The sequence below is a fragment of the Lipophrys pholis genome (assembly GCF_963383615.2).
Source record: "Lipophrys pholis genome assembly, chromosome: 1".
Lineage (NCBI taxonomy): Eukaryota > Metazoa > Chordata > Actinopteri > Blenniiformes > Blenniidae > Lipophrys > Lipophrys pholis.
Window position 1 is genome coordinate 49,293,365 of NC_137635.1, and position 144,179 is coordinate 49,437,543.

Consider the following 144,179-nt stretch of genomic DNA (forward strand, 5'->3'; position numbering starts at 1 on the left):
TGTTTTCGAAGTGTTGCGATTTCACAATTTCCACGGAGACTGAGTGGGAACATTTCCATAAAGTTGCGTTTTTCCCTGTTTCCATGGACATGGAGCCATAGTGTTTTCAAAAAGCTACATTTCCATGGAAGCGGAGTGAAACCATTTTTGAAAAATTGCATTTTCACACGTTTCCACAAGAGAGGGAGTCAGAGTGTTTTCAAAAACTTGTGTTTTTCCGCATTTCCACGGAATCAGAGCATTTTCTAAAAGTTGTGTTTTTGGGATAATTTGTGATTTCTGGCATAATGGAGTCGGAGCATTTTTGAAAAGTTGCATTTTCCTCCCATTTCCAGAGAGATGGAGTCGTAGCATTTTCGAAAAGCTTTTCACTTGAAAGCATCATGTAAATTGGACCTTAGAAAGCAGAAGATTTGCATCAGCTGAGCAGATTAGGAGTACAGACGGGTTGGGTTGGACCAACATGGTCATGACAATATAAGCAATGAGGAGGATTTCGAAATACTATATACCCTCTTGAGGATACACAACCAGTGGAGTTTATGGAGGAGAGGGGTGTATTTTAACAGACGTGTGTGAGTGGGTGGGAAGTTGAAGCGAGTTCTGAATTTACTGGAGTTTATGAAAAGTTTTTCTGTTGGTGATCCAGAGAGGAGACTGTTCCAGTAATCCACATGGGAGGGGGTGAATGCATGGAAGAAATTTGTGTGTGTGTGGGGGGGGGGGGGGGGGGGGGGTGATCTGGTTAAATGAGGTGACCTGTTGCGACTTGATATGACGAGATCTATCTAAAAAGTGGTTTGTAGTATTTTTTTTTTTGCTGCATTTTCATTGCAGTTCAAAACATTCCTGAGAAAAGGAAAAACATCTCTATGGAGAAAGGTGTGATTTTGTTCGACCTCTGCCCCAGATTACTGTGTTACCGCTGTTATTATATATATATATATATATATATATATATATATATATATATATATATATATATATATATATATATATATATATATATATATATATATATATAATCTATGTGCTCCAGCCATCACATTTGTTATCTTTCTCAAGGACGTTTTGACAGTCTGGACACGGACGGTTGCAGAGGTTGAAAGTCTGACATTTTGTTTATGGCCCAGCTATTGTACCTGCGAAGTCAATCCGTCACCTCCCTCACAGTCTCATGTTTTGTTTAAAGCACCGGGCCAGGATTTCTGCTGTACATACACCATCCTCTGTGGTGGAGCAACAATGGCCTCGGGGCGGGAATCCAGTTTCTATTGTCCTGATGGAGTGGACGGCGGCTCAGCCTGTGTTTATCATTTCCCGTGCAGCCGGCAAACGGAGCAGATATTAGCTCGGCCTTATCAGCAGGCGCCACAGAGGGCTGAGGGTGAAGTGGCTCGGATGCTGGGAAGAGAACAGCTCCTCCGGGAGGCGGCTAATGATCGTCCCCGCTGACAGAGCCTGACACTGGGCCCGGGGCGCGGCCGCGGCAGCCTCTCTGCGGAGGAGCCGGAGCGACAGCCACAGCCACCATGTCATTTCAATGTTAACGCAGAAAATCTGCTCATCACACGAACCGGGCAGTGACTTACAGCTGGGTTCATTAGGATTCAGCGCGGAGGCTGGAGAAAGAGTCTTGATGACAGCAAGGTCACCGGATCAAATTGGCAGGGAGTGATCAGAGTTACAGCCCCGAATGATTTCTCACTTCACCTGGTGACAGGAGCAGCTGCAAATCAATATTTATCATCAGTTTGATTATTCATCAGGTGAGGTCTTGTTTCCTTCGACTTCTCAGCTTGGTGTTTTTTTTTGTGTTTTGTTTTGTCTTAACTTTTTTTTTTTTTTTTTTTTTTTTGTGAAATAATTCCTTTATCACTGCAGACACGCCTCTGACCAAGTTCAGGGAGGCTCCTGAGTGAGATGCATGATTTAAGGCAAGGCTTACGCAAAGCTCCTCTGCTGTCTCTGCCCATATGTTCTGGGATCTGGGATTTCTGCGTCCACACCTCCAACAACAAATAAATCACATGCTTTCCATCCACCTGTATCCATGTTGCACATAAAAAAAAACTAAAAACTATAGGGCTCAGACAGAATGATGGAATCTCATCGGTGCAGTGCTACTTGTTGTTGCTGTTCTCAAATCGATTCATTATTCAACATGATTCTTAATTAATCATGGTGTTCTCGTGATTAATTCATCTCATTGTGTCCCATTTGTAGTTTAACATATTGAAAACGTTTTCTGTATTCAGGGCTGACTCTAAATATGGATGGATGGATGGATGGATGGATGGATGGATGGATGGATGGATGGATGGATGGATGGATGGATGGATGGATGGATGGATGGATGCATGGATGGAGGGGTTTTTGGTTGATTGATAAGTGTATTGTTAGATCAGTGTGGTGATTTGGAATTTCAAGCCGACTTTTTAGCCATTAGCTATTCATTGTTTAATCGTTTAATCATCACACTGAATGGCATCAGTGTTGTGAGATTAAATGGTCACTAGACGTATTCGCGTACATTACGTTACGTATATACTAAGACCAATCACATTCACCCATTCAATCACACACCAATAGTGATGGCTGCGAGGAACGCAGCTTGGAGTTCAGTGAATAACACTTGGATGCAGGATTGGACAACTAATACTTGAAGACCTTTTCTTTAATTTCCCAGCTATTTGTAAAGTATTATCAGAAAAAAAAATGATGAGCTCAGAATGTGGAGGGTTTAACCAGTGTATGCAACGGTATTCTCCAGGTATTCTAGCTTTCTTCCACTTGTGCTGCACTCTGTGACGGACCGGTGGGCTATCCTGTTCTCTGCCCTCCACCTGCTGCTGGCTGGGATACGCTTCAAGCATCAGCCTATCGACCCCAGTGAGTAAAAATCGAATAGATCCTCTTAAACCAGCAGAAAGGTCGACTCTGTAAATGTGTGAATTACTTTCTGTATGATGACTTGCCAACATATTGCAGTGCTCCGTTGCTAAAGGCATGCTGATTGCAGGGAAAATGAATGAAAACATGCTTTGGTAATGTATTTCACGTCTCGCACTGTTACAGGCCGCCATATATATATATATATATATATATATATATATATATATATATTCACTGAGTGTCTGAAGCACATCGACGCAGGGTTCGTAAAATGAAAAAGAACCGTGGCTTGTGAACCAGACACCTGCCGGTGGCCGCACAGTGTGTCCTTTTTTTTTTTTTTTTTTTTTTGCTCTATTTCTGATCTCTACATGCTATTTCACACATGTCTGCTTCCCCGAGTGCAGCCACGGAAGGTGTGACCGCCGTCAAACATTCGAGGAAGTTGGCGTCTGAGGATTTAAGCAGATAACTTCCCCCTCGGAGCTATCAGCATTTTGGACTTTTTAAATCATAAAACCAATCGCGGCTGTGCGCTGAGGGAATCCTCATGCCCGACGGAGAGAAAATGCTTGTGAAATGAGTCTTTGCAAAGCAGCGTGTCAGATATGTCGTACATTCATTATGCATTCCCCCGAGAACCGAGATCTTCTCTGTGGATCTGAGGCATGAGAGCCGTCCAAGTGTGTTATCAGAGGCCATGACAAACAGCAGCAGCAATGTCAAATGTTGCTCGTACTTGCAGTTTTTTTGTTTCTTTTTTTACAGCAGAATCAAACAAGTCCTTTTTTCCCCCTCTGTCAAATGCTTTGAAAAACTCTTTGAAACCAGGATATCAGTGACGATACAGGACATTTCATTATAGATTTGAATCCACAGTCAATGTCCTCATAACCTCACGATACTCATTTCTCATTCTCTAAGATAGTAAAAGTTTGTTTGGGAACTTTTCATGGTTGTTTGCCTTGAAAACAAAATCTAAACTTTTTCTCTTTCGGTCCAACGGGTCAAATACACAGGAAATGATTTAAAACCTGGACCAAAGCTCCTCAAACACTTTTTTTGCGATTATAAGCCAAACATGACTGCTGCTGGTGGATCCTGCAGAGCACTCAACAGATATCTGTGAGTAAAACTATTACATCTTGTTATCTTGAAGGAACATTTCATTTCCTCTGTGACTAACTAATGCTTCAACAAACAAGGAGAAAAAACAACAAAAAAAACCCCAGCTGTGATTGACGGGAGTGAACAAAACAACAAAAATATTCAATTCTGCAACAAATTATTTTCACTGAAACAACATGAAAGAGACGTTGAAGGACGGATTAACCTTTGCTGCCATTGCCTAAATAACCAATTATATCTGCTTTTGTCAGAAGGAACAAGTAATCAAGTACATTTCTCATGTCTCTTTACTCATTCTGACAACTTTATTTTTGATTTTCTTTCTTACACGTCAGCACAGACATCTGTACGTTCTCCTCTTTATATTTTTGCAAACCGACTCTTTTAACCTCCGCGAGGACGATTCAGTGGAAAGATCGGGGCAGCTGCCGGAGCGACCGAGAGAGGGCGAACGCTGTTTTGTTTTACCCGGCAACGACAACGTCTGTTCATACGGAAACCACAGAAACACTGAAAACAACGCAGTTTTCATGTTGGGCCACTAGTGGGTGCTGTTGGTTGTACACGCACAGAGAACGATGAGCTGCAAACGTTAACGTTGACCTCTATGTGTGCGATCAGTCCGGCGGCTGGTTACAGTTCAAGTTCACTTCAGCTCAGAATAACTTTATTTATCCCACAAAAGGCAATTTACTTGCATCCGGTCAATAAAATAAATTGTCAATAATGGAATCATCAATCTGTCGAGGGAACAGTTAAGTGTGTGTGTGTGTGCGTGTGCGTACCAGGGTGTGTGTTTTTCAACATGTGATCATGAAGATGAAAGCAATGCATCGTGTACCCCCCACCCCACCCACACCGTGTGAATAAAACACTGAATATTTACATCTCTTCCTCTTGTCGCTTTCTCCGACTCTCATCGACACTCCAGGTGGGACACAACTTGTGTGTCGCCGCTCGATGTGTCACTTCCTGAGCGTCACAAGAAGATCACAGGTCTGCTTATAAAAGTTAAGTCCTCTTTCTTATCCAATCCAACATGGCCCGTTTGGCTTGTGGCTCAACATCAGAGAGACAATGAGAGTATTGAGATCGTCACTGTGCGGAAGCAGAAATGACAGGTATTATGAGATAAGAATAGAAAAAATATCCTGAATCCAGTGTCTCCAGCATGTCTTCTCCCACTCGGGGTTGGATTACAGCGAAGGTTTACTTTCTAACCCATTAGTTCACACCAGAGAGGCTCTTGAGTGAACCAGAAGAAGGCGCTGGGGCACTCAAGTGGCACTTTGGTGTTACTTTAGCAGGGCTGCGGTTTGATATGAGCTCACTCAATTTGCTGGGAGTAAATCAAATCTCCCAAAAGAATCGGGCCCTTTGATAAACCTCTGTTTAACCCCGGCCCCTCGGAGGAGTCGGATTTATTCAACTTTTAACTCGAGAGACGACCCGCATTTCTCATTAAATGTGTTTACACTGATCACCAAAAATGTAAGAACTTAGAGTAATCTTTAAAGTTTAAATGTAAAGGTTATCATGGGACTATTTTACCGGCCTGGCCCACTCGACATGTAATCGTGCTGAGTGTGGCCCCTGAACTAAAATGTGTTTGACACCCCTGTTATACATTATGAAAAGTTTCATTATACGTACGCATTCTAGCATGAATAATATCACCTCAACTCATTTTAAAATGACACTAGTAACTTTAATTTATTAAAACTTGATCAAGCGTCACTGTGATCCTTTATTTAATGGATAATAGCCTTTTTTCTTTCTTTTTTTTTTAAAGACAAATATAGAACATCGAAACCAGTGATCTGAGAATACTTACCACTACAAATCAGATCAAATCAAACTTTATTTATAGAAAAGCGACTGACAGCCGTGTTAAATGTAATATTTGTGTTAAATGTCTGTGAAACAGCTGGTTTAACTTTACTACTTGACTACAACTGTCAAGGATTTTGTGTTGACAGGGGGCAGACATTGTAAGTTTTAACTTCTTTCCTGCCACCCTTTCATTCAAAATATTTGTTTTTGTCTTCTTTTTTTTAATTGAATATATTATACCGGTGAAAAAAAACAAAAAATGGTTGCAAAGATCAACTTGAGTCACATTCAATTAATCTTTCATTCAAGTCAGCCTTGGTCCATGCAAATTGTCCAGTTTTGTTTGTGTGTGTTTTTTTTTCCGGATGATAGAAATATTCCTGCACTCATTCATCATTATGGGATTATTTTTCCCTCCTCAGGTTCACGCCGCCGCCGTCCCGTTTGACATTTCTGTTAGAAGTTGTTGCGGAGGCTGACCGCAGCTGAAGATTCAGAGCGGCTTTCCCATAAATATTGCATGAAAGGAAGCCGGTGTCACAACCAGAGATCATCACACAGCCTGTGTGTCACCCAGTGAGGAGCCAGACGTTATTAACAAGGTGCTTCAGCGCGTCGGGTTTGTACACAAACACTGAGAATCCTCAAATATTAATATCAAGGGTTCGCTTTGGTTAAAAACACAACTTCCATCTGACTGGTTTGTTTGTGTTTGTTCGGGTTCCTGTGCTGCTGCTGTAATGAGCCCATCTGTTTCTTATTTAATAAGATCATGCAGCTTTTTGTCCTAGAAATGAATATGATTAGATCCCCTGTCCAAATACACTAGTAAGGGTTAATTGGTGACTCTGTGTGTGTGTGTGTGTGTGTGTGTGTGTGTGTGTGTGTGTGTGTGTGTGTGTGTGTGTGTGTGTGTGTGTGTGTGTGTGTGTGTGTGTGTGTGTGTGTGTTTGCCCAGTACACCCCGCCCGGCAACATAAAATGAAGCTTCAGTTCACATATGATTGTAAAGCAGACAAATTAAAATGTGAATTGATTTATGAGACTAGATTGAATGTTCCAGGAGCTCCAGTCGCGGAGGCTCCGTATTACATCTACTCAAATAAAATAATTTATTATACGTTACTTTTCTGTTGAAAATGACTGGTTTTCTTTGAGAGAAACACCAGGTATCTTCCACTATAAATCTGTAACGCTCATCAACACGCATTCCTAAATTATTTTCATACAGTAATTTGAAATAATTTCACCAAAAACCTTCCTCTACTACTTTATTCACTTTTTGGAAAGTGAAAGAATGTCTGTTCACAGTAGCGTGAGCCATCATCCAATCCAATCCAATCCAATTTATTTATAAAGCACTATTAAAAACAACTCAGTTGACCAAAGTGCTGTACAACAATATAAAAATACAATTATAAATACAACAATACAGTGGCAGCACAGAATACACTTAGAGCAGTAAAAGTCAACTTCAACACTGGTTAAAAGCCAAAGAGAACATGCATGTGAAGTTGTTATCCGTCACGGTTTGTTTCTTTTTATTTCTTCTCGGCATGCGTCAGGAATAATATGACATTTTGATTTACTTAAAAATGATTCAGTCATGTTTTGAAAGAGGAAGTTAAATTCAAACCTGAAAGCAAACTGAATAAAAGTTCAAAGAAATGAGAGTCATTATGGTTTCAGATGCTTTTGACGTAACGAAAATGAAACAAATGGAGAGAGGAGTCACTTTAGCTCTTAACTTTCCCTCAATGGGAGGAGATCAAAACTAAATCTACGTTTTAATTAAAGTTTCTTCAGTGAAATGATCGCGATGTCAATGTAAAAAGACACACGGCGGGAGCCAAAGAGGAGCAACACAGATGAGGTGGAAGAAATATCTGTGAATAGTTATAAAGAGAATCATGTGGGACAGAAAGTCATCAATCAGTCCGACCTCGGTGTCGGCAGGCTCGAACTCGACAAAAAGAAATACACTGACTTCAGCAGATCCTCCAAGAACACCTAATAAATGGTGCAAATAATTGTGAGGATGTTTCCCTTCATTAACTTTACTGTTTTTTTTATTTTGTTGGATATCATAAATTGGGTCATTTGCATTTGTTTTGAAAAATCATTGGTATGTTTTGTTTGAGAAACAATTAAAAATTCCTGGAAAAAAAAAAAAAAAGGTCCCAAAAGCCTTAAAGTGTACACAAGAGAAGTATTCTCACTGTGCAGGCGTTCATGATTTAGGAGGTTTGACTCGTCCTCAGTCACCGGGCAGGGTCGAACCAGCAGACCTTCATCCACCGATCCAGTAACTCTCACAAACACCCAGGAGGAGCTGCAGCAGATAAAACACCTCGATGGCGCCGGGCAACATGTTTATAACACAGACTTTCTTTTACCACCTTCAAGTGTTAAAGCCGGGACTCAGATCACATGATAATGGCTTTGTTTCCAGACTTCGGAGGAGTTACCCAGCCTGAATCCGACCATCCATCTGCTTTACTGCTTCATTCAGGGCCACTGTTACCCGCAGGCAGGGTAAATCCTATTCCCACACAGAAAGGAATCAAAACCCACGACTTTCTCACTCGTGTCTCCCACTAGACACTATGGAAGAGGCTGATTAGAGTCCAAGCATGAGCTGGTTCAACAAAAAAACACACGGTGTAACGTATACTTTTTACATCCTGTTTGTATGAGATAAAGAAAAAAGAAGCAGGATGCAAGCGGACTGATTGAAGGATTTAATTAAATTCTTCTTCCTCCAGCTCCTTTTTCAGGACGATGAAACCCTCGTCGTCGTCGTCGTCAGATTTTGTTTTTCTTCTAGTTGGGGGTTTCTTGGTTTGCCGTGTTTAAATGAAAAACCTTCATACGTTCATACATAAGTCCCGTGTAACAAAACCTGCCCAAAGGCGAAGATGCAGACTGTTATGAGCTGTACAGTGGTCCAGTATAGAGGCCATGTATTTGCGAATATATGTAAATCTAAATGTTGTTTTTAACACAATGCTGCCCAAAAAAACTTTGTGATTCTTCCGCTGCTGATACTGTGAGAGCGACTTTGTGACATTTTGCACACTATAAGGCTACAGAAGTCCGATGACATGAGAAACAAACAGAAGAACATTTTTTTTTTTTTTTTTTTAAATCAAACTTTTTGTCCAAAGAAAAAAAATTTAGACATTTGCAGAATGCACTTTATTGAACTTATGCAGTCATTTTACATTTCTGGGCCAAATGAGTCAGTATGTGACCTCTGAAATAAACACGGAAGTCATTGTCTTGGAGAGTGTTTCTTAAGCAGCATTTGCAGTGAAAACCGCAGCCTGTATTGTTTCTGCGAGAACAGAACCTTTTTAATGATTGATATTATTTATGCTCTGAGGCCTTCACCTTTAAAAACCCTTTCTGTGCGAGCCAGGGCTGAGAAATCGATCTCATAGCCGAGCCATCAGGGCTGACGACTGACTTTGACAGACTATTTATTTACATTATTATTCCACTTTGAGAGACACAAGTTGCATTATTGCCTGAAATGGCACGCGGGACCCCCAGGTGGAAGGTGTGGATTTCACCCTGGGGTAATCAAAGGGCAGCTGTTCTTCTATAATGTGATGGAGGTTGAAAAAAGGTCATTTTATTTGCTTCGAATGTGTGGTGACTTTCAAGAATAACAGGCTACAGTATTATAGGCTCACAGAAATATGTTGTCTTATTGTTGTTGTTTTTTTATTATATATGGAGATTGTAGTGAACCACTGTGGTCTGACTGACACACATTGATCCCATGTGTTTGTTTTATATGAGGATTATGCAGGAAATGTGGAAGAAATTATAGTGAAACATCTACAAATGTTCGGTTTAATGTGTGTGTGAATGAACTATATACATAGTTGTAAGATTAATATAATAAGATTAAAAAAAAGATCATGGAAACTTACAATACAGTGGGAAAAAAAGACTAACACATAGAATTTGGTCACTCTAAATAAATAAATTGATAAATAACCCCTATCACTTCATGTAAAAACTATTGTCCCATTTTAATTTTGAGAATAGCGAAGAATCTAAGAGTCAACAGGTCAGACCTAAGCATGCTTAAAGATTAATTTATAGACATTTCAAATTCATATTTGAACAGAGCAAGAATTCCAGAACTGGAGTAGTGTAAGGTTATGTATTAAAACCAGTGGGAAACCTTGCGGCTGAGGGAGCGTGTACCACTCAGTCATGCTTGCTCGTCTATACTCGACCCCAACGCGTTCCGGTAAAGAGGGCGACACTTGAATCAAGGGTGCAACAGCTTGGATTGCCCCCCTCAATCACCGGGTCCTGATTGCTCTTTGATTCCAAGTCAAACGTTATGCCAAGCCAATTCAAACAGGAAATTTATTATTTGACTTATCATGTCTTTTAATATACTTTGTGTTTTAATATACTTTCAAATGTCTATATGTGTCTATATGCCAGTTAAGTTATTCATGTTGAAGCTTATTAACTTCACCGAAGAGACAAATGTAATCAAGGAGAAATGCATAACAATCGTTGAATAATCCAACCAAATAATGTTATATAATAATGGAGAATAAGTAATCCTGTTAAACCGTTTTTTACAAGGAGAAAGAATAAACTCAACCAACAAAGACAAGATAACAAAATCTAAATAGAGAGACAAAAATGAATGCTATTATTATTATTATTTATTCAAAGATCTGAATCAAATATAGCACCTAGAGTTCTTCCTGCCGGGTTTGTATATTCGTTTATTATTTTTTCATTTTTGAACCCTGTCAGCCTTAATCTAAATTTTAGTTGACTCAAACCATCAGGGATTGCTGTGAGATACCTGTTGGACCCGGCTCGGCCTGCAGGGGGCAGCCTGCAACCTCCAAACACCGGTAGACACGTGACACGAAACAGGAAGTAAATAAACGTTCTTCCCGCGTTGTCCACTCGGGTCAAAGAGAATATCAGAAACAATGGATCAACTTTATCTGGAAAACATTGACGAATATGTTAACGACCACAACAAAATAGTAAGTGCGGTTTTTATCTGCCTCAGGTCGTCTTGTTGTGAGGATTCTCGAGTCGAGCTGGCAGCAGTTTGAAACGTGTCCAGGCATGTTTAACAGTTGAACTCCGTTTATAAAACACCCAATTTAAAATGATATCGCTTCCACGATGATTTATGCGTGTGGAATTGTGCAATTAACAATTATCACGATCGATTTGGTTGTTTTAGTTAATTCGGCTTGAGGATAACGTAGAAGAAACGAATTAGATTGCGTTGAATGTCATAAAGTTGCTGCAGGTTACCTTCTATAGAAATGACTGACACCTGGCTCAGCCACATGTAGTGCGTGTAATTCTCAGTATGTTCAGCTTTCGAACATGCACAGTTCAATGCATCCGATTAAATTAACAATGGTTTCTAATTTGTTCATAATCAAGTATTATGTCCCACCAGGTGACCTATAAATGGCTCAGTCTAACTCTTGGCGTCCATATCAACACAGCAAAACAGTGAGTGCTCTTCTTTTGGCTTTTTATATCTGATCAAATAAAAAAAGAGAAAAGGCTGTAAAATGACGAAGTGATGTGGATCAGTTTGGAGGAAAAAGCTGTCATTTTAAAGTCTAAATAATCTTATCACAATATCAGTCAGTATACTGATTCATACAGTTCATGTTCACTTGTTCATTTAATTTAATCAGTTTACTTTTGTACATCATTTTAGATATTTTGACCAAAAATTTCAACCTGTTTGGATTTGTGCAAGTGTGAATATAAATTATTTTTGTCATCCGTTGTTTCAACTCAAACCTGTTTCAAAGTGTAAACTGACATCAATGTGTCCTTGTTTATTGTGATTATTTTCATAATTTCAAATTTGATCAATCAGATTTGTTGAAGAAAAAAAAAAAACACCTACTCCAGTTTTGTACATACCACAGTCTAAAAATCCAGATTTTATAAATCGCCCAGGCTGGGCTGGTTTAAAAATGAACTGACCAGTAAAGTTAGAGAAGCCAGATTCAAATAGTTTGGATTTTTTGAAACAAAGGATGTTAGAGATGAAGAAGATCTCAGAGAAGAGCCATGGAGGTGGATTAATACTAGAGAAGGCAGGGAATCAGGCGTGATAGAGGCAGATCATCCAGTGCAGCAGCTGAACAACAGAGAAGATAATCAACACGTTCAAGAGGAATTCTTCCCTGTTGATAATACTCAGCTCGGCTGGATCACTCAGAATAATGTGTCTTGTCAGGATGCTGTACCACTACCTGGATCACAAGAGGAAGGAAACCTCTGCTCAGCTGCATGCCACTTATCTTGTGTCGGGAAAGTTTGTGGACAACGGTGAAACGGTACGTAAGATCACATTTTCGGACTTCATTGAATCTTTCTTCGTGGTCAGAGCTGCAGTTTTAACGGATTTCATGCTGACATTCTTTGCTTTGCAGAGTCATCTCGTATCAGTGGTCAGAGAGGATCAACTGGAAGGTGTGTAAACATTATATCATAAAAGTAGTTACGCTATATTTGACAGATCACCTCTGTTCCACTTTATTCCAATGCAACCTTTAGTTTTGGGACTTTAAGACGGAGGCGGTGGAGAAGGCAGCAGCATGTCGTCTCACTTTATTTCTTTTGCAGATGTTAAATCCAAGATGAGCCCAATAGTCAGCGTCCACCTCTACAGTGTCCAGAAAGCTTTCCTGAAAGACAGCGGCCCCCTCTACAGTGTTGACTACGATGCCGTGAAAGACAACCTTCAAAACTGCAGCAAGTATGTTGATCTTAGTGCGCGCTTCAGTACGCTGTGTGGGTTTTATTTTTATTTTTTTAAACTACAGAAATCATATACGAGTCAGTCTTTGTTGATTGTAACCCCTTTCTTCTCCCTCTGTTTGCAGATACAGTGCGATCCGCTGTGCCAGCGCGGTGCCCATGTCTTCTCTGGAGCTGCAGCTGGTCAGAGGGAAGCAGCAGGTTGCTGCTCCCGAGACTCTAAAGTCCAGCTCGAACGGAGACGCAGGCGTGGCGTCAAAACCAGCCGTCAAACCACAGAAAGGCATCATGGGAATGTTCTCAAATAAGCCCAAGAATCAGGAAAGCATCAAAGAGGCCAAGTCCGAACCGAAAGAAGAAGCAGCGGTAGGGATTGACGTCCTCTCAGGCCGCGTTCACGCGGTGGTGTTTTCAAGTGGAAACGCAAAACTCATTTTGGGGGTCCGTTCACACGACAACATTGCTTGAAGTCACTGAAATTGTTTTTGAAAACGCTCTTTATCTCTGTGGAAACGAGGGGGAAAGCCAACTTATCCAAAATGGTGCACACCTCAGCTGTAGTAAGTAGTGCTTCTACACATGCATGAGTAGATGTGCAATAACAAAACATGGCGGCGTCCGGAGTGTCATGACTCCCAGTCTGGGACTTTTATAGCTGAGAGTCACCGTAATAACAGAACAACAGCAATTGTCTGTCCGTACGAATGTCCGTGTACTCCCATTGTTCATGTTTATAGTGTTTTATTGTGTGGTTTCATTACAAAAACAAACCGCGCAAACTCGTGGCACGCATCATGTATCATCATGTATACGTGGAATCATGTAAACGCACTGCAGCGTAGATGCGAATGAAATATGCAAAAAAAAACAAAACGCTGCATTTTCACTTGAATCGTGTAAGCGGCATCTCGGTGCATGTAATTTATCTCCTTTAGTCAAAAGTGTGTGACGGTGTTGTGTGTTGCAGGTCGGGCCTCCCCAAAGCAAACCAGCTGCAAAAACCAATCCGATGATGAACTTCTTTGGAACTCAAACAGCGAGTGAGCGACCCTGATGCTCATTTCCACAAAATGTCATTAAAACAGCAACACTCGTCGTCTTCATGGTGTAAAACGTCTATTTTGTCTTCTCGTGTGATTTTTTTTTTAAAAATGTATTTATTTTATTTTTTTCGTCATCACTTCCATAGAGAAAGCAGACAAAACTGTGAAGCAGGAGGACGAGAAACCAGCAGCAGCGCCGTCGTCCACCCGGGAAGAGCCGCCGCAGAAGAGCTCCAAACCTGAAGACGAGGAGGAAGCAACAGGAGGAGCAGCAGAGCAACAAAAAGACTCCAGGAGGTGCGATTCTATCCATGAAGGAAATCTGCGCTTAAATCATTTCAACTGGCCACAACAAATCAGGTGGTTTAGAAGAATGATCAAAACAGTGGAAGTGTCCAGCACAGGTTTTGTCACTTGATGTACATACATGGAAACATTTGACTTTTTGTGGTTTTTAAAATGTCTTTTTTTTTTTCTTCTTGTTTTTGTTTTTTAAGCAAAACCAAGCGAATCGTGGGTTCTGACAGTGATGATGAGAAAATGGAGAAGAAAAAGAGACGAAGGATTAAGAAACCCGAACCCGAGAGCAGTGATGAAGATGGTTTGCTTTTTAGCATCTCGTTATTTCATTACTCTTTATTAAATTGATAAGCGTAAAGAAAATAAGTATGACCATTCATTTTAGATGCTTAACATGCTGTTGAATAAATAAATAATTTTGAGTAAGATCAAAGCCACATATTTATCTTTATTTACTTAATAAATTAGATTTTTGTTTTCAGTTGCTTGAATAAAAATAAAACCTTGTGTAGAAATGGTTATTTTTTTTCCTCTCTTTCTAGTCATTCCAGACTCTCCACAGCCAATCGAAACAAAAGAAAAGACGCCGAGTCCTAAAAAGCAGCTTTTGCCCGTTACGCACTCGCGCGTAAGTGACGGAAATCTAAAACACATTTAATATGCGTTTTCCATCATCAAAGCATCACTTAAAACTTGTTCTTCCTCCTGCAGGGGAACCCCGAGATGAAGATCCGGAAGAGGAGACGCGTCCTGAAGTCACAGATCTTTGTTGACGAAGAAGGATGCATCGGTATGAAGAGATTAAAAAAAAAAGTTTCAGAGTGTTTAATGTACTTTGAAAACATCGATGGCAGAGGAAGATATTCCTTCAAAGATTGTTCAACTGAATTTTTCCAAGCTCATGCAGAGCCCATCAGACATCCAGCAATCCCCCCCAAAAACTCTTAATTCTGTGATTTTAAATTCATTCATTCATTCATTCATTTTCTTCCGCTTATCCGTTTCCGGGTCGCAGGGGTGACAGTCTGAGCACTGTCACCCAGATCACATCGCACCATTTAAGAACCTTCCTGCAGGTGGTGAGCCCACAGGAGGATTTTAAACTCACCTTTTCTTAAAAACGACGGTCAGTCCATTAATGTTCTGGGGGCCTTTCCCGTCCATACATTCATCTTCTAATCCAGTAATCCCAAAACCAGGCGGCCTGAAAAAGATCCAAGATTCATGGGACGTCTTGAAGCCCTCTTGATTTTAATGGTGTATAACGTTTCGTTTGTCTTGAAAGTAGGTGAGTGAACATTTAATCCACTTATGGACAAAAAAATTGGCGCTGAATGCATCTTTCAGGGTGAAAAACTGTAACCAAGGAGTTTGAAGCTGAAGCGATATCGGACCACCAAACACCCACAAAGAATAATTTACAGCCGTAATGCCTTTCGGTTCTCGGTTTCATTGGTCACTTTAATTTCTCTCCAGATGCAATTTCCAGTCCGTGTGTGCGATTGTGGAGTTTCTGCGACAGACTTTCGACCTCTCCGGCGTGTAACCTGCTTCTCAAACTCCCTGCAACTGTTTATGCTCGTCTCTTCATTAATCTTCTGAAACGCCTTAATCCAGAGTGGCTTTACTGGATCTGCTTTCCAAATATGTGACCGCGCGGGTGTTGTCTTTCTGAATTGTGAATCAAGTCTTTATTTAGATATGTGATTGATGCAGGCAATGTCATTTCAAGCCAAAGGAACTTTTTTTTTAATATTGCAATGTATTTTAAGACGGTTTTTTTCAACATTTTTACAGTAATGTGCGTTAACATTTGTCTAAATTCTTGTCTCAAACAATCCCAAAGGATGTCAAACATAAGGCCTGTGGGCCAAAATTGTTCCGTAACAAGCTCCATTACAGCCCGCAAATCGTAGAAAATCAAAAGAAACTTTTAACACATTTTTTAAGAGTAGCGGACATAATGCGACACTGAGACAACAGATGAGATATCAGGGATGCTGCAATGAAATATGGCAAAGTAGAATTCGCCTCACAGTCATGCTGTCAGGGTGAGTTGGTAAAAACATGCATAATGCAACAGTTACAGAAGTTTTCTTGACATTTTACTGTAGTTTGCACCAGATTGTCGTAATATTTGGTATCAATTATCTATAAATCTAGACATCTTCTTCACTTCTGCCCTGCTCCACAACAAAGAAAACAAAGTTAAAATTTAAAAGTGACTATGGCACTATTTGGCCAATCCGGCCCATTAAAGATAACATTCGGCTGTATGTGGCCCATGAGCTAAAATATGTTTGACACCCCTATACTGATGAGTTTCCATCATTTGAATTCATGTTTTAATTCCCGATCACGTCTTTTTTCTTTTTCCACAGTGACCGAAAAAGGCTACGTGAGTGAATCCTACTCCGAGTCGGAAGACGATTTCAGAGCCGCCAAGCCGGCTCCGAAAGATCCCGTCAAAGCAAAAGCCCCGTCGACGAGTAAACAAGACGAGAAGAAGAGTCAGAAGAAAGCCTCGGCAAACAAGTCGACCAAACAAGCTTCAATCATGGGATTTTTCCAGAAGAAATAGGCGTTTTAACCCTCGTCGGCACTGCTGCAGACCACCCGAGGAGACTTCAGAGACTATTTCTGGGACGCAGTGTGCAAAAAGGACCCCGACATGTGGACGTCTCCTATTCAGAAGACTTTTCCCCTTCCGCAGCTATGAAAATATGTTAAACTTAATAAATGTTACAAACTTAAACCTGTCTTTCCAGTGCTTTTCTACATCTTTTCCCTATCTTACGTTGTAAGGCACGGCAAATTTATTGATATGGCACCATTGAGACCCAAGGCAATTCACGGTGCTTTACAAGGAAATAAATGGAAAAACATTAAAATGAGGTATAAAGACATAAAAAGGTAGAATTAACCAAGGAGCTATCTAACATGTTTTTACTGAGACTGGTAAACGCACTATTGCAATAATCCGGCCTGCTGAGAATAAAAGGTTGTCAGAAATCCTTTAATACTACAGAGGATCGACAAAATTATTTGAAATGTAAAAAAAAGATTTTGAAAAATTTTTGTACGTCTAAATTTTTGTTTTGTTTTAAATAGCTGGACTTCTTATATCGGCTGTGATCTTGTTTGAAGTGAAACGTACCCGTTGCAAGACGGAAGCCCTCGACAATGACTGATTGGGTTACCTCGCAGCCGGTGATTACATACAATTCACCCCGAGATGAAGGGTTGCACAGGAAGAGAAATCTCCAAAATACTGAGTGGAACCGACATTTATCCAAGAAGCTGAACTTCAAAGACAACCACGAGACACACCGTTGCATTTATCTACAGAATATTGCTCCCTGTCTTTTGAGGGGTTTTATCAACCGTACAGCCATAAAACACAAGCCCACAGTCCCAGAGCAGGAGAAAACATAACACAAGACGTATTTATGACTGATTATATAGAGTTAGTGTCACAGTAAAGGATTTCCAGCCGCCATGCAGTGCCTTAGGCGGTCTTATCCTCAGTCTGACCTATTTGAGCCTTAATTGATTGAGCGAAATGTGCTGTTGAAGTGACTTTGCGGGTCATGTTAATTTGTCATTTCACAGTCGATTAAGTGCAGCCGAAGTCCGGAGTAAAGTTGAGTGACAAACTTTAACGTCACCTGGATGTGCATTTGTGGCAACATGCATGAAGCACATTTTGCAAACTGTTCTGCACACACACATATATATAAGTATTAAATGAGAGGAGGCAGGGACAGTGTGGCCTCTGTCAGACACTGTCCAGCTGTGCTCAGCAGCAAGCAGAGGACAGTCGTTCATCCATTTATCTTCTGTTACGTCTTCAGGAAGGGATGGGGCCTATTGTCGGGAATAATATAAAAAGATCCAGGTAACAGACAAAAAAGGTTACGTGACAAGGAGACAGGGTCATATTGTGAGAGGAAAATGTACTGGGGATCTTTGGAAGAGGTTGGCAGATAAACTTGAAGAAATTTGAAATGGAAACTAATTTTAATACAAAAATAATATAACATTTATTGAGAAGAGAAAATTCTATCATAGGGAGTATTTGTCTGTTTAATATAAGTAGGTGCACGTCCTGATTGTTAATAGTTCCTGAGTGTTATACTTTATGTAAAAATGATGTCGTTTTCATGTTGGGCCACTGGTAGGTGCTGTTGGCTGTTTTTGTAATGAAACCACAAACACATTTCTGCAGAGACCAATACATTATAAACATTAACAATGGGAGTACATGGACATTTGAATAGACAGACGAACAACTCGGATTGTAATTACGGTGGCTGTCAACTATAAATATAACAAGTTCCAGGAGAATATGGACTCGGAGTCATGACACCCTGGAGGCCACCATTGTTTTTATGGTCTATCTACTGAGCATGTGCAGAAAAAGTATTTAGTACGGCTGTGGTCTGCATGTGAAGTAGCATTGTTTCAGAAAAGTTGCATTTCCCCCTGGTTCTTCAGAGTCGGAGCGTTTTCAAAAAGTTCCATTTTTCTCCCGATTACACGGAGACAGAGTGGGAGCCGTTTTCAAAAAGTTGCACTTTTAACCCGTTTGCACAAAGATGGAGCCGTTTTCAAGACGTTCCTTTTTCAGTGGCTTCGGCCACTGTTGCCATGTAAACAGACCCCCAAAACAATACAAAGGTTTTTCATTTTCACTTGAAAACGTTGCTGTGTCAACAGGGCCTAGATATATGATATGTAACAATTTGCACATAGTCTTAATAGAAGAAAAGGGAAATGATAGTGGGAATATACAAGTTTGATTTCGACCTCATGTCTTGATTGTCTCATACAAACTTCTCAACTCCAACTTTGATTAAATGCCGATATAATTTTTTTTCAATATATATTTATTCTAAAAAATCTTAAATGTGCGATATTACTCCCCAAAAGAATGTTAAACCCACTTCTGTAATGTTTATTGAAGTACAGCTCCGCGACCGTTTCTCTTATCTTCAACTTCATGAAAACTTCCCTGCGGGCTTTTGTTAATGACGTGCTAATGCTTCTCCAGACTTCGTATTTCACACATTGAATGATGGGTTGTCGTATTCTTTCTTTTTTTTTTCCTCTTAAAATGCGCTGTGAAAATAAAATAAATGACATGGAGATAAAGATGGTTGTTTGCTCATTTGTAAGCACCCGTGAACACATTAATGCCTACAGCCTAATGCATTAACAATGAATATAAATCTGCACGCTACAAGACTGTAATAACCAAGACACAGCTGTCAACTAATAGGCTTAGCTGGATGCTGAGCCCTTTGGTACACAGTTGGGGTTGGGGGGGGGGGGGGGGTAAGTAAGTCTCCAATAAATATGTAACCCAGTGTTATAATTCAGCACCTGGCTTAAAAAAATACTTTCAAGAGAGAATGGAATGAGCGTAGATCCGTTGCTCTTATTCCAACATGAATGTGGAACAGCAGACGAAATGTTCCTTTGGGACTTTTTCCAATAATAACTCGCTTCCCTTGTGAGCTCATGCAGTCGCACCACGCCCTCTCTCTCTCACTCTCTCTCTCTCTCTCTCTCTCTCTCTCTCGCCCTCACCATGAACACACAGTAGAACTCGTATCTGTACTAGTGCAAACATGGGAAAGGATATCCCACAGTGTTCTCCGGGTGTGGCTTGAAAATGTGCTCAGCCTCTTGTGACTTGTGGCTCCATGATGGCATCTGTTGAGTGAGCTCAGACACGATGCCTTTTTTTTTATTTAGGAGGAGGTTCTCACAGCTGCGGCTCCCTCGGAAAACTGACGGCATAAAGACAGCTGAGTCACAGGCCGGAGTCATATCCTCTTTCGGGTTCAACAATGGCACCAGTGTTTCCAGCGTTTTTCCTCGGAGCACATTAGAAAAAAAAACATTTGACAGACTGTAGGATGTTACAGTGAGTTTCATTCACTGATGCTTACTGGTACATCCATAATTTTGTTGTACACTAACTTTATCATACCAATAAAGCGTATTTTATTCTATTGTATTCAGTCCTATTCTACAATTGTATTATGAGTTGTTCTTCCTGTGTGGAATTTCCCATGTTTTCCACTACTTTAGCATTATAGACTTTAAGAGTTCATAGCAATAAACCCTGTGAAAGTGCCGCCAGGTAAACGTGTTTACAAAAGTTAAAATGCATAAAATTGCAATTATAGGGACAGTTCCATCCATCGTTACCCTGAACTTAACCTTTCTTTTGTGGTGATGTGTAAATGTATTCGGGGCAATGTTAAAATTTAATGGAGAACCCACTTGTGAACTGCTTGATGTGTAATTGCCCCAAGCAGCTTTTTCCCCCGTGCATGTTGATTTCAATGAAGGAATGTTTTATCCACTGATCTCTTAAATGTTTAACAGTATATTAGTTTATAGCAATGCCTCGACTGTCTTGTATTTCTTTTAATACATGTGCCATAAAACACAAAATGAATGTGAGTAGTTTTTGCCTTGGCGGTACTTTTAATATTGATGATAATGATAATGATATAATGATTCACATTTTTATGTTGTTTTAATGTTTGATGTAAGAGGCTGTAAAAATAAAAAGCAGACGCACTGTGATTGGCACAGAGTAAAAGGACAAGAGAGTTATCAAAGTTGTATGATCTGAGTTTCCTCCATAAAAAAACATACTGATGAGTATATGATAAATGTGGATGTCATGAGCGTTTTTGTGTTTTTTAAAAAAAAAAAATTTAATTACTGTTGGTTTTATATGGATTTTAAGAGATGTTTTTTGGCACATTCAGGGATGGGGTTTGTAACGATAATGGTTTGTAATGTTTTGTGATTTTTTTGTGTGATCTTTTGTGGTATATTGTGATGTTTTCTGATATTTTTTAATGATTTGTGATGTTTATGTGATGTTCTGTGGTGTTTTGTGATGCTTCCAACTAAACCAGACTAAATAAAACTAATCATACTATATTAATCCCCCTTGGGGCAATTAATTCTTTTCCAAATCGATCCATTGGTGAGCGGTTCGGGTTAGCACTCTGGGGAGCACGTGGGGGTCAAGGGTCATGCTCGGGGACCCAGGGCGGTGGGCTGTTTGTGATGTTTTATGGTGTTCTGTGGTGTTCTTGGAGGGTTTTTGTCATGTTTTTGATTTTTTGTAATGTTTTGTGGTGTTTAGTGATGCTTTGTGGTGTTCTGTAATGTTTTGTGAAGTTTTGTAATGACTTGTGGTGTTTTGTGATGTTCTGTAATGTGTTGCGTCGAAATGTTTTGTGATGTTTAGTGTTGTTTTGCATTGTTTTGTGATGTTTTGGGATGTTTTACTGTGCTTGCCGATATTTGGGTTATGTTTCAAGGTGTTTTGGGACATTTTGTGACATTTTGCTGCCTTTAGTTATGCGTCGTGATGGTCTGTATTGATTTGTGGTGTTTTGTGATGATTAGGAATGTTTTGTGATATTCGGTGATGATTAGTGATGTTCTGTCATGTTTTCAGATGTTTTGTGTTGACGCGCGCTTCATCCCAGCAGCAGCACGCGGAGGAGGGAGCGCCCGATGACGTCACCGTGCTCCACATCCACAGCAGCAGCAGCAGGAGGGGCGAGGCGGCCAGCCGCTGATCCACCGGCATCATGGCTTCCTAACAGGAGGGGGAAGTAATCGAGAGGACGAAAATAAAACAAAAAGCGCGGATTTTTGTTGACTCCCCAACAGAACACCGCCCTTTCGAGCACCCGAGATTGAAACAGAGGGGCTCGGCGTCCCTTTTCGCCCCCCGCGGCCGCCCCTGGGATCCAGGATACACTTTAATTCTTATCGGTGAATTTCCATTCGTAAACCGTGGAAGATGGCCGACCCGGCGGAGTGCACCATCAAAGTGATGTGCCGTTTCAGGCCCTTGAACAGCTCCGAGGTGACCAGAGGCGACAGATACATTCCCAAATTCCAGGGGGAAGAAACTGTTGTTATTGCGGTGAGTGGTTTTCACGCTGCCGGGCCGGAGCTACCTGTTTGACTCGGCCCTCCGGCACAGTCAGCAGTACGCCATTTTTGATTGTCTAGTAGCTCCGGTAGTTAGCACCTTTTTAGCTTCGTGGCTAACGTTAGCTGACCTGTGCATTGTGGCGTTGTCCCGCCGACCCCTCAAACTGAACCCGATATCGTCTCCCGTCACACAATGAGATCTCAATCTGCACGATGCTTGTTCATTTCAAGGCGTTTCACCCGCAAAAAAAAACGCCAAAACAAAACACCTGTTTAATGGCTGTCACCGTGAAATGTCACGGCTAGCGAGCTGTCATTCAACAAAGCCGCCGGACACACGTTAAAATGTCAATGCCCAAACGACACGCTTTTCGCTCTAATGTCACCACGATAATAAATATATAGCTCCCGTGCACCTGTAAGTGCAAAGCTATTAATTATGGAGAGTTTGCGTCAGCAGAAAAAGGCGTAAGCCAGCTTTGATTTGTGGCTAGCGGACTGCCGGCTAACAGGCTAGGCCAGCTGGGAGTTGACAGATTAGCCGGCCTTGGCTAGCTGGCTAGTTTTAATACTGAAGCTTAATTATAGCCATCATTGGGCCTACATAACCAACCCCATCTGGAGTCTCGACACTACTGTAAATATTTGGAATCAAAATGGGAAATCCAAAAGATCAACAATGGTAACATTTGTGCTTCCATTGAGTGACTGGGCACGTTCAGTTAGATTAAATCAATCTTTACAAAGCCTTTTGGGAAAGGTACTTCAAGGAAATAATATATTTAGAAGCATTACCACCAACGATATCAGCACCTCAACCAGATAGCTATTATTTTGACACTCAAATCTCTTCTAGGTGTATATTTTGATGTATTTAAATTAACCAGTCTGGCATTGCAAAAGACTGCTGCATCACCTGACAACCATAAAAGACTACATTTCCTCAATGACAAAAGAAAAGATTCCTCATAATGCCGTGATAATTTTACTTCACTGAATAAAAGAGCTGAATCTGCAACCTGGTGTTGTGTTGTCACATGATTCTGAAGCATATCTGCCAGAGAGGATTGGAAAATCACCCTTAAAAGGATATTAGTTGTTTTTGTCTTCTAAAATTCAGGCCAACATGTCAAGTTAGTACTCGCTTTAAAAATATGTGCCACTGGCTTCTCCATCCTTAGCAAGAGATCATAGTTAAACATTAGTTTTCGTCAGCATAAAGCTCCTTCTCCCTGTGGACTTTGGTATATTGCTAATATGCTCACTTATGGTGACACAGCCTTTTAAAGAGTTCACTGGGCAAAAGAAACTCATCAAATCTCATGTAGGTGTAAACCATCCGCTCTTTTAAGCTTGATTACTGCATGACTGTTTGCTTCCTGTCTTGCACAACAGAGAAGGACATTTTAGTTGTTGTGACCTCTTCAGGCTGGCTTCAGGCCTTCAGATAAAGGCAAGCACAGCGTCTATGCACCAAAGGCGTGCTATGGCCCTGCCCAGTGCTGAGGGCCAACCATAGTGCCAAAATACCAGTGCAGATTGTGAGACAGACAAGTGTTGCAAGCCAGGAACTCTTTAGTGTTTGCTGGCACATCAAGGTTGAGAAGCACAACACTCACAGTGCCCATCGGCAGTGACAGCGCAAACCTCCTGGGTAATCCCCCCTGTGTTTTCTCTCCTGGTTACCAGCTGTTCCACCAATCAGAGCCGACCGTTGGCTGGGCACTGGGCAATCTCTCCGGGTGGGGAGGGTAATTATTATGGCGATGTACTTTGTTTTGCAGATGCTCTTAGCCAGGACGGCTGACTCACTTTGCTTTTATTTTTTTTCATCCGTTTTGAGACAATCGAGGATGTGGACTCGGTGCTGTGCTAAAGCGTTCATCACTCCAACAGTAGTAACACAGACATCTCCAGTTGACACTAAGTGATACTTCTTTAGGCGGGGCAACGATTCTTCCCTCATATTTCTTTCTGCCCCAAACATTGACTGCAGTGCACCCTCAAATAGCCGTCGCTAAGGCCCTGACGGTCTTTTTCCAGAAAGATGAGGTGGTGTCCTCATTAGAGTGCGAATGTGCATCAGGTGAATTATTTATGCCTCCGTTACTTCTCTTTCAGTTGTACACAGAAAGATTAGGTCATTTGCTTTGCTGCCACAGTTTCTATTTTCATACAGAAGGCCGGGATGCCGTTCAAGAACGGCGCTGAGCTACTTTACAGCGTAGTGGTGGAAGTGCGTGAGAGATAAAAGGAAAGAAAAGGATTAGAGAGATAAGTTAAAGTCCTCTTGCCACATTTAAACAAGTAAATAACATGTAAGAGCAGTTTTTTTTACTTCCCCGAGTACCACAGATTTGATAATATCAGGATATTTATTTTGTCTCCTGCACCATGCAGCAGGAATCATGTGGACATCTCCGTAACCTTGGACTGACAGTCCCTCCTGAATCCTTTACCCTTGGCAGTATCATAACAAAGCTAAAGGGAGGAGAGAACACTTATGAATACTATATCAATACATTTGTCTGTACTTATTCTCACAGTAATCCAATTAGACGTAAATGTAGGTAATGAGGCCAGTAGTGGCAGAAACAATGAGGACTTTTAACTTGGGCCTCGCTATTGTTTGCCGACAACGTCTGGCAGTCCTGATAGCGGCTTGCTGCTCTAGATAGGGTTAATTGCCAGGAAGAGGCTAGCCAGGGTGAATTAGAAATGTCTGGAAGTGCTGCTGGTCAGCGTTGCTCAGGGCTGTGCTTCAGATGGAACCGTTTGTCAAGAGGGATTACGAGCTGTAGTGCAAATTGAGGACATCTCGGGTGTAGTATTGGAAATGCCTCCAGTACTGCTAAACGCGGTTGAAGGCAGACCCTAACATGGCTGTGGCTTCCCAAGTGAATTATGAATGAGTTTGCATGTATTGTTGACCACAAATATGCTGCACTCCACCTGTTTATCCAGAGGTTTCAACTGAACCTGCCTGTAACTTGCCCTCTGAACACGTTACAGCTATAAACCCCACCCAAACCTCTGGAGACATAAATGAGTCAACAAAATCGGGAAAGCTCCAAAGAAGGCATGCTATCTCATTTGAACTTAAGAACTGCTTGTAGCATCACTTTATTCGCCCTGCGGTCGTTCATTTTAAATCCAGCTATTGATCGCCATCTCACTGGAATCGTGCTTTGAAGGTTTGACTTGGTCTCGTGGGAGTTTGCATTCTGCGGCTTGTTTCAAGTGGGACAACTTTCAAATTGGTACTAAGAGCTTGGGTTTTAATGCTTATCGTTTTTTTTTTAATGCTGAACAAATATGATTTGAGAAGGGTTTGAATAAGAGGTACTTACTGGATGGGTTGCTATTGCATCAAATACAGACAGACAAACACTTACGGGCAGTCTGCTTTTCACACAACACAGAGGCCCTACAACACACTCCGGATTTGAATCAAGGACTTTCTATTTATGACTAGAGTCCCAGTAAAGGTTTTAACAATGTCTAATGTTATGGGCCAGTGTCCAGAGCCCAACATGGGATAAATGTTGCATGTTTTACGTTACTTTTTCTGCCGTTTCTCTCGTCTGTAATCAAATGGCAACAGATTTATAAGAAAAGCTTTTGGACCCGTTGCTAGTGATGCACATTTGCAGACTCTAGTTGTAATCATTGGTGAAACGAGCCTTGGGCCTAAAGTGAATCAAACGATTTTCCATTTCTTAAAAGTGTGTGTTAACTGTTATATTTGGATGCTTTAAGCCATGCAGGCTGTGTCATTTCACAACAACAGACTACTGCTGCTGCTGATCACATTCTGGTGATAAGATGATAAATGAAAGTGTAAAAGATTTTTTTCAGATGCCTCTTAAAAATGATTTTTCTTTGAGATATGGTGTTCTAACAGTTTCTCCCTCTCTTCATTCCAGAGTAAACCATACATGTTTGACAGAGTGTTTCAGTCAAATACAACACAAGAACAAGTGTACAACGCCTGCGCTCAAAAGATTGTAAAAGGTGGGATTACACCCGGTGTTGTTCAGTCTTCATACACACAAGTCCTTCAAGTCACTAAGTTTTCTTTGTTTTCGTAGATGTTCTGGAAGGATACAATGGGACTATTTTTGCCTATGGGCAGACATCATCTGGAAAAACACACACCATGGAGGTAAGGAGTTCTTGACTGTTTCTTATGTTTAAATGTTCTTTTAAAATCTCAGCTGCATGTGGTTAATTTTCCCTTTTTACTTTCAGGGGAATCTCCATGACACAGATGCAATGGGTATCATCCCCAGGATAGTGCAGGACATCTTTAACTACATCTATTCAATGGATGAAAACCTGGAGTTTCATATCAAAGTAAGCAGCTTAATATTTGGTTGTAACAGCAACGTCTAATATTTGTCCAAGGTCTGATAGAAATGCTGGACAATGCAAAAGTGAAGTAAAGCTGGTGCTGCTATGTGTTGTTTTGTAGTATTAGCAGTTTTTTTGTTTAGTTTTTTTTGCCCGAGACAAAATAAACAATAGAGGAGGCTGGAAGGCACCACACTTCTTTGTGCCGCTGGATCGTATTTCCTGCTCGACCCACCTACTTAGAGCTGTATTCTAAAGTTTCCACGAATGGTGGTAAAACTTGTTCTGAAATGTCTCACTGCAGAACTTGTTCTGACTATTTAAACATCCGAGTTGTCTGCTGCTTTCAGCTTATAGCCGAAGAAATGCAGCTAAGCTCAAGCTTAAAGAAGCTGATGTTGTAAGATAGAAATCAGATTTTGTCTCCTGTATTTTGTTGATGTCTAGTTTTCCTGCATTCGCATTAATCAAACCATAAAGGCATCGTAACCCCTTTGACATGAATCTGATTTTTCTGCTGGTTTCATGCATGACAGCGTTGCCTTTTTTGGTGTTTTTCCACAGGTTTCGTATTTTGAAATCTACTTAGACAAGATTCGAGACCTTTTGGATGGTAAGTGGATGAGACGGTGCAACAAACTGTGAACAAGCATTAGAAAAATGAGTGTTTATGTAAAAAGCATGATAGAGATGAAGCAGTTGTGGATATTTTACTTGAACACGAAACACTATAACAGCTGTCAAACCTTTAAAATCAGAAGCTTTTTTTTTTTGGTACCAGATCTGTTAGATTACATCGAAATGTTCTCGCATCACCTGAGTATCACTCAGTATGACATTGTCCAACAATGTTTTTGATAAAAAATACGATCAAATATCATACTTTTAATTGTCCAGCCATTGAAAGCTATTTTATTCTCTCATATCAAATTATGTTTTTTGTTATTTTACACCATCCTACCAGCCAAATATATGAGCCTACAACTGATAATCTTCCAATCATTCAGTGTTAATGGCAAGAAATGACTTGCTCGTGGCTTTTGAGCAAGGGTGTCGAACACATTTTAGTTCAGGGGGCCGCGTACAGCCCATTCTCATCTTGGATGTTGCGTCTTTACATTTAAACGTTAAAGTTTTCCCTTGTTGTGGCACACAGTGTATGTGGGGAAAATGTTTATATTTTTGCAAAACCAAATAAATACTATGGAAAAAATATTATGGTTTCAACATAGAGCCAATTTTAATTAAACCTGGTGCAAAATACAGTGAAATGTCCCAAAAGGTTCTTCTATAGTTGTTGCAATATTCATGTTTTCACAAACTCACCCTGACAGCATGGCTTTTAGGCTAATGCTATTTTGCTAGCTTTCACGGCAGCATCACCGATATCTCAGCTCAGGTTTCAGTGTTGTTGTGTCTGCAACTCTAAAGAAATTTGTGAAAAATAATCAGTGTTTTCTTGGAAATTTTCACAACTTGGTTTGGCCTAATTGGAGCCTCTTGTGGTCCGCGTTTGGCCCACGGGCCTTACACTTCGCACACCGGCTTTAGAGTGTCTGCAGTCGCATGTTGTTCTCAAGTCTGAGACCGTTTGGGATAATCAGGCTAGACATTCAAACAAACACGGGAAACTCAAACCAAGGCAGCACAATTTCAACACACAGAAGAACGCAAACATTTATTGTTCTCCGTCTTCATGTCATTAAAAATGTATGTGGTTTACTCTCTGTAGACTGCATTGTTTCTTGTACAAACTCAGCTTCTCTGATTCATTCTTCTTCTCCTTTTCATGCCAGTATCAAAGACCAATTTGTCAGTGCATGAAGACAAAAACAGAGTACCCTACGTCAAGGTGAGACCTGCTCTTATGTTACATTTTGGAGAACCTGGTCTAACCTGTTTGAAAAGTAATCCAACCTCATGGGATACTTTTTTTTTTTTTTTTTCTTAAGGGATGCACTGAGAGGTTTGTCTGTAGTCCTGATGAGGTTATGGACACAATTGATGAAGGCAAATCTAACCGACATGTAGCAGTTACAAGTAAGCTTAAACCCTGCAGTTCAATAAGTTCATCAATCCAATGTTTTGGTGGAATGGTTCTTTTTCTAACGAAATGTCACTTTCTGCTCAGACATGAATGAGCACAGCTCCAGGAGTCATAGCATCTTCCTGATCAACGTTAAACAGGAGAACACTCAGACAGAGCAGAAGCTGAGTGGAAAGCTCTACCTTGTGGATTTGGCTGGCAGTGAAAAGGTAAACTAGAACGTCTCTTATAGTCAGAGAATTGTGTGATTCAGGTTTGAGCTCTGATCACATCAAGCACAAATTACTCTTTTGTGACGTGCAGGTCAGTAAAACCGGAGCCGAAGGAGCCGTGCTGGATGAAGCCAAGAACATCAACAAGTCCCTGTCCTCCCTGGGAAACGTCATCTCTGCGTTGGCTGAAGGAACGGTCTGTATCTCCACCTTGCCTCTGAGATGCATGTTGTTCAGTGTCCCTCCTGTCTGATTGTTAATTTTTTTATTGGGATGCACCGATACTGGTATTCAATTCAGTTAGACTTTATTTATATATCACCAAATAAAACACAGTCATTTCTAGTTGCCTTTTACAGAGAAAAACACATCAAATCCACATGAGCAAGCATAAGCGACTGTGAAAAGGAAAAGCTATCTGTAACAGGAAGAAAACTTTGCAGGACCAGGGTCAGAGGTGGCGGCTTTCTGCTATTCCAGTTGAGGTGAGGGGATAGAAGAGAGAAAAAGATAGGACAGACAGAGAGTTTGGGGGAGGGATTCAAGCCCTGGTTCGGGCAAGGCGTATTGCGTCCGATACTGCACAGAGTATTCATACTTGCAAAAGATGCCGGATTCAACCCGGCAAGTGTTAAGTGACGTCATTTGTCAGCAGAAAGTAGACAGAAGTCAACAAGTGATTTCCACAGTTGGGAGATTCTTTAATATTAATGAAAATGACAAAAGTGAGACAGACCGTAAACTATGTTCTGCAAAACCAACAGCTTAATCAGCAGAGACATTTGGATCAACAGAGTAAAAACCTCCTGATATCAAGCGAACTCTGAGCCATGCTCCATGCTTAAGAGTTTGGGAGATCACACACCAGCGATGCTATATATGATTAAAGTATGACGGATACACTCATTAACAGTGAGTTGGAGGGTATGGTGGTAAATAGCAAGTGTATTGTAGACACAGTGGTATACTGGAGCCTTCAGGGCTGTTGGAGGTGTGCAAGACATTGACACAAAGGCTGTTCGGAGGTGGGTTGCAGCAAAGCAGAGCCTTAGCGTATCGTTTGCATCTGGATTATAAATTAGACTTCATGGCATTTAATATGTACTCGTATCTGTATCGGCAAGTAGCAAAAGGTTAGTACTTGTCCTTTAAAAATGTGGCATCAATGCAGCTCTTATTTTTTACTACAGACAACGGAAGAGTGTGTTTGTTTTGCAGGTCTTCACTTCTTTACCCCGTTGATCAATTTTACCAAAATTACAGACCTCACTATTGATGTCATAAACTGGAAGAAAAGGTGCCGCGGTGTCCTCGCTGCATCGCCCAGAGCTAGGTGTGCAGGAAGAAAACCAACATCGTTTCCCGTTATCTAAAGTGTGGAAGTGCCATTGGCAGCCATTCATGGGCCCTTTGTGCTGCTGAAATAACTTTGGCTGATAAAAACTTCCCTCCGAGCACGTTTTTGCTTCAGCGGTGTCATACTAATTTCACCCCTTTCATTTTGATCAACAATCGGTTTGTTCCCAGGCCCATTGGCTCTGTAAACAACCTGAGGCCGACAGCTGCTGATATATCTTTGATAGTCTGAAACAAACAAATGATTGTCCAGAGGTGTATGTCTCCCTCTCTCTCTCTCTCTCTCTCTCTCTCTCTCTCTCTCTCTCTCGCTCTCCGGCTGAGAGCAGCAGCAGACTGCTGAAGCTTCGCTGGTTGTATCGATACTAATCATATATCAAGTTCACATTTAATTGCAGTGTGGTTGTACTGAACTCGTGAGAACTGTAACCTGAACCATTGCATCCTGTCGGCGCTGCTGGTAAAACCTAAAGGCTCGTCTTCATTTTCAAGACAGCAGCTCGTCTTCGGAAATGACCGCAACTCTACTTTTGTTTTATTATTCTTTCTAATGGGTTCTATCAGCAATCATGGCAAATATTTTCTTCCCAATTGGAGGAAATGCTGGACCATGTCAATATAGTCTTTCAGCCTCCACATCGAGCTTATTCCCTTCACATGAATGCTCGTAGAAAAACTGCTCATACTAACTTCTGTATCCAAGTCTCTGATTCCACGTTAACGGGCTTATAAGGAAGCTAAATCACACAGTCTGCGAGAGCACGAGTGATAGTGGCTACTAAATTCTGCAAACATTTGCATTAATACAATTCCACCTAATTAAGCTTCAGCCTCAGGCAAAGGGAATAAAGACCTTTATGAAACCCATAAATTCTTTGTGAGAGGTATATTTACTGCTGGTCACTCTATATTTTGAAGGGGAAAAAAATCAATACATTTAAATATTTCACTACTATATTTGGTGATAGTGCATCGATTCCTCAAACATCTGTTTAGGTCACAGGTGTCAAATGCATTCTAGTTCAAGGGCCACATACAGAAAAATGTCATCTTGAGTGGGCCGAACTGGTAAAATAATGCTTTAATAACCTTTTTAAATTCACACCTTAAAGATTTTCTTTGTTGTGGCACAGGGTGTACCATTTTGAAAATGTCTATATTCAGGAAACGAAACCATTTCTACAAATGGTATCAGTAAAATGGAGTTTATGTAATATTGTCTTACATAAACTCCATTTTACTGATACCATTTGGTATAAAATCCTGTGGGGGGAACTCCTGTAGCATTATGCATGTATATACAAACTCACCCCGACAGCGTGGATTTGAGGCTAATGCTAATTTGCTAGCTTTCATGGCAGGATCACAGATATCTCAGCTCAGGTTTCAGTGTTTTGTTAAAACAAAAAGGGAGTTTCTTTGAGTTTTTTGTTCCAATTTGCTGGGTTGGAGTGTCTTGTGAGTCGGTTTTGGCCCACAGCCTTTATGTTTGACACCGCTGGAATAGATTTTGAATCGGCAGCTGAATTTATCGCAGTGGTAAAAAGATTTCCTGATTCATTGGTCGCTTGTTAGCAGTGTGCTCTTTTTCTCTGGAAGAAAGCGTTTCAACAGCATCATTGAAGCAATGCAGCTAATAAAATTCCTTCCAATGAGTCTCACCTACACGCTTTTCTCTTTTTGTTTATTTCCAGGCCTACATCCCCTATCGAGACAGCAAGATGACGCGTATCTTGCAGGACTCGCTGGGTGGAAACTGTCGAACCACCATCGTCATCTGCTGCTCACCTTCCTCCTACAACGAGGCTGAAACCAAATCCACCCTGATGTTCGGACAGAGGTGAGTTCGACTGCTGTACAGCACATTTATACGCAACAAGAGAGTAAAATAGATTTCTGGTAGCATTTTCATACTTTAACAGAAAAAAACTCAACATGATGCACTAATATACATTCACTGTTGTGATATTTACAAAAAGATGGCTGAAGACTTTTCTTTTCACTAAATTTATACAGTGCTGCTTTAACTCTGATTGCATTTATTTTTTCTCTTTTATTCATGTAATTTTGTTTTATTAGTCCCATGCTTTATCTTTTTTTATTATTATTTTTGTGCGTTGGTTGCTGTTGATGTGGAACAATGTGATACAGCTTAGTTTTACAGCTTATTTGATAAGCTGTAAAGCTGAAATGGCCTTATTTGTGATATTTATGGCTTACAATTTACTTTTTTCTCTTTCTCCCAGAGCAAAGACCATCAAGAACACGGTGACGGTGAATATCGAGCTGACAGCAGAGCAGTGGAAACAGAAGTATGAGAGAGAAAAGGAAAAGAATAAAACCCTGAGGAACACCGTCACTTGGCTGGAGAATGAGCTCAATCGCTGGAGAAATGGTACAGCAGTCCTCTGGCTGTTTACATTTTTTGTTACATCTTCGTTTTGCCTGTAGTGAGTAAGAAACGTGACTCGTGTTTTACCTCAGGTGAGAGCGTGCCGGTGGAGGAGCAGTTCGACAAGGAGAAAGCCAAGGAGGAGGTGCTGGCACTGGACAACATGATCAACGAGAAGCCGGCCTCCACACCCAACGTGCCGGGGGTCCGTCTCACCGACGTGGAGAAGGACAAGTGTGAGGCCGAGCTGGCCAAGCTCTACAAGCAGCTGGATGATAAGGTGAGGGAGTGCGCGTCGCAATTAGACATTCACAGATACCACTTCTTGAACGGACGAGTACAAAAACTAACCTTTAGCTACTTGCCCATATAGAGTACCGATACGAGTACTTATTAAATGCCTTGAAGTTTAGATTCTATATGTAAACGATATGCAAAGGCTATCCATCGGCGTAAAGCACCTCCACTCAGCCTCTGCAGCAGCGCTACGCATACCTCCAACAGCCTTGCTGGTCCAAATGTCACTGGTAATTAGGTTGCCAGTGTTGTACAGACTAGCTTTTGCCTCTTCTTGATATTTTGGCACGACATATTTTACAGTTGCCGATATCACTCATGCTCTCTTGTCGACCTGCTGCTGACATTGCTGATGCATGACATCACTTAATACTCACCAGCTTGTATCAGGAAGCTTTTTGGAGTACGAGCACTCCGTGCAGAATCGGACACGTTGTGTTCCTAGTCGCAATCGATTCAGGTTTACCAGGAAGTCCCGTTGAGATAAAGATCACTTTTGCAAAGGAGATGCAGTAGCAAAGTTGCAGCTGCAGCATGTAAAACAAGAACATTTCATCTACTGGAGTCTGTATGTTAGCTTGTCAGGTTATGTCTTCAGGTTTGTCACAATGTAATACAAGTACAGAGTCAGACCCGCTTCTGCTATTATGAACGGAAAATGAGACGAGAGGCGCAGCAGAGCTGATGTTTGATGTCGGCACCCTGCTGATCATCACACCCTCAGATAGTAGATGTCGAGATCAACACTTCTTTTGAGTAAACATAAATATCAACAGTCAGCATCTTTGTTATACATGTGAATACCAATGTTGGAGTATCTCTTGACAGGATGAAGAAATCAACCAGCAGAGCCAGCTGGCTGAGAAGCTGAAGCAGCAGATGCTGGATCAGGAGGAGGTAGGTGCAAATACAGAGGGAACTCCTCATCACACAGCTGAAGTTGTCCAACTTTTAGTTGAATATAAATATTTGGTGTGAACCTCTAAATGACAAATCCCTTCCGGCACGCAGCTGCTCGTCTCCTCTCGGCGTGACCACGAGAACCTCCAGGTGGAGCTGAACCGCCTGCAGGCGGAGAACGAGGCCTCCAAGGAGGAGGTGAAGGAGGTGCTGCAGGCACTGGAGGAGCTGGCCGTCAACTATGACCAGAAGAGCCAGGAGGTGGAGGATAAGACCAAGGAGTTTGAGGCCATCAGCGAGGAGCTGAGTCAGAAATCAGTGAGTCAGGAAAACATTCTGTTTTCTTAACTGCAATATGTTACACAAACCGGAAGAAACTCAAAAAAACCTCCCACATTTATTAGCCAGGCCACGGTATTAGTTCACCATCTTAAAGCCGCTTCCAAGATGGACAATTTTCACAAAGTGAGAATGAAGTTGCGATCATCCTCTTCAAGTGCTTTAAGCCATCTTGATGAGGCAATGAATATTAGGAGGTAATTATACAAATTAAGCTTCAGATTTTTCTACAAGCTCATTTAAAAGAAAACGACAGAGCGAAAGGGCTGTGATCGTCGTAGACAAGCCTATGTTGTAATATGAAGACTTGAGTGAGGTATGACCATTGTGGCACGGTCAGGAAAACAATGTCTGGTTGCATCAGGAAGTGTGAAAACTTCAAACATCTGAGTCACATGATCAGCCCCTGTGACCCCACAAGGAAACGGCACAACCATCACTACCCAGAACTAGTAGTGCTTTATGTGCTGAGGTTTTTGGTTCTTGTTAATCAGGCTCTAAGTTTGATGTAACCCTCGGTGGTAAAGAATTCTAAACGGTTTTCCTCTTTGCAGTCCATCCTGTCGTCTCTGGACTCTGAACTCCAGAAGCTGAAGGAGATGTCCAACCACCAGAAGAAGAGGGTGACTGAAATGATGTCTTCACTGCTGAAAGACCTCGCCGAGATCGGCATCGCTGTTGGCAGCAACGACATAAAGGTAATGACATTTTTATCTTCTTTTCTCCCTCGTTCGCAACCCGTCCTTTCCCAAAAGTGTGTTTTCATTGGCTCTTTCCAGCAGCACGAGGGGGGCAGCGGTCTGATCGACGAGGAGTTCACAGTCGCCCGCCTCTACATCAGCAAGATGAAGTCAGAGGTGAAGACGATGGTGAAGCGCTGCAAGCAGCTGGAGAGCACTCAGTCCGAAAGCAACAAGAAGATGGACGAGAACGAGAACGAGCTGGCTGCCTGCCAGCTGCGCATCTCTCAGGTATTGAGGGACCGACGCCAAAGTATGAACTTCTCATGCGTCTGTGTGTAAACTTTGATGTGTAACACCCATGTGCTCCGCTCTCTTTCCAGCACGAGGCCAAAATCAAATCTCTGACCGAGTACCTGCAAAACGTGGAGCATAAGAAGAGGCAGCTGGAGGAGAACGTGGATTCTCTCAATGAGGAGCTTGTCAAGCTCAGTGCTCAGGGTAGGTTCTGTTCAACGCACCATACAAATCCATAGTTTATCGCCAAGTAGTAATGTTTTGTTTGTTTCACTTTTACAGAGAAAGTCCATGCTATGGAGAAAGAGAATGAGATTCAAACTGCCAATGAAGTCAAGGTAGGTTCCTCTGCCTCATTTATCAGCTCTGCAGAGTCTGCAATAGAGAAAACATTCAATTTCACAACAGAGAATAATTTAAATGTCGTTGTGTGTCTTCAGGAAGCGGTTGAGAAGCAGATCCACTCCCACCGCGATGCTCACCAGAAGCAGATCAGCAGCCTGAGAGACGAGCTGGACAACAAGGAGAAGCTCATCACTGAGCTGCAGGAGTAAGACGACGAAATATGTTGTTATCAGGAACAGATCAGAGAGAGGAGTGGAACGTGTTTATTAATTAGTGACAGTTTGGCTGTAGAGCACCAAACTGAACTGTTGCCACTTCTGATCAATCCAGATGAATAAAGGGCTTCGGATTAGTTCACTTACGTGTTGTATTCATGAACACACTTTGTTTCTTCAAGCCTGAACCAGAAGATCATGCTGGAGCAGGAGAGACTCCGAGTCGAGCACGAGAAGCTCAAATCCACCGACCAGGAGAAGAGCCGCAAGCTGCACGAGCTCACGTATGTTCATTTCTCTGTTTTCAGCCTCCACCCGGATCGTGTTTGGTCGCATTTTTTTCTATAACTTTTAAAGTGATGAGTGAAAATGATGCAAGACATCAGGACACGTAAAGCTTTTTGCAGGATTTTTACAGTCCTTACGAAAAAACCCCACATTTGATGATATACATATAAAATGAGTGCATTTTTCAACACATTCCAAATGCATCCCAAATATCATGTTTCTTGCAAATAACACCTTTTACATAACAAATTTGTTTCCATTTACAGACATTTTTACGATGCAAGGCATGAAATATTTGCGTTTTTCAACTTTAATACAAGTGGCATAATAATTTCTTTTTCTCCCAGGTTTAAAAAAATGAAAGTATGTTATACAATAAAAAAATGTTTGAATATTAAAGTGTCCTATAATGGGTTCACTTTATTGATGCAGTTTATGGACTATGTCTAACTTAAGTGCATCTCAATATATCTTAGAACATTACTCTGCAAAACGATGCTTCACATCCATCATGCAATGCCAAAAAGAAAACCTCTAACTGGCTCCACAGTTCTTTCTTTTTCTTAAACTATTTTTTACCCATACTTTTTTCCTCTTCATTCCATTTGCATTGTGTTATGTGATAAGCATTAACTGTCTTCGGGTCCTTGTTGGTTCAGGGTTATGCAGGACAGAAGGGAGCAGGCCAGACAGGACCTGAAGGGCCTGGAGGAGACTGTGGTGAGTTCTTCATCTTAACTGATGACTGAAAAGCAACAATAAATCAGTGTTTTTTTCATTGCAATCATCTATAAAAATGATTGTCCTTTCGCCTTCCAGGCCAAGGAGCTGCAGACTCTGCACAACCTGAGGAAACTCTTTGTCCAGGACCTCGCCACCAGAGTGAAAAAGGTAAAACATCGTGCACAGTCCAGTAACAAACTCAATGCATTTTCTCCACTTAAAGCACAAATAAGTCAGAACAATGAACAGTGTGGATGTCCCAGAAGACAGGACTGTGGATTCAGCAGATCTGAAGTCTTGCGTTTTGTTCCCGCAGAGCGCCGAGATGGACTCCGATGACACCGGCGGCAGCGCGGCGCAGAAGCAGAAAATTTCCTTTCTTGAGAACAATCTTGAGCAGCTCACCAAGGTTCACAAACAGGTGAGGCTCGCACAAAGTTTTCGTCTTCGCTGTAGCTTCTGCAACTCGGGTGACTGAGGCGTGAATCCTTCCACAGCTGGTGCGTGATAATGCAGACCTGCGCTGTGAGCTTCCTAAACTGGAGAAGCGCCTTCGTGCTACGGCTGAGCGGGTCAAGGCCCTGGAGTCTGCTCTGAAGGAAGCCAAGGAGAACGCCGCCCGCGACCGCAAGCGCTACCAGCAGGAGGTGGACCGCATCAAGGAGGCCGTCAGGGCCAAGAACATGGCCAGAAGGGGACACTCGGCCCAGATCGGTGAGTGGAACACCTTTTTATTTGATTCAGAGTGGGAAACAGACTCTTTAGGTCACGCTTGGACAGATAAAAGCAAGTTTAACCCTTTTAATACTCGACTAAATGGCTTCATTTTGATTTCTTAGTTGTAGAATGAGACTTTCTGATCCTTTTTCCAAGATAACTTTCAATATCTGCTTTGCTGTGAGACGCTCCAGTTAATAATGTGACCGATATATAAATGTAAAGCCTCTAAGAAATAAACCTACCAACTGACCAGAAGCCTGTTGCTCTGTGATTCTCACTTTGAGAACTGTAGAACAACGCAAACGCTTGTCTTGCAAGACGCATGTTCCACCTGCAGAAAAGACCTTTGTGATCCGTTTCCTGACGTCTTCTCTTCCTCCCTCATCAGCCAAACCCATCCGGCCCGGCCAGCAGCCGGTCGCCTCACCCACCCACCCCAACATCAACCGCAGCGGAGGGGGCTTCTACCAGAACAGCCAGACCGTGTCCATCAGAGGGGGCAGCACTGCCAAGACCGACAAGAAGTCAGTACACAGTCCACACGTTGGGAAGTCGGGGGGGCGTTTAGAAGTCGGGAGATTTCTGATGATGAAACAAAAAACGAACTAGAACTAAACTCGGTAGAGCGCAGACCTTCGCCAACACCACATTTGTTTGCGAAACTGAGTTGGCATTGCTTACATGATAGCCGTTAGCTCATATCGATGCTAACTAGGTAGCTCAGGTGTGTGAAGCGTGACTCGTCGCTATGGAAACGGCTCAGCTACCAAGTTACGCAGAGGCTGCAAGGCTTTCTGGGAGATGTGTTAGTGCTGTTATTCATAGAGTATTGCAACGGAAATTTTGGAACTTATTCGCAGTTTTTTGAGATTTATTCGGACACGGTTAGCCGTTAACGTCCCGAAATTTAATTCATTGGTCCTTGGATGATGACAAATCATCCTTGAAAGTTTCATGTAATTGAGGTCAGTAGTTTTTGCTAAAAGTTGGTATAATCCATATATAAAAACCAATGAATATATGCAGACAAAAACATAACCTTCTCGCCCATTGACGAAGATTATTAAAGAAAAGTCAGCATGTCCAAGACGAGGAAAATGATTATGACCTTATGTTTGAACCCCTGGTATAGATGCTACGCTCTGCGTTCTGTAGACACGGCAGCCTTTAGATGCACCGAGCTGCTTGTGGTGAGGACGGCTGTGGATCAGCTGAACATGATGGACATGTGGGGTGAAATGTAGAATAACCGACTCTAAATAATAATTTAAAAAAAATCCCAACAACAGTCGACTCGAGCCTCGTCAGCAATGAGCGTTCTCTTAATCGGTTGTGTCTTGACAGCTTCTTCATACTGAACTTTGCAACGCGACAATTTCTGTTTCTTTCGTTATTTTCGCAGCGACTGACTGATGCGTTTTCACACAACGCGCCACTGACGACCTTCTTCATTCATCCACAGCTGACGAGCAGCGGGACAGAAGGACGACACCACAGAAGAAGCCAACAACCCCCCACCCCCACCTTCCCCCGCCCACTCTGACAACCTGTCATTCCACTACATCGAGCAGGCTCCGCCGAGACGCTTCTCAGTTATAAATATATATATATAAATATTCCCAGCCTGTACAGCTCCGACCCCAAATCCCCCCCCCACACACACACACATACATCCACCCTCCCCTCACCTACTTACCCCCCTCCCCCGACTTGTAATCATGAATCTCCTTTTCTCTCACTGGATATGATATTTAAAAAAAAAAAAAAAAGAGAGAGAGAGAGAAAAGACATGCATTTTTAATTTACGAAAAGCAGAAATAATGTTCTCATCCACTGAACCAAACTTGAGCGCCGCCTGGGCGAGCGACAAACTAAACACGCCACCGGATCGTTGTTAGCTTGGTTGTTTTTGGTTGGGTTTTTTTTGTTTGTTTTTGTTTTTGCACAGTCTGCCGTCATCCGTCGTGGTCGTGCCGAGCTGAATGTAACAACAGCAAGATCTGAATATAAATAAAAAAAAGATAAATAAGCACCTAAAACGAAACAAAAAAAAAAACCAGGAAGAAAACAGCTTGATCATGTAGGCTAACCTCTGTACATTTCATGATCGGCTGTTAACACTTTCCTCCGGATAGATTTTACATGCTTCTTTAAGGTAAAGATTAAAAGAAAAGAAAAAAACACAAAAAAATGTTTCTGAATTGACTAGATGGCGTCGAGCACTACTGTTCTGTCCGCTCTTCTTGTACAGATGTAAAATTGGGCACCACTGCACAAGAGAGAGAAAGAAAGAAAGAAGGGGGGGGGGGGGGGTGGTTAAAACGAGAAAGATTTAAAAGAAGAAAAAAAAAAAGCCACGATGTGCAACAGTGTACTGTAGATGTATTTAACTAAATACCTGTGGAGGCCAATGTTTTTATCATTAAGTTAAAAATGAAAAGCTATACTCGTTCTTGGTGACGTCAGATGTGAAGAATGTAAAAGGATGGAGGAGAAGAAGAAGACGAGGATGAGGAGGATGATCCGGTTAACACAAGCCCCCCCCCCCCCTTTTTTTTTTCTTTCTTTCTTTAAATAGCTAAATGTTTTTACTCCTCACGGGTTAATATTGATGTTAATGGAAGTTATTTATGTCTCTGCACACAGACCGAGAGGCCCCGTCACACACTCGCTCGTCTCCTCTTTCATTCAGGACCTTTTATGTTGTTTCTTTTTTCTTTTTGTTGTCAACTCTAATCCCCGCTGTGTCACGATGTCTTTTCAAGGGTGCCTCGCCTCCCCTCTCCTCCCGTCCCCTCTTGATTGTAAATTTGCAGAAAGTGACGTGTTGCGCTGGGTTTTTACGTACTGTATGTTGTTGCTTTTTCTTCCCTCTCTTTCATAGACGGTGTAGATTTGTCCCTTGGGGGGGGGGGGGGGGGGGTGTCAGTCAATCGATCGATTGATCGCTCAGATCCTTGCCACTGATCAGCCAATCAGGAAGCGCAGGGCCTTTTTTTTTTTGTTTGTTTGTTTTTTAAATTGCACAATAATCTTCTGTCATCATCCGGAGGAAGGAACTATTTTATGGAAACTAGCCAAGAGGAAGGGGATTAGGATCTATTTTGTGTTTCGTCGTATTTCATGTATTTCTATTCCGATTCTTATCCTGACTTTTTTTTTTTTCTTTTTTCTTTCTTTACCCTTGTGCCGCCCCGTTGCATCGGCAAACAGCTTGTGGTGACCGTAACCCCGGCATGAGAACACTAACACCTTGTGCAAGTGCAATATACTGTAAAGTTACACTGAATATCGACGTGATCGGGTGCGACTCCGCCACACAACTCTCCTCTCTTTAAGTCCCGGAAGGCTTCGTCGTTCGTCGCTTTTTCCGAAAGGCGACGACGCAATACGATGCAAATCGTTTCTGAAAATATCCAGATAAGCTTTTTTTTTTTTTTTGGGGAAAGGCGGGCGGAAAACGTTGTTTTGGCCGGGATCGGATCCGGAGTTTCTCAGAGGTTGTAAAGTTCGCTTCATTAGCACTTTCTCCACAATGTCTGCACTCAGAAAACACTCCTAAAATAAAATAAATAAAGTATGAAGCCCATTAATGGACGTGAAATACAACTGTAATCACTTCCTACGGGGAGGAGTAGCTCCCCTCCTTCACATATATACTCGACAGGACAGTGTTTGGTGTGTTTTGAGACGGTTTATACCTTCTGTGTAATCTCCTAGATTAGTTAAGACTTTGCAGCATGGACCTCGAGATGTTTATCCTTTGACCTTTCACCAAAACTGGATACGAAATGGGGAAAAAAATAGTCAATAAATACAGCGAAAAATACTTGTGTGTATCTAAATTAAATTTTTATTTTATTTTTTTTTCTTCGCATTAATTCTAAATTAAGGAAAACAAAATTGTAGCCACTTTTTTTATTACTGTGTAATAGTTGGTCAATTTTAAAAAGGACAGTTTTGGGGATCCGTCGGTGGACAAAAGGTACTGGATCATTCCTGGATGAACTGGGACACAAATAGCGGGGCTCTGACGTGGACGGAGGCGGGAAGTTAACGAGATCACAGTTTTGGATTGACTGCATGATGTAAATGTATGTGTGATTAAATAATTATGAGAAAACACTCCTTGTGTCCGGCCTGCGATTCATTTTAACTCGGGTGGGGGTGGGGGTGGGGGGGATTTATCATTTAGAGCCCGTTTTTAAGTCGACGCTTCCTGGACCTCGTGGGATGAAACACAAAAGGAAAACAGTAGTAACACCTGAGAAGAACTGATGAGAGAAATAAATGTCCAGAACAAGTTTAAGAGACAAGATATTTGTTTTAAGTGCAGACAGGCTTTTAGACTGTAGAAAAGCTTTCAAAATTCATGCTTTTTAACTCCTTTTGTTCACCTCTTTCACTTAGTTTACTGCTGTCTGACTAATGTGTATTTGACGTATTGGACAAAATGCATTAATGCAGTTAGAAGTACATGTTTTTCAAAGAGATGCAATCACACAAATGAAGGAAAAGCAGTTTTTTGGCAAAGATGATTAAAACAATGAGTGACAAATTGCCCAATAAAAAGAAGTCCTCAGCTTGAAAATGAAATGTAAAGAAAATGTAATAAAAGACTATTAATGATCAAATTAGAAATAAAGGGAATAAATATTGGAAAGAAATTAAATAAAAACATGAAAGTGAATTAAAGAAATACGTCAGCTCACAGCGAGAAAATGGCCTCATGTTTTAAGTAGTTTTTGCACCTTTTTTTTTTATATCAGCAGATCTAATTGTAACTCAGGTCAATTTATGCAGTTTAACTGTAGAGATACCTGTGTACAAATATATTCAGAACTGTTTACAACTCTGTTGACAGGTGGCTCGCTCTTTCAGGAATGAAAATTTTGCCTCATAATGATTTAAAATAAATTACAATCCCATTTAGATGGACGTTATTTTTTCTTATCAAAACATTTAAATTAGTCTCAACAAAAACAAGATTTCTTTGTTAAGTATCTTAAACGTAAATTTGATTTATATGAACTTTTAGTTTGTACCTTTTAAGTTTAGTTTTTTTCTGGCATCAGTTCCAGTTTTAGTGTTTTTTTCATTAATATATTTTGTTAAATAAATAGTTACGAAGTAGTTGTAGTTCCCTGTCTCTGCCGCCAGGGAGAGCGCACTCCGTGTTTGCGGTCCGCAGCACCTGCGGGTTCAGACCACAGAGGGCGAATGAGACACGAGTTCTCACTCTGTATAATTTTCAGCTTTTTTAGAAACTTAAATCAAAAACATAATAATGTCGTTGCGATTTTAATAAAATCAACAATTTACACAAGCAAACAAGTGCACTTTTTCTCAAAACAGAAATGTATAAATTTTTTCTTAAAAATCGACTTTTAAAGGATAGTTTTCAAAGACCGGTTGCTACGGTCACACTTTTTTTTTTCTTTTTTACGCACACACGCATGGGACCGGAAACAACTCTGTGTCATTTTTCCCAGCGGAGTGACACCTCCTCGCGATGGAAAAGCTTTGTTCGGTGATAGTTGGGTGAAGTTGTTGAGGGCAGGCGGGCGGGGAGAAGAGCACCACGGCGGGCTGCACACCGGTCGGGAGAGGACGGGACGGGGACACGGGAGGAAGACACGGAGAAGACGCTGGACCAACTCACTTGACAAGTCCGCTGCCAGTTCCACTTCGGTCGGGGAAAGTTACCGCCGGTCGGGGCCACCGGGGGTGCGTTTGTTTTCGGAGGTGAAGGTAGGCGGAGGTGCGGAGCTTCTTTGGGACACGGAGGAATGTTGTAGCCAGGAAGCTAATTAGCGAGCTAACGTTAGCAACAGATTAAAACCAACACTTTTACCACACAAAACAGGGATATATGACAAAACACCAGGATCAGAACTATTCTTAAAGCTGCTAAAGTTAAGAAACACTTATTTGAAGGTGTGATCTTTAAACAGATCAGGTGTTTTACTCCTTTTAAAGTTTTCATGCACTCTTTAATTTCTACCTTATGGCATTGATAAAACTTATATCTCATATAATCATAAACTTGCTGTTTTGCTTCACAAGTGTTGACTTTAAATATTTAACTCGTAAATTAATAATAATTGATGAAACTCTTGACGTTGTCTTCCAAGCTCACGGTGGCAAACTGACTATAATATAGTCTATATGTCATATAGTAGCGTATGTATAATGTAATGTAAAAACAACAATAATAATTCATTAACATAATATTCCAATTCTGTGCAACAGATTGCTCACATATACAGGAAACTGCAGAGACTGACTGTTTTAATACACTCAATACATTTAGTAAGTCAAGTACATTTTCTTGTAGGACAGTAACACCCAATGCTGTAGAGATAACCATTAAACACTGCTAAAGTCTTTTTCCATAATCTTTCAAGTAGATATGCTGAAATATATGTGATTTTTCTTCATTTTTACACCACTTTGCAACAGATTCGAAAGTGTTATTGGCATGTAATTGTGTATCTTTAGCCTAGAATTGTATTGAAAATATCCATTTGTGTTCTACTAAAGGTTAAAGATGAACTGACTCATTTAAAATCTTTCTCATCTGTAGATTAGATTATATCATAAACGGACAGGGTATTCATTTAAATCCTGTGATAACATGTGTGTATTTTGTAGTTGAGATCCAGTGATTTCATGTTAAGCACGTCTGTGTCCTGGTAGAGGAGAGCTGCAGCTTCACCTTTTCACGATGGACATCAGTTTTCCTCTTTGCTCTGTGTCTCCTCTCATACCATCGACTTGTTTCAAGCCAGCCCAAGCTGCCTGTGGAGGGTTTGAAGTGTGGCACACGGTGGTTATAACGGTCGCGGAGGACCGTGGGGAGTTGAGCATCGAGGAGAATCGGGTTGAGAGGCGTGTTAACTGGGACAGCCTGTGATGAATCCAGCCTGTTTTTTGGGGGCAGCGTGGGCCTATCTTTGGTGTATCTGCTTGTGAAGGTCACAGTGTGCTACTTGTGTGGCTCTGCTAGATCCTGATGTTGGAAACTGCTTTAAAGCACCGCCGGATTACATTTCAACTCAATATCTGGTGGTGGATTTGAGTTTGGAACTGTTGTTGGCCGAGTGAGTTCACGCTGGGTTTTTATTTTTGGTCGACCGTGTTCCTCCTCCAGAGTTTCATTATTAGTAAATGCTCGGCCACAAAGCATACAGCAAGTTTATTGAAGTTTTTCATTTAGCTGTCGAGCACTTAGCTTCAATCAGATGTTTCTGGATTGTTGGAGGAATAATACTGATGCAAGGAGAACATGCAGACTTTAATACAGTAATGTCCCAACGCCTGGAATCAAACTGGAGATTCTCTTGCTGTGAACTGAAGGTGCGAAACACTACACCGCCGTGCAGCAAGAAACATTACTGCCATTAAACTGTCGTCAGCTTTAACAACTATGTCAGTTCGCTGTGGAAAGGACTATGAACAGCTAAATATTTAAAGTACAGCTGATGGCCATCTCTCACCAGCCTCTTTAAATACCTCTGAAATGAGAGAAGATTTGCTTTCTGTTAAAAATTACTCACTTAAAGTAACGCCTTGCCGCTCGACTCGGGATAGAAACTGCTAAGAGGAGTCATGTGAGACTTCCTGCAAAGGAACAATACGGCCACCTCGAAATATTGGTATTGAAACTTCCCAAGATGCCACTGCTTCCACTTGTGCTGAGACCGGGAGAAAATGCGAGGGTGTGTTTCCTACGTGTGCTGACACTGGCAGATTCTTCACACGCATGTTCCCTCCTCAGCCTCTCGCTCATAACACCAAGAACCTGCCGTGGCGTCTCGCACCTTTTACCCGTCTGTCTACCGAGCTTCCCCCCCCTCTTAAATCTTATTACCATTGCTTTAAATCAAGGTGCCGACTCTGATTGTGCTGATTGGACTCCGAGCAGATTTGCACTGTCTGCTAAGTGGCGATGCTGAGGTGGAGCTTAATCTAGGCAGGGATAAGTGAAAGAGACAACAACCCTCAGGTACTTACTCATGGCGATGCCTCTCAGCTGGAAGAATAAGAGTAATGAGGCTGCCGGGTTCAATTCACAAGGGGAACTTCAGACGCAGCTTTTTATCATATTATTATAACTCCTGAAACTAGAACTTTTAAAGATGAATTGGGAGCGAGGAATGTTTTAAAAAGGTAAAAAGGTTGACTTCCCCTGTTGTCATCATTTTCTAGAAAGGATGTTGTCCCTTTGTCCAAAGGTTTGGTGTTTACATGGCAATATTTTGGAAAAACGATGTCTGTTTGCATGGAAATGGCAGAAATGCTGAAGATTGTAGCTGGCATGCAAGACCGAGAGTTGGTGATGTTTGTTTTTGTCATGAAACCACACACACATGTGTACAGACAACAATACGCTATACACAACAACAATGGTGAATACACGGACATTCGTATGGACATACGATCATGTTGGATTGTTGTTATTGTGACTGTAAACAATGAAACTACAAGATTCCCACGGGGGACATTATATATCTGTTCCATTTTCATGAACAGATTTCAGACGAACTGCAAATTAAAACCATGGTTGGATGTTAAAGATAAGTAAAAAGTCTGAAAACAACCAAAAGGGAAATATTATGCAAAGAAGACAGGAAATTGAAGCTCATCTAACTGCTGCAGGACTTAAGTAACTCATTTCCTATCCACTTTGAGTAGTCTCTCCATCCAAGGAGCGCTTCAAGAACGGAGACTGTGAAGAATGAGCAGGTGCTGTTTGCTCCCAGTTATTTACTCCCCGAGCTGGTGAGAGAGATTGAAGCTCCGGCTGAATCCAGCAAAACACAATCTTTCCTGTTTGTTTGTTCTTCCTCGCTTACTTTTTCCTGTCGTCTCGACCTAACCGGCCCAGAAAGATGTCCACTGACCCCTACTGGGATTGCCTCATGTAGTCATCTGCTCAGAAACAGCAGAAAAGACATTATGACACTTTTGCAGCTGATAAAGAAAAGTCCTGATACCGGGTCAAATCGGAAGGAGATTATATGGCTTTTTGGGGAATGTAGGGCCTTAATAAAACAAGCAAATACATTTTGATTGATGATAATCTATGATTTTTAATGTTCATGGTCATGAAAATATACTTTGGTGGCTGTTGAAAACATAGATTGTTGAAAAAATGCTCCTCTTCCTGCTAAATTATATATTTTTTTCATTCAAAACTTGTAAAGATAAGCTCATAAAAGCAAACATAATTTCTTTGGTATGTTCTGTTGTCGGTTTTGGTAGTGAAGTTCGCCTCAGCCTGTTTATTAGATAGATTTTGATTTTGCGTTTTCATTTCGGAAAAAGTTCATGTTTACACGGCGACGTTTTGAAAATGATGTCGGGTTACACGGAAATGGGAGAAACGCTGAAAACAGGTGCAGTCAGCATGCCAGGCCACCAGTTGGTGCCGTTGGTTGTTTTTGGCATGAAACTACACACACACACACACACACACACGCACAGAGAACAATTTGTTATAAACATTAACAATGGCGAGTTCAGTGGATTGTTATTACTGTAACTTTCAACTATAAAACTACCAAGTCCCAGGAGAATCTGGACTGGGAGTCATGACACTCTGGGTGCCCCCATTGTTGTTATTGTCCATCTACTGAGCATGCACTATAGCAGCGTTTCGGAAAAGGAGCACTTTCCCCCGCCTACATGGAGACTGGGTCTGTTTTCAAAATGCTGCATTTCAGTGGCTCCGACCAAATTTCCCATTTTCACTTGAAAAAGTTGTCGTCTCGACAAAGAATGCTCTTGTATTGATCTGAACTGTAAAGTGAAATGTGGGTGATTATTCAGTAAAACGTTGGTCGCTGTTACAGAAGCCGAGACGTCTTCAACACAAGGATCAGATATAAAAAAGAAAAAAAATCATTTCAGACAGGCCTGGAGCATTAAGAGGTCACAGGTTAACAAGGAAAGCTGCTGCCTTCTGTCATGTTCCACACATCCGCCTGTCTAAAGCCTCACCAGCCTGTTGTTCTCTGTTCAGCGTGCCGCCTTGCACCGGCAGCAGATGCAGCGCTTTGTTTCATTTGGCTAATGGACTTTCTGCTCGGCTGATGGATTCACTGTTCAGGCTTCCCTCGGTGACAGTTAGCCCGAACCAGCGAGTTAAGCTGTGGAGATATTATCCCGCCGCTCACTGCATCAGGAGTAATCCCGGCACTGCTAGCCTAATCACACCTAATCACAGATCTTTATTAAGCTAATGCACCACTGAAGGGAAAGCAGAGACGCGGCGGCGTTATCGGAGAATTGCAAGCATCCCCACATTTACTGTTCAAGCCGTAGGTTTTATGGGAACAGCGCTGAACTAAAGCAGCACAATAAATCAATTGCTAAGTAAATGCTGTCTAATGTCTGTGGGATGTTAGAAACGGTGAAATTATTGGACACCTGTGAAAATCAAAGAGCCGCAATAACTACATGGTAAATTATAGTGACCATTTATGTGTTGCAGCTGGTACCCTGACACGGATCAAGCCATCTGAGGATGTCTTATTATGTCCCAGCCAGGTGGATTTATTTAGATTTTCTTAGTATCTGTCAGAAAATGCACAGGAGTGTCAAACATAAGGCTCGTGGGACAAATTCAGTCCACAAGAGGTGCCAATCCGGCCCACAAAGCCAAGCAAATGGATATTATTTCACTGAAAACCCCAAATTTTTTGATAAAATTTCTAGAGAATTGCAGATACAATACAACTTTGAGTCCTGAGATCAAATGTTTGTTAGTAATTGTTTGATATTGTGAAAATATAGACATTTTCATCATGTATACTCTTGATGAAATTGACCCATTTGTGGCCCCATGGACTAAAACGTCTATGACACCCCTGCCTGAGAGTCATCAATGAAAGATTATTTACATAGGCTTTTTTTAAAAAAGACAATCCAAAGGGTTGGTCAGGGTTTGCCGCAGCCTCGCCTCATGTTGTAAGAGCTGGTGTGTGTACACATGTGACTTCAGCAGGAAACTATGTGTGTGATTGCACTAATCTCCGCTCAACATGGGAACAAGTCGACATGTTTCAGCCGCTGCTGGACTCGCTGCCTTCAGTGCGGAGAAGACCCGAGCAATGGCAGAGCGAAGGAAAGAAGACAGCGTGACTCATATTTAGTGTCTCCCCTCTGTCTGTCTGAGGTGGGGGGATTAAATCTCCTCCGTTTGGATCTTCTTTGTCTGTACTGATTGGGTTAGCAGGGAATTAGGCTTTGAAAGACACAGTTGGCTGCGTCTTTGTTGCATAAGAGATACAGAAAGGGGGTAAAATCTTCTCAGATGTATCTACCCTGAGAGTTTCAAACCGTTATGACTATAAACGGTCATTTTTGACCTTGACCACAAATTAAAATATGTCAAAATATGATGTATAATTATGAAAACTTGCTTTTTAGTGAAAAATCCTGCTGTTTTGAAAGCCTGTTCACCTCTTTTTAGTAGGATCTGGCCTTTGTGGGATGAGTTCGACAAATTATTTGTAAATGGTCCACATGTCTTGTTTCATCAGCTTTCAAATAAAAAGTTCACCCAACGACAGTCCAGCAGAGACGGTTGCGACAAATTCTCAGACAGCAGACCTGCAAAATTATTGTTGCCACTCATCCTACAAATGCACGTTCTTTACAAATGTGGCTCCCATTTCGAAGGAAAATGAAAAAATTTTGCTACGTGTTCCAAAATTCATGATTTTACAAACTCACCCTGACGGTGTGAAACTTTTACAATTTGCTTGGTGGTTTGGCCTGATTGGAGCCTCTTGCGGGCCGGTTTTGGCCCATTGGCCTTACGTTTGACACCCATTAATTGGGTTGTAACATATGACAAGAGTACGGAATGCTCATCTGTGTGTCTTGATGCTAAGCTGTGTTTGTCGTCTCCACAGTCCTGCTGGTGAAGCCATGGTGATGATCGTCTTCCCGTTGCGGTGAACTTGCCTGGTGGACGGTCAGAGGCGTCATGGCAGACCTGCCTATCGCCCCGGGCGAGGTGTACATTGAAGTGGAGTACGACTACGAGTACACAAACAAGGACCGGCTCATTACCATCCGGCAGGGGGAATGTTACATGCTGGTCAAGAAATCCAACGAGGACTGGTGGCAGGTGAAGAAAGAGGCGGGGACTAAAGCCTTCTACGTGCCCGCTCAGTATGTGCGGGAAGTCCGCAAAGCCCTCATGCCACCTCCGAAACCCATCGGACATGCTTCGGGACACGCTGCAGGCAACACGTCGCCGCAGAGCGGAGCCGCGATCTGGATGAAACCGACCAGTCTGGATCTGGGAGCCCACGAGCATCCCGCTGAGAACCACCACAGACAGGAGTCCACCTACCGGCGTTCTCCCTCAGCAAATACGGCCTCCTCGGGTCACTTCAGCCCCCCGAGTCAGCGCAGGGACTCTAACCACCACCACCCCCAGCTTCCCCACGCCCCCGCCAGTCCCACCGACCACGACAGAGCTCTGGCTGAAATCCTGCTTCACGGCGGAGGACCCCTGCCCGCTCACAAAGGCGGGTCCAGCACGCTGCCCCGCGCCCGAGCCCGCTCGCCGGACAGGGTCCGGGCGCCGCTGGACGTGGACAACACTCACTGTGACTCCGCCGGGGAGGAGAGGCGCACCAACGACTCTGAATCCGGAGACGAACTGAGCAGCTCTTCCACTGAACATCTCCAGGTAAATCGTCTTGTTTCAGTAGATGTGTATTTAGAACGAAGCCAACAAATGCAGAAACCTTTGGGAAAATATGTGCTGCAGCCACTTTTGACCTTCAGACTGTCGTTTCTGTTGGCAGACTACTGTCGTTTTCCTGGGCGGATGTTTTGTCTATTGCATTTATCAACCTAGATGCTTCTTTGTTCTTTTTTAGCTTTTCCAGTCATTTTGACCAAATCTGAAGAAGGGTGAAGCAGTCTGGGCTTCAGACAGCATCAGTGGTTTGAGCGTGAGGGGCTGATTTCTAATAGACTAATCCAGTGTCCAGATTATTTGTTATGGAATTATTCACCCAGATTCCTGCGGAATAAGAATGTAGAAATCAATCTGCAGTGATGCAGATATATTTTCGTTGAAACATCATTTAGGTCTTGGGAGGCTGGAGTGTATCCCAGCCGACATCGAGGTAATCTCTGGACAGTGTTAAGACGAAGCGCCAAACGCTCACTCACATTCACACCGGCTGCTTCCAGTCCCGAAGTCTCCAGCTTCTTTTAACTGTGAGTGGAAGTAACCCGAGAGCCCGCTGCAGCCTGGGTGTAACGGTTCACCAATCAACCTCGCATACCTGTGAGGTTTTTTTTACGAGAGCCATACGGCTTTTATCAAACAGGAAGTCTCAACATCCACCAAAATTAGTGAGATTAAATGTGGCCTTGGTGTGATTTTAGCTCTCGATACGCAAGAGTCGGACTCGCACCCAAGTTTATGAGATCTACGTCGAACAGTGCAGCCAGTAATAAGGCAATAAGATTATGCCACTGTTTTTCTTTTTCGACCTTTTCCACTTTGAAACAACAGGTTTCCTTTGCTTTCAGATGCGCTGATTTCAGTACGACGCTTCACATTCTGACGTGTGTGTGTGTGTGTGTGTGTGTGTGTGTGTGTGTGTGTGTGTGTGTGTGTGTGTGTGTGTGTGTGTGTGTGTGTGTGTGTGTGTGTGTGTGTGTGTGTGTGTGTGTGTGTGTGTGTGTGTGTGTGCGTGCGTGCGTGCGTGCGTGCGTGCGTGCGTGCGTGCGTGCGTGCGTGCGTGCGTGCGTGCGTGCGTGCGTGCGTGCGTGCGTGCGTGCGTGCGTGCGTGCGTGCGTGCGTGCGTGCGTGCGTGCGTGCGTGCGTGCGTGTGAAAGGTTATCTGGTAGTGAGCACATACAACAAGTTGATATATTCTCTAAAAGCAGCCCAGTCTACAATGGAGCTCTTTCCATCCTCATCCAGCCTGTGTGCTTCTTAAATGGCAGGACAAAGGTCAAAGTCGTCGAGCTTGTTTTGGTTTTGTGTGAAAGAAGCACTGTGATTTTTCTATTATTGTCAGAGCTGATAGAACAATTAGAAGCGCCGTTCCGAACTGAGAGTAGCATTAAAAACTGTTTGTCCAGTTATATCTACACCCTTGAAATATTGATTTCATGATATTTGTAGTCTTCCTGTTGAACGTTTTTTATATAGCTATGTACTGTAGTTAGTTTTTGATGACTTATTAGCTAAATTTAATGGGAACAATACAGAAAAACAGCTTGAATTCAGGTTGAATTACCTTATGTTTACAAAAGAGATCGAAATGTGCACAAACAAAATTCCTCCATTCAATTAAAATATATAATTAGTTATTGTCAACAATCTGAAACTTAATATTTAGAAACAGTTGACAACATAGCCTTATTGAAGCCTTTTTGTCCTGGTTTCCTGGTGTTTCTTTTGCAGACTCTTAAATTAAAGTAAATTCAACTAAAACTAATCATACTTTATGGGGAAATTTCTTTTTTCTGCATTTCATCCCTCCTTTTTCTGGGTTGCGGTGGACAGTGACATCTAGGCGCTCTCGGGAGCTGGTAGGGGTCAAGGGTCATGCTCGGGGACCAACAGCTTTGACATTTCCACTGTGGGATTTGAATCTTTGCAAACTCCCGATTCCAGGTCTGCTTCTCTAGCCTCTGGGCCAACACCGCTCCTCATGGACTCACATGTCCAAGCATTCTGCCATGGTGGGGTTTGTTTTCCCTCCGTCGCCGCAGGATGTTGCCGCTGACAACAGCTCAGGTGTGAGTCAAAGGCTCCTAAAATACACACAACATGCTCTTCCTAATCTCTGTTTTCTCATTTTTTTCTCCCTCTCTGCTTCCTCTGCACTGCGTTTTGTTAAAGGGAAAAGGGCAGAAATGGTGACTGTCGAAGCAGGAGGGGCATGAATGAGTGCCAAATCAAAGGAGTGCTGCAGTTCTGTGTTTTTGTGTCCAGCTGCCTTTTTTTTTTTTTTTTCACACAGTTTTTGTTTTCCTCCACTCCTCAAGCAGGCGGTAATAAGCTGACTTCCTGTCTTCCACTTTGTCCGTGCCCAAGTTCCTTGTCCCCTTTACAACAAATTACAACAATTTGATTAATTTATCATCCATTTATTATTATCTCTCAACGGATGTCCCTAAAGGTTTTGCACTTCGTGATCTTAATCTATAACTGCTGACATTTTCATTGAAATTAGAAGGACCTATTCGTATTATAGATGAGGTTACAATGAGGACTGACATAATTGTTTTTCCCTACTCAGGAGATTAAGTGAGGATTTGAATAGAAAAAGGGGTTAAAAAACACATTTCAGCTATTATGTAATCAGAAACAAAATTTAAAGGCAACACACACCAGTGTTTGCATTCATATTAAGTTTCTTGTGAACCCATCATCCCCTGAGTCTTAGTTAGAAAATGGTTTCCAAATGTGATATCACTTGGCACATCCGTGCATTCGGCCCGTCTCAAAGCCCGCGGCCACATCGGACGTCATATTTGCTGCAGCAGATGTTTCCCTCAAGCCACCGAATATAAACACTGTCAAGATCTGGGTGTATTTTAATTTGCTGCTTCGCTGCACCGTCTCATCTGCTGCGTTTCAGTGTCCCTCCTCCTTTCGGGTCGTAATGATCCGCCGGGACTCGTGAGAAACACTGAATATGTTAAATACTGTATGTAATAACCTCGCATAATGAGTTTCAAAAAGTGTCGCACTGTGTTTGCTTCAGGGAAACTTTCTCTACACACACTCTGGATGACCTGTGTTGTCACACTGACCTGGCAAGCCACTAATGTAATCCCCCAAACTGAGCATCAGACGTCTTTGACTCGATTTCTTTTTTGGCATCTCTTTTACTTCTGCCTGGTGCATTATGTTTAAAAGTCACAGTCCGCCCTGCAGACTCCCGTCACTCTATGAGAGCTGTAATCAACTAAAAGGCTGCAACGTCTCTCAGTGTGGATGATTGATTGAAGGGAAGCGCTTCCTCCTTTCTTTGATTACTTAAGGTGGCAGGAAGTGCGAGTGTGTGTGTGTGTGTGTGTGTGTGTGTGTATGTGTGTGTCTCTGTCACACCTTAAACACTTGTGCATATCAATGGAATCTGATGGAATTTGTTCATATCAGAAATGCATGGACGTGCATTTCTGTGATACTCTTGTCTGAAGGATCTGTTAATGGCAGCCAGGCCATCTGCCCTGCTGTTAATTCCTGTTAAAAATGGTTATTAAATGACATGATTGTGGGAGGATATGAACTCTTTAAGCGCCTCCTAAAAACCTTTCAAGCTCACGACTGCCAGATGGAAGTGTAATAAAACTGAAATGAATAATGCATCAATCTGTTGCTGTGAAGCAACTTTTCCTCAACCGTCTATTTCTCTTTCTCCCTCCTCTCTTTTTATGCCAACGGTATATACACGCCTTGCTCAAGGGCAGTGTTGCTCTGGCTGTTTACAGAAAGAGTGTGTGAACTAAATTAAGCCAGCAAGTCAGTTTTGTTCCCTTCGCCTCAACGTTTTGACTCGCTGGGTTGTGTTTTGTCATTTCTATCTCCAGTGGCATGTTTCTTTTGAACCTTATCGTGCTCTGCCACGCTTCCTGCCAGATTGTTTGTGGATTAAAGCTGACCTTCTGTCACAAACCCCACATCTCCTAGATCTGGGTCAGCATTCAGCCCGCCAGATGACCGTCAGCACAATGACACATTGTGGTTAATAGTAACCACTGTTGTATACATTAACGATTTCTTCATGTGATCATGTGTAGGAAAGAAAAATGTTAATTTTTCTGTATTACTTTTCAATGACACTGTCCAAATTTCTTTATAGTTTCTTCATGTTAAACGACTCGGCTTACAGCTGCTTGTAAGCCAGGTATGCTAATGCTATGAGCTTGAATATGAGATCTTATTTAAAACAAACTGCATTTCATTAGCTTACAGTGTCACATGAAAGAAGTACGTGCATTGGAGCAGAATGCATATTTATTGATCTGCGGTGTATCTGTGTCACAAAGTAATTGGCAGGTCAACTACATTGGGGGAACTTTGCTTTGGGCAGTTGTCTTTGTCCGGTGAAACAAGAAACACGTATGGATGTTGTGGAAACGCGAGTGTGAGTGTAATGGGAACTAAAAGAAGAAGGTGATTATTCTGAAATTAGGACTCGGACTGTCATTTATCTGACACACCAGGCAGGCAGTGCGTTTGGCTTCTACCACTTGTGCTCAGCTACTCTCATTTAAAGAGGTTGCCGCATTGCAGCATGCACCGTCGTCTCGGCTAGTTTTTTACAAAGTATACCCTTCGTGTTGAATTCAAACCAGTCAAGACAAAACCCCAGGAGTCACCAGAGAGCAGCTCGCAAATTCACAAACAATATCTTCAATTCTTAAGGCACAAGCACCTGTGATGGCAAACAGTGCATTTGATACAGTTATTGCTCTTTCTCTGTTGTGGATAATGATGCATTTTGGGAACGGCGCTTCAGGATTACTCCACAGATGTCTCCTTTCAGGGAAATCACTGTCTGCAAACAGCAGTTCATTGGGGAGAAAACGAGGGCGTCTCAGTGGAGTCCGTCAGACAGTGGCGGTGTCGGTTTGTGTGCTCATCACCAGCGCTGTGAAGCAGCCCTGAGGGGCCTGGACCACTGTTCTGTATCGTTCTCGACCGGGAACAACACAAACACAGCCTGGGAGAGCCTCGGGCAGCCTGACAGCTGACCTGCTCCTCTGCTTGTTTGGCTCTTGTGTAACAACGCAGTGGTAAATGCAGGTTCGACACCCTCACGTTGCGTTTTTCAGTTTTCCACTTCTTCATGTTTTCTTTTAAACTTCACCTTTTCCTCTTGATTGTCTGACTTTTGAAAGTCAGTTTTATTAAAAAAAAATAGGGGGGGGAAAAAGGTGCTTTCTTTAAGGTCGGACGGATAAAGTTCAGTTGAAAATAGGGATGTTTTTTTGTATAATCCAGTAAAATAGAGCTGTACCTACAAAATGAGTGACATAAATCCCGTACTGCAATAAAGCTGTCCTTCCCATTGATTTAAAGCTTGCAGTGATCTAACACAACCAGTGATTTAAAAGGTAGAGTGACTTCGCCAAAAATAGCAGCGTATGCTGTGAACACAGAGAGGTCTATTGTCTGTAAAGGATGTGTCGCACCGTGTAGTCTGGTTTTAAATTTGTTCAGTTTTTATCTTCATAGATGTTATATCCTGTTCTCATTGAAAGTTTAATGTGCATTTGTTCGGGTCCTTGTTGGGTCCTGAGTTGCCCTCTGATGGAGTGTAGATAGTCGTGTGTTTCAAGGTCAAGTCTACAGATCACGTGAAACTGTTACATTGAACTGGTACAAAAAACATTTTTCCCCACTTGAATTCTGCTAAAACCAATACCTATTCTAAATCTTTTAAAGTGATTAATATTACCTTGATATAAAGTTTGACCATCTCTGATGGTCAAACGAGTGCAAATGAGTGGAAAAATTAAAAAAAATTTCTCCCTTTTTTGATTTACCTTAATTCTGATCATGGATGTGCCAACGCAACCTATTTCCTGACCAAGTAATTACATTTGGGTACTTAATGCAATTGCAATTCTTAAAATGACTTTATAAATGTCATATTTATATAAGACGCCTTTTATTTGCTGACTTCTTGCCTGCTATCTTTAGGCAATTCTTAATGAAAGCAAAGAAACAATCTGTCCTCATATTGTTGTCCTATTTGCCGTGGTGCTGTTGAAGCACGTTCATACATTTGAGCACTTACGCACAGTTTTAGGCTCAGTTTACACAGTTTTCAAATGAAAACCTGTCATTTTTGTGTTTTTGTTTCAGAAAAGTGTCCCGTTCACACGTCAGCGTTTTGAAAACGATGTCCATTTCTATGGAAACGGCAGAAATGCATAAAATGATATACGGTAGTTGGCATCCCAGGCTATGAGATGGTGCTGTTGGTTGTTTTTGTAATGAAACCACACATGTGTAGTGAATGTGTAGAGAACAATACACTATAAACTTTAGCAATGGGAGCACACGAGCATTGGTATGGACAGACAATGAAGTTGGATTGTTATTATGACTGTCAACTATAAAACTACCAAGTCCCAGGAGAATATGAACTGGGAGTCATGTAACGTTGCTATTCTCCATATACTCGCACGTGTGGAGAAGAACTATTTCCTCTGGCTATGGTGCACTGGCACCGCATTTGAGAAAAGTGGCGTTTTCCCCCTGTCTAAATAGAGAATTGGCGGGAGAGTTTTCGAAAAGTTGTGCTTTCAGTCGTCTCAAGTACCATTATCGTTTAGACAGAGCCTTAGATCTAGCACCTAAATTCTGGTGTTGATGCGTCCGCAGGTTGGAGCAGAAACCTTCACTAAAAATCAGTCCAGAGCCCAAGAGTGTCTTTACATGAATCTTCACTGTCGTTTTGGCTTATTTTTGCAATCTGTATCTCTCTAGAAGGCTAACGGCTGGTCCCATAGATCATTTTAAAAACTGAGTCAGTACCTTGTTGTGACTATCTGAATGTAACTGATAACAGCTTGGCTGATTTTATAGCAACAAAGATACCAGATTTCATGTATATCAATCAAGCCAAGGTCAGATATCAGCTCAACACTTTCATGAGCGATAAATGCCTGGTTTAGTCATGTAACACCATCTAAATTTGAACAAGACTGTAGCAGTTGTCAGAAAATGTTTACAGCTTTTTTTTTCTCTCTTCTGCTGTTAAACAGTTTTTTATCAGAAAAAGGAGCTTGACGTGTGTCAAGTCATATCTACTGCTCATAACCCACAGTCTTCACTCATTTTCAAAAACTCTCAGAAGTATAACGGCTATTCTAAATGCCGATTATGAGGGATAATCCAGTGTGTAAACCGTCACTATGTTCTGTATGAGTTCTTTGATTAGAGACACAGAAGATGCACAAGCGTGTGCGGGCACACTGTTCCTCACTTTGCGGGGCTTTTCTTAATCCCTCTGGGAGCTTCAATTGGATATCTGTCTGTGTGTGTGTGTGTGTGTGTGTGTGTGTGTGTGTGTGTGTGTGTGTGTGTGTGTGTGTGTGTGTGTGTGTGTGTGTGTGTGTGTGTGTGTGTGTGTGTGTGTGTGTGTGTGTGTGTGTGTGTGTGTGTGTGTGTGTGTGTGTGTGTGTGTGTGTGTGTGTGTGTGTGTGTGTGTGGAGGGGGGGGCACGGGCACGCGGATGTTGCTTATTATGTCAGCCGCAGCATCCTGTGTTGTGCAGAGCAGCATTATGGCATTATAGGAGGGCAGGTCAAGCAGTGGGAGCTCAGGGGGGAGCGAGCATCACCGAGCAGTGCTCGCCCTCTCTTTCTCTCTTTCTCTCTCGCTCTCTCTCTTTCTCTCTCGCTCTCTCTCTGTTTATGTAAGGATGTGTGAGTGAATTAGAGTCGGTGCGTGGGGGGGCCTCAGAGTGACACTATGTGGTTTGCCACGATGTCATGTCAGTCAGAGAGTCGGTGACTCGGCAGGGGCTGCCGTGTTTCTCTGCATCATCACTGTCCTCGTCAGCGCCACCAGCTGCCTGTACAAGAGTTATTCCTCTGCAGCGGTAACTCAGCCACAGGACAGCATGTACCCAGATGAGAATGAGACGGTAAGATGGCTTTTTTTTTTTTGTCATCTTTGCACGCTCCAGAATGGAGCTCAGGTGCTCACTCTAAAGTCGGTACAAGATGCAGGATTTTGTTTTGATTTGTTTTGCCAAGTCAGCACAATCTTCGATGTATTGTCTTGGATTTTGTGACTAATGGCAAAGAGATGCACACATGCATGCCACCACTGTTTCATTCAGATTTATGCCTGTTGTAAATTTCACTAATCATCCTGCTGTGCATTGGAGTGTTTTATTTTGTCCTAGTCATGCAAGCAGAGACTAAAGTTATCTCCTAAAGCTTTTAGGCATACACGCACTCGGAGCTTATGGGACTGTCCTATCTCTACTTTCTCTCCATTCTTTGTCTTTGTCTCCCTCCGTCACCACTTCTCTCTCTCGCTCTCTCACACGCAGGACAGTCGATCTTGCAGCTTTCATTCGTAAGCTTGAGGCAGACTTGCATTTGTTGTCCATTCATTCAGGGTGAGCATACCCAGCGATCCATAAGATCGATTACTGGGCATTCAGCTACTTTTTCCCCCTGCTGAATCCATAGATTTATTGGCCAGAGGGCACAGACGGGAGCTTCTTCAGTTGCACCCCGAGACGCGTGGAACTGATGATGGCATGCGACAGGACAGCTCAGAGGATGCGCTAAGCACTTACTCCGCTTCATTACATAAGCGCAGGCTATGTAACATTTGTTTGGACAGCTGGCTGGTGAGACGAGCTCCCGGCAGCAGGGACGGTGGTGGAGAGGGTGAAGAGGAGGCAAATTGGCAGACAGGAGTCAGTGGAGTTTGTTTGGAGTTCAGATAGACTGTACGGTAATTTACACAGTCAGAATGAGAGAAATCTAACATATGAAGTGTACTCGGCTGTATTCAGACATGTTTCAAAGTAGTTTTCTTATCTTTTTCTCTGTTTGATTACTTGCTACCTGCAGTAAGAGACTCTACAGTTTTTTGTTTTTTTTTTGTTTGTTTTTGTTTTACAAATTTACGATGTATGTCAGCAGCATGAGAAGGAAAAGTAGCCGTTTGAATACTGGTTTTCTTCGCCCCCTTTCAAACCATGTGTATGCGAGGAGCCACTAAATGACAGTGAGCAGTGTGGTTGTGTAATCTTCTGGACCCGTATAAATAAAGGCTCGCTTTCGGCCTGGCCCATGTGTACTCATTCTTATCTGGACGACAGCATGCACTATAATTTCACACTTTTCAGCAGGAAGGCCCATCTTCCTATGTACTTTGCCCTCTGGTGAAGTTCAGTGTCGCAGATGATTAACTTGGCTTCAAATAGGTTTCTCGATTTAACAGAGGAAATGATTGTGTCTGCTCTCAGACTGTTAGAGATCTGAATACATGATGATGACAACTGGAATGATTTGACTACTGTACCAATTTCGAAATGAGTTGGAATCTATGACACATCTACACTGAGGGTCCCTCACAGTCTCTGCGATTATTCACAGTTGTTGCACGCACATCACAATGATGTGTTGAGTCAGGTTGCCTTTCACCGTGTCCGCCCATCAGAATCCGAGCTGCTTCAGACTGTGAGGTAGACTGGTCGGCCGACCCCACTCTCATTTCCGATTGAACCATGTTCACACCACCTGCTCACCCTCCAGATGGGGGTTAAGATTAGTGGGTTGTCAAGATATAGGCACATAAATTGCTTGTTTTTATCAGTTCTGTTTGACAGATGACTCCATTGATAGGGCGAGGTCTCCAAATGTCGGAATGGCCTTTAGCAAGACTCTGAACCTCAAAACGCTCCCAATAGTGGGCTGATCACTGGGCATGGCAGCCGTCAATATTGATTTGTTGGTATGTATGTCAAAGGGTGAATGTGACTTTTGTTTTGCTGTCCTCATGAACGGATGGACTTGAATAATAAAATTGTAGAGTCTCGGAGGACCATAGCCAACACAACTGACTAATCTCCCTCAGTTTTTCGGTCAGGTTGCCTCAATGTAAACCTCAGTAAACTGAGTTGTAAGCTTCCAGAATACCTGGATTTCCAAAGCAGCACGCATGGCTTGTATATGTTGTGTGAATCTCAGCAGCTCAAATTCCAATGTGCTCAATGCTGTTGGGCCGGTTTAGTCTTGAATTACAAAAGCCTTCTTTCTCCTCGGAGAACACATAAGGTTTCTTCTGTGTCAGTGGGTCACAGCATTTTCAGTAAATGAGTTCTTCATTTAATAATCCTTTATACAACGCTCGGGCTGGTCGCGTCAGTGTGGTTGGAGTCACTGAGGGCAGAGGTCACAGGATAAAGAAACCAGTTAAGAAATGGTTGTAAGACCTGGTTGTGGATCAGTGTTGGGATGATCCCAGCTTAAGACTTGTTTCTCATGTCGGGTATGGCATATGGCTAATGCAAACTTATATTTTATGTTTCTGATCTGTCCAAATACTAAATAAGTCTTTAGTTACACATGAACGTGTGATTGTGTGTAAACCATGACACAAGATCTCATTCACACAGTCGCACCCAATGGGCTTGGCTGGAAAGGATTATGCAACTCGAATATGGACACACCCAGTCTTTGCTACTGAGAGTTGGTTGAGTAATTTGACACTTTATGTTTTAGGCACTTTTTGTACCTTAAATCAAATTGAAATGATTGCTGTTTAGTTTTTTATAATTAAGACTGCCAGATGAATGATTCACCAAGCCCAATAATAATTCTGATTTGATTGAGTCAGCAATGTCAGATTAAGGATGTAAGTTCATGCCGACTTAAATCTGCCCGCCTCTTCATTCAAAGCCATTATGCAGATGAAAGTATATAGTGGTTTTTTTTTTTTTAACCACAAGAACAATGACGTCGGAACAGATTTGGCTCTTTGTAGTGGAAAGAATCAGGTTGTCAAGGCAGTCAGACCACAATAGAATAGAAAAGTCATGTATCCTGTCAAAACTTCCCTGAGTCTGTTTAGGAGATGAAAGAGACTCACATAAGTTCACAGCCCAAGGCTTTCTTATCAGAAGCTTAATTTTGAATTATCCAGAACATGGTTTGGCAAGTATTTGCTGAATTTCTTTTCTATAACGGTGGTCTATTGCAGTGTTGTTTTTAAAATGCTCTTGAACAAAATCAAACCTCTTATGAGGCTCATATGACAGTAATAATCATCACCCTGCTATTTGTTTGTCTTATGCTGTAAATATAGGCGCCAGCTGAGCACTGCAGCAGATCGCTCATGCGCACTGTTGCTGATAATTAATTGCAATCAGTTACCAGAAGCTCAAAACAAGAACATGTTTGGCATTTTCAAACAATGTTTTGCAATTTTTTTCACGAGTTTGATCCATTTACTCAGCTCCTCATCCCACAAATGACAGTTTCTGATCGCTTTAGTTGAGCTACTATCATGATTATTGATAATTCCAGCTGACTTTAAGCTCTTGGTTTGACTCATGGCACATGGTTACTCATTCCTACGGCCAAAGTAGAGTCGTCGTAAAACATACAGATAATAATTCTCTGCAATAACTCTCACCAGTATCGGGCAGTACAGATTCATGTCAAACAGTCGGTGTTCTTATCCGGATAAGAAGCCTAACCACATGTGACATGTACGTTCTGAAGCTTCTCTGAATATTTGTCAAACAGCTATGAATGCATGGGCTCGCTCTTCATGTGTTATCAGTTACTCAACAGTTGCCTGCTTGTAGTAATTTGTAAACTCTGAGATGAAGCATGAAAGAACCTCCACAGCGGTTTTTCAGACGATCATAAGCTCTCTAAAGTTTGTCAGTTCCATTCCTGCAGGATTAAAGCTCCTTAACTCCCTGTTTAGACAGGGCCCCTGTGATAATTCCATTTCAGATTGGATTAGTAGATTATTCCTGGACAGCTACTTGCTTTCCCCCCACCTTCTTTTCCTCTTCCTTTCACGCACTTCATCATTTCTCATAGATATTACTGTTATTATTATATGTATGACCGTGTCCAGTTTGTCCCTCAGTGAAACCCTACTAACCCACTTTCGTCCAGTTAAACTGGTTTGATTTGAGCAGGTTTTTGTGCCGTTTTACCGTCTCAGACATGATGCATTTGCTCATTCAAGACCAGAAATACAGGTTCAGGCTCTGTGGCTGGTTAGTATTCTGAACGAGGCCTTTTTTAAAGGGCAGTGGGGTTTCAGTGAATACAAAGTCTAATCACGCAGTGTCTTGTTACCTGTCGGGTTTGTCGAATGTTCTCTCTGCCTCCACTGATTGTTCTTGATTATGAAATTGTAGGGAGTCTGTGCGCGATCTCACATGATGCATGAGTAAATGTATTAAGGAAGACTGAGATTAGAAGGAGTAGAAGGATTTGTCATGTCAAGTTGAATGACGGTGCATATCTAAACCCCCAGCACCTTGAAATAAACCTTTTTTTTTTAATGTTTAAAGAGCAATTAAAGGGAAATCATTATGGATTCACAGATACAAATTCTTTAAAGGTTTACTGCAATTACTTGTCACTACAGAGTACTGATACAAGTACTTATCAAATGCCATTAAACCTAATGTATACTCCATACACAAACTATGTGCGAAGGCTGTGCATTGTCATTGTCATTAAATAAGCGCCAAACCGCTGACATTGTTCATCCTCTCTTGTCTTCCTTGCTGTTGACGTTGCTGACAGATGACATCAAGTGATAATCTCCGGGTTGTATCGGGGATCTTATACGAGTATGAATAACCCGTGCAATGTCGGACCTGATACTGGTATTCTTATCAATGCATCCCTACAAATCATTATATTAAGTTATTTGGATTGGCACAAGGCCTCACTCGCATAAACCCAGTATCTCTTGTCTTCTTGAGTTGGAAACATGTTTGGGTGAAATGGCAATACTGTCAATGCCAAATCACACCAGTTTTCCCACCCGCATACCTTCCTGCCCTCTTCCTTCCTGCGTGCCTATCTGAACGACCTTGCAGAATATGCACGCTCATCGAAGTAATCGCAGCTGGGAGTTTTCTATCCGAGGCTACTCCTCATGCTGCCACATCGCCTCACAGCCTGGAGTCGGAGGCAGTGTGTGGAAAACAGCCAGAAGTCATTTTAAAGACGAGCTAAAGCAGCCGGCGACACCAGCTTCCGTTGTTTTTTTTTATTTTTATTATTATTACTGCTTTCGTGATTAAAATATTTCTTACACGTCAAGTGGAATCAAGTGTTTGACATCAGAAGGATTTCTAATGCACTAGTTGTATAGAATCCAAACATTTTGACACTTCAGTCCAGCTTAGAAATCAAAATGAGACTTTTTTTTAAAAAAAAAAAAGACCAGTGCAACCTGGAAGAAAAGCTCAGTCGTCCCCCTGACAGACAACCTCGTAGTACAAACAAAACTCTTAAGAACTAAATGTGTGCTCACAAAGAAGTAGTTTTATCCTACAAATCGGGAACCAGAGGACGCTCATCCTTCCACTGGCTTGCGAGGGCAGGCTGCCAGAGAGTCCGGCAGAAATCCACGAACACAGGCGCCCGTCTGTACATGCCAAGCGGTTCTCCACACTCTGAGATAATCCACTTTGTTAAGGCCAATTTCTAGTCCCTCAGCTGAGCATGAAGCCCCTCTCTGCGTGACGCTCCTTTGGCAGCCTTTTTTCAGGGCTGCAGGTGAAGTTGAGGTCTTATCAAATAACCTTAACTGTGTTTTTGGTGTTTTCTACAACCTTTTCCACCTTTCTTTCTTTTTTTCAATACACTTTTGCTTCCTTTGTAAGCCCAGTTCTTGAACGCAGGTTGTTTCTACTTTAGTCCTCAGTCATTTGAAGAAGTTCTGACATGCTAGTGGCTGACAACCGGATCATCCTTAGCTGGAGGGATCTCTCTCTCTCTCTCTTTCACCACCACTCTCTTCCTCATACCTGCCCTCCACCCCCGTCTATAAAGTGGTTCACTGTTGGGGCTTGCGGCTGTGACTACGCCGGGCCTCGTGGCCTCTCCTTCCAACGCTCGAGAAGGAGAAAGGTACTTGAGTGCGTTTGCGTTCTCCACATTCTTGAAAGTGAGCCGACACAGGTCGACACACGATTCTGCAGAGTGCGCAAACGTGGAGAGTGGATATGATAAAGAGGTGACGATGATCAACTCTTTATGCACTGCTTGCTTACCCACATCAGTAAGACTCACGACTAACAGACAATCTCACTACATTATAAGAGTGATGTGGCTTCCCCTTTCGAGAGAAAACCTCTTCCAGCTCGCTGCAGTGTCTCGTGGTTTAACTGGGATTCGTGACGATGATCAATGAAGCTCTGGCAGGAAACTCGACAGGCTAACCTACATTCATGGCGAGACATGGAGATTGACTCACTTCTGCCTCCACACACACACACACGCACATGCATTTAGTGTAGAGCAGGGGTGTCCAATTCATTTTAGTTCAGGGGCCAAATGCAGCTCAGTTGAGTCTTGAATGGCCCAGACTGGCGAAATACTGCCATAATAACCTTTGAATTTAAATTTTCTCTGTTGTGGCACAGAGTATACTTGATGAAAACATCTATATTTTTCCAAAACTTAACTCGTTCCAAAAATTACTACAATCTTAACATAAAGCCAATTATTGACATTGGTCTACCTATATTTATGTATTTATCTTTATTTCTCTCTTATCATTTGTATGTATTACTTTCTTTTACTATTATTGTAATATAGTGTGCTATTTTCTATATTTGTGTTCTATATTTTAACTTTTTCTTTATTTCGTATTCTTTTATTCTATAAAAACTGTTGTTTCAGTACAGAACATGTACTGAAAGCAATTCACTGCAAAATATACCAGGTATAATTGTTGTGTGTGATAAATAAAGGACTTGAGTTGGCTGGACTCGGTTTTAGTAATGCGAAATACAGTGAAATCTGTAAAATGCATCTATAACTGTTGAATATTGCATCCTTTTGAGCATGCCTTTACAAACTCACCCTGACAGCATGGATTTGAGGCGAATGCTAATTTGGTAGTAATAAGTTTGCGAGGTTCCATGGCAGCGTCACAGACATCTCAGCTTGGGTCTCAGTGTTGCATGGGATCCGCTACTTTTAAGAAAGCTGTGTAATAAATACATTTCTTTCTTTGTCATTTTTACCATTTGCTTGGTGTTTTGGCTGGATGAGAGCCACTTGTGCGCCGATTTTGACCAGACAGATTTGCTTCCCTTGTTTGGAACATAAACCACAAACTTTAAACATAAATCTCTGTCTTATCCACTATATTATTCTCACTTACTGTTATGCCTTTATTGCCAGTGTGCTGCCATCAGTTTTCTTGTCAGTAGAAAGGCCACTTGTGTCATTCCTCATGCTTGACTCACACTTTTTCCAGCTCCCACTCATTTATGAGGTCCACCATTACAACTGTGCCTCCATTGCACAATGTTCAGTGTTTCCATCCGTACCACCCTAAAAGTGTTGGTCAGATTTTCTATTAATGTGCAGGACCTCGTGAATTGAGTGTTGCTAAGAGGTTGATTTTGTCTTTTGTTGTCTTTGTGTTTTCCTCCAAACCGTTTTGGTCCTCATATGTTTTCACCCGGGACTGTTTGCATCTGGTTAGGCGCTTACCTCTCTTCATGTTTGCCCACTGAAGGTCCTTTTCTGTGACTTTAATGGGGACTTTAGTGGCAGCTCTGAGTCATCGCTCCGTTTGCAGCCGGTCTTTGATGTACCTACGGTCCCTCAGACTCCCTCTGTGATCGGCCCTGCCGGCATTTGACTCGTCACCCACACGTTTGACCTCACAGCCATTATTGATGCATGAAGGGAGAAAGTGGCTTTTCATGAGCCCTGCATGGAGAAAGCAGCGGTTGTTGGCCGTGACCTCAGAAGGTTGAACTGATGGTGGTATGCACATTTGGTTTATGCTGAAACGCCTGCTACTTGCATACATATACGATCATTAACTGATTTTATCTGTTCAGGAAGCAGCGATCACGTTTATACCACTGTAGTTCTGCTATTTTCTTTTGGAGGTTTTGTGCCAACAATTATTTTGGATAGTTATTCACCATTTGGTCAATAAAGTGAAAAAGTGAAACGCCGGTTAGCAACTTATCCTATAAACTCATTCATTAGATAAAACCAGTTAAAATACTTCTGGAAACTATTTTCTATGGCAACTTCACAAAAATTTTATTTTTAGGCTACTTGCCTCCTTATTGTAATAAACTGCGGTACCTTGTCTGACAGAGCAAGATTTGACTTAATCAACTAATCGCATCCTAATCTGATGTGCCGTTTGGAAATTATTAGACTGCTTCTCGTTTAGGTTTTTACTTCATTTACATTGAAATTTTATTTACAGAGTCAAAGCAAAAGTTTGGCATCATCTAACACGGAGAGACAGCTGCAGACATGATCTATAAAAGTACTAGGTTAAAGGATATCTTGGGTCATTTCATAGGAAGCTTGGCTCAATCGGGCATTTAAAGCTCATAGAAAGTGTCTGTAGATGTTTCTGGGTTTCAGCCGCTGGCTTCACTTTGAGACAAACATTTAGCTTTGAATGAATGCAGTCTACTTTGATAATTGCAGCTCCACTCTGAAGCCTCCTTTTATCTTTGCCAGCTCCACTGTGCCGATCTCAGTGCATCACGGCTGTGTTGTGACTCCGTTATCTGGGTTAACGACGTAGAGCTGCATTCATGTTTGTGAATGGACGCGCACAAAGTCTGGCCTTTTTCCCTCGAAGGACCCGTGTCTGCCATTGAGGAAATAATACCCAGTCCTGTTGCTTTCTCCTTGGATTTAGACTAAAATCATTTAGCGGGCACAGCTGGGTCAGTCTGCTCTACAGTGAAACTGTTGTCTGCCATAATGTGGTCTGACCGATGTGCTGTCGGGGGAACGAATGTGTTCAGCGCGTCAATACAGTGCTCACAAAATTCTCCATGAGCTGAATTTCACCTCTTTATTAGTTTCTTAAAACTTAAAGATCAAGAGTGAAAGTACCAATATTCTGTGTATAATTTGATGAATTCCATTTGGTTTATGTTTGTTGAAATAAAATTATAGAACACAAAAAACAGAATTCATACCATGTTTAGAGGTGTCATTTATTCAGTTCATCACTAATGTTTCTATGGCTTTCTGTGCGTATTTTATTTCTGTAGATTTAATCTTCATCAACCAATGCAAAATAGTTTTGATAAAGTTATTCTCTGTTCAAATGGTACCTTTTGATTTGTGCGGATGTGTGCGAAGTGAAAATGCATGCAGAAAAAATGCAGAAAGATGCAAATCTCATCTAAAGAGTTTCGGTTGATTTAGGCTGAATTACAGCTCATTACAGTACATACCGGTTCATGTTGTGGAGACGTGTTGGGCCTCTGAAGCTGATGGGACTTGATTGCAGTTTGAAGGGAGTTGCTGTCTCTTTGGAAAAATAATTGACTGTGGTGTCGTGCAAGCGGTGCCGCGCACACACTGCTAAATGGGAAATGAACCAATTGTGCTCAGTCTGCACCGGAGGGATTAAAAACACACACACGCACACGCACACGCACACGCACACACTCACACACACATTATGCCATCTGCTTCTTCACTTGCCAATGAAACCCAAATTCTACTGTATAAAAGGAGGTTGTGTTTATGTAACGATGCGAGTTGAACTGTGCTTGGTGAGGAAGTCCGTCTTTGGCACAACTGATGAACCATTCCAACTTGTTCAAATAGACTTGGAGCTTATAATCAGAGCATCCTGACAGGCAAAGGCAGAATCCACCTAGGATGGGTCAGCAGTCCATTACAGGACAAATACAGAAATACAATTAGACATCACACCTACAAGTAATGTAGAATCACTTGTGAACCCAGAATGTATGTTTTTGGACTGTCAGAGGGAACTGGAGTACCCGGAGAAAAGTTGACGAAGCAATCATTGTGTCAAACCCCTCTGAGTAGTGTTACTCGTATATTTTTTCCCCATTTCAGGGCCTGTTGTTTGATCACTGTCCAATCTTTGCACACGCTTTTGGCAATAGTAATTCAATCGGCAGTCTCAGCATTGTTTTTTGCCTGGCACTTTGATCCAACCTGGCATGAACATCTTGTACCTCTTCTTCACAGTAGGGTTCAGTAACCATGCAAGTTTCATTGTTCTTAATGCACAGGTTTTACAGGAGTGGGTTATTAACTCACCGGCCAATCCACGACCCAGAGGGCCAGGAGATCACTCATCGTCTGGTCTCTACCCCTCGCTCAACCTGTTCAGCATGGGTGGCCCTACCAGGAGTATGATACTCCAGCCGACACAGCTCTAGGGTTCCTAGTGACACTCAAACTATCCCGCCATGGTACGATAGTGATCCCATCAAGATGGATTCTTTGGTCAGAACCACAATAGCTTGTCAGCTCACAGTTGCACAGTTTTGGGCTTTTGACCACAATATTGTGTGTTCAAATCAGCTTTGGTAAAAAAAATCTTTAAAATCTCTTTCCTAAAATCTCTCTCATCACATTGCCCATGAGCAAGGTATTTAATGCTCTGCTGCTCTAATAAAGTTCCTTTCAAAGCAATGAACTGTAGGAAACCATCGCTCCCTCAGGCTCCCGGAGTTCAGTGAATCCGAAGCAGAAAGTACACAAAGCTGCAACATCTGAAGTTTTAGATTGGTTTAAAAAGGGGTATAAGGAAAATATATCTTTTCCTTTTATATTCATAAACCCTCCTGTTTAATCCATTTTTCGCATTGCATACGTACTCGTTGACCCGACGTGTTAGCCAAGGCCAGTCACAACATCCTCAGGCGGAGTGGCGGCCGGGCTCAGATGTGTCTGTATCTGCGCCCCATATCTTCATTTGTTGTCTCAGCTGTGTTGGCTCAACACAGCTGAGCTGTGACAACAGGCATCGAGATGTAAACCTCCTCCAGTGGTGATTTCAGATAGCGTCCCAGATTGTTGCAATGTGGTCACGAACATGTTTAGGGATTACACCTTAATCCTTGAAATTTGGACAATTTAGTTGTTTTGACTTGCACTGACTGCCTGAGTTTGTAGTCATTAGCACTTTCCTCTTACAGTAACAGTATTCTCGGTTTGAGTCCAGGTCTCCCTGTGTGGAGTTTGCATTTCCAGAGGTATTTCCTCCAGAGTTCAAGTTGTTGTGTTTGTCAGTTATTGGCTTTATGTTGGAATTATAGTCATTTTCAGCAGTAATTGTTTTTTTTTTTTTTGTGAAAATCTAGACATTTTCGTCTGCACCACAACAAAAAAAAAACCTTTGAAGTTTAAATTTAAAGACGAAATATGGCAATAAAATAAAATGTGTTTGGCATCCCTGGTGTAGAAGAATTCGTCATGGACTAAGAATAAGACCGATCAAATGTAAACATTCACAAAACATTTGTCAAGCTTAAAATTGCACATCCACGGTTCGATACCCCAAACATATTTATTTCCAACCTGGCGACAAGGATTTACAGCTCGAGCTCAATATGTTGCATAACAACATGAAATCCACAAAGCCCACATTGGAAGAGAAAGCTGCACCGCATCTTTTTAAGTCACATCCCATTGCAGTATGTGTCCCGAGCAGTGAGCACACCTGTCCCCTCACTACCCTCTTACATAACTACCGACAGACACACTTGATATTTGCTGGGAGGGATTTGAAGGGAAACACTCCTCCACTCTGGTCCAATCTTGCTGTCTGCCACAACAGACTAAAAAACATCAAATCTTCTGACATTTCAATTCTCTCACATCAATTGTAACTCTGAAATTGGATGCTGCACATTCTTTCCGTGACGTTATTTATACTATTTATACTCATCTTACACTGTCCACACCCCATTTCACCCACTTCAGTCACTTTACTTGATATTATGTATATACCATATAGTCTATAATTATTACTCTTTTTTTTTTTACTATATTTATTTATTCATTTATTTTTATTCGATTTTATTCTATCGTCTGTCATTGTCCTGCTCAGTTGTAGTTGCCCAATTGCCCCTTGGGGATAAATAAAGTATTTTGAATTGAATTGAATTGAATTGAATTAACCCTTTGTCTGTTATTTACAGAATTCATGAATTTGGGTAACCGTTCATAATGTTTGACCTCTGCTTTGCTGAAACTGAAAGATCGTTTTGATGCTTTGTCTTGGGTAAAGCTTTTCTTACTTGATGCCTTCAACCTGAAAATGGCAAGAATCATGGAAAACTTGTCAAAAGTTTGTTATATTTCCACATATCACGCACATTCTTTACAGAGTCACTTTCAATGATAAATTTGATTAGGATTTAGCACTTTTTACACCAAGTCATTAAGAACTTTGTCCCATTTAGTAAAAAGATCTCTAAAAATGTGACCGAATTCAGCCAGTTTTACGTTTTCCAACTAATGTTAGTATGAATATTATATTGCTGTTTATTAAGACAGATTCTGAAATATAAGTAAACCGATACAAGTCAGGGCTATGTAGTAATTTTGGGAGTTATTGTTGAGCTTCTTCTATTTTCACAGTGAAATATGTTTAATGGCTGTTGAGGTCTATAAAGAAATGACTTCAAGGTTTTACTGAAATAAAGTCACAGATGTCATAATATTAAGCCTCGCAGCCATGAGATCCGTTATGTTTTTGTTTTTGTTTAATTCGGTACAAGTTTCACTAGTTACTCAACATTTCAATGTTAAATTGTGTTTTCAATCAAATAATTTTCAGTTTTCCTCACCTAGGTTTTAAATGATTATATCTTCATTCTTGTTTTAAGCTTAAGAAGTTTGCAGTGGTGCTGATCTTTAATATATTCATTTATACCGTGCCAGTGATTGCATACAACAATCAATGTAGACCAAATTTTCTTCCCCTCTGTGTATACTGCTGCGGTGGCTAAAACATTAATACCAGTTCCCAATATGATTGAGTCCAGCTCCATGAAAGAACACACTGTTAAGCAACAACCACTTTCATTGAAAATTGAAAATACTGAATTCATAGGGATCGTACAGCCTCGATGAAGTGGCATCTGAGGGTCTTTATATAAACACAGCTCCTGCCAGCTGCCCTGAGCGCACCCCTCCTGCTCCGAGCCAACCCCCGTGCAGGAGAATTAGACGTCATTAGCCACGGCCAGCCAGGTACATGGAATTAGAGGATTAATCATGCAGTCGAGGCTGTCAGCTGCCTCTCCGCCCTGTGTTTTTCCTCAGATTGGATCTGCTCTGCAGCGTCACCGAGCAACGTCACCGCAGCCCAACGTGGTGCGTGTTTAATGCCGAGTCACCTCCGGCAAAAATTCTGCACTTCTTTTTAAAATGAATAAAAAAACAAGAATTATAAAAAAAAAAAAAACTTGTCCCCCGAGGCCAAGCTGCAAGCAGACAGTGAAATTCTTGTCTTAAGCAAACCCACCCCCCTTTTTTCGCACTCTTGTGTCTCATGGCGTGAGCGTCAATGTCTGAAAATCAAGTGTTGCAAAAGTGCTGCATTTAGGAGGGGGGAAAAAAGGATGAGTGTGTGTTGAGGCATCATTTTGAAGGCCGTCGGGAATATCACTCCTCTCCATGTGGAAGGGCGAGAGGCATCAGGACAGCTGCTGAGTAACACTCACAAGCAGGAACATGCGCGTGCACACACACACACACACACACACACACACACACACACACACACACACACACACACACACACACACACACACACACACACACACACACACACACACACACACACACACACACACACACACACACACACACACACACACACACACTCGAACACGTCAGTTTTGACCATTTGTGCATCTCGTCACTCTGTCGGTATACAGTCATACTTCATGGATAGATTGATTCATTGCATAAGTCCGTTTCATATCTCACATATGATAAAACCTAACAAAATATAGAACTGGAACATGTATTAACTGTTATAATTAGGTACTTTTGGCTATTAAAAATGCCAGATTTATTGAATGATCATTCAGTTTAATGTATTTTGTTGTAAAGTCACTCTCAGGCTAATTCATCCCATTAATTAACATTTATTACAGCACCACTAGATTATAATAATAAAACTAGAAGTGAACTAATGACACAAGTGGCGAATCATTTTATTGAATAGTCAACTTGCACATGTCCATTTTCATGTTAAACGACATCTTTTCCAAAATGTTGGGTGCATAACTTTTCTGAAACAAAAATGTCAAAACGATTTGTTTCACTTGAAATGTTGTCGTGTAAATGAGGCCTTAGATACTTTAAGATTGTTGGTTGGTCAAAAACGGATTTGAAGCTGTAATGTTGCAGTAAAAAGACTTTGGAAATTTTTTTTTATTAAATTCTAGCCCATTCAGTTTTCACTGTTTTCGATCATTTGCTGTATATTGTAAAACTCAAAGATCATTGGTGTAAAATGTCAGCTTGTTTAAGGTTCATTGGGAGTTTTATTTGGGTTATAATGTGAAAATCTTTACATTAAAGAGCCTGTCTGCATTGAGATTGAAACCGCTGAACTTTATTATTTTCCAAATATTGCTGTTTATCAGACTCATATCTAAGTTTTTGATGCTTTCCGACCTTGAATCATCCTGTTTTCTTATGGAGTGAAGAGCCGTGTGCACCTGGGACATTGTGCATCGTTCCTCTGTCATGAGCTCACGTCACGTTGTTTATTGTGCTTCCTTTGTAAAGCACTGTCTGCTCTTTTCTCTTGTCGAATGTCATTTTTGCCGGCAGTTGCGTAACTGCCTTGGGTGGTGCTGGTGTTTCAAGTTCTTTCCGTGTTTTGCTCTCTTCCTTGTTATTCAGTCCCATCAGATTTACCAAGATTACCTCAGACGGGCCTGAAAGAGGCACTGATCTCTAATGGACGTGTGTTTTACAAGCTCCGGGCTTTCTCTGGGTCTCTCGGGGGAACATGGACCCGAGCCGCTCACTCATCTTTTTTTATTTGCTCTTTTTACCAATCCAATTTCTTCATATATTTTTTTTTTTTTGCCCAATGCTTCTCATTGCGCCTGTATTACACGGTTTTAGCTCACCTCTCATTCTTTCCACGTGTTGTAATATCTGTGATCATTTTTCCTAATCTCACCAGGAAATACAGTCTGCTCATTTTCCATTTGTGACGGAACATCGCTTCTTCCGGTTTCAATCAGGTCCTTTATGACACTCCCTGGTTTCACTGATCGTCTTTCCCACAACCAGCTAAAGACCAGCCATTTTCATTGTTCATCCCCTCTGAAAGTTAAAGTTGGACATCAGTAAATCTATACTCTACGTTTGAGGGAAACCTCAGCACTTCTGCTTTCGTCAGCTACATCCGTGTCACAGAGGGACACATTAAGAAACATATCCGTCGCTGTTGATGCAATATAGAGCTGACCACAGTCGTTGCCTGGTGGTAAGCATACAAAGCAGTGGTACAACTCTCTGTCCCAGTGAAACTACCAGCTTAATGGACCAGGAAGTGGACGTGAGAGAGGTTGTGTTTGTTTTCTGCGGGCATGTTGGTGCATGTGCAAACATATCAGCCGGGCACAAACTGACACACAGCTTGGCACCGGCGTGCTGTAGCGTGAGCATATTTCTGTGTGTTTGTTGTTGTGTGTGCACGGCTCAGCTCCCTGTGGTATGCAGCAGAGCAGGTTCACCTGTGTCACACAGTTAGGAGGAGGAGGTGGAGGAGAGGTGAGGGAGCCCCACCTCCTAAACCTCTTCCTCTTAAATCTACGGGACGTCCCTTTAAGACATGGAGAAACTTCACTGTCACGCTGCCACCTAAAGGACATCACGACCTCGGACGTGATGTTCTGCTGCTTCTGCGCCCGGGCAGGCATCACTATCAAGATTAATGAACTCTGTTTTAATTTAGAGGAAAAAGAAAAATCTGTTTTTAAATCAGCTTTTCATGAATCACGACAGCTGCATTTGCATTAAGTGAACACAGTGTTCTGAACATCTCATCAGACCAGTCTAAACTTACACATCTCCAGACATTTCTGTCTTACATTAGCTGCGATGCATTCACCGCCTGAAGCGCAGTCCGGACTCGTCTCTCCTTCCCGTCTGTCGTTTTGTTTTCTCTGCCGGTTCTCATGTGACTTATTTCCAACTGAAGAACTTTGCGGTCGGGTTTATTATTACTCAGCTGCCGGCTGTACAGATAAAACTGTGTGATTCTGCCCTGTGGAAATGTCAGCACTGCTCCGCATCCTTTTCCCTTTCTGTGTCCATTAACTGCCGTTCGGGCTCCGATAGAGGGAATTAAGAGCTGCAGTCGGAAGTGTTAATTGGCTGCTGCTGCTGCTGCGTTAGCCTACCCTCTGGCTCGGAACCTCAGTCTCATGGCTGCTCGGTTGGCGTTATCCTCTCATGTGATTGCAGCGACGATATCTGGTCAGACCTGTAACCAGCTCTAAACTAACTTCCCTCCTTAGACAAGCGAGTCTTGTATTGTTGTAAATATTTGTTATTACCGGCCTGAGTCCGATCAGGTGGTTTCCTGACTTGTGTTTGACCTTTACCCACGTTTTGCTCCATGCAGTGCGGTAGGAGCCCCGTCGTCTGTGCACGCACAGGGACCGTCTGTCCACTCGCTGACCTTTCCTTAAAGCAGTGTACTGTCAAAAGGAAGCAGCTCCCTCGTAGCGCGAGGTCAACCTCCTAATGTCCCACTGTGGTTTTCGAGGTTTTCGAGCTCAGTATTGATTAGCTGGTCAATCTGTTCACACCAGATGTCCGGCGCCAGCTGCTCAGGAATACACAGCTATAATCATCCAGTCAGGAGACTCGCGGTGCATTTTTAATAAACCAATCTGGACGCAAAGACTTAAGAGGTGTCTTTAGCAGGAGGATTTCTCTGACTTACCTGCATCATTAGCATCTATTTGATGTATTTATCAAATAATTTTTTTAAGCAAACAGCAAAACATCAGGTCAAAAACTTCATCACAGATGTTTTTTTGGCTGCAAACAAAAGTTCACGAAGCACATCTGGACATATTTGATCAGGTCGTTACTTAAACCCTTAATAAATGTGTCTGTTTCATGAAACAAAGTGGTTTTAGTACATTATTATGCAGCTACGAAAGGAAAATATGGTTTTGTGGCTGGTTTCCTGACGGTCGATTGACTACCAAGACTTCCCCTTTGATAGATCTGTGAATCACATGTTTACGCTGCAATATGACACAGGAAGACCACAGAGCAGTGTCGCGCGCCGCTGGACGGAGACTAACAGCTGCCGTCCACATCTCAATATTTGACAAATATCATGGCAATCACTCGCCTGAGGAGGAGTTTTTTCCGAGCCATCTCACTAGACGAGGACGACGATGTGTTTGTCAGTTGCTCACCTCCGGAGGTAATCTTTAATTGGTTTGTTATTCATCATAACTTTTTGTGTTTGATAAAATTTCCCATCCAAAACTCAAGTAAAACAGTCTGCTGATGTATATGTCTGTGGTGCGATGTTGCCTTGCACGGCACCTTTCCCTCCCCCCCGTCCCGTTTATTGGATTCTTGCGGGAATCTCCAGCTGTTCGGCGGGCTCGTGCATATTTCATCCCTATTGATCCCCGTGCAATAAAAACATCACAGAGCCAGTGCTGGGACGCCTCGGGGGACCGGCATTATTTATGACTCTCCCTCTCTCTGCCCCGTCGCTCTGCAGCCAGGCAGCTTCTTTGTAATGCCAGCATGAAATAATCATGACAAGCAGCCCATTGACTGGATCAGTTCTGCGTCTGGTTGCCGTGTCATTGGAGGGGACGCTCTCCTTCAACTTGGCAAACGTTGTTTTTTTTTTTCCTGGTTGAAGGTTATTTCTCAAATCCTAAATATCACCTGCAGATCTGACAGTTAGAAAGACTCTCCCTTAATTGTTTTTGTGGTTGGTTGGTCAGGTTTCCTCTCCAGTTTAACAGGAATATTTCTGTCATGTATCAGCAATGATTTCCTCTGCCGAGAGAGCCCGTGGTGAAAATAAATACACCATCAAATAGTAGTGTGAAAACACGTGTTATCATTTCATCTGGGTGTTTCTGGTTTTCTTTTTAAAGCTTTTTGTTTATCATGGTTTGCATTGTTAATAATCCAGCAGGCTCCTTTTCTGGCATTAAATGCAACTTTTATCAGTCTAATCTGGATGAATTAGTTGTTTAAGGTTGCATGGAGTAGTACTTAGTACGCTCTACTAACAGTGGGAATATGCTTAGAAAGTGTAGAATAGAATAGTTTTAATGTCTCATATAGTGTATAAAGTGTAAAAATATCAACAACATCTTGCCTCAGGACCATTTATGTGCAGTTTTATTAACAGGACAGGAATAGATAATCAAAAAATCAAATAAGACAAGATAAAATTAAATAAGTAATAAATAATAATATATTTATTACTTATATGTGAGCGCCGAGCAATATACAATGCTCGGCGCTCACTAATATAAATATGGAAGAAGTGAATTCTCAGAAAAACACAACAAGCCCTATTTACAAATAAAATTGCATGTCTCTGGATGGTGGCAGGAAACAGGCTCGGGACGAACATGCATCCACTGTTAACAAGGTAACGGATCAAATGAAGCCTGTACCTTCGAGATACGAGTGCTAAAACTCTTTCTTTTAGATAGAAATTTTTTTTTGAAGTCTGGAAATATAATCTTTCTAATCGTCTATATTGCATTTTTAGAGAGGTGACTCTGTTTGCAGCTGTCTGAATGAACACAGTTCAGCACCTTCAGTCAGTTTTACTTCCTTATTTCCTCCGCAAACACACATTTGGGCCACTCGGTTATCTAAAAGTGGCAGTTTCCTTCCTCTATCGATCTCCTCTCACTTCATTCAGTGATCTGTTCCTCTCCGGCCCGCCACGGCCCCCGTCAGTTTGAATTGTTATTTTTCTCACGACCTTCCAGCCGTCGGGTTTGTTCTCCAGCACAGCTGAGCGTGTCGAGTGTGTAGAGCGAACCGTAAACGGGCCGGGAAGGTGAAGTGATTGATTCCACGTGCAGCTCGATATGAACACGATGTTCACGGCGTGAGGGGCGGGGTGAGATGTTTGATGTGCACTCTTCTGAGATGTTTCACATCCAAGTGTCCACCAGCTGGCGATTTACACCGAGAGCGGCTGGTTTCTCAGGTCTTGGCCTCTCGCTTCCCTGTTTGGGAACTTTTACGTAACAGGCTCGGATCTTACCCGCGGATGACTCACGCTTTGACCTCTGCTCACCCTCAGACGGTGTCCTCGTCGGGCCAAGGCCACTCCGACTCGCCCGTCTACACAAACCTCCAGGAGCTGAAGATCACCAACACAAACCAGCCGCCTCCGCCCTCCGGCTCCCCGCTGCACGTGCACGGAGACTGGGAGTCCTACAAGGACCAGAATGGCAGGCACTACTACTACAACCGCTCCACGCAGGAGAGGACCTGGAAGCCTCCGCGGACCAGGGACGCCAGCATCGGACACTCCCGAGGAGAGAGCCACAGCACCTCAGAGAGCACCGAGGTAAAACTGAATGAGGCAGCACCCCATAGATGCATGGTGGGCAGGTTAAGCTCTGTTTCAAGGTAGGATGAGTTTTTATTCATCCTGTGTGAGGAGATTCGGGCATCACAGAAGCACAACTTTGCACAGGGATCAAGAAAAAGCAAGTTTTTTTTTTTACATGTTTCAGCCTTTCACACGCAAACTACAATTTCATTCAACAGTTTTCCTGCTCATGTGCGAGTAGATTGATAACGATAAAGTGTGCATTCACGACCATTCACTCTACCATCAGGGTCTGCATTGCAATACAAAACACCTCCTATCATCTACACGTGATACTTTACGATTATGAAAATGGAAAATCACCAGTTTTCAGTATACTTTCTAACACATCAGCATTCATCTGTTCACACCATTGGGCCAGATATTGTAGTGATTGTTGGGAGCATTTCATATGTTTGACTCTTAACAACTAAGATATTGGGCATTTATATACATAATTCATACATTAGCAGCATAAAAGAAATTTTTAAAAACCACATAATGGTAAAAGTCCAATTTCAGTCTCAAAAACACTTGTTTCTACATCCTGTGTCGATGTCAGAGCATCATGACTCGGTGCCAAACATCGAATCCATAACAATTACTGTGTGACAGCACTTTCATCAGTTACTGAGTCTGCGGTCTCATAAACAATGCGCTTCATGCAGACATGCGAAATTGCTCCTCCAGCCCTCACAGATTGGTTAGATTTGAATTATCAGACAAAATAGATCTGTGAGAAAATGAACAATACTGTTGTGGTTCTTTCCAACACAAACAGGTTAATTATGCAGCCGCTCCGAAATGATTTATTCCCCACGAGTAAAACAAAAAAAAAAAACAAAAAAAAAAAAACACATGCAGCTTTCCTTTGTTTGGAAATTGCAGGAGTCAGTATTCATTTCTATTAAATTGGCTCTAGCTGATCAGCGGGAAATTACTTTTTTTTCCACCATCCGATATCCTCAGTGACATAACATATTAGTCCAAATGTACCAGGACTCCTCAGAGTTTGAGTCATCCTGTTTCATTAAAAAGCTGCACCACAATGCCACCTACAGGCCAAAAGCAGTCACTGTTACTTCTCCTGTCCTGTGTCTGGCTGCAGGTTTTAGACTTCTCTGTCCAAAATCAAGCATGAACACGAGGTGGTGGTTTCTGTCTCCCTGTACTGTATTACTACGGATGTGGGGGCAGTTTTCTGGTGATTTATTGGTTCTGGGTGCATGACCTGTCCTTCCCACTTTGTGACTTCATGGTGAAAAATCTCTTTCTCTCTCTCTCTCCCTCTCTCTCTCTCTACACTGATGGTAGAGCACACCTCTCTCGCTCTCGCCGTCCTTCCTCCCCTTCCTCTCGCTCTCCATCGGCCGGCTGCAGCCGCTGTCGTCGGAGGACACGTGCTTCAGTGCCTACTCGAGCCAGTCAGACAGTCAGTATGGCTCGCCGCCGCGCGGCTGGTCCGAGGAGATGGACGAGCACGGCCACACGCTGTACATCAGCGACTATACTAACGAGAAGGTACCGGCTGCATGGGACTCTCCTGCTCTGTCCACTGTTGATGAGAGTGATCATCAACAGTCGAACACTAACTTTAATCAGTGGAAATTTGTTTTTACGTTCCCCTTCGAACAGACGTGAATACAGGTGCATCTCGAAAATTGAACTAAGCTGATTGGGTTTCCTTTTCTCCTTTACGGAGTGAGCATATACTGTGTATTTAATTGGCATTTCATTCATAAAATACACTTGATTTGGAATTTTAAAAGCTGAAATGCATCAAGTGGTTGGTCAGTGTCCCTCTGGATTGTGAGAGGAATACTTTTCTCCAGAAATGGATGAAGATAGATGCATTAATCCCTATTTAATCCAAAACCGTAGAACATCTGTGTTGGAAATATTTTGTACAATATAATCATACCACTTCTCAGTTCTTTCGAGATGCACCTGCGCGTGGTCTAAAAAATTAGTTCCTTCATTGTTTTCAGTTTAAATCTACTTCTATTGTCTTGGAACTCATACAGCTGACTGTGGCTGCTCTCCGGTCTGTCTCTCTTTGTACTGCCAGTGGTTAAAACACGTTGACGAACAGGGAAGACCTTATTACTACAGTGCCGACGGCTCCAGGTCAGAATGGGAGTTGCCCAAGGTAAGACCCTAGAGAGGATATACCTCCCTGTGTCTTCTCTGCTGGTGTGGGAGAGAGCGCCAGAACCACAACATATTCCACTGCTTCATATAAGCCCACACAAGAATTCATTTGACAATAAGCTTGGAAATTGGATGAAAGCCTCCATTATCAAGTAGTTAAAAGGTTCAAAAAAATTTAACTTTTACTATAAAAATGACAGATTTTACATAATTTTTGCATTTTAATTCTGAATAGCTTATTCCCTGCAACTCGGGTGAATCTGTGGCTTTTTTCATTGACATTTCATCATATAATGACGTGTAAAGCCACAGAATATTGCACACATATTGTTGTAATTCAGATTACATTCTTGCCATGTTTAATTGGAAACGGATTTGTCAAAGTTAAGCGAGATGGTAAATGACAAAATGTTTCCTCCCTCCAGTACACCCTATCCCCTCCCCAGCTGTCCGGAGACGCTCCAAAGAGCCGCAGTCTGGACAGGAAACACACAGATCCCATCGTGTTGACCAAGTGGAGGCACAGCGCCTACGTCCAAGAGCCCAGCGACAAGGTCTGACATCCCCCTGACTATAGATTATCTGTAAAAAAAAAAAAAAATATCCTACATGTATTAACTGTGAGCACAGTTTCATCTGTCTAAGCGTTCAACACTTGCAGCTGTTAATTGTTGTGTTCACCTGTGAAACTTCTGGATGAGTCCAGAGTTTCAGTTGTAGACCGTTTGCTTTGCAGCGGCCTCTAAAAGTCAGGCGTTTCTTCTCTGCACGCCGTCACCCCTACAAACACCAAGTCAGTAGAATGCCAGGCCATTTTTTTTTTTTTTTTTTTTATCCAATCCGACCACCTGATCAGCTTTGCATGAGAATAATTAGAAGTCATAAATACAGATAAACATCCTGGATCAAGCTTGTTCACTTGAGTGATTTTATCAAATACTCACCAATCACAAACCAATGAGAGTTACCGCCAATGTTCAATGACTTATCTTTGAAAAATATCAATTACACCGAAGCATAAAATAGTTTTGAGTTGCATGAGTCTTCGGAGGGCACCTGACCTGCATCCACTTCTTAATTGATAATCCCTCTGTGCCTCCTGAACACACTCCACAGTGTTATTGCCTCTCCGGTAATTACAGCACACTCTTCTCAGCGGCCTGTGTTTTCTTAACCTTGCGTCATTTCCTCATTAACCTTCTTTTGTTGGCCCGTGTGACACTGTTGTTTTCTCACTCCTCTGTCTTCACCTTTAGGACGCTCACCTGGCCCTCAAGCCCCCCTCTCCCGACTCTGACTCCTGCCCTTCATCTCCCAAGCCCCCCGCCTCTGTTAGTACTCACCACTAACCCTCACCTCTTCACCCGCTGCGGGGGTTAAACTCGCACCTGAAGTGTTGTCATGTCGCAGACCTCCTACACAGGGCTGAAAACAGTCACTTAAAATGGATTTTTAGCTTGAAAGTACAATTGGGGGGGAAACAACTGAGCCTGTGTAGGAAGTGTGATTACAGTCATGGTTTAGAAGTATTGCTTGGTCTTGTATGAAAAATGTTGCCACGTTTGTTCTTTTTAGTGTAATTCTCCATGTACGGGGATTTAAAAATGTCAGTAGTGTTTTAATTGCGGTCCATTTTACTTCATTGACTGTCTACAAAACTTGAGAAAGTGACTGGTTAAATGCAGCATCTGTAGTCACTCAAATAGTTTTTGTTGGAATGTCTGCATGTCTGCATTTTGTTTTCTCACATGATCCACCTGCTCCACCGGTTGTCAATCACAGTTTGCCTGTTTGATGAGTTTGTGATGTGAATTTTTCCATGTGGAAGCAAAAGTACTGATGATTTCTTTATTCTTCTTTTTTTTTTTTTAATTCCCTCTGTAGCCATCTGAGAAGTGTGGCGTTCTGAACGTGACCAAGATTACAGAGAACGGGAAGAAAGTAAGGTGAGTGGGAACGACTATTGATCCGTCCATATTCTCTCCGGCTCTGTCCAACGTAACAAGGGGGCATCAAATAAGAACAACTATGAGCAAACACAGTCACATGGACAGGGAATTTAAAGTCATGTGTTGGCCTCAAAAGAAGAATAAAACATTTTTTTCAAGAGTCAACATGTTAACATAACTGACAAAACTAAGTATTGACATTGCATTCAACTTTTCAACAATATTCACATTTTCTGAGATGCACTTGCACCGATTCACATTCATTTAAATTTTTTTTTCATGTGGCAGGAAAAACTGGACTTCATCTTGGACGGTCCTTCAAGGTTCAACGCTGCTGTTTGCAAAAGGTCAAGGAGGTGGTACCAGCTGGGTGAGCAACAGGAGGACTTCTGCTTTTTGTTTCCATCCATGTGGAGGAACATAATGTGTTTCGTGTTTTCATTCAAGTCCACTGAGCAGTGAGGGAGAGTGACTTATGTCACAGCTGTGAAAGCTTCTTTATTGATTTCTTCTGCCCACATTTCAGATTAGGTGCACAGTGCAGTGCTATTTTTTTTTCTATTATAAATGTAAACTGCACCAAAACTTTGCGTTAAATAATGTATTTTTTTCTCTGTTGGCAGTGTTCTCATTTTAAAATCCTCTTTACTGCCTTTTTAAGGGATGAGCAGCAGTATGAGATGTTTTCCTTCATACAAAAGATCTAAATGTTCTCATACTGATCTCACAAATTCATCTCCCTTACACGAGTAGGCCCGTGCAAAAGGAAACAATAATCTGGAATTTAAATATTGTTATAACAGAGAAATGATCTACAAAACATTAAGAGGAGAGATGAACGTTTTCTGTTTCCTTTTCTTCCTGTGCTTCTGACTCTGTACCTTTGGCTTCATCCTGCCATCATCCTTTTTCTTTACCTCCGACCCCACGCAGCCATTCTGCCCCAGTGGCTCCTTACCTGAATTACTCCTGTCTCTGTTGAGTAACTGGAGGCCGTCGGCTAAGAAGCGCCCCGCCGTCTGCTTTGACCGAGCCTCCTCTGTATGTGCTCCCTCTCTCCTTCTGTGTCGCCTCCCGCTCCTCTGCATGTCTCCTCCCGGCTGCTCCCCACCTCCACCCCACCCCACCCTCCGTGTGTCATCAGTCACATTAGAAACAATTCTGCCTCCGTCCTCACGGTCGATTATTAAACTCTGTTCTTTATTTTTTGAGCGATGCGATTTAATCAGAGTTGTTTTCTTGGTGTTGGTTAGATGGAGGTCTGCGGGAGTCCGGCGCTTTCTGTTTGCACAAACCGCATGAAACACCGAGGCAGGAGTCTAGCAAACCCTCATAACTGTGTTATTACACTTTATGTTTAATATCTCTCTGATGTACCATAACGTAATGAACCACGATCACATTAAATCGGCCCTTGTTGTTTCCTGCATGGTTCCATATTGAAGCACTTATAAATTATGAACTGACCTCTCCGTGCTAAACTCTGATTCCCTCTGTCTCCGCCCGTCCAGTTTGGGGGAAGTCAGTCCAAACCAGAGTTCACAGTCGACTTGAAGGGCGGCTCGGTGGAATGGGCCTCCAAAGACAAATCCAGCAAGAAGCACGTCATCGAGGTGAGAGAAATCAAATGTCAGCTCATTAGTGTAACTTCAATAATGGAATGAATGCAGTTGTTAATGTAACAACAAATCACATTCAATTCTTATTATGGTCCCTATACTCAGTTATGCCCCCCCTTCTATGCATGTATTTTACCAACTTTTAGCAAAAGAAATCCAAGGACCAATCGATTAAATTGTGAGAGCGATTAGGTCAAAGGTCAAGGTCACGGAAAGGTCAAAGGCCTATTTTCGTCACAACGCTGTCAATTCTAATCAGATTGATGTCAAACCAACGCCTAAATGTTCAGTTTTCAATTCCAAATAACTAAAATAGCTAATAAAAAAAAAGTTAATGTTAAATTATGAGTGATTATTGTTAGATGGGAATTGAAGGTGACGCTGACCGTCTCCTTGTGTCTCCTGACGGCAGCTGAAGACTCGACAGGGAACTGAGCTGCTGATCCAGTCAGAAAACGACAACGTCGTCTCCGACTGGTACCGAACGCTGCAGGACACCATCAGCACACATGTGAGTATCCCGAATGAGAGGAAACACTGTTATTCCCCATGGAGGAAGAGAGGCGTATTGATAAGTGACCCGAATACTGTAATGGGATTACAATTCTGTATTTTGTGGTCAATTACAACAACTTGACTTTAATGAAAACAATGAAGGTTGTTGGCTTCAACTTTGATTCAGTTTGACTTCACCTTCAGTCAAGTTGGAGTATTTATATTACAGCCACTCTTATCTTACTTCCTTTTGTTTATTGTGTGTGTGTGTGTGTGTGTGTGTGTGTGTGTGTGTGTGTGTGTGTGTGTGTGTGTGTGTGTGTGTGTGTGTGTGTGTGTGTGTGTGTGTGTGTGTGTGTGTGTGTGTGTGTGTGTGTGTGTGTGTGTGTGTGTGTGTGTGTGTGTGTGTGTGTGTGTGTGTGTGTGTGTGTGTGTGTGTGTGTGTGTGTTTGTCAGGCTTGGGAGTCAGACGAAGCCATCGAAGAGGACATGCCCGAGTCCCCCGGTGTGGAGAAACACGACAAAGAGAAAGAACACAGAGACTCCAAGAAAGGCAGAGGTGTGTGTGCTGCTCTTACACATGTTATACAAGTTATCTTTAAAAAGTAAGACACGTCAGACAACTCCCACTGGCAATAAATCACAAAACGAAAGTCCAAAGTTTCCCCTCCTATAAAACTCCGGCTCGTCCGTTTCGACCCGTCGCCATGTCGATCAGCGTGCTGCGCCGAGCGGTGGATAACGTCGTCCTGTCTCACCGTTCCTCCGCAGCCATGAAGACCTCCACCAGCATGGACGCCTCGGACAACAAGAAGACCCGGCATAAGCTGAAGAAGTTCCTCACCCGCCGGCCCACGCTGCAGGCCGTCAGAGACAAGGGATACATCAAAGGTTCGGAGCAGCCGCCGCGTTTTTGTTTTATCTACATGTTTATGCAGTGAATCCACGCACTGATAAAAGAAAAGAAAAAAACAACTGCAATCGAGGCATTTGTAGTATTTTACTGGATTAAAAAACAGTATCGTACAACTATATGTGGATAGAATAGCTGTTGCCTCATACACCTGTTTCTTTTCATAAAACTTTACAACCTGTTTATACTCATTCGTTAAGATAAGCCAGGATCATTTTGGTAATGATTTACTAGTAATGAAGATTCGTAGTTGTTGTTTTTTTTTATCATTCTTGGAATGGAAACGTTAACACACCATAAGAAGCCTCCGCTCTCGTCTTCCTCCATCAGATCAGGTCTTCGGCTGCAGTCTGGACGATTTGTGTCACAGGGAAAACAGCACGGTGCCCAGCTTCGTCAAAATGTGCATCGATCACGTGGAGAACAGCGGTGGGTCGCCTCGGGATTGATGTGAAACGACTGTAGTTTCTGGGTGGGTTTTTCGGATCGTTGTTAAACGTGTGGCCATCTCGCTCTGCAGGACTGAGTATAGACGGGCTTTACAGGGTGAGCGGCAACCTGGCCATCATTCAGAAGCTACGCTTCGCCGTCAATCACGGTAAGGAATCCCGAGTCGAATGGCGAGAGACCCGGTTTGAGTTCAAGATACTGAAAGCGTCGGTGTAACCGATCCTTTGTGTCCAGATGAGAAGGTGAACCTGGCTGAGGACAAGTGGGAGGACATCCATGTGACCACTGGCGCTTTAAAGATGTACTTCAGAGAGCTGCCCGAGCCGCTCTTCACCTACGCTCTCTTCCACGACTTTGTCAACGCCATCAGTACGTATTCATTCACGCGTTCACTCGGATCTACTGTGGGAAACCTTGCTACCCCGGACTATAATTCTTTTGAAAGTGTGACTGAATAAAGCTCCTGAATAATGAATGGAAGCAGCTTTAGCTGCACTTTTCTTTAAATTGCACCAGTGAAAAGCGAAGGAAACGGTTGCGGTACATGTGAGCCGATGATGATGACTTGAATAAAATGTGTTTCTCGTCCTGCAGAGATACCAGACAACAAGCAGCGGGTGGAAGCGATCAAAGATCTGGTCAGACAGCTGCCGAAGCCCAACCACGACACCATGCAGGCTCTCTTCAAACACCTCAGGAAGTGAGGAAAAAAAAAAAAAACACCCTCCACCTGTTTACACATGAATGTGGATCAACACAGAGAAAAGGGATTTGTGTCCGTGGTGATTGACAGTCGAGCTCTGCAGGAAAATGATGCAACCTTTAGTTCAGCTATTTCTCTTCCACAAATGAAAAATGTTTCATCCAGCTGGAACCTGGAGGTTTGAAAAGTTCACTGTTGGTCATGAGGAACATCAATATTATAATCCTGCTTCCTTCAAGTTGACTGCATTGTTGCAAAATGTTGAAAAATATCACTGCATGCAGATAAATAGATAATTACGATCATTTCTATTGAACCTTTAATGGTATTTTCAGATGCTAAACATTGGAAAACCTTTTAATTCTTCTCTAAACCTTCTCGACTGTCATAGCTCTGTCCATAGTGATGTGGCTCAGTCTTTCAGCGCAGTGAGGGTCAAACTCACTACCGGGCCCCCAGATGCTCCATTCTGGCCCTCCGGTTCACCTCGCTAAGCAAAACTTCTGATTTGTTGATTATTGCAGCAGCAGGTGAACTAAATAACATGAGCTCTGAAGTGGAACTGCGATGGGCAATCTGTGAAAAGCTGAAGGCCGAGAGGAGGAAGGCTTCAGCCAATATGAACCTTAAAATAAACGCTGACTGACAGGATTTCCAGGTTTTCTCTTAACTACAGTTAATTTAATGTCAACTTGTTCTTGATTTAGTCATTCCTCTGTGCACCAAAACAAAGCATTTCTTTACGCTCTCACGTCCCTGGCCCGGCCTCCTTCAGGTTCAGACTGAGCTGCGTGAGAAAACTGAACTGAAATGAATCGAAGGAGGAAAAATGAGAAAACGGCTAAAGCTAGTGTTAGCGTTCTGATGCTACAAGCGAAAATCGTTTTGTTACTCCGCCATAAAGACTGAGAAGGCAGCTCTCATTTATAGACTTTTCTTCCCCTTGAGCCTGTTTTTCCCTCTCAGGATCCTCGTGTTTTAAAAACTACAATCCAAATAATGTTTTTCACCCCAAAAAGAAAAGGATCTAAAGTACAGATATTACACACTAAGTTCTGTTATGTTGCTTTTCAGCAACAGTTACTTTAGTTTCATTCGGAAAAGCTCAACAGTTGAATTTGTAATCGAGTGGCTCTGCTTCTCTCCCGTTTCCTCCAGAGTGATCGACTTCGGGGAGGAGAACCGCATGAACACTCAGAGCGTCGCCATCGTGTTCGGCCCGACGCTGCTGCGGCCGGAAACCGAGGTGTGGAACATCGCGGTGCACATGGTCTATCAGAACCAGATCGTGGAGCTCATACTGAGCGAGAACGAGAAGATTTTTGGCAGGTAGACGACAAAAGGACGAGTCTCCTCCTGGTCCCCCACCCCCCACCCCTTGCGCTTGCTTTCCTTCCCTCGTGCAAGTAGCAGCTGCGGGTGTCCGGGGTCGCCCGTCAGGTGCAGCTACTCATCTCAAACCACCGGCTCCTCCAACTCTCCATCCTCTGGACCAAACGACGCCACAGACTCGCATCGTCTCAACCCAAACACAGACGACGAACTCGCGACCAAAAAAAATGTTTGACTCTCTTGCACTTTTCTGCGTCCGTTTTTTTTTTTTTCTTCATTTGTGCCACTTTACTGCAAAGCTGACGTCTTCCTGTCCCGACACTGGATCCCCCGAAACCGATCGGTCCGAGCAAAGCTGGACTGCCGAGACCAAGGGAGGAGCGACGGCGACTCGGCGAGGCTGAACGCCGCCAGTATTGAGGGTGAATGACGCTCCGCAAAAACCCAGTTTGTCGCCGTACTGTAAACACTTCGTTATGAACCACACTGGGGAAGCAAGAAAAGATGCTCACTCCACTGCCGGCCTGGCCTTGGATGTTTCTATGTACACACTAAGAGGTGAAACAAGCTAGAATAAGGGAAAGGTGAGATCAATCTTAATATTTCTATTACTTTTATGATTTTGAATTCCCCCCCCCCCCCCCCCCCCCCCCCCGTCTTCTCGCCACCATTTTCCAGGACCGAGGTCCTCAGAACACATAAAGAGGTTCGCACCACTCTGTATTATATCTGCACGCCCCCGTCTCAGCTGGACTTTTAGAACAAATCATCTCGCAGCGTTCAAAGCATCAACCTGGAAACAAGAAAAAAAACCAAACAAAACTACGGTACTCGGCTGTTTCTCTACCAGATTTGAACACGTGCGGGGCGAACACGCCTCCAAAGACCAAATCTGGATGTACAGTGTTTCTGTGAATGAGGGGTGGATGAATGGATGGATGAATGGATGACTGGACTTAATGATGATATTGTATAAATAGTAAATATAAAGTACTTATATGCCTGGAGTGTTAAAACGATGACGGGAGGGGAGGGGTCACTATTTTGTGATAACTATGTAACCAACAGACGGGAGGAAATGGTTCTAAAACAGGGATGCGGAGGATTACCCGAGTCTGTTGGCTGTATCAAACTGGAATAAAGACCTCGAATAAGAAATATCCCACAGTGGATTTTGTCGGAAGTCAAAACTGGATACTTCAGGAACAAAGTCTCTTATAATAAAACATTTACAATAACTGATATCTGAAAAGCGTGCTCCACACTTTTGTCTCCCCCCCTCTAAAGCAGCTCGCCTTCACTTCACGACCCCGACGACTTCGAGTTAAAAAAAAAAACTTTGTTAGTTGTGTCTTGAAGGAATACTTTGCTGTGCGTTCATCCGACCGGAGGGTGATTTGCAGCTTCACACACCAGTAAACATGTTGCAACAACTTGTCAACAAAACAGATTTTTAGCGCGGTGAGCAGGGATTATAGATTCTATTGTGTATTTTTCACTGAAATGTATCTTTTCGTCTGGAATAGTCTCGATAAAGATGTACTTAGGACACATACGAACAAGACCGGTTGGAGTATTTTTAAGGGTTTATGTCACCCTTTGTTTAGTAGTAACCTTTTTTCTGGTGGAAAAGGTTGCTTTGGAGAGAGAGAGAGAGAATCCATCCATCCATCTTGTTACAGATTTGAGAAAACTCCCATCTCCCCGTCTCTTTCAGGTAAGGCCTTTATACTTCATCTAAACCACACACTGCATCCATCTCCACAGCGGGGCGGCACAGGGGAGAGGAATTGGAGTGTCATGCCGTCTAAAAGCCTCACCAAAGAAAACCTTACACCAGTCATGAATAGAAACGCTCCGAAACTGCAGCAGCTGCTTTTCTCACTTCCAAGATGTTCACAGAAAGCGGTTTTGAAAAAGCTACATGATCCTCAACACGACTCCGTCCGAACTTTTTTTTTGGCGGGTGTCGCTTCAGATTTATTTAAATTCAATATGTTGAATAAATCCGAGTTCATTATCAGTTTGTGATTGTATTGAACTGATCCAATTGTTTTGGGATTACCTCCATCAAGCAGCTTTTCATGAGCCTTTATTATTTAGGAAATAAATAAATAAAAATCCTATTGATCCATTTCTGGGCCTTTTGTCAGCTTCCGCTCATCTCTCTTTAAAGAGAGCCTCAAAGAAGCTTCTCTCTCTAACTCTGCAACACTGGAAGCTTGTAATTTGACCCCAGCTTCATGTTCTTTGCCAATGCCGCATCTGTACCAGATAAAACCCAATGAAGAAATGAGCGTCTGGCATCATCTCATCGAGTCTTAACCCTTCATTAGGCCAGTGACTATATTTAAATCCCTCATTTCTTATATAACAGCAGTCTGTAGCCATTTTTGGTCGGCTTGATGCTTTTCCCTCCATGTTTATTTAAATAAACGGCACATGTCTGATTACTTTTTCTTTTACTTTGTGAAAATGATCTGCTAATGGAAATGTTCCACTTTCAAGTATTTTAACGAAAGTCTTCAGCAAACTCCCCGTCACAAGCTTGCGATGCTTGCTCATCCTCATTTGTTAGATATCCAACCCCCCCACATCATGTCATCAGAGTACACCAGGTGAACAGAAAAACTCTAGTTGTAACAGGATTTGTTGACGTTGCGTGAATCCAGCGCCTTGTTTGTGGATCCAACATGCAGCTCGGCGGCGCCGAGGCCTTAATTAAGTTGATGAATTATATAGTATATCTGTGGATCTTCCTGCTGATCAGCCACACCTGGAGGACAGACGACCTGCTCACAATTTATTATGCTTTTTTTCTTTTTTTTTGATCGCACCGCCGTGTTGTTTAGAGGGTTCAAACCCAAAACCCCTTTCTGTCTGCAGTCTCCAGTCCAAACTCAACGTGAAGCTGACGTCCATGATCAGCCTAAATCCCCCACAATCCCCCTACAAAATATTTCAAGCGGCAACGCATCGTTCTTGCATTTTCGTTCCGGAAGAGTTTTGCATTTACTCTGCAAACGCTTTGAAAACGATGTCCATTTCCACGGCAGTGGCAGAAGTTCTGGGAGCGGTGCAGTTGGCATGCCAGGCCACGAGTTGGCGCTGTTGTTTATTTCTGTTTCGAAATCACACAGGTTATGTTTACATGGAAACGAAGTCAGAGCATTTTAAAAAAAAAAATTTAAGTTCCATCTTGTTTCGAAAAGTTGTGTCTTCAGCGGCTCAGAGCAGCGTTGTCGTGTAAACGGGCAACAAAAAGTTTTCCGTTTTCACTTAAACGCTGTCGTGTGTAAACAGCAAATTCTCTTCCTTTTTAACTTTTTTTTTTATTTTTTGTGCATTTGTGTGTTTATGGTGTGTTCTTTCTGCTTTTACAGTTTTAATGTGTGATTCCTAGACAGGCTGAGATTAGGGCTGTTTTTTTTTTTTTTTATTGAGGCGTTGTGGGTTTTGTTCGAGATTAAATGGAGATTAAATATTGCCCATCAGACAGGAGTTTCTCTGTGATGGACCTCCAATGCCAGCCTGGAGAGGTTCCAGCCGTTTGCGGGCCATAAAGCGCTGATTGTTGATCTGCATCGATGTAGGCGTTTGCTGATAAAGTTGGTGAATTTGTGTCTAAATTAGTAAAGACCTCGCGAAATGACCTCCTCCAGCAAACAAACAGCTGGATGAGGCTCATGGAACAACCCGGCGCGCCTCTCTGCAGGCTGCACAGAAGACATCGTTGGGCCATTTTCGGTGAAATCAAGCTGATGCGGCTCCGCCGGAGGAAACGTTTAACGAGCTTCTCTTACATACAAGGACGGCGTCTGACGACCCAAACATTCCCTGCAATCTACCAGCAGCTGCGGCGAAGTACAATTTGGAGGTACTTACGCAGCCTTTGTGTTTGTTTTCACACTTTCGGCGCCCGCTGCGTTCTCAGCTCGCTGTCGATCACCGGGAGTGTGAGCGCGTTTCACCGTGAGGGCCAAAGTCGAAGAGCTGCTAATTGATTGAGCTCGGTCGGCGACCGCGATCAAAGTGGGGAAAATAAAACCACTCGTAGTACAGTGTTTTTCATCAACAATGTGGAGTTTTAAACAGAACTAAATCGGTGAGCGTGAGAAAGGCGGCGTAAGAGAAACGGACATTCAAAACAAAATTCACTTCAAGTTAACAAATGATGTTAAAAAAAATAATAATTCAAGTGAAAAATGTGTCGTTTTTGCATTTTTGCAAAAAAACGTCTGCACTCAAGTGGCAGAAATAATGAAGGGAAGTGTCGCCGGGCAAGCGGAGATCTGGTAGATCGCTGTAGCCCTACGACGACGCTAACGTTAACTGAAAACGATGATGTCATCACCGCACCTCTCAACCCGATAACCCCGTGACCCTCTGTGATGTCACTTAACGACAAGAACAACAACGGCGGGCATGACTTTCTTTCTTTCCCTCTTTCTCTCTTTGTTTCTTTCTTTTTCTTTCGTTCGTATGGAGCGGTGGGAACTGACAGAGCGATGGAACCAGCAGACGGCGATAATGCAACATTCAAAAGAAAACGATGGCGGACTACCTGCTCCCGGTCGGAGGCCCGGAAGCTACTGATGCAGTTTGCTTTAACAAAACGAGATGTTGGATTTGTTCATTTGTCCGTTTCTGCCGCCGTGTCGTCTTCTCCGTTTTATGTGTGTATATCTATGGTGGCGCCACAGCACCACCTGTAGGCCTGGCATATGTACTACCTGGGTAGTTTTCATGGTGTTGTGTGGCCGCAGGTGGAAACTTTTTAAGAACGACAGGGAGAAAAAAAAAAAAGATTTCTGAGAGTTTTGTTAAACGTTTGGATACAGATGTGCAGACGATTTTCTCAATTTTCCCTATAAATCACAACGTCATCAAGTTACTGCGAATCCGACACACTTCTGGAGGGCGATGTCCGTTGACCTTTCGAGTTTCGCCAGTTGGAAAGATCTTCCAGATTTATAAACATACAAACTTCTTTCTCTCTGTGAAAAGCTCCTAGAAATGACTGGGTTGTATTTGGTGCTATATAAATAAAATTGAATTGAATACAATCTTTAAATTATATTTAAACATCGTCAGTGGTGAGATGTTTGGACGTTCCTACCTACCTTTTTTTTTTTTTTTGTCTTCTTACTCCTGGTTCCTTGAGCAGCACACTGGATCCCATCAGCTTTTCACAATAAGTTCTAACATTGACAAATAGACCTTTGCAGACGGGTGCGATCAGAGGCGATGCTGACGGCGTCGTTTACAAACATCCTGCTAACAATCTGAGAACGAGAAGATGAACACTTGGTATCATGTTTTCCCCCGAAACACCCGAGTGTGTTGACTTTTCGTTCAGACGGCAGGAATCATCCCCGAGGAACGCCGTTCACATCCTCTCACTGCTTCAACGACTGTGGAAATAAGCGGGAAGCGGCGCTAATGAGAGCTCCGAGGCCGCGACGTCGTCGCCGCGAACTTGTTTGAAGTCGCAGGTTGGAAGGTGATTGTTCGTTCTGTCGTCGGCGCGAGGAAACTGTCAGTGACGCTTTGGTCTCTTGTTTGAAATGACAAACGAGGAGAGTCTCTTTTGGTCTGGGAGTTGTGAAACAAGCTTTTACACTCTTAAGTTTCTGCTACAAAGCAACTGAATCGACCGTTTGTCTCTGTGTTATAGCTGCTTTATGACAGAGTGGAGCTGCTCCATTGAAGGGATGCAGCAGCGCATTATGTAATAATGGTGTAATATATATTACTGTAATACATTTTCAAGTCATTATGTAATAACGCCGCATTTTGTAATAAAATTCTTGAACACATTTTCTAATAAAATTTGCCACATTTTGTAATAACTTGTTACATACTTTTTTTTTTTTTTTTAAGAAAAATGTAATAATTTGCATTAATTTTGTTCGATTTATATATTTTCTTCCCTGTGACTGGACGACCTGCCCAGGGTGTATCCTGCCCTCGCCTATAGTAAGCTGAGATCAGCTCTGTCACCCCGCGACCCTGACCAGGTGATGTGTGTTAAAATAATAAATAAAATTGGCGCACTATATAATTTTTGCTCTTTATCCATATACATAGTTCTATGCTTGATAATGAGAATTTATTTATTTTATTTTTTTTAGAGTCAGATGGACTAGAATTTTATGTCACCCTTTACTTTTGCTCATGTCCTGCCGACAGAGCGATATTGGAACGCGGGGCTCTAAATCAGGATTGTCACTGGTAGATTTTTAAAGTTACAAGCCAATCAGTATTTCCAGCTGACATTTCTATTTTCTTGAAGAAGTGAAGCCAGATTGTAAAGTGCCACTGAGCGCATTTAATCATTCAACCCGCATTTTGTAACAACTGTTGCAATATGTAACAAGTTATTACAAAATGCGGTGTTATTGCATGAGTTTATTACATTATTACATATTGCGCCATTATTACGTAACACGGCACTACAGGCAGTTTGAACCAATGGAAGACTCACTGCCCATCTTCTAAACTTACCTCTGGTCACAATCCCCACCTCCAAAAGACAACACGCTCGCCAATTAGTCTGAAAACTTCCCAGTTGTCAGCAGTTTTCTGTTCTGAGAAGTTTCACGTGCGACGGTCTGAGAAGACGTATTGTTGAAAGAAAGAAAACAAGAAACGATGCATTGTTTGTTATGAAGTGTCGCACAGTGGTGCTGGAGCTGCACTCACTTCTGTTCACAGTGTTGGGGCTTTTCCTGAGGTGTTGATCTAAAGCGTCATCAAGCTGGTGCCTCGTCGGAAGCCTGCTTTACATCTCCCGGAGGCTCGGTGAGGAGTTTTCAAGTGAAAACTGAAAACTTTCTCTGCGTCACGGAGGAAATTATCACTGCTTTTTCACATTTTGCGACACAGTTTTAAATGCAATTTTCTCCAATCGATTGACTTTTTCTCCCCCTCTGTGTTATCATACTGTCATCGTTGTGTTGAACGCTTCATAAATCAACTTGACTGTACGGGATTGAGCTCAGAGGGTTGCTGAAAAAGAAGACGGATTAAGAACCTTTCTAGATTAATGAGAACGTGTGTGTGTGTGTGTGTGTGTGTGTGTGTGTGTGTGTGTGTGTGTGTGTGTGTGTGTGTGTGTGTGTGTGTGTGTGTGTGTGTGTGTGTGTGTGTGTGTGTGTGTGTGTGTGTGTGTGTGTGTGTGTGTGTGTGTGTGTGTGTGTGTGTTTTTTTCAATAAAAGCTATTAAATTGATGTTTAAATCTGATAAGAGTAAAAAAGGTTAGTTTCCTGACTTGCATGTCTGCCCCCAGTGGTCACAGAAGTTATTGCAGGTTGAGATAACCCGACATTAACTGTTCTGCTTGGGAAAACTTTCTGCGTGCGCTGTAAATTTCCTTTCGAAAGCCACGTGGCGGTCTGCAGGGTCCCACGAAGAGCACCTTCATCCTTTATCCCGGCGAGCAGCTTCTGCTGAGCGTGCACGCTCTTTTTTTAGGCCTGTCCTACTTCAAATTGCTCCAGTTCCAGAGTCACACTTCAGAGCCGGGGGTCAGGGCGGCCACGCCCCCCCGGCTGCCACGTCTCCCTGAAAGGCCACGTTTAACCTGAATTAACTCGCGGAGCAAGAAAACTTCATCTAGTTTTCAGAGGCGTGTATTTGCATTAAAGGACATTCGCTGCACTTACGCGGTGATGAAACAGAGAGCATTTGGTAACCGTGGTAACGGTCAGGTTCATTAGTCGCTCTAAATTGTCTGTGGATGTGATTGTGAGTCTGTGTGAATTGGATTTACTGTGTAAATACAACATTAGACTCGATTAAAAATGAGTTTTCAGGCCACACGCTCATTCACATATCTGCTTCAGCAAAGCGTTTGTCGATTAAATTAGGGAGATTAAATTTACACAGCTCTTTTCACAGATAAATATCAATTATTTAATAACTTATGTTAAAAATCAGAGGTTTTTTTTATACTCTTTGGGTCTGGCGGGGTCCTCGAGGGTCATAGCATTCAAATGTAGCATGGAGATACTAAAAGCATGAAAAGTCACGTGTGTCGAACCAAACACTCATTTTAAATACTTTGCATGTTTTTCACGATTTGGATTCATAAATAAACAAATTAACATTTTTCATTTAAAATTTCACATAATGTCCCAACTTGTTTTTGAATAATCTAGAAAAGTAATGTTTTATCTTGATTATTCAAACAAATGAGCCAAAAACCGAGGACTTAAAGCGCATATATTTTTGACTGAAAATATTATTTGAAGTTATCTTGAAATTAAAAAAATTAAAAAAAAATTAAAAATGTAATTTTTTCTTTTTTCCTGTTTTTTTTTTTTTTTTTTCATTTCGAATGTAAGTATTCAGTTACAGCCTGAACACTCACACACGATCAGCATGTTTAAAAACAACCGAATCCATTCACATAGTCTCATGATTTCACTTCTTCACAGTTCATGAGAAACACTGAACAGGAACCAGTGGAAACCGCTTCATCAGCTTTATTTAAAGTTCAGCGAACGCCGACCTTGCGGACTGAACGACAAAGTCACCGTCAGTGTTGGAGCGACTGTCTTATCAGTGGAGGTTCACGCCGCCGCCGCCGCCGGTCCGCCGCCACAGAGCGGCGGCCCCCTCGGGCCCCCCGAGCCGGCCTCCGTCGTTAGCGGCCACCCGGAGGCGCCGCTTGTGGCTCCCGCTGATAAGGCCGAGCGGATATCTGCAGCCGTCCACTCCAACTCCTCCACACGCACTTCAGATTTAATCTTTTAATTCGTGGCGGCAGCGCCGACGGTCGCTGGGAAAATATTCGGGATGTTCCTGGGAAATACACGGCAGCGGCGCTCGGAGTCACTGCAAGTGCTACTTTTTGAAAACGCTGCTACTCCACATGCACACGACTGGTGTAGTCAACAGTTCTTCTGCACATGCTCAGTAGACGCGACAATAACGGCAAGGTTTTCCTCCAGAGTGTCTTGACCCCCCCCCAGTCCATTTTCTTCGGGGACTTGCTGGTTTTATAGTATTTTATTTGACAGTCACCTGGAATAACAATCCAACTTCATCATCTGTCCATCCGAATGTCCGTGTACTTCTTTTCTTAATGTTTAGAACATATTTTTCCCTGCACGCATGTGTGTGTGGTTTCATTACAAAAACGACCAACAGTGCCCACTGGTGGCCCAACATGTTCAATACATGGTTTTCATGAAATATTGTCATACAAACGGATCAGCCAACCCAGAAAACAGTCAAAAAATACCACAATTCATTTCAAACATTGTTTTTGAAACATATTGTAAAGTGCATAAAAGCCATTTAAAGCTTTAATCAAAACTTCAACAACTCTACTGGCGTAACTTCTCCTGCACGTGCATAACTAGCTCGTCAAAACATGTGGAACATTTCCGGAATAGTGTGCGATCACTTGTGTTTGCGATTCGGCAAACCGTTCCTGCAAAAAAGAAAAATTGCCTGTCAAAGCAGAAGGAATTTTGGTGAAAATGGGAGAACGAACACAAAAAACACACTGGAATGTGTGGAAAAATTCAGGAATGGTGTGCTCTGACTTTTGTTAACAATTCGATACACACACACACACACACACACACACACACACACACACACACACACACACACACACACACACACACACACACACACACACACACACACACACACACACACACACACACACACACACACACACACTCTGGCCCCCCTCAGTTTTTACAGCCAGGTGGGCTTGACTTCAGACTAAGAATCCATTAACTGGAGAGCAGACTTTACATTCAGAGCGGCCTCTTCACGCCGAACCGCTCTGCCGCAGTGAATCCTCCTCTGAGGGATTTTTTTCAGTTTGGAGAGTGGATGTATTATAGAAACTGGTCGGCATTGCAGACTTACTCTTAAAAAAAAAAAGAAATAAAAAGATTTCCACGGCTTTGGGACAATTTTACAGACATCAAACGGAGGCCTAAAATAAAAAAAAAAAGAAAGAAAAACGAAAAGCACAAAGGAGAAGAATTGATCTCAGAGCAGTTTTCCATAGATCAGTGGTGCTTTTGTCCTCTTGGCTGTGACTTGATGACAACAAAATATGAATACGAACAAAACTACGTGTCACTATTTTGGAATCTCATGCAAAAAGATTGCAACTTTAATATTTTTCAAATTCGACAAAGCATAATGTCACGGTTCCCATTATTATTATTATTATTATTATTATTATTATTATTATTATTATTATCAGTCAAATAACTTTGAAAATGAAGTCACGTTTATGGCACAAATAATTCAGAAGCATGAGTAAAACTATTAGTAACGCTGTATTCACGACTATAACAGAATATTAAAGTGTTAAATCTTGGAACACAGGAAACCTCTTGTAATAAAGTCTGCAAATGAAAGTCGTGCAGCGCCCGCCGAGGAATGTCTCTTCATCACATTCATCACATAAATCTATTGGCAGGCTTTCCTCACAACATTTTCAGTTTTTACACGTATTCAACAAAATAGTAATGCATTTTTATATTATCGTGTTGACGTGTTCTCTGTAAACGAGCATGACGACCATCTCATCCACTCCAGCCATTTTTGATCGACAAACTTCACAAAAACTGCAAAAACTAAATTTTTATTCCAAGTAATGCAACCGTATTTATACATTTATACGCTGTTATTGTGTTTTGGAATTTAAAAATAAAAAGCTACATTAATAATTAAGATTATTGGCAAAATGTTATGATAATTGACCGAACGTATTAGAACACTATTGTCATCATCACATAACGGGATTCATCACAATGAAAAAGGACAAACTTAATCAAACGTTCCTGGTTGTTATATATATTTAACCCTTTAATGGATCACTGAGGCCCAAGTTGACATATTGGTGATGCTGCAGTGAAACTAGAAACGTTTCATTAACCTCAAAGCCGTGCTGGCAGGGTGAGTTTGTGAAAACGTGAAAAATGCAACAGCTATAAGAGAAGTTCTTTTTGAGGCATTTTACTGTAAGTTTCAGTAAAGTTTCATTAAAACTGGCTTCATGTTAAGATTGCAGTAATTTTGTGTCAGAATGTGGAGAAAATCTGAACGTCTGTGTCACAACAACGAAAAGCTTTTAAGTTTCAATTTAAACGTCGTCACGGCAGGATTTTACCTTTTGATCCATCCATCCTTCTTTCTTTTGATTCATCCATCTATCCATCCATCCACATCTTTCATCCATTCACATCTTTCATCCATCCACCCAGCCATCCATCTTTCTTTTGATCACCCATCCACATTTCTTTTGATCCATCTACTCATCCGTCCTTCTTTCTTTTGATCCATCCATCCATCCATCCATCCATCCATCCATCCATCCATCCATCCATCCATCCATCCATCCATCCATCCATCCATCCATCCATCCATCCATCCATCCATCCATCCTTATTTCTTTTGATCCATCTTTCTTTTGATTCATCCATCTATCCATCCATTTGATCCATCCATCCACATCTTTCATCCATCCATCCATCTTTCTTTTGATCATCCATCCACATTTCTTTTGATCCATCCGTCCATCCGTCGTCCATCCATCCTTCTTTTGATCCATTTTTTTTTCGATCCATCCATCCATCCACATTTCTTTTGATTCATCAGCCATCATCCATCCATCCATCCATCCATCCATCCATCCATCCCCGCTGTGGGATGATGTTCTCTGGGTGAGCAGGTTGCTGGGAGTTGAGTGGACTTTAATCACGCGGCTGTCGGATCAGAAAACACTTTGTGTCGTGTTTGTGTGTGTAAAAACACCGACGCCTCCTCTCAGGGTGGAGGTTTTCTGCTCTGTGGGACCCCGCAAATCGCTTTTTCTCTCTGAAAGCCGCAGCTCCAACACCCACTCCTCTCCCTCTTTTGTCTCACTGTGAGCGATGAGCGAGATCTCAATTAAGATTGACCCGCACGACGAGAGCTACATACAGGTAACAGCCTCTCGGTCTCCGGTGGGCCGGCGCCGGAGTAAAGGAGGAAAACAAGGAGCGAAGCAGCGGGATAAAAATCTGCTCTGAATGTACAACACGGGAGTGAAGAGTCACTCCGTACCTGTCGGGAGGAGCTGAAAACTCAACCTGTCAAAGTGGATTTCACACTCCTGCTCCTCCACCTCGGAGTGCTTTGAAATGGAAATCGAAACTTTTTCTTTTCCAGCTAAGAAAGACGCACTCAGGAGATTTAGATTTGACATGAAACAAAATTAAAATCTAACGTTTGAAGAAAAAAAAAAAAAAAGAAAGAAAAAGCATAGAGATTTGCAGAATTTAAAGCTTTGATAAAAATTCAAAAGTAGATTTGTAGAAGGTTTCAGGAATCGAGGGCACTTCCTCTTTGCACCTTCTTAGGTCCTGTTTACATTTCAAGTGTATTTCTCTTGTCTTTTCGGTTCAGAAACGTTTTGCGTTTACACTGCAATGGTTTGAAAACGAGGTCCGTTTCAACAGAAATGACAGAAACGCTGAAAACGATGTAGTTAGCATGCCAGGCCACCAGCGGGTGCTGTTGTTTGTTTATGTCATGAAACCACTCACACATGCGTGCGGAGAACAATACTCGATAAACATTCAACAAAAAGTGGCATTTTCAGTGGCTCCATTGTAATGCAGTGTAAACCGACACTCAGATTGCAAAGAAGGTTTTCAATTTGTACTTGAAAGTGGTGTTTGAGTGGCGGCTTATTTTGTTTGAAAATCACAGGCTGGTCTTTAAAACCATCCTGGTTCTGTCACCAACTACTGTATCTTCTACATATGAAAAAAAAATCCCAATCTGCAACTCGGTTTACAATCTGCTGGAATAACCTTAAAAAAATGTATTTAATCTACAAATCAAAATTCAGAAGCTTCTCACTGATTCATGGAACTGCTTCCTGACCTTTGAACCTTTTAATGTGGATTTTGTCTGAATTTGCGTTTATTTTTAAAAAAACGGTGCAAGAGAGCGTTTGTTGGGTTTTTCAGAAGAAAAGCAACAAGCTGGATTAGGTGAGATTAGAAATCCCTCTTCCACGCTGGCAGCTTTCAGGTAAAACTGGGGGATTATGGGAGTGATCCCCCGAATCGGATTATATCCCCCGTTAAACATCAACCTGCATATCAATCTTATCACTTTAATCGGCGTTCATGTGGACGGAGCAGTCCGGTTCTTGGAGGATTCGGTCAGATTGACCATCGCTCAGGATTTCTGCAGCCTTCGACATGCAGAGCTAAACTTGTGTCATCGATTGACCCCCGAGGGAAGCGGCACAATCGAGATTTGACTGATAAACGATTAAAAAAAAAAAACCCGTCCGTAATGACCGTGAAAAGAAAGGAAAGTGATGGAGAAAGTCACGAGCGGCGTGCCAAAGTCCAGACGAAAGCTCATTTGAGAACTTCAAGAGCCGCAGTTCCACAAGCAGATGGTGCCGGGGGAAATGGAAAGAGGATGTCCTGTCGCATTAACTTAATCTTTTGTTGAAGAAAGACGCGGGGATGTCTCTAATGTCGCAACCAAAACCAAGGAGAGTCAATAACAAACTGTTTACTTTTTAGGTTTGGATTCTAAAAGTTGGACCGTCTCTTTAACTCTTAATAGGAATGTTAATACTTGAAATGTTCTTGTAGAATACTTAAAAAAAATAAATAAATGTTGTGGCTTGTAGAAATTTGGAAAAGATTTCTCAATTATTTGTCGTTTGGATTTAATAAAAAATGCTGAACTTCTTAAATTGTCGATACATATATGAAGACGTCACTCTTTTTTTCTCTTTATCACACAAAAAAAAAAATCTGTGGTGGCGACGAAAAATAAAATAAAACTTTTGTCGGTGCACTTAGTTTATGTAAATTCACATCTTAATTCAACTTAATTTAACGTCAATAAAAGCCTGTTTACATGACAACATTTCAAGTTTCTACATTTAAGTTTCAGAGGAGTTTCGCGTTTACGCTGCAGTGTTTTGAAAACGATGTTTGTTGCCACGGAAACGGCAGAATCACTGGAAACGACGCCACACACACACACACACCTGCAGAGAGCAATACGCTATAAACATTAAGTATAAACGTTTGTCAGCGGGGCCGAACGATAACCCAGTCTGCACGGTGACGCCGCGCCTGCTTCAAACCAGCAAGAGGAGAAGATTCGTCGTTTGTTTTGAAGAAGTGTTCTCCGCTTGCTCGTCTGCATCCTCGTGTCACGATGAAGAATCTGAGTGTGTAGTTTCCACGCGACGCCATGAAGACTCTCAAACTGCTCAACTTTTCCAGCTGATTGGTGGGTGCCTGATACCGTCCTTATCCGTGAGCCGCAACCTCATCGTCTCCACTTCACGTTAAAAAACAACAACAACAACCCAGAATTCACTTTAAAAGCGCCGCGTTATCTTTAATTTACTCAAACAGGCGATACGAGCGCGGTGGTCTGAAATCTGAAGCATTCGGGGATCTGGCTGCTTATCGAATCAATCTGTTGTGTAACTCTGGCCGATGGATGTTAGACATGTCTGCCGGCTGGAGTGACGGCACAGATCAGTGTGTGTGTGTGTGTGTGTGTGTGTGTGTGTGTGTGTGTGTGTGTGTGTGTGTGTGTGTGTGTGTGTGTGTGTGTGTGTGGCATTAATCCAGAAAGTGTTTTCTCAACAGGCCCGAGGCTGCAGCTGTCTCCAAACAAGGGCAAACGGTGGCAAATAATAAAGCAGATTAACATAAAGTGTCAGGATTTGTCTTCACATGTCTCCCTCACCATGACCCTGTGCAAGTTTTTTTTAGTCCAGCCCAAATTTGGAGCTTTTTCGCGGCGGAAATATTGATTTTGATTTGTTTTTTTTTGTTTGTTTGTTTTTAGGAGTTCAGTTCAAATCTTTGCAAAGACGCTGTGAAGTGAGGAAGCATCTGCTAATGCAGCATGCTTGGTTAGATCAACAAGCTCTCCTGCTCTACGGGGAGACGGTCGGACAAAAACCACGTTTTGTGATTCTTCACGCTCAGTCAGATTTGTCCACCATGTCGCCTTCCAGCCTCGCTGCCTTGCCTGATTACTTCCAACAGGTTCCACTTCTTCAGTCATTTCATGTCAACAAGCTCCAGTGGACAACATTGCACGGTTTGATTACTGGAGTCATTTCCATAATTACTGCCCCCTAAATACTTCACACTCATTCCTTTAGAGTTACAGTGAAAGAACCAAAGCAGCAGACAGGAAACAGTGATTCAAACTGAAGCCGGAGAGCTTGAATGTTTTGAAAACGATGTCTGTTTACATGGAAATGGGAGAAACGGTGAAAATGAGGAAATTTTCATGGTTGGTGCTGTTGGTTGCTTTCGTGTTGAAACCACACACACACTGCAGAGAACAATACGCTATAAACATTAACGAGTACACAGACATTCGTATGGACAGACGACCAAGTTGGATTGTTATTACAGCGACTATAAAACTATAAAACTAGCCAGGAGTATATGGACTGGGCGTCATGACACTCTGGAGGCCGACGTTGTTGTTGATGTTGATCCACTAGTGCATGTGCAACAATTGCAGTTGCTCTGAGCACAACTGTCGTGTAAACGGACACCCGAAACGCAATAAAAGTTCTCAGGTTTTACTTGAAAACGTTACTGCGGAAATGAAGAGATGCAGACGCATGTGTGCCAAAATCCACCAACCAACTTGACGAAAGAGGGCAGAAAAGAATTAAGATTACCCTCCTTTCTGGACTATAAGTCGCATCTATCGTGATATCATTCTACAGCAGTACTGTAGCAGCATTCTCTCGTCATATAGTGACATCTAGTGGTCAAAGCTTGTATATTCTGGTATATTTTGATAAATCTTACAGTTCAGAAGATACGGTAACAGAGAAAAGCCATCAGAGGTTTGGATTCCTCACCAAGAGAAAGACGTCCAACAAGGGAATTGAAGTGGGACATTAAACCGGGTTGGAATCCTGTAGGAAGCTGTTCAGCCAGTTGAAGCATGAAATCAGCCACCAGACCTTTTTAGCGACATACTAGATCTAGGTGTCACCTTGGGCTGCAGGAGCACTGGAGATGTCCAGCTACTGGGGAACCTCAGGTCCAAAGGCCTGGACAGGAAGCAATAGGCACCTCCTTAGCTCCTGGTCACCTCGAGATAGAAGGCTATCGGGGACGTTCAAATATCCGACCTGTTGCCTGTGAGGATGGAGGAGGCGTGCTGGCAGAGGCGGCCGATGTTTGTTTTTGCCGAGCCGCTCTGAAAGGAATCAACCATGTTTACCTCATGTTTCCGTCACTAATCGCTGTTTAACTGAACCTGCCAGACAACGCGACAGACCTGGAAATCACCGCAGCGAGCTTTAAAGAGGGGGAATCCTATTTTGCTGCGTGTTAACAGGTTTAACTGTGGAGCTGAGAATAATGGCGGGATGCTGCAGGACGGAGGGGAAGAGGAATAGAAAAGCAGGGATGCTGACAGAGAGACAGGCATTCACTCTGAGTTATGTAAATCTGCAGAAGCTGTTTCCAGTAATCGTTTCCATTGTAGATTTTTGGTGTAATTGTGCTGCTGTTTGTTGCTGATAAAGCTTCAGGAGAGTCCGGTCTCCTCTGGATTCTATCAGGACGCTGTCAGACAGAAAGTCCTGGCTCCGACGAGACAGTTTTTTTTGGGGGGTTGTAGTAGTTTTTCCCTTCTTTGTCTGTGCTGCAACAAGATGACAGAGCATGTGAAGAGAAGACAAAGGCAGCAGGCGGAGATAGATACGAACACCTCGGTGTCATCATGTGTACATGCAGCTCGGTGCACGCTCTTATCTGTGCTCAGGATGTGAGTTTTAGGTGGTCCCGGTGGAAATAAAACCACGGACGGTGGAGCAGCTTCTCTGCTCGCTGAGCTTCACAGGACCTCTGTCTGGGTTTTCTTGCTCCTTGTAGACCAATCTGAAAAAACTAAACAAAAACAAAAGTAAAAAAAAACTCTCAAAACTGGTCTGACAGTTTGTTCTGCAGTTTTGAAGATCCAAAGCCGCGACACATGAAATCGTCAGTCGGTTTCAATATTGCCCAATTCTGCAATGTGCAACAGAAGTTCAGCTCACAACAACAACAACAAAAAAAAGTTCATTATTTAATTGGAATCAAACCTCACAGACATTGTTCTCCGCAGCTCTTGAGCCTCCAAATGCACAATTAGCCCATATGGTGTTCTACTGCTTGGCGCTCTTGCGTCATATTAAGAATACCCTTCAATTAAATCTGAGCTTCAGGGCTCATGCACGTTCTCCAGGTACTCCCGTTTCCTCCCACACACCAAAAACAGCCATGTGAGGTTAGTTAGTAGCTGTTAACCGCCCCCAGCCGTGAATGTGTGTTCTGTTCTGTGTGCCTTGTTGGACTGGTTAGCAGCGCGATTTCTATCAACCTGTGGGACCCAATTAGAGCTGGCCAATCGTCCTTTAGGTCCATGAACAGAAAAGAAATCTGCTTTTCTGGCTCCTGAAACCAAAGGCTTATTGTAGGAAGTTCCTAAATGAGCCAGTTTGGGAGTATCTTGTATACTAGTAGTATTTCGTAGGAATACAATGTGGTTGTTTGATTTTGTGACATTGCAGTTTGTAAATTTGTTTTTCTTTGTCATCTTTGTCTTCGAACAAGGACAGACTCCAATAACTGAGGTGATGTACAAGTAGGTCCCCGTGAAAGAATGCTTGTGTAGTTTCAATGCAAAAACAAACAACCTCCACCCTCCCCCTAGTGGCCCGGCATGCTAACTACATCATTTTCAACATTTCTGCTTTTATTTTCAAAACGTTGCAGTGCGAACGCACAACTTTCTGAAACAAAAAAGCAACAATGATGTGTTTTCACTTGAAACGTCACGTAAACTTTAAAGTGTATTTCCAAAGGCAACAAATAAAATTGTCTACCTGAAACCAAAGGTTTTATACTATCTTTGTGCATGTGGTGTTTAAAGTGAAATCGGGCAGAATTGTAGTCAAAGAGTTAGGCAATTACCTCAATGGCATTTTTTTTTTCTTGTTATCGTGGTGTTACTGTCTTAATCCGAGTTTGTATTTAATGCAAGATTAAAGAAAAATCCCCTTTGGTTTATTCCAGTTTAGTTGGATATAGTAACAGTTTTACTGACACTTAAACTATAACCTCTCAACTTTGACCTTTTAAGTATTTAAAGAAATGAAAAAAACTCTTGATGACTGTGCAGATGAAACAGAAGACTCTATATTAGTCACAGCTTCCTGTGGTGGTTAGTTAACCTACATTTATGTTGAACAGAAAATTCTCCTGTGAGATGTTTTATCAGAGACGGCTCCACGTCGTGATCTTTCGAAATCGAACCCGAGATGATGAGAGGATCACAGCGGTCCGACCTGGACGAGGTTAGGCTGAGGATAATCATTTCTAACGCCACATGAACTTAAGTTCAATCTTATTTTCATCCAGGAGCAAATATAATACGTGCTCATTTCTGGTGCTTTATTTTCTCCATCCCTTATTTCCTCTAAAGTAATCTGTTCGTGATATCACTGCTTTGGTCCAATAATCTCTCTGTTTTTCCAGAGCCGGTCCCGTCTTTACTCCTTGTTCTTTAAATCTCTTAGTAAACTATTCATTACGTCTTTGGAACCCCTTCATGTTCGAGCCCTTTCCTTCACACCACATCCTCTTTCTTCAGACCAATCAGAAGAGTTTCTCCAACTATCCACCAGCTGTTCATCAACTAATATTATTACCCTTAATCAGTGTCAGACTAAAAGCATTTTAAGGTGGAAATTATTAAATGCATGCATTCTCCTTTAATAAGCTTCATTTTGCAGCCATCCTGCTAAGTATTAAGTTTAATTAAGTACCTCCAATTATCAATTACAATTTGCCCCAATCATAATCAAAGTTGTACAGAAACACAATTTCTGGTGAAGAAAAGTTTTACATAAGCAGTGTTAGGTTACAGTTACAACTTTATAAGTGCAGGATCCCTTTAATGTATGTCTATGGGTCTGTAATCTTACATTTCCCGATTTGTGGGGATCAAAAACTGGATGCTTGCGACAGTAGTGGCGTCTTACTTGATTTGTGGGGGTCTGAATATGTCACGGTTATAACACGACATGTGTTTCTTGGAAGAGGAATCAGTTTGATTGTACGAGTTGGAAACAGTAAGTATGAATAATTGAAAGTCTGTAAATATTCAGAACTAAACCCAAACATCCTCCCAGTGTCCTCTTCAGCTGTGTGTGCGCGCAGTTTAGGTTTAATCCAACGCGCTTTAATCAGAGGTTCAAAGGAAAATCCTGCTTCTTTCCTTTCTGTTTGCTCAAGCGAAGCACAGCGGACGGACGGAGCCGTTTGATGACTTAAAGCCACTCTGGGTGAGGATGGATAATTACCAAGCAAAAACACAACCTTAATACGAGGCCTCACTTTAATATTCACACTTTAATTTGGGGGGGTTTTGTGCGAGGCAGAGCAAATCAGATGAAGCCACCGTCTACGTGTCTCCAGTTCTGTTCTGTTAATATTTCAGAAAAAAATCAATTTGCCTTCTTATCGTGATTAAAGCTACACCTCAGGAGGATGAGCCCCAAACCCTTCATCATCATATTGATTAATCTCTATTAGACACACACTGAATCATGTTTTTAAAATTTCAGTGTGTGTCTAATAGAGACCCCCTCGGTTGAACTCTGTAATAATGAATAGATACAGATTATCTATTATCTATCCGGGCTTTAACACGTTCAGTGAAATATTTAGAAATTTCAAAGTTCAAGTGTTGCTAAAGAATATTTTGCTTACTTTTCCATGTTTATGACTTTTAAGAGTCAGTCTTGTGATATAAAGTTGTCAAAAAGTGTAAAGAAAATTTCAAAATACTTTTGTATTTCAAAACTTATTTCATATTTTATTTATTTAAACTTCAATTCTCATCAAAATTCTTTAATTTAGCTTTTTTCCCCCCTCCTTTTATTTCATTTATGTATTTATTTTTAATGGGGTGGGATGGGGGGCAGTTATGTTTATTGCATGTCTGAATTTATGTATGTATATTCAAAAAAAGGACACGTGATTGACTGTACAAATTACGTTTTCTGCAATTGTTTCAACTCTTAAAGTTTAGTTTGAGGCCCCGTTTACAAGGCAAAATGAAAATGGACCATTTTCACGCGAAAACTGCAGAAACGCTGGAAAGTAATTATCATGCCGGGTCATGAGTTGGTGCTGTAGTTTGTTTTCGGAATAAAACCACACACACACACACACACACACACACACACACACACACACACACACCCCCGTAAGGAACAATACTCTTTATTCCACGTTTACACGTACACAGACATTTCCCCCTGTACCTTTAAAAAAATAAAAAAAAAAACACCTTAATTTACATGGACCAGCACATCCACCTGGTTCAGAGCTGCTATGAGCATGCCGAACCTGTAGGGGGCAGTGTAGCGAGAAGCAGGAAGCCAATCAGAATCCTGCAAAAAAAAACATATTGATATCTAGGTCACAATTCGTGACGTAGATATTCGGCTACCCTCCTTTAGATGCAACCAGAGACCCGTATTTTATCCAGATCGCCACTGAGGCCGAAGTTTTCTGGAATCATTGTTTGTTTTGAGTCGTAGCTGCATTCGAGCTGCTGCTGCCTCTCCCTCCACTGCCAACGAGGATCAGGTGAAACAAATCAAGTGGCTGCTATAAGAGGCAGCGGTGGAGGCAGCGCTCACCTTGCTGCACAAAAAAACCCAACAACAAAAGTGGTCCTCTCTCCTGATCGTGACGTAGACACTCAGAGGAACAGCTGGTAAGCGCCTCACAACACTCCCATGTTTGCGCCACAATGCGGCCATGTTTAAATTTCTCCCGACAATTGTTTGGTGCGTTCAGGAACGTCTGGGAACTTCAGCTTTGACATGGACATTACGTTGAACGCACTTTGTTTGTGAAGCCAAATGTCAACATCTCGCTGAAAATGAGTCGATCTGAGCGATTTTCTTTTAACTGGGGGTAAATTTGAAAAATCAAACGTTGTTTTAACATTTCCACAATATTTTGAAAAGCATTTGATGGATTTCAGTGCTGTATTTTGGTTAAATGACCTTGGTTTGAAATGTGCAAATGAAAAGTTTCCTTTAATCTGATTTGTTCATTACTTGGTAGTTTAAAGTTAAAACATAATTTATTTCCAGTAATTGAAGTAATCTTTCAAAATTGAACAAACGATTTCTAATAGTTTTTTTTCTTTGAGGTTTTTTTTACTTAAAGAATTTTAACTTCTTTCAATGAAGAAAAGGAATTTGAAGGTCTGGTTCTTGGCGTAAAGTCCAGTTTAGAAACATCCTGTGATTTGATTCTTTTCAAATCAAGAGCAGCACAAAAATTAATGGGACTTGACGTACACAATTTCAAGTAACAACAAAATGCTGAAATCGACCATAAATGACCACTTCAAGGGTGAAGTGAAGGTGAAAGCTGCGACCTTTTTAAAGACTTTAATAAATAATAAAAACCCAGAATGGAGACGTCACGCTTCGCCAACCTGCTAACTTGTCGTTAAGGAAAGTCGGCAGCGGCTCAAGAGAAACTGTTAAAGAGCCACTCGGCACAAACTGGGGATGTGTGGCTCTCCGAGGACTTTTTATCTGCTGCGGCTGAACGTCGACGGGGAAACAAAACGCCTCGTCTGGTTCGGTTTTCAAAGTCTCCCGCCACGGAAAAGTCCAAGGTCGTTCAATCACGGCAACAACAACAGGAGGCGCTTCTTGTCTGCTGGGACTCGGATTTGTTTGGTGACGGGAGTTCGCCGGGCGTCCTTGACCTCGCTCTGGTTCCAGCTTCTGTGCAGACAAGGATGGAGGGGGAATGGAGAAAAAAAGAAAAAGAAAAGTGACGCTGTTAAAACTCCGATTGAATTTGAGGATCTCTGGTGGATTTAAATGTGCTTTGTGTTGCAATGACTTGATAAGAAATATCCTGGATTGCAGATTGTTTTAATATACGTTCAATGCCCTTTCAGAGGAGTCTGGATTAACGGCCCGTCGCTCGTCTCGCAGCTGCAGCAGAGTGAAACGGTCTTTCTCGCTCTGAAGAACAGAAGGCGAATGGCAGCGTGTCCCAGACCTGCTGTTTGCCTGAAGGAAGCTGGGGGCAGTTTACTGTTGACTGCGGGGCAAAGTTGTCAACGTGCTGTACGACGATGTGTGAAGCTGCAATGCTGCGGCCGCAACTGGAGCCATCCAGAACACTAAAACCTGATGTACATAGTTTCTTTGACATGTTTATTAATTTGCTGTTTTGGATGTCATTGGTCTCTGTGGGCGAATTTCATTGTGCATCGAAACTGCATTTGATTGTTTTCGTTGAGTCAGGAACCCTGGACATTTTGCCAGTTCCGGAGTAACACCATCATGCAAAGTGTTGACTTTTTTTTTTGTTGAAAAATCTCTGTTAATATGTGGAGACGATAGGGCTGCTGTGGGAATGAGAACGCCTTCAATCGATCTCAGCTTGGTGGCCTTTCTGGTAATAAATTATATTTTGGTTCCTTTTGTTGGTTTAAACCCGTTGGTGGTGTGCACATAACCGTTAAAAGAAAACCAGTGTTGAATTCATGACAATGTCTGCAAATTTGGTTGGTTTGCCACTTTTTTTAGGTATATATGAATGAAGGATGTCTGACGTGGGGGGGAAAAGTGTAAAAAAAACTTTTTTAACTTGATTTATTTTGTGTGTGGAAAGTCAATGAAAGAGTCCATGTTTAACAAGACCAGATCCTCTGAAAATAACAAGTGAGCGAGTTACTAAATAAATCCATTATTAGGCGGAAATGCATAAAAACGGGTTTCTTTCCAAAGTGCATGTAAATGTGTCACATTTTATAATTACAATTATCTGAGGCTCATTATTTACTACATAACACTTTTATAATGTGTCGAAGAGCTGGAGCGGCCTGAGAAATGGTCTGTTTTGCACCTCCTGTGAACATTATTTTAATGACGAGAGCTGCGGTTACCAGGGTGTAAAAAGAGAAGCTCTCGGTGCCAGCGCATCAGAGACGCAGCGAGCTGAAGGACGGGGGTGGGTCGGGCGGGGGGGGGGACGAATGTGCGCTCCAAACAGACGCTGTCAAACTCTGCCAAATACTCTCCAGCGTCTCCAGCAGGAGGGCTGGCTCCATTTTTAGCTCTGAGCGGTTTAAGGTGACTGCTTTCATATTGCACGTTTAGTTTTCTCCTCACATAAGATGATGTTTCACTTGGAGAACTGCAGACTTTGTAGTCAGTGTTCCAGGAAACGCGACAAACCGAGCGTCTTTCGTTCAAGGCTCGACGCGACGATTTTAACATCGGACAAAGTATATGATGATGCATTTGATTACAGTCCAGCTGTTCACGCCGCGCTGACACATAACTGAAAGCCCTAATTACACACTTACAGTTTCCCCTTTGACAATTGCTGTCAATTTGACTGCTTTTTATTGTAAGACGCAGGAGGACAGAGGAAAGATGGAATTTATCAAAGGTGAGTAAAGGCACAATTTTAAAAAAAGACTTAAAATTTGCTTTTGCCGCAGATTCATTGAAGTCGATGCCAGAATCCTCCAGATCCGGTTTGTTTGGCTCTTACATAAGCAGCGTCGGCGCTTTCTTTAGTTACTGAGGCGCTAAAATACACATCAGGACTCTGCTTCAGTAGGCAGTACATTAAAATCCTTTACCATCTCTTATATTTCTCTTCATGTTTAAACTTTCAGGAGGAGTTTTCAGTGCCAGGCGCTTGTGTACAAAGTCGAAACGGCAAAGTTCAGTCGTGGCGTTTCTCTCGCTGACGTTTCTACTTTCTCGTGTTGAATAAAGGGTTTTCTCTCAGCGGCCTGCTCTCCGATAGGAACCACCATGACACAATCACCTGAACTACACTGTTTCTATAATAATCACAGAAGAAGAGCAAACTTCTTATTTCTCTCACAGTCTAGGGACAAAATATGCCAATACGGACATCGACAGATTTATTTATGAGCACAAATTGCTTGTAACTGTAAGAAAAAGAGACTCCCAGGCAGTTCAAGTAACTTAACATTTATTGGTTTAAAATCCATCTTGTGAACCACTTATCTTGTTGAACACCGTTCACTAAGTGAGTGAGACAGGACACACGTCATCCAGTCCATCTGCGGACAAACCGAAAGAGACTTAAATGGACATCTACGGGCAGTTTAGAGACACTGATTGGCCTGAGGTCCTGTTTAAACGACAGCGGCTGCCTTCATTGGCGTGTGTGACCGGGTGAATGTGACTGATGACGTGAAGCGCTTTGGGGAAATGCTCAAGCGGTTAAAAAGCACTATATATGTCAAATCCATTTCCCGTTTACGCACCAGTGGCCTGACATGCCAACTGCATTGGGTTTCAGCGTTACTATGGAAACAGACATGTTGAAAATGTGTGAACACGCAACTTTTCTGAAAGGAAAATGCACAAATGACACGTTTTCTTTTTAAGGTTTTGTGTACGGAAAGCTTTTGGTAAATGTTTGGACTTGTAATGGGAATCTAAAATTATATATTTTTACTTAATTTGCTTGTTTAACGCCCAAAAATGTACCTTTTATGATTGAGAAAAAAAAGAAAAAAAAAGCATCATCTTAGAGATTAACTTGAGAAAATGTGTTCGGCTTTCTAGTAACGGCTTTGAAGAAGTTAATTTGTCTCCGACGTTCTCACTGAAGTTTGGTGGTTGAAGGCGCTTCACGTTGGGGGGGGGGGGGGGGGCGTGGGCTCGTCCTACCTCCGACTGGGAATACATGTTCCACAGAACGAGAAACTTGATATGAAAGCATCTGAACAACGTCTTTTTAAATACGTTTTTTTCGTCGCCCGCCAGATGATTTTCCGTGCTCCCGATTTACACCCGAGGAGATTTAAATGTTCAAACTTTAATTATTTTTGGTATGAGAATGGAAGAAGTGGGACAGGAGTGAGGAGGAAGAGGGAGAGTTCGCCGAAGGGGACGAGAGGCGCGGCAGGAGGCAAGGGGGACGAGAGGAAGCGGCGTGTCGACCGCAGCCCTCTCATTATAAAGGTCATTAGCGCTTTCTCTCCTGCGGGTGCTGATTAATAACACCATTTGGATCAAAAGGCCACTTAACTCAAGACCTCTGGATTATAGTTTAGAGAGAATAAGGTCACCGGAGAGCGAGGGAGAGAGTTACGAGGCACTTCTCTCCGCCAAGCCGACGCAACTTTGTGCTCTTCAATAAAAACGCTTTTATCTTCAAATAAAAGTCATATTTAAAAAAAAAAAAAAAAAAAGTCTGCAGCAAATTAAAGTCTGGAGCATGTTTAATCAGTGTGAGCCTCTGTAAAATCCCCAAAATGTTCAAAAACTACAAATGTTTGATTAGAGAGCAGCCAGAGTGCTTTTAATTGCGCCGAGTGTTGAGGAAATAATAGTTTTTGTTCTTTTATGCTTTAATCTCTTTGTCTGCAGTTGTCTGATCACAAAGCGCCTCTGATGAGGAGAAATCTAAATTCTTTACATGTCGGACTAATTCCCAGCCTCGGTTTGATTTTAAATTTTTTTTATTCAGTCTCTCTTTTCTCCTCCTAATTTCATAAACCTGGTGGCACATTGGACTCTCCTCTCACTCTCTCTTTCTCTCAGCAGTTCACCTGGCTCACTTTAAATTTTAATTCCTCCTCTCGGCGGCGTTCGTTATGTGTGTAATCGTCCTGTTCCTTTATTGGCTGACTTTGCCTGCAGCTCAGAGAGCAGAACAAGAGCTGCAGCCGGGTTGTTAATGGCGGCAGAGTCGGAGTGACGGTTCAGGAGGCTCGCAGACAAACTGCTGCCGCTGATGGAGTCAAAGGTTCCCTCGTGGCACGGCAGCGTTTTCGAATGAAAAGCCACCGCTGACCCGTTAAACGCCGTCGGAGCCGTTTTTCAAGAGGCTGTTGGATTTCACACGTGGGCTCTCCTGCCTGACCTGGTGTTGCTTTACTGACATAAAACCATTAAATTCATCTGTTTCCCAGCATGAAACTTTATAATCGGTGTGAATAATTTTGGAGGATCTTGTGATACAGGTGTGATGATTCACTCTCTTGTCTCAAGCAGGAGTCCAGGTTTTGGGTCCAGGTTTTGGGATTGCGAGTGTGAATTTGATTGTTCCGGCTGTCCCACCACCTCTTCCCCGACGGTCAGCTGGGATTGGTTCCACCGCTCTACTGGAAAGGGGTCATGGAGAACGGATGAATGGGTTTAGTGATTATCGGCGCGAAGAAGGTCAAATATCACAAGTTGTCCAGGTTCTGAGTTTGGGGTGAACAAACCAAATGATCACATCAACTGGCAAAGCAGCAAAACTAACTAGACAAGTCTAAGAAAGTTCTTCATTTCAGTCCATCGACACCAAAAGACAAATCGTCTTGGGTTCAGGAGAAAAGCCACTCTGAAGATACAACTTAAAAACCATGGACAAGGGACGTGACCAGAAACAAATTCTGTAAAGCAAAAGATCCATATGTACAAGGACCTTCCCCCTTCATTGTCCTTTCTGTTTTTCCTCGCTCCGTCCCCCAAGACCTTTCTAATGGTCGAGACAGATTTTGGAGAAAGTACCGCTAGAAACATGCTATGAATTAAAATCACTTAACACTCAATGAGTGTTATTTACAATCAGTGACACCATCTCCAGGTAGCATGATAACACAGGTTTCCACCAAAGTTCCTACTAGGTTCTGTGTAACCCCGACAACCTCCTACAAGAGAATCCTCCAGTAGAAAATATTACCCCGGAATGTTTAAGCTGAATCAAACTTTCATCTCGACCTGCTCCTCTGATATTAGGCTTCCCTTTCATTCAGGTTTTCGACACGTTTCATTAAAAAGTTGGACTCGGTCCAGCTCGAGAACCACTGCTGCTTCCTAATGAAGCCCCTGCCAGGCTTCGTTCTCCTGTCTGTAGAGGCGGCAGCTCGCCTTCTCCTCCACAGTTTGAGCTTTCCGCTGATCTGAACATGAGATCAAGGTGTATGGGGCAGGGGGTGGAGAAGAACTGCCGAAAAGAGAGGGACTAATTTGGACGGAGAAGCGAGGAGACGCAGAAAACATGCGTTCCGCAGCAGGTGAAGAGAAATTCCTCACGTTGAGTTCGGCTCCGCTTTCACTCCTCATCTGGGATTCTCTCCTTTCCCTGCGCTCACTTTAACGCCTCGCCGGTTATCAAATCATTAATTAAGCATGCATCGCATCGACTCCCCCTGAGCCCCCGCTGTGAGTGTGTGTGAGGGGGTGAGTGAGGGATCCGCAGGCGGTGCGACCCTCCCGCTTTTCAAATGCAAATAAGTCGCAAAGTCATGTTGTCAGCGGCGTTAACTCCTCCACGGGGGGGGGCGAAACCAAAGAGGCCTATGTTTTATTTTCTCGAGGTGTATTAATACATAAGGCGCCCTCCGTCTCTGTTTAAAACAAATACATCAGAACCTTTTGACTGCATTAACCTGCAACGATTTCCCACTTTGACCCTGTAAAATTCTGTGTGATCGTTTGTGCCAAACTATTCTTAACGGTGCCAAGTTAGCGGAGACGGTCCAGCTCACACAGACACAGCAGATTCTGAACGCAGCTGCTATGAGCCAATATTCAAATAGAGGAAAAGCAATACAGTTTGAATACAACGTTTTTGGACCGACGAGACCCATACTCACTAACGTTGGTCCAAAGTGGGGTGCGGCTGCACAATGCGTAAAGTATGGAAGAGCCGTTAAGAGGTAAAAAGACAGGCGGAGTCCAGCTGGAGAAATTTAAAGAAAAGGTGCTAGATAGCAAATGGATACAGACGGATCCTTGCGCCTGTGTTCTGTGTTCATTAAGGGTATAATTTGGTGCATTTGAAGAGAGCCAGCAAGAGGAGTAATACCACTGATGACCTGTGGGGGCAGTATTGTACAGTATAGCCTGTTCACTTAGGGCTTTACAATGATGTCACATTCACATATACCAGAGTAGGAATCTGCCTTGCAAAGCGCTCGGGTCCATCAATTTGGAACAATTTGAGGTTCCGCGTCTTGCTCAAGGACACTTCAAATATCTAGATGAGGGATCAAACGAGAGACGACCCACTCTAACAATTCACCACAGCAGTTTGGGGTGACGGAGATGACGATCTGGAGATGGGAACTAGAAGAAACGACGTGAGAACTGGAACCCTGAGGAGGAGTGAAGTTGGCTCGTAGATGTGTTGAAACAAAGAACGTTGAGCGTGCGGGGTGGAGAACGCTGAGCTGCTGAGGAGAGAGAACGCTGAGCTGCTGAGGAGAGAGAATGCTGAGCTGCTGAGGAGAGAGAACGCTGAGCTGCTGAGGAGAGAGAGAACGCTGAGCTGCTGAGGAGAGAACGCTGAGCTGCTGAGGAGAGAGAACGCTGAGCTGCTGAGGAGAGAGAGAACGCTGAGCTGCTGAGGAGAGAACGCTGAGCTGCTGAGGAGAGAGAGAACGCTGAGCTGCTGAGGAGAGAGAGAACGCTGAGCTGCTGAGGAGAGAGAGAACGCTGAGCTGCTGAGGAGAGAGAAGTGCAGGTGGTCCGATAACGTTGGAAGAGATGTGCAGAACATCAGTGGCAAGACGCTTCGGATCAACGCTGGGAAACGGTGAAGTGGGAACAGCTCGAGGAAGAAGCAGAAATCAGCTTGTGCATGTTTACTGTTGCGCGTTTGTTTATGTTTTCATTGAAACCTTCGGGGATTACAATGTAATTTGGTTTTGGGAAATAGTATTGCGACGCAATTTATCATTTGTTCTACTTCTACAAGCGTCCGTCAATCCTTTTGCTTTGCGCCAGATGCCATTAATCATTAAGAAATCCATTTCCTTTACCGCTTCCTGACACAAGGATTCAGTGAAAAGACTAACAAAGTCTCCTTGTTAATGCCGGAGTTTTGTTTTGTTTTTATACATTGACTCAAGCAGAGACGGCTTCATGCCATCTTGTGTGTTTTTTCAGCGTCTGATGACTCTCGATGCCAGAGGCATGATGACACACACACACACACACACACACACACACACACACACACACACACACACACACACACACACACACACACACACACACACACACACACACACACACACACACACACACACACACACACACACACACTCGGTCGCTGTGAAGGCGGTAGAATGTAGCCACACACTAGTTGTGTCCCTGTACATTTATTAAACGTCCCATTTTTCGTAGCACATCTGCTTATTTTCAAGTTCTGATTTCAATTTAGAAACGAGAAATATTTTGGTGGGTTTCTCTTCTCTTCTATTTCTTATGTTCATTTTCAGTTTGAACAAACTTCAGAGATTTTTTTCTTTTTTTGTTCTTCATAAGAACATCCGTCTGTCTTGTTTACGTGGCGCTTGACTCTTCGCTATAATATATCTTCTGCTGCTATAAAAAGAAAACAGGTTTGGCGTTTCTGTCTGATGAAGTGGATTTTTGCTCAACTGTTTGACCTGTTGACAAAACACTGGGTGCCAAAGCAAATAAAATGTCTCAGGACAAAATAAATGTTTGACGTTTGAATTTTTTCTGGATTGTCATTTAAGATTAGTTTCACATGTAAAAAAGAAAAAGCGGGGATACTGAGTCACTGTAGCCATGAGGCAGAGCTTCAGTTCGACGGATCGGAGGGAGGAAGATCCTTTTCCTCTAATTTGGTCTTTATTTGGTTCTCTGGTGAGTTTATCCACGCTTCATCCAACATGAGTGTTACCGACTACATGACTTAGTGAATGACGAGGCAGTAAAGAGAGCAATGAAGCCCATCTTTCCTCCTCAACTTCTTTCAGCTCTTCCGCCCCGAGTCGTTCCCAGACCAAACCAGATGTATAACCTCTCCAGGGGGTCCTGGGCCTCCTCCCAGTGCCCGGTGAACCTCTGGGGGGCATCCCAATCCGATTACTCACCTCAACTGGCTTCTCTGAATGAGGAGTCGGAGCTCGGCTGAGTCTCTCCCGGATGGCTGAAAATGTGTGTGATTCAATTAAAATATTTAGGTACATGGTGTTATGGTGTTAATGTACAAGCTGCCCGGTGGCGTCGTGGTTAGACATTTTGCCGCACAAGGAGGGAAAAAAAAAAAGACCCCGATATGCAGTCCAAGAATTTTAGTCTGCATTTTCCCCAGCTACTCCAGTTTCCTCCCACAGTCCAAACAGTTGATCTGATCAGCGCGTGTTGTTGTCCGTCTCTCTGTATTTGTCGTGTGATGGACCGGTCAGGGTGTAACCGGCACCGGCAGCACGAGGGAAACGTCAACACGACGTCTTCAAGCGAAAACGGAAACGTTTTGTTGGGTATTTTGGGGTCCGTTTAGACAACAACACTCGGAGCCACTGGAAACCTTTTGGAAACGGTAAACAGATCACTCCCGACTCAAAGGCTCGCCTTAAAATCTAGCGGGCAGTGAAATTACTCACCAGGATCCTTTCTAGTTTTTTAACGCGACATCAAATATGACACAATTTCTTTTGATGGTGGTTTCTGGAAAAGGGTGTGTGTGTGTGTGTGTGTGTGTGTGTGTGTGTGTGTGTGTGTGTGTGTGTGTGTGTGTGTGTGTGTGTGTGTGTGTGTGTGTGTGTGTGTGTGTGTGTGTGTGTGTGTGTGTGTGTGTGTGTGTGTGTTCCCTGTGAGAGGAGGAGGATGATGATGATCATTCTCTTTGGACAAAAGAATCAAGCTGTTACTCAAAGCATTCTCGTCGTCCATGAGTCAGACAAACAGAAGATTTTTTTGTTTGGAAAATGTAATCAGAGCTGCGTTTGAAGAGCTCTGATTAGACGAGGATCTACGGAGCCGTTTTCCGTCTCTGAAGACAGAAGCGGAACGTTAAGTGGCCGCCGAAGGACCCCGGCTCCGGCTCGGCACGAAGAGCGGAGAGATGCAAATCGTAGCATCTACGGTATGGCTGAGAGGAAACTCAGCATCCAGTGGTTGATTTTTTTCCACTATTCCCCACTGATTGCAAAATGTATTATCTTAGTTCATATTCAGACAATAAAGCACTGCGGTAAATGTAAAGACGAGCAGGAAAACTGAACAAAGTCCATCTTTACACCAGAGGAAAAGTTGTTTATCTCAAACACAGAAACCAGCATCCGCTGTCTGCGCGTCGCTGCGTTTGAATCCGCGTTGTGGCACTTTTGCATTTCAGTTGCAGCGTTTTCATTTGCATTGCAGCATTTTGACTCGTTTCGTCCTCATATTCATTTCTATTAACTTTTGCGTTTGTGTCGCAGCTTTTGCATCTGTATTACGGCTTATATATTTATGCTGTTGCAACTTTTGTAGTTTAAACGTTGACTTTGTGTTTGTGTTTGGCGATTCCTGTGTTTTTGCTGTCGTCTTGTTCATTGTTGTGACAGCGTTTCCTCTGCAGAACCCCCGCAACAGTCTGAGGCCCCGAATTACACAACGGTGCTCGGAGTCACTGAACAATGGAACTTTTTTTGAAAACGGCTCCCAAGGTGGAACTTTTGGAAAATGGTTCGATTTTGTCTCCATGTAAACGGGAAACAGTGCAACTTTTCTGAATCACTGCTCACGAGATTGTTTGGAGCGTTTCGGCCATATCCATGTAAATGGACACAACGGCACATTGTTCTAAAATATAATGTAATAAAACCCGAAACGTAATAACTGGTCGATGATATAACAAAAGTGCTGAGCCCGAAATTTTGTGATTTATTATTTTTTTTTTAACCCAAAATGTAATAACTGGTCAATAATGTAAAAAGATTTAACAAGAATTTAAATGTGATCTGTTAAATGCTTTTCATTATTTTGTACCTATGAATGGAGAAATATATTATATTATATTATACAGAACAAAAGACTATGAATGACTTAGGCAACAGCAATCATACATAAATACCATAAACTGTATATAGATATACATACGTATAAAAAAGTAGTCCAAACTTTTAGAACTTATTCTTTCAATGTTATTTAGATTGAAGCAGTACAAGTTCAAATCCAAACCATAAATCATTGACTCACGTTATGAAGTAATGAAATTAGTACAATATTTGGGGAAAATTTTTTGCCCGCACCATAATATATTAAAAGTTTTTACGTTTTGGGCTCAGGGTCTATTTACACTATTGACCAGTTGTTCATTATATTCTATAACAATTCGTGTCGTTGTTACATACGTCAGGTTTGTTTTGTCGTCCGACTCTAAAGTTGCAGAAAGAAAAGCAGGTTTGTACTGAGAGTGAGCCTGGCGTCCAGACGAGGTCAGATTCCAGGTTCACACTAACGGTGATCAACCTGCTCGTGGATCCTTCATCACTTCTGCAGAGCGCCTGTTGTGGATTAGATAGCTGAGATCTGACCTTGATAAATGTCAGACAAAGTCAATGGCTTGAAAGAGCCTCACTGACAGGATACGCCACTGAACTACCATTTCTATTTCAAACCAGACACCTGAAAGGCTGATATGTCAAACAAAAACATCCTTTATTGCTCTCCATCCGTCTCCCCTTTTCCCTTTTGTCAGATGAAAGATGTCAGAAAACCCCATCATCTCCCCTCTCCATCACTTTCTTCCCGTCTCTTTTATTAGCTCTGTTGCTCCATTACTGTACCGGACGGCACTTTGACACCACTGGATTTCAATATCATCCTTTTGAGGTCGGCTTTATTCTGATATTAAGTTCTCCAAGAAGGGATTTCATTCGGACGCAGCCTGCGACCTACAGTAGGAGATCAAATTGAAAAATATCGTCGGCAGCTGGAAGCAGACGAGATGACAAATAACAAAAACCAGATGGGGGTTAAGGAAAGTCAGAAAAGTCCATTATGGGTCCATCAGTTTTTATTTAATCCTTTAACGGTGAAGCAAACTCACAAACTGAGAAATTGAATCAGAGACGCTTCATTTGTCGCGGCAGAGGCTCAAAGACAAATGGTGGAATTGACTTGTGTGAATTCTTCGGCACATTTTCAGAAAGACTGAGGCCCGAAGAAGACATCCGCAGGGCCAGACTTTTACTTTGACGCATCGAAGGTCAGCGAACGTCACGTGTATGACAAAGTACCTGGATGTCTTGATATCCGGGGAACGGATATCCCGGCAGAATAAGTAGTGAAATGCACACATATACACACACTTAGCAATCATTACGCTCTTATTAGCTGCTCCACGCATCAATAGCAGGTCTGGGCTTTGTGCCATGCAAATCTGCTGGCTGATATTTAGGCTTTACAGGAAGGATTCGCCCCTCGGAGGAAGCGAAATACATGCCGGAAGATGCGTGGAAAAAGTGTCTGCGGATGCAGTGATTATTGCGCAGTGGGCGAGGACGTCGAAGGCAGTCGAGGCGTTGATAATTTTCCTCAGGTACAGATCTGGGTATTTTTATCTCGCTCGTTCATACTGCAGATGAGACACTCAGACTGTGTCAAATGGGTGATAATTACATCGCGTTTCGGGGTCCCACTCATACGGTCAATGCGACGTGAACGAGCCCAGAGCGGCGGCGGTAAATGGAGGCGACGGTTGGACGCTGACGCCTCGTCAAGCACGGACCTGGTTACTTCCTGTTAAAGCGAGGAGGCAGTCATGCTCCAGATGTTTTGATTCAATGCAGATAAAAAGACACGTGATGACGCCACTGAACTCCTCCTTCAACAAAGACGATCCGATTAGCAAAGAAATAACACACCGGGCCAAGATTTGATATGTTTGACCTTGTTTCGCCACGGCGATGAAGGAGCGTATTCTATGAACGCGTCACATTGCTGCTGGGATCAGTTGGAAGAAGAAGACGAATCCGTAAAAGACAAATCAAATCAAATCTGCTCTTCTCAGGCCGAGAGGACAATATCAGTAATATGTGTATTTCTGGTTTTACACGTTGCACCTCAGTGTTCGACTCATAAAGAAACATTTTCAATTAAAACTCACAATGATGATTGATTCAATACACGTTGTTGTTGTTGTTTTTTTGCATTCTTAGGTCCAAATATGTGCATTGTTTAAAATAGAAACTGAGATATTGGAGTGGAAGAATCTTCCCTTTTACTGGTAATGACTGTTTGTGTGCTTGTGTCGTGTGAGTGAGTTTCTATACACTACACTACAGCTTTATGAATATGGCTCCATTTATATATGAACAGACTGAGCTCATATTTGTATATATATTTAAGTATATAAATATCTTAAAAAGCGCTCTCATGCACAACCAACAACGTTTAATATATCAGAAATGTGACTTTTCATGTTAAACTGTTCGGGTCACATCTGAGCTCCCGAACAGACTCTTCTCCAGCTGAACGCCAAATAGAAGAAACCAAACGGCGTGAAAATAGGTCAAAAAATTCAGTGAGACAGGAAGAAGTGTCTCAGGAGCTTTGAGGAACCTTCTGTGTCGGAGTGTGAGAACTGAGCTCCGTGTTGACCTGACCTGATTCTGGGATGCACTCTCTCACCCTGACCACCTGGTGCAGGTCCTTCCTGTTCTCCTGTGAGGAGCCACACCATGCCGCTGCGCAGAATTCTGACAAAACGTAGTTGATTATTTAGTTCGATTCAGACTTTTGGGTTGTGGAATATTTGTACGAGATAATCTGTTGTTAATGGGTGGACCTTTTCTGGGAGCAGTGTGGTATAAAAAACAAAAAAACAATTAAAATGAACCAAACTGGATTATTTTAATACGAAATAGCACATTTACAAATCAACTACTTTTATAAGTGACTATTTTGTGAGTTCTGTGCCTTTGTGGATAAAACTAACTTTTCAGAATTGCAAATTAAAAGCAGTCTGACCTTTGAGAGACTGTTGGATCGGCACGGTGGCTGTCTCAGGGGGTGAAAGCATCAACAAAAATAACTAGTTTCACACTTTGGTTTTTTTGTTGGGATTTAGCAAACAATGCGGAACTTTCTAATTTTGTTATTACCAAGATCCTGTTATACAAAAGTTTAAGCATTAAATGCTTATTTAATCTTACAATTTCCTTATAAAGTTTGGCCGAACAGTTTATTTTGAAGAAGACACATTGACAACATGATCCTAATGCTCTCTCTTTGAATGAGAAAAATATGTAATTGGATGTAAACATGTTGACATTCGTGTTTTCTACAGATAATATGTGGAATCAAAGATGTAAAAAAACAAACCAACAAGAACTAATACTGCAGTCAAACTTGTGTTATTTGAAAACGGAAAGTTGGTGGATCGTTTTTTTTTTTACAATGCGATTTTGAGTTTTATGGCGCTAATGAATTTGTCCTCCATTTAAATTGACTTGGTACCCTGGACGTTCTAAAATTGTGTTTGTATAAGGTCAGAGTCATTAAAATATATTTTTGTAATTATCACACAAAGCATTCAGGCCAATCAAAATTAAAATTCTGTACTGCTGAGCATCATCCTTTCAATTATTAGTCATTAGGGAAAAATACATGATATAGTGGGACATTCTCTTCGTTGTGTTTGGGTCAGGGCTTTAATTAAATCTGCAGAGGGAAAAATGGAACTTTAAGCAGCTAATTAGTCTTGGCAACAAATACGACTACGAATAACAGGCTGCTATCTTTTTTTAATAACATTTTAAATAAGCATTATGTGAGCTTCTACGTCGTCGTTTCATTAGATGGCAGAGTTACTTTGAGCTTCCAGTTCGTTCTTAAGCCGCTGCAGTGTGATCAAATGTAAACCTGTGTTGCATTTTGTTTGTTTGTTAACAATCGAGGCTCAAACATGGAACCCAAAGCAAATGTCTTCAACTGACTTTCAAATCAAACTTTTCGTTGCATTTTGGGTGTCCGTTCGCACGATGCCGGCTGGAAACGCTGCTAGTGCACATGCGCACCGCGGCCGTGGTGAACGGTTCTTCTGCACATGCCCAGTAGATGGACAATATGAGTGTCCTGACTCCCAGTCCATCTTCTTCTGGGACATATTTATAGCAAATTACATCCATGCAAAAGGCTGAAAGCTGTCAACACGCCAAAATTTTTTAAATAAAGGCTTTTTTTTGTTTGTTTTCGCCATCGTACCAGGTGGTTCAATGATCGTCCAGGATTAAACGGTTCTGCTCGTTCACAGCAGTCGATGACACAACTTTAAGTTGCCAAGAGCTTCAGCCAGTTCTGTGTTTACTCTTCCTCCTGGCGGGTTGCAGCGGTGGCGTAGTGGTTAGCGCTCGACTTACAGCAACTCTTGGCTTGGGAACCTTTCTTTGATTATCCTCCGTGTGCTTGGGTTTCCTCCAGGTACTCCAGTTTAATCTCAAAGTCCATGAAAATGTTAATTGATGAACATAAACTGTCCCGCAGGCGTGGTTTTCTCTGTGACGTACTGTTGATCTGCCCTCTGTTTCCTGATTTGGATCAGTGTCCATGTGGATGGATGGATGGATGGATGATGATCAGATAAGTGCACGAGTGGAGTCTACATGATCACAAGTTAAGGAAACGCTTTTATTTTTATTTTCATTACTGTCACTGTCAGAATTGTTGGATTATTGTTGCATAAACAAAGGATGAGAGACGTTAAAGGTGAAAGACGACTTCTTTCATGTGTGACCAGAGATGACGGGGTCGGGTGTATATATTTGGTGTACGGTGGCTTTTCAGTTCAACTGTCCACCATCTTTATCTCACAAATGTTACTCATGGAAAACATATACCGTTGGTTTTGGAGATTTTTAAGAGAAAGTTACTCAATACACTATCTTGTGGTGAAAACTGGTATTGAAAGCATAAATGGATTGCGGCTAACTGTTGTTGTTTTTTTCATAAGGACATTACCAAATTATCTTTGTGACTGACTGTTACGTCCCTTTCTCCTGAATATTTCAAGTAATGAAAATACACAGCAATAAATAACTTACCTTCAACTATGGGTTTGCAGGCTTTATCATGACCTTAAAATGGGTATTGGAGGAGTTTTCTCCTCTTCTCATTTTGTGGCCCCGAAGTGAAAGTAACTGATCTGATTGGATCGATTCATAATCCTCGACTGTACATTTTAACTATCAGCCTTTTGGCTCCCGCGGAGGATTTTGTTCTTTGTCGACTAAACAAGCAGCTCTGCAGTTACTTAGAAGGATTATCACAGCGGAATAAATCACTTCTTCCAGGCATTCAGCTCAGATTAGAAGTCACAAGTCAAACAGAGCAGTGCAGGTCAAACATCATCAGACTGAACCAACAGATGATTGGTGACATTTTGATGGCGAGCGCCTGGACGGCCCAGAGCGCCGAGGAACGCTGCAGCCTGACCGTGAAAACGGCTGGATTGTTCAGTGATGGCTTGACCTTTTGTGTGAAAGTGCTGGTGGGAAATGAGGTGTTTAATTTGTGTTTCGTCAGTTTGAGCGTTGGTGTCGGTGTAAACTGAGTCCGAAGTTTGGTGGGACTGAGCAGAGCTTGAAGAATCAGAGACAAAAATTGCAAATCGAGTTAAAATACTGGAAGTTGATGACATGAACGGCAGCACAGTTTAGGACTGACGAATTGCTTCGTTAATCTCAGATTTTGAAATTAACCCTATATAGGGTACTAATTGAAATAATTAGAAAATGAACAATGTTTTTTGGATTTTTTTTTTTTTTTTTTTACTTTTCTGTGTTTTTGACTTTTGTAAATTCGGGAAAAAAAAAAAAGATTTCTGACAGTGTTTCACAATACCTACACTACAGAGATTTAGTGTAATACAACAAATTTATTCAAACGAATTTCTTGTGCACAAAATATGTTACCGAGGGGAAAAGGACGATGGTTCCAATGAGATGCCTGATGTCCACTCCAAGCTTTGAAAATACAGGAAGAAAAACTATTTCCAAATATGGTCATTTGCTCTATTCCAGGGCTCTGCAGCATTTATGACCAAAGGTTTTCACAATTTTCCACCAAATAAAATTTGTCTAGAGCCGCAAAACATGTTCTACAGATTGAAGAAAAAACTTGCTCTGCTTTGCATTCATGAAATATTAAATGTGCAATTTAGATATTCTTAGCTTTTGTAGCCATTTTTAAAGATTTTCCCACTTTAGTCATTTTATGCATCTTTAGTTATTTTAGCTGTTTGTAGCTGCGGTGCGTTTCCGTTTGTTTAGAACAGTTTTTCTCCAGTAGTATTTTTCTTTTTCTGTACTTTTTTTTTTCTTCTATGATTTCCCTTTTTTCCCCAATCCCCCCAAAAATACCTGTACTAGCAATTTTTGTCATTTTAGTTTGATCATGTTTGAGTAATTTCAACTATTTGTTTTTGGTTTTGAGCAATTCCAGCTGTTCTCGATGTTTTAGCCGTTTTACCTTATAAAGCTGGTTTTAGCCTGGAGATTAGATCCATTTTCGAAAATCAGTGTGGAATGGAAATTAAATACAAATGAAAGCAAACCGTCTATTTACATGACGTCCAGAGGAGCTGAAGAGCCACGTTTGGCTCCAGAGCTGCAGGTTGCACATTATGGAAAAGGATGGAAAAGACATTTTGGGAGATAATTTTTTTAAGGTGATTATTGTGGAGAAAACAGACAAACTGAGGAACAGTCCGATATCAGATCGATTGATTCTTATAAAGAGGCGATATGAACTCTGAGGGGCAGTATGACTCCCACAACGTATAGATAACATCAATAAACAACATAATTCTGAGACGGGAGCTTGTTCAAACCACGTTTATCCAGGTATGCTTAAGAATTAACCTTGGCATGTACACCAATTAACTGTGGCTCTGGGTTTAATTTTTTTTTGCACCGCTTGCATATTTTCTGCAGTTGCTGGGTCTACTGCTTTTCAGTAGAGAGGATTAGTCAGTGACCCTCTAACCAAAGGGCAGGAATCGGTCTGGTTTCAGGAGAGTGTGAGAATAATAATGTGGAAATTCAGGAAATTTCCATGAGAATTGCCGGATGGAGAATGAGTGCCCCTCCCACAGCAGTGTGTGGCAGTGTGATCAGCATGAGGAGGTGCCGTGCTCTATTTTATATATATATATATATATATATAGTTCTTTGAGTCTTCTCAATGAATCAGTCAAATTTCCAATATGGTCTTTGTTCTTTGGATGTCAATCAATCAAGAGTCGACAGCAGAAAAAAAAAGCTGCTCATCCCACAACAGCATGCTCTTTACAAATGTGGTGCTATTTTATAGAGAAATAAACATGCTTTCTACTGGTGTGATTTTATTACCAAGTCACATCGTTACAATAAAGAAAAAAATCACCCAAACAGAAATTCCTTTACTTTTCGGGCATAGTTTTTGTGTTTCTCCCAAACACAAAGGTTATTAGTGACGTGGCTCTACTGACACTTTGTGCTTTCCATGCTGTGGGACTTTTTACCGCAGTGAAACTGCTGCTGAAAACAAATGATGACTTTCTGTAGTAGAAATACACTCCTGCATGGAAATGTGCTCACCTGTTAGGGAATTGAGGTCATGGCTTTCCTGAGGTTTATCTAAAATACAAACACACTGTGACATGCTCGCTCTCTCTCTCTCTCTCTCTCTCTCTCTCTCGCTCTCTCTCAGTGGTCAGTAATAAATGTTTACATGGAGAAGGAATAGTTTACTCGGATCATCTCCGCCGCTGGCGGTGAAGGGGAAATGAGCCTCGGTTATGACGGAGAGAAATTGCCGCGGAGAAAGATTGACAGCTGAAAGGGCAGAGGAGGAGAGAGGGAAGGAAAAGAGAGTGAGAGAAAGAGAAGGGGTTGAGGAGAGATGGACATGACGACAGACATCAGCAGGACGGCGTAGACACAGTGAGACAGGACGAGAGGCGGAGGAGGAAATTCAAAGCACAAATTTATACAAGCAGGGGATGGTAGCCTGGGGCAGCGTTAAATACATAAAGAACAGGAAATTGCGTTGTTACTAAGGAGTGTGCAGCCAGTTATTAAAAATGAGTAATTGTCCGAACGTATATGTGGGCAGTTTGCTTTTTATAGATCCGAGCACTGACGCCCACACAGCAGTATTCCAGTATTTAAAGAGTAACTTTCGGCATTTCTAAACCCTCATGACACAAGCAAAGTGTAGTAAGAAGCACTTAATTATGTATTTTTTGGGGATATTTTCCATTTTCTCTACCTGCTCCGTCCAATATAAATCCATAGGGAGCAGAAATCTATCACGGCTGACAGGCGGGGCACCACCTCAACAGGCTGCCTCTTCAATATGGGGAAGTACAGATATGCAATCGCTCTCTAAGGAGAATTTACATTCAACACTTAAGCTGACAAGGCTGATTTAAGAGTGTTTGAAGAAGTCAAAAAATAGAGAATAGAGAAATCCTTGGATGCAGAGGTAGAACATGCACTGTGAGGAAAGAGCACTAAAACACGCTGCTCTCTGAAGGGGATCTCATGGACATAAAACAGTCTTCAACACACCGGACTGTAATAAGTGTCTCATGATCAGGCTCACTGAGCTCTTTGACAGCACATTCAATCGATTCAGATGTGTTCAAACTAAAGGCCCCTCCGTACTTCCCCCGTCCATGTGTGTGCGCAGAGTCAGCGTGACGTTAAAATCGTCCTCCGCCACTGCAGCCTACACTTTGTGACGGCGCAGACTGCATGTGCCAGAGCACTACTCTCTCATACTTTCACCCGTTCATCATGTCGATCCACAATCAGGTGGCGAGGTTAGTGCTTCTCTGGACGGCCATGCCCATCACAATACATCCATTGAAAGCCGGTACTCACCTCCATCACAAATACATCCACTGTGATCTCCTCTGTCCGGCACACCTGGAGGAATCCCTGCAGGAACGTGAGTTGTCCTACTTTAATACATTCGACCCAGGTCTGTTAATGTTAGAACTTCCACCAGAGGCAGCGACGTCCATGTATGATCATTCAGGATTATTCGTTGTCACATGAAACGTTGTCGTGTAACCGGGGCCTCAATGTCTGCTCCCTCCTGGGAAAAGGACATCTCCTCTCTAACCGCCTCCTTGACTGGTTGATGGACTTTTCAGTGTAAACGATGCACATCTTTAAACGTTCTTATTTCGTATCATTGTTTATAACTTTCTTTTTACTCTGTTTCTGTCCTTGGATGAATTGAACTTGCCTGAACACGTGAGCAAGCAAAGAGGTCCAACGTGAATGCTTACAGAGTGTCTTTGATCAAAGTCAGCATGCACAGGCTCCAGCCTGATGGACAGATGGACGGATCAAATACTGTATTTTGCTCTGCACTGTAAGTACAGTAATCTGTTGGCATCCACTCTGTTCTAACAATGGGTTTGACCCTCCCCTATGATTCCACATCGCTCAGCGTTTGCCTCTTAGCAGCGTTTTGTTCCAGCCTTCAGTCATCGCTGTGCAGGTAGTGGATGCTCGGAGACTGTTAGGACTCTGGAACCTCGCGCGGGGATGCTCGGGGTCTAATATCACGCCTCACAACACTCTGGAGGGCTCCACGGCTGAAAAACAGTCATTCAAACAGGCAGAATCATAAAAATGAAGAAAGACGCGTAAATGATCTGTACACGTAGAGAACAAACCGAGAACTTTCCAAAATTGGAACTTTGCTGCATTGGATTTCTGGTTGGCTTCTCTCTCTCTTTTTTTTTTTTTTAAATCTCTTGTCATTGTCCGTCTAGAATCTCACTGTTTTGCTGCGATAGCTCAATCCCTGCCGTCCTCTGGATTCTTTCAACTGACCTGCCAGCTTAATTTCCCATACAGTCCTTATTTCATCCTGTTCTGTCCTCTACGTCCTCCACGTCCATCTATATAGGATTATTACCTTCGCCAACGGGGTTGGGTGACCAACTAAAGCTGGCTGAGAAGGTTACGTTTTCGTCTGCCTGTGGTTATTTATTTATTTATTTATTTATTGGTTTGTATATATTTGACCAACTTTTTGCAGAAACGATTAACCCAAACTGCATGAAATCTTCAGGGCCGATCGATTCGACGTCGGGATGTTAATAGCGAACCGTTTCCAAATGAATCCCACCCCCAAAAAAACTACGAAACAATTTCCCATACAAAGCGGATGGGAGAAGCGTGCTCATGAGGGAGATCAGTGTCTGTTGCCATGGAGATGCTCCCTGCTCAGCGTTTCACACGGCGATGTTGCTACCGGACAGGCTAGTTTGCGTCGATATGAGCCAACGGCTAACATGCTAGCGATGCCGACTCGGTTCTGCAAACAAACGAAGGTCTGCGTTCTACCGAGTGACCGTTCTGGTTATTAGAAATGTTCACTGCGTATTCTATATAGGTTCGGCGGTATCGCCTGTAACTCAAATGAAGCAGAAAACTCCTGTAAACAAGTACCATGAGAATAAATAATCTGCAAACATCGAGTCCGGGATTTCTACGTCCACTCAGGTGCTACTCCCAGATCCCGCCGCTTCCTGCAGAGTTCACAGCTATTCCAACACAAAAGGGGGATTAAATCCTGCAGTGCAGGTTGCAGATAAATCTGAGTACAGCGGCAGCACCGCTGTCATGTCAGACAGCTCAAATGGCAGCTTCGGGGCCTCATTTTGCCGTTTCATCTCTGTAGATGTCAGAATCTTCTCTGTTGCTCGGAGTTTTCTCCCCTCATAACTTCTCCAAATGTCTGTTGACAAGCGTGGAAGTCAACAGCAAAAAAAGGGGTTTGTTGGCTCTTGGCAATGTGCTACAGTTCCGAATGAGAGGCAACGTCAACAAACGGATGAAAATGAATGGATGGATCATGAATCGGTGTTGCAACAATGCTGACTCATGCTGGATGACACGTTTTGGGGAATTTCAAAAAAAATTTTGGGACATTTTTGATAAATCAAATAGACGGTTGTTAATAAAGGTTTGGATTGGATTGGAGATTGTTTCATTCACCTTTCTTCGGTTTTCATAGTTTTCTCTTTGTACTTCTGGTAGATTTTGATTGATGTTTCTGTGCTGCCTTCTTCATCTCGTCCCTGGCTGACATAACTTTATCGTCGGAGGCAAGGGCTGACGCTTTCTTTATTTTCCTTGGAAGCATTTTTATTGCCACATCTCTATTAGCAGTTGTCAACCTACCGTCCACAGAGCTGGTATCAGTCTCTTCAAGTTCATCATATAGAGCAGCAAACCTATTATATACTGCAACTGCGTATTTCTCACAAAGGTTGTCGTCAGCAACTACTTTTCTCCAGTCGATTCCTTTCATAGGATCTTTGGCTGAAGCTTTGCTCTGCCTGGAGCTCATCTGACATTTGCAAGAAACTATTCTATGCTCAGAGTTGACACCTTGGAAATGAGTTGTAAGCTCGTGAATTCTTGATGCTGTTTATCCATTTCTTCGTAGATAGAATGTGATGGAGCTGAGCAGGGTTTCCGGATGGACGACGGCGTGTCCATAATTTGCTCATTCGGTCCTGGAACCTCGTGTCTGTAGCAATGAGATTTAACAGTTTTTTTGTTCTTCCCATTTCTATTAGTTTCCTTGTTGCAGGTGAATGAAGCATCGGTTGGTCCCAGCATAGCGTTGAAGTCGCCTCCTATTAGGAGCAGGTTATGCACTGGAATCGCATCAGTTGTTGAGGATCGCTCTTGATAGAAGAGTGTAACTTCTTCCTCTTTTGTGCTCATCAAACATCAGACCGGCCCACCCGGGAATTGTCCCCGTCCTCCCTGATTAGCCACTCCGGGCCCGTCTGGACGAAGCCTCGGGGAAAGAAGAAGCTGCAGCTTTCCAGTGTTTTTGCAGGCGTCTCCCTCTGGACTCCCGCTCTAAATGTCCTTGGTGCTCAGCAGTAGTGATTTCTGTATGTATTTTTTGTGATAGTGCTTTACGAATAAGGTTTACTTGTAAATGCACTTTGAATTAGTGGTGCGCTCAACTGAGAGAAACTTTTCTTGGAAATACCTAAATAATTCAATGTTTTTGTTTAATTCCACATTTCCCAATGCTGCTTGGCTACACAGATGTCTGAGAAAAACATTTTGATACAAAATGCTGCGTATAACTAATTCCGGGTTGATGTACAGTAGATCTTTAAATTTTTCGTAAAAACAGCTTGGTGTAAAGTTGTTGCCCATATTGGCCAGTTTAAGTGCTCTTGCCTCTCCTGTGGTGGATGAACTGTTCACTGCACCGTTCTTCATGGAGTTTGCATGTTCAGCCGCACACAGCGTTTCAGTCTTCTTTGTCTTTTCCCCTCACACCCTTCTTCCTAAACAGTCCTCTCCGATTTAATGGCAGGTAAACCGCTTTCTGTTGACTCTAGTATTTGTGTCACTGTCCTCAGTGGAATTACTGCACCATCCTGTTGTCTGTGGAGAATATTTGCAGGCAGATGCTGTTTGGCTTTTTCATTTTTTTATTAATTTTTTTTAAATCTCTCTCAGAGAGTGTTACAATCAACAAGATAGTTGTTTGATCTTTTGAACTTAAAAAAAAATCTGATAATCCGCAGAAAACACACAATGGTATTATTGTGAATTCTCAGATCCACAGAAATAATTATTTTGGCCAAAATGATTTAATTGGAACGATAAACACCAGGGCCGCTTTGAGCTCAGCTGGATCTCAATAGGGAATTTAGGTTCACTTATATCTGTGGAAATGAACGGAGAATTCAAAGTGAGCGATACCGTTTGATTGAAATGTCATGAAGATCTGAAAGCCTATTTGCCAGATACTCTTTCATAACTTCTCAGCAGCAGATTTCAGATAAAACGGTTATTGTATATATCCTTCATATGCGCTTGAGCTTGAGATGCTCTCCTGTCTCCTTCTTTAAAAAAAGAAAAAAAAAGAAGACGTTTCCACTTCTGACTCAAGATAAGGCAAACAACAGGCTCTGAAGTTCTGACAGCTCAAGCACCTTTTATATCTCTATATTCACTCCTGTCAGGCTTTCTGCACATAAATGTCTTCGGAAGAAGGTAAACAGCGATGGGAGGAAGTCAAGATGACACACAGTCTTTTTTTTAACATTCTTCAATTTGAGGCATGACTTAAATCATCATTTTTGCAAAAATCTAGGATTTTATTCACCTACACACTTACTCATTAGTACCTTATTGGCTGTCTCAGAGGTAGTAAATATACAAGGACTTTTTAAATAAAACTTTCTGTCGCAACTTAGGAAATTTAAATTTACAGTTCAGACAAGCTGATGAATATTTATTTTGTATTTTGATAACCGCTTGTAAAAAAAAACCCCAACTAATTACAAGGCATCGGTACCTTCCTGACCCACTCACAATACAGGATAATCATAGTAAATTACATTTATCTTATGGAAAGGATTGCCTTCTCCCTTCACCTTCAGAAAAATGCATTTACTAAAACTTTTGACCAAGTTGGTTAAATATGTTAGTCCCTCTACAGATAGTACATAAGTAAATAAAGGATTGTGTAACGTTTTGATATTTTATTGTTAGATATTCTATTGGGCCTAACAATTAGTCATATTACTTAGATTTTATCTCAAAACTGCTGGATAGACCTTTCCCTTCTTATTTGCTCTTTTGCACCCGGTCATTTTCCCTGATATGTTCAAAGTTGATGTTTGTTTTTCTGTATTTTGGCTCTTATTTTATTTGAATAAATAGATAAATAAATACATTTTGAGTGGCAGAATACATCTATGTATATATAGTATTGTATTATAATGCTCTAAAAATTCTTTACATAGCAATGCAGAAAATAATAACAGATGAATATCAAACAAAAATGTAAAATCTAAACAAGGCAGAATGAATTTAAATACAAGATAGAAATAAATCATAAGCAGGAACAGGTAAAGACATATACATATATGTCTGGAAAAATGCATATATATATATATATATATATATATATATATATATATATATATATATATATATATATATATATATATATATATATATATATATATATATATATATATATATATATAATTGGTATTTTATAAAAGCATATAACACTCATTAAAACTAATAGGGATTCCACAATATGATCTGTATGCAGGGAAGTGAAATTAACTTTCTCAGATGTGTTGGAATGTAAATAGACAACACGGGGGCACTGCCCTGCCAGAGCGACTCCTGGCACAGCTCTGAGTGTCTGCCTTTTTTATCTATCTATCTATCTATCTATCTATCTATCTATCTATCTATCTATCTATCTATCTATCTATCTATCTATCTATCTATCTATCTATCTATCTATCTATCTATCTATCTATCTATCTATCTATCAATTAAATGCATTCTGAACCTAAATTAACATTAAAATCCCACCTTCTGTTTCGTAAAATCATGAGCCAGTGATGTGTACAACCTCTGAGCTTTCCGGGTTCCGTGTGGTCAGAGCCCAGTGTTATTTAACATGGTGTTCCTCATCCTCTTTATTCCAGCTTGTGCCAACACGCCTCCGGGCAGGTCTGCAGCCTGCAGGAGTCGCCTCATCTCTGGTGCACTTCATCAAACAGCTCTCTGTCCACATACCTGGTAGGTTTCCCTCTGTCTGCCTCCGGTCTGAAGAGCTTGTGTTTACCAGTTGTCAGGAATTGTACCGTATATGGCGGAGTCTGTACGACAAGTTTATATGTCATATTTAATGGAATTTTAGTTGCCAAGGTTCTTAGTGGCGAGCAATAGGGAGGAAAGGTGAATCAGTTAGTCACTATTTGTTACACTGAAGGAGCTTTTAAGGCCATGTTTACACAACTGTTTTCAAGCGAACTTGGAAAATTCCAGTTATGTTTTGGGCTTCCGTTCACGTGGAAAACGGTACTCGGAGTCACTGAAAATGCACCTTTTTGAAAATGCTCCGACTCAGTCTCCATAGAAATGGTGGAAAACACAACCTTTCTGAAACAATGCTGCTGCGCATTACTGCCATCAAAAATAATTCTTCTGCACCTGCTCAGTAGCTGGACAATAACAACGTTTTCCTCCAGAGTGTCATGACTCCCAGTCCATAATCTCCTCGTCAATAGTTTTATGGTTGGCAGTCACCTGGAAAAACCATCCAACTCGGTCGTCTGTCCACTAGAAAGTCTGCGTACTCCCATTGTTTATGTTTATCGCGTGTTGTTCTCTGCAGCCGCGTGTGCGGTTTCCCAACACAAAAAGTACCGAATTTTCAATGTTTCGACCATTTCCATGTGAACAGACATTGTTTTTAAATTGTGGAAATTCGAAATTTTTCTAAAACAAAAAGCCAAAAACCATGCGTTTTCACTTGAAATGTTGTTTATGGGGCCTCACATTAACTATTTGCGCTGCAGTAGCACTTAAATCCTGAAGACCAATTCATTCTCCATCGGTACAAGAAGAAAGCCCGGCACGCCAGGGTCTTGCCGAACAAAATTTTGTCGTTTTCTTCGGCAGGCTTCCTCTGGTCGAAAGAAATTTGTTGTGCGCCGCCAACCGCCCGGGCCACAGTGTCTTGTCGAAGTTCTGCAATTTTGCTACGTGGTGCATATGCATAGTAAAAGCATTTCAAAAATGTTTTGTGTCCTCCCCCACCCCCACCCCCACCCCCATTTCCACGGAGACGATGTCAGACCATTTTCAAAAAGTTCCACCTTGTGAGCCGTTTTCAAAACGTTGCGTTTTCAGTGGCTCCGAGCAAAATTATGATGTGAACAGACACACAAAAGTTTCCCGTTTCCACTTGAAAGCGTTGCCATATAAACTGATACTCTGGTTTAATCCAGTAATGGGTGAGTGGTCTGTCCAGTTAGGATCTGGCCGATTGTCTGGAGTCAGATTTGTGGGAACTTGGAACTGAACTGAGGTATTTAAAAGATTTATAGACCGATTGATGAACCAAGAGAGCTAAGCTTTTAAGAAAGTGCTCAAATGGACGAATCCTCCAGAGATCATCACCGCTCTCAACTCTGTCACATTTCAATGCCTTAAAACATCATTTTTTTGGTTTTATTAGCTATTGACTCACAATATTTGCTCTTTCCAGCCATGTTTTGTTTTGGAAACAACGGTTAGCATTAGCCTCATAGAGAATTCCTTGGTTGTTTTCTGAGCTTGGACTGTGCTGTGTGTGGTTTGCATGTTCTCACCATTGGTTTTGTCAGTTTATTCCGATGTCCAATCACTTGCAGGAAACCAGTCCATGGTGCCCCGTGCCATTTTCCCAGTTCCCACAACTTTAACTTCGATACCACTTACACAGAAGATGGATGATCTTGTTTTCCCTCTTTTGCACAGCAGCATTTAACAGTTAGAGCGGCGCTAGAATACCTGTAGGTACGCAGCAGGGAGGGAAAGGAGCAAACCCTTCAACAATCGGTACCATCGCATTACAAGACAAAATCCAAATCCACATAAATCCATATTAAAAGTCATATGCATGAGTAATTAATGAAGTATGTGATTCATTTCCTCACAATAATGGAGCTGATGACTGGGGCTCCGGTGAATTTCCTCTGAAAAACATTTTTAATGAAGGAGGAAAATTGAAATGCTATTTTCAGGTTTAATGAAACCCTCCCTCTTTCCTCGACTCCTTTTTAATTAAGCCATTAATGCACGAAAATAGTGAAGCTTGGGTGGAATCCATTTACACTCCAGTTATCCACAGTGCTGTGATCAACGAGCTGATGAATTTCTTACTGGCACTCTTGCAGATGATTTAAAAAAAATAAAATAAAAATTTCTTTAAATGAAGCTTCCTTCCCTCTCATGTTTAGACTGTTGCCCCCTAAAGATAACTGCAGTTCTAGTTGTAAGTGGTGTATTTCCAGCCAAGGTAAAAATCCATTGTTTGTCTTCCAGGAAAGTGCAGAGTTGATCAATGGATTAGCAGAGAGAATATCATCTTACTGTAGTAAATGGACGTGATGAGCGTCACTGTTACCACAAATGCATTGGTAACGGTAAAAACATCCCCTCACATCTGTAATGAATATAGATAAAATCATATACGAGCAATGTTTAAGCCACTTGTATGTCTCTTGCAGTGCTGGTTATTTATTCATGACGCTCTTCTACACTTTTTTTTTTTTTTTTTTTTTTTACTTGGATCTATAGGTAATGGTGCAGTCTGGTGTATGTAAACACACCCTGGCTTCACGTATTTCGCTGTGACTAAAAAGATCTGCTGGTTTAAGGTATTACCTTGCTTTGGCCGAAAATGCTACTTAATGTGATGAAAACCTGTTTCCTTTATAGCTACTATATTTTGCTGTTTGCTTGCGTCTCCTCTGAGCGGAGCCGCCGTGTAATCCACTGGTACTGCTGCTTCCCGACGCAGACGAGCTGCCGTGAACTGATCAAACGGCTCCTCGGAGGCTGCTGCCAAACAACAGAAAAAGCTGAAATCACACGCAGTCGAAAACCAACTTCCAGGCTACTGCTGAAGTCGTTTAATGTTACTGTTTCACCGATATATAGGACTCTAAATTCCCTTTTGATGCTATTTATTTATTCATTCAGGCCTGGTTTTGGCGAGCCAGGCTTATAAAACACTGAGACATTTGTATTCAGAGCATCAAGAGTGAAGTGAGAAAAAGTCACTCCGGATAACTGGGTGTCATCTGCATAAAGTAATCTGAGCGAGAAGAGACTAAGTTTCACGGGAGTTCACAAAAGAGACGCGGTTCAAGGAAAATAAAGGTATAGTTTCGTGTATTTCAAATCAAACAAACATTATATATCTATTTTTATAATAAATGTGAAGGTGTACTGAAGTAGATCGTACTCAAATAACCCCAGATGATAATATGATGTAGTTCTGTGAGCAGGTTCCTGCAGGGTGAGATTTGTGAAGAAAGCACAGGGGGGGATTATTTCTCTTCCCAGCATGTCTAATTTTGGTTTATTTATAGGAAATAATATATTTTTAAGGAACACATTCAGTGGAAACCAAATAATTCTTTTTCAAATTGTGCTGGATGGGTTTACTTTGACCTCCACACTGTGAGGAACTCTCACAGTATTAAACAAGTCTTCAGGACTGCTTTCTTTCACCTGTAATGTCCATAAAATCAGGAACATGTGGACTCCGGTCTTCATCTGACATGTTGCCCCGAGGCATTTCCAGTGTGTAAGATTTCGTGGAAACTATAAGTAGAAATAATACTGTATTCAGGATCTCCGTCACTTCCAGTCCACCAGCTTGTTCAAAACCCCCGGGGCAAAAAAAAAAAAAAAAAGAAGACAAGTTTAGGTAGCAGAAGGAATTTTCTGTACTTTTCGGAGAGGTTTCACTCATTAATTCTCGGTGAAGTTCATTAAATTCAGACAGCTGCAGTAATTATATGAGCTGGTAAAGTTCTTGCCTGGTAGGTGTTGTTGTCAATCCCTGATTAATATTACATATTCTTGGATTTAATCTATTCAGAATGAGAGGTAATTAATCTGGAAAACGGAAAAATTGACGTTGAGGTGGAAGATCGTTTGAGTGCTCGACGTTCGGGATGAGATGATGTTTGGCCTTGATGGGGTTTGTTGTGGAGTGAATGTGGCCGGTTCAGCCAGTGATTTTCCATCTCGGCTTTATTATAATAGAATATGAAATGTAAAATATTGAAATGAAGCTTTAAGGCAGCTAAATATTTAACCTTAAAACTCACTTGGCATAAACTCGTATGGTTGAAATGAATTCACAGACTTACTTTGTCAAACTTGTGGCCCACAGAGTGACTTTATATTGAGTTAAAATTACAATTAAAAACAAGACATATTTTAGCGAGTGCTTTATAAAGACCCCAAAAAGGGTTCAAATTTAACTTTAGTGTGTCAGAACATTAAACTCTGCCAGTGTTGTCTTTAAACAGGCGTCTTTACAAACTAAAGTTTAATAAGGCTGATCTAATAAAACTGAAAACACGGCGTGTTGGCAGACTGAAACAAACTGAAGCTCAGAGGAAAACTTCCTGTGTTGCTCTGCCAAAACACGTTACCTGAATAATTCACTTCAAATGAAAATGGAGCAACAGAATCAGAACGCAAACAAAAGAAATGCCTCAAAATGATAACAATCAGGTGTTTGTTTGTTTTATAATGGAATAAAGACAGATGTGAAATGTGTGATCAAACAAGGGATTTTGATAAACTACGCCAACTTTCCTCATCCGAATGTACAGTTTGTGTTTATTTACACACAGTTTGACATCATGCAACATTTCTCCTGGTAAAATGTTTCGAGGATGTTGATCGAAAGCGATCCACTTTTCTCCTCCGAAGCCGGCCTTGTGGCGGCGACACTCCCGCCACCTTAATGTGTTATTGATAAGGCTGCGGGGCAAAGCATGACTTTCGCTGCCTCTCCGAAGGTTGAAAGCATCGCTCATCCTCAGACTCGAAGCCGGAGCGATCCGTCTCCGAATTTCGCAGCGGCACGTGTCGGTTAACAAAACAGTTTTAGTCGGGATCATCAAATCCGGCTTTTCTCTTTTCAACAAAGAACAGAACTTTGACGTTCATCGTCGGCTTGTTCCCGGATGCAGCGTTGTTAACAAAGAATTAATGAGCAGTCTCACACTGAAGTCAAAAGCCAGGCGGCATATTTCACCCCGATCTCTCTCATGTCGCTCTCTTATTTCCCCAGGAATCCATTTCTATTTTTGTTTTTTAAAAAGAAGCTATTTCTAGAAAGCCGTGCTAACAGACAGTGGGCTCCTCAGTGTGATATTTGACTTTGCTCATCTTTGAACTCGCAGCAGACTGGGGAGCAGCATCAGCCCTCCAACCCTCAATACCCAGAATGCAGTGTAACAGTTTACAGTACACACAAGACTTGACTTCTTCGTAAAAACTCATTAATTTCTCTCCATCTTTTCTGGCTCTCGGCAGCTTGATCTCTGCTCTCCGCTCTCAAAGAAACTCTGAGAGTCTTTTCTGTTTGGGCCAACTGGCCGGCCAGCGAGGCAGCAGGCCTCCAACAGCCTGCAGCTGCTGCTGTGAATATAAAGCAGAGTCGGGGCGCAGCGATCAGCGGCTCCCTCCTCCATCTGCCATTCAGCTCCGAGGCGAGCGCCGACAAAAGACGAAGCGGCGATTCGGACCCATGTCATTCACACCATTACACCCTGTAAACCGACTCATCATGTTCCAGACACATTGAGCTCTAATACTTCAATTTAGTCCATTGTGAGCTCACGATCCCTGTAAGAAGAGAGAAATGACTGATTTCTGCCCCATCCACAGCCGGAGAGTTTTACAGTGTGAGAACAGAATTCCTTTTAGAAAAAAAACTAACAAAATCTACATGCATAATTCAGGGAGTATTTGTAGGGTTGGTCAGTGAAACACTCACAAGTACCTGGCAGGTGGAGTGAGTAACGGCAGGAGTGGAAGCGTCTTAAGTTTTCCTTAAGATAAACTCGCTTGTTGTAAAACTGTTCAAAGAGCTTTTAAAGAGTTTACCGGAGAGAATGTTTGCAATACTTGTCATCTCTACTCCATTTATATTCCGAAAGAGGAAGATAAACATAAATAGACTCAAATATGATAGATGCAGCAATTTGTCATGACCCTAGTTTTGGTAAAATGGATGAATTGGTTGGATACTTTTTCAGACCTGGTCAAAATTATTGATTCGATCACAGTGAATTGTATGGTCTGTTTTTTTTCTGATAAAATTACATCTGACTGCACATTTTTCCTTAATTCATGTTGATTTAAGGGGTTAAGATTTAATCTATCGATCTCTTACACCTGCAGGTAGGACACACCTTATGGTAGCTTCTAGTCCAACTTGAACCTTAATCCATTTTCTGGTCCACGTTTTGTAACTGAGCAGAGCATATACTCACTCAGTCCCACTTAGACTCCTTTTACGCGACAGCATTTCAAGCGACGACGATTCATTTTTTGCAATTTCGTTTTTTTCGTGTTTACACAGCAACATTTTGAAAACTGTGTCCGGTTACATGGAAACGCTGAATATGATGCAATTCGCATGTGGGGCCACTAGTTGGTGGTGTCGATTGTTTTTGTAATAAAACCACACATACATGCAGCAATTTCAACATCAACTCATCCCACCTCCGAGAAAGCAGTGCTATCAGACAGTGGGACTTTTTGCCGTTGCGTTGTGGCTGCAAACCTCCTACTCTCCCGTGCCACTGTTGTAATCCATTACATGGTGGGCAGACCTGCTGTCACCAACATAAACACCCCCCCATCGAGTTGGAAATTAATGCATTCCACAATATTTTTCTGTAAATTCTAATCACTTTCACAACATCAAAATGAGGCGTGAATGCTTTATGGCGGACCGAAGGTTGTACCTTGGTTTTAATGAGCAAGCAGGATCTGAATACTGACTGGACTGGACTTTGCATTGATTGGACCAGATTCCTCTCTCGTTACAAGGCCAACGTATTCACGCTGTTCACAGAAACGTTCACCTCTGTTTGAAATTATATTTTCAATTTGCTCCACGAAGAAAGCAAGTGTACAAACATTACTTGAGAAAACTATTCGAAATGCAACCCAGATGAAATGAACTCCCTCACATCATCATGATTCACTTCCTTGGTTTCACTTTTATTGTCAGAGAGAGAGAGAGAGAGCCCCCCTCTCTCTCTCTCTCGCTCTCTCCTCATTCTCATGCAGCTCTTTCTGGTTTTCAAATGTCCATTCAGCATCTCTGATTCGTTGTTTAGGCTGTTGCCATGGCAAAGCGCTAAAAAACCCTCCGTTGACGAGCGGCGCCGTGCTGAAGAAACGTGTCGCTTCTCTGCAGGAATCACCGAGGCTGCAATTCCAAATCTGATGAGAGCTTTGACCGCCTCGCTTGGCAGGTCAGAGGCACAAAATTCCTCCGTGAGCTGCTTTTGATGGAGGAGGCGATGGTTTTAGTAGTGAGGGATCCAATGGGAACCGCAGGTTTGGAAACGTTTCTTCGAACACAGAAGCTTTGTAAGCTTCAGTTTGCCTCATTCAGCCAAGTGGGAGAGGCGCCATCTGTTCTCCACTGTCACCAATTAACGGGTGATCTATGAAAATTAGCTTTCATCCCGCTTTCAGCAGAAAAGGAAGCTTTCTAAACTCTTTTTTTTTTTTTTTTTTTTAAAGTCGGGCAGAGTAAGCCCCCCTCATCAAAGAGCTTAAACCACATTACGTTCCCAGGACTCTCACGCCAAATAATACATCGGTGATATTTCTTGTGTGAGAAAAATTGCCCAGTCTTTAGTTCTGGTTTGTAACTGTTACACACAAAGCTTATTTTATTAGTATCGATGGAGATTACAGGACCCGTGTTTGAATCTTGTTCAGCAAGTTATTATTGCTCTGGTCATCCCTGTAGAAGAGAGCAGCTGAATAGACGCATTCTTTCTTCCTTTGTCAGAAGAAAGTAGAATTAAAGAGATTTCTTTAACTGCTGCAATCTTCTAAATTACCCGTGGTACGCAATGTTCTGAACAACCGATCGGAATCGTCCTGAGAAAACAAATTGAGAGAAATATAATTATTTGTACACAGTCGAATGCTAGGACATGCCGATGCGGTTATTTAGTCGTGGTTGAGACTCTCATGAAGACTAGAAACAACGGGTGAATAACAAGTGTGTCCATGCGCAAAGTGGAAAAATACATGCAATTTATGAATTTCTGCAAAGTCATAGAAGCAGCTGCATGAAGACATAATTCACATCAAGTTCGTGCAAACGGTCCTCTCAGTTAAGGTTGAAATGCTGAGTATACTACATCGGACATAAATGTACACAAGTCTTTCTTCTATAGGTACTGGTGTGTTTATGCAGGCTGTTAGTCCTTTCTGTGAGAAGGACACTGTGTGCCTGTCCTTCAAAGCAAGGACATTGGTGTGTGATGTCAATTTGTCCTTATGAAAAGTGATTTTATGAACCTCTCAGTTAGCCTTTGATGGACAGGTAACCACGTCATACACATAAAAGAACTTTGGTATTCTAGTTTAATTATTTTGCTATAATTTTTACCAGATTGACTCAGTGGAGATGAAGCACAATAGGCTCCATCATATCCTAAAGAAGTGTCAGGTCTACTTCACCCCAGAGGAACACTTAAGCCTCGTTTCCACTGTGCAGTATGTGCCGGTACGGTACGGCGAAGCGTACCCAGACCCAACTCTCTGAGACTGCATTTGAAATGTTGGCAGGGTTGTGAACGGCGGCGTGATGATGCGGGTATGGAATGTCATCCGACGACAGAAAACATTGTCGAGTGTGACGACCATCACCACCAATCAGCAGACGGCTGCTTTGGAGCTCCTCCTTATCGGACGCGTTCCGTAATGTTGGGTAGCTCAACGGAGGGATGAGGAAAAATCGGTACCATCCACAACTTACCCGTACTGTAACGGCACATACTGTGCTGTAAATACTGCTTACTGGAGGTTCCTAGGTTGTCTTAAAAGTAGAACAGGAGGCTCCTTTCATGTGGAACCAGCTGCCATGGAGGCTGACAGTCTCTTGCCTTTAAGGTAGAACTTTTCTGTTTAATGAAGCCGGTTCAGGTACCCTGGACCATTTTCTACTGAAGCTGCTGTAGGTCTAGATGGGTAGACCTTCACGGCACTACTTCCTCACTCTGCATACAGTGATGTTTGCCTCTTACATTCCTGCAGGACTGTGACAGTGGAACGGAAAGTTCACGATCTGAGCCTCCTGCCTCCGTCAAGTCTGCAGTGAGTGGATTAACTTCATCTGTTTGTTTGTTGCTTTCAGGCTCTGCCCTCCTTTTCTCTCTTTCTATCCTCTAACCCCCGACAGTAACAGCAGAAATCTCGGCTTTGAGGTTTCTTTAGGTTAAAGAGGAGTCTTTCCATTCCCCCAGTGCCTATAGGTATGTGCAATGTTTGGGTTTTTATCCATACATGTTCCATTAGAGGGCTTTGCTGGTGCTGCATATTTAAAATTGAATTGATCTGAGTAGAAAGCGTTTTGATAGATGGATCTATGACTTTAAAAAGTCTCAAATCAGTCCACTGTTACAGCCTTTGTTCATTTAGACTCTTTTGATAAGAAAGAACTCGTATTGACGATGTACCTGATGATGATGTTGTGTAGTTTGTTGCTTTTGCTTTAGGTTGATAACTGGAGCAGCCCTTATAGGAATTGGTTTCTTAGCTTTGAGATATTTACACGAGTGTGTGAATATATATCGGTGAGGTGAAAAAACCCCCAAAGGGATTTCTAATCGAGAAATCAAAAAGACAGTATGAGTGAAGCTCAGAGAGGAAATAGTGTGTTTTTTTTAAAAGACAAGACAATAAAAAGAAAAAAAGTCGTAACAAAAGATCAAGACTTCTATAATTATAAGCAGGATAAGTTAAAGTAAGATGAAATAAATGAGATTTCAAGCATGTTTAATAGAGATTGCAGAGTGTAGCTGTCGTTCTCAGCATTCTGGGAAACGATTAAAGTGCAGTCTCCTCAATGAATTGTCACATATTTCATCTCTTGGGGAGAAAGAAAGATGTTTTTTTTTTTTGAAAATGTCAAACTAGTTTTAGAGTACAATAACAGCGGCGCCATTCAGATAAATAAATCTGTCTCTCTCTTCAGTTCAGCTGAAGTCTTTGTGAATCACGATTGTGTTTCTCCCGTTGTGCGATCTCCCGGGCAGCTCCGGCAGAACGCGGCGTCGCAGCGGAACTTTGTTCAGCTGTATTTGGTCTCCCGGTCGGAAAATGGAGAAATGATTATTCTGGCACCCTGCCACCAACCTGATGTGAATAATTTCACATCCCCCCTTTCTGGTTTTTTAAAATCCCTTCAGCCACTGTGCCGCGTGCTCCCGGAACCGGACCGCTTGACCGTCCACTCGTGTGATTATCTCACACATTCAAACCGGGACAGTGGAATGGACTTCGTGTTGAAATTGGAGTAATTTTCAGGAGTACTCGTTTGGTTTTGTGTAAATGTACACATTGTCCTCACATATACGCTGCTCCACAACCAGTGTTGGCGAAGTCAGTTGGAAATAGTAATTAGTTACTGATTACTTCCCAGAGAAAGCAATCCAGTTACTTTATTGATTACCAATTTCCAGAAGTAATTAGTTACTTTTCAAAAAACATGACACACAGCCTGAAAACGCTATAAAGCAAACGACGTTTCAGCCTCATTCTATTCATTCTGGAGATTCCAGAATGTAAAACGAAATGAAACAATCTTTTTTTTTTTTTTTTAAACGGTTCCATTAATTTCAATCTTTTAACTTTGTTGCATCAAGCACAAGTTAAATTAAACGCAACAGTCTCCGACTTGAATCAAATCGTTGAACCACCATATTTTAATGAAATAAAGCAGGTGTTTCTTCTGTTGCAAAGAAAAGAAGAAA

At 42.1% G+C, this 144,179-nt stretch overlaps 3 protein-coding genes across 12 annotated transcripts; all 3 read left to right on the forward strand.

Annotated features, from left to right (window-relative positions):
• Positions 1-10,748: 10,748 nt before the first annotated feature.
• On the forward strand, positions 10,749-16,751 carry pold3 (polymerase (DNA-directed), delta 3, accessory subunit). Its single transcript, XM_080458460.1, has 12 exons — positions 10,749-10,892; positions 11,324-11,379; positions 12,125-12,224; positions 12,321-12,360; positions 12,514-12,646; positions 12,774-13,014; positions 13,616-13,688; positions 13,838-13,988; positions 14,189-14,292; positions 14,534-14,619; positions 14,703-14,781; positions 16,373-16,751. The coding sequence occupies exons 1-12, from the start codon at positions 10,836-10,838 to the stop codon at positions 16,570-16,572; spliced, it is 1,320 nt and encodes a 439-aa protein (XP_080314586.1). The 5' UTR covers positions 10,749-10,835; the 3' UTR covers positions 16,573-16,751.
• Positions 16,752-21,558: 4,807 nt separating this feature from the next.
• On the forward strand, positions 21,559-39,467 carry LOC308109444 (kinesin-1 heavy chain). 4 transcript variants are annotated; one of them, XM_080463007.1, is made up of 26 exons: positions 21,559-21,963; positions 25,901-25,988; positions 26,066-26,139; positions 26,226-26,330; positions 26,892-26,940; positions 28,124-28,179; positions 28,280-28,367; positions 28,459-28,583; positions 28,678-28,782; positions 31,637-31,782; positions 32,189-32,337; positions 32,427-32,614; positions 33,460-33,528; positions 33,643-33,849; positions 34,425-34,568; positions 34,650-34,841; positions 34,934-35,051; positions 35,130-35,185; positions 35,288-35,397; positions 35,590-35,691; positions 36,355-36,415; positions 36,515-36,586; positions 36,735-36,839; positions 36,916-37,132; positions 37,527-37,662; positions 38,541-39,467. In XM_080463007.1, the coding sequence occupies exons 1-26, from the start codon at positions 21,838-21,840 to the stop codon at positions 38,545-38,547; spliced, it is 2,895 nt and encodes a 964-aa protein (XP_080319133.1). In that variant the 5' UTR covers positions 21,559-21,837; the 3' UTR covers positions 38,548-39,467. The 4 variants fall into 4 exon arrangements, with proteins under 4 accessions (XP_080319133.1, XP_080319134.1, XP_080319131.1 ...); XM_080463008.1 differs by having other exon boundaries at positions 34,653-34,841; XM_080463005.1 differs by having other exon boundaries at positions 34,653-34,841; positions 35,130-35,397.
• Positions 39,468-42,663: 3,196 nt separating this feature from the next.
• On the forward strand, positions 42,664-88,163 carry LOC308113292 (rho GTPase-activating protein 12-like). 7 transcript variants are annotated; one of them, XM_080469439.1, is made up of 18 exons: positions 42,664-42,889; positions 49,063-49,850; positions 77,010-77,279; positions 78,618-78,824; positions 79,372-79,452; positions 79,880-80,008; positions 80,711-80,785; positions 81,339-81,400; positions 81,692-81,773; positions 82,915-83,016; positions 83,435-83,533; positions 83,974-84,076; positions 84,289-84,408; positions 84,761-84,859; positions 84,951-85,028; positions 85,115-85,249; positions 85,475-85,580; positions 86,742-88,163. In XM_080469439.1, exons 2-18 carry the CDS (start codon positions 49,137-49,139, stop codon positions 86,914-86,916), a joined length of 2,637 nt encoding a protein of 878 aa, XP_080325565.1. In that variant the 5' UTR covers positions 42,664-42,889; positions 49,063-49,136; the 3' UTR covers positions 86,917-88,163. The 7 variants fall into 7 exon arrangements, with proteins under 7 accessions (XP_080325565.1, XP_080325567.1, XP_080325568.1 ...); XM_080469440.1 differs by having other exon boundaries at positions 42,671-42,865; XM_080469441.1 differs by lacking the exon at positions 80,711-80,785.
• The last annotated feature ends 56,016 nt before the right edge of the window (positions 88,164-144,179 follow it).

Coding starts and splice junctions, on each gene's coding strand:
- pold3 (XM_080458460.1), top strand. CDS start 10,836: ATGGATCAACTTTATCTGGAAAACATTGACGAATATGTTAACGACCAC. Junction 11,380..12,124: donor CATATCAACACAGCAAAACA/GTGAGTGCTCTT, acceptor GTGTCTTGTCAG/GATGCTGTACCACTACCTGG. Junction 12,225..12,320: donor TTGTGGACAACGGTGAAACG/GTACGTAAGATC, acceptor TTTGCTTTGCAG/AGTCATCTCGTATCAGTGGT.
- LOC308109444 (XM_080463005.1), top strand. CDS start 21,838: ATGGCCGACCCGGCGGAGTGCACCATCAAAGTGATGTGCCGTTTCAGG. Junction 21,964..25,900: donor AAGAAACTGTTGTTATTGCG/GTGAGTGGTTTT, acceptor TCTTCATTCCAG/AGTAAACCATACATGTTTGA. Junction 26,941..28,123: donor GATTCGAGACCTTTTGGATG/GTAAGTGGATGA, acceptor TTTTCATGCCAG/TATCAAAGACCAATTTGTCA.
- LOC308113292 (XM_080469439.1), top strand. CDS start 49,137: ATGGCAGACCTGCCTATCGCCCCGGGCGAGGTGTACATTGAAGTGGAG. Junction 78,825..79,371: donor GCGACTATACTAACGAGAAG/GTACCGGCTGCA, acceptor TTGTACTGCCAG/TGGTTAAAACACGTTGACGA. Junction 81,401..81,691: donor GAGAACGGGAAGAAAGTAAG/GTGAGTGGGAAC, acceptor TTCATGTGGCAG/GAAAAACTGGACTTCATCTT.